Source organism: Urocitellus parryii, chromosome 6 (assembly GCF_045843805.1).
Source record: "Urocitellus parryii isolate mUroPar1 chromosome 6, mUroPar1.hap1, whole genome shotgun sequence".
Taxonomy (NCBI): Eukaryota; Metazoa; Chordata; class Mammalia; order Rodentia; family Sciuridae; genus Urocitellus; species Urocitellus parryii.
This window is the reverse complement of record NC_135536.1, coordinates 1721490-1862361: the sequence shown is the minus strand read 5'-3', so window position 1 is coordinate 1862361 and position 140872 is coordinate 1721490. Positions and strand designations below refer to the sequence as shown.

General features: G+C 54.3%; 1 protein-coding gene and 2 gene segments (V, D, J or C); all 3 read right to left on the bottom strand.

Annotated features, from left to right (window-relative positions):
• Window positions 1-19335: 19335 nt before the first annotated feature.
• Window positions 19336-20132, bottom strand: LOC144255369 (immunoglobulin gamma-1 heavy chain-like). The segment is given in 2 exon segments: window positions 19336-19702; window positions 19814-20132. Coding segments are annotated over 2 exon segments (591 nt in total).
• A 95-nt stretch (window positions 20133-20227) lies between these two features.
• LOC144255320 (Ig heavy chain Mem5-like) lies at window positions 20228-137549 on the bottom strand. Its single transcript, XM_077799700.1, has 4 exons — window positions 137540-137549; window positions 73132-73200; window positions 20578-20868; window positions 20228-20280 (listed from the first exon to the last, which is right to left on the bottom strand). The coding sequence occupies exons 1-4, from the start codon at window positions 137547-137549 to the stop codon at window positions 20228-20230; spliced, it is 423 nt and encodes a 140-aa protein (XP_077655826.1).
• LOC113177997 (Ig mu chain C region membrane-bound form-like) lies at window positions 61094-73066 on the bottom strand. The segment is given in 8 exon segments: window positions 61094-61155; window positions 61266-61381; window positions 63159-63491; window positions 63576-63896; window positions 64165-64506; window positions 64594-64908; window positions 72006-72152; window positions 72985-73066. Coding segments are annotated over 8 exon segments (1665 nt in total).
• Window positions 137550-140872: the final 3323 nt, after the last annotated feature.

Below are 140872 nucleotides of genomic sequence, written 5' to 3'. Positions count from 1 at the left end.
AACACCGAGAGTCCAGGGTAAAGGCTGAACTCTTCCTGAAGGCACCAGAGACAGCCAAGTAGAGAATACTGTGGAGCAGGAGTCACAAGGAGACAGAGAATCGTAAGCCTGGGGCTCAGTGGCACATGCTTGCCTAGCATGCATGAGGCCCTGGGGTGGTCCCCAGCACCACAAAAAATAAAAATAAAGCAGGAAATTTGTAAATTGAAGCCTGACATTTGCTTTTCTAAAAACATTTGCTGATTCTGGAGTGATCAGCTGAAGGGCTGACAGCAGATTCTACACTCTCACTGTCCAGGGAGAGAAACTGTGGAGGCCGGGACCCACCCTGCAGAGGCCCCAGGACTCGCCTGCATGTTGGGCTGGAAACCCTAAGACGTTAGCTGGAGAAGACGGTCAGTGGCCATCCCTCAACTGCAGCCCAGATGCTCGCTGCTGGGACCTGAGGACACCCCACGGTCTGCCATGGGGTTCAGGAACACTGTGACTACCACCAGGAACCTGCCAGAAGCACAGGAAATTGCCTCACGGGACTGTAGCTCGCTACACTCAGCCAGTCCTGAACACAAAGTCTGGCACCCATGCCGAGAACAGGCGTGCCAAGACACAAATCGGCACGTGGAGGAGCCGGCAGGAGCAGAGACACATGGGCTGGGGCGCCAGCCATTGGAACCACATGACAGGAAGCAGCATGCCACCGCGCTCCAGGAGCAGAGCAGGAGCAGGAGCTGAACCAGAAATCAAAGTGTGAACCTGCAGGTCTCTTAGCTGGGAGTCCTGAGCTGCAGTACACACCTGCAGGAGTTAGGAACGCGACAGAGGGCTTCAGGGCCAGGGACAGCCCTGAAGGCGGGCCTGAGACCCGAATGCTGGGTTCCGAGGCGACACCGGGAAGGAAGGGTAGAAGACCAAGGCCTGGCACTGGAGGGGCTGCAGTAACCAGGTGTGATGGGCACAGGAGCTCCGGGCACCACAGAGGGAGCCCTGAAGCAGCGGGAGAGAACAGCAAGAATTTTTAAACAGATGACCGCAGACGTCTTTCCAAAGTCAGGAGGATGCCACCCATGGTTCCAAGAGTGAAGGATAGAAAATCACGTCGCACAGCCACTGGGGACGAGGGGGCAGGGCATCCTCAACGCAGTCCAGGAGGGAGGAACTCAGTGCCTTCAAAGGAGCAGCAGTAGGACCGACAACTGCATGGAGCACAGGAGTGAGCAGAGACCCAGGCTAAGCCAGAGGCCCAGCAGACACGCCAGGCCCGGGGACCTGCTTCCTCAGTGAGGATGTGAGGACACACCCTCCTCTGTCCACCCTGGCCTCTGTTTCTCAGAGCTGTCCTAGCAAAGCTCCTAAGATCAGACATGGCTGCTGAAAGCCATAGCCAAATAGGAAAGACGCATGGCATTTTGGGTTGAAAGGTGACCCTGCTCAGGGATTAGGGTGGCTCCGGGTTTAGGGTGGATCCTGCTGGGAATAGGGTGGCTCCAGGTTTAGGGCATATCCTGCTGCCTCAGGCGCCCGCTCCTTTGGAGTTCCTGTTGAGTTCTCACGGGGTTTTGAGAGAATAATTTCGGGGAGCCGAGTGGAGGCAGTGTATTCCCAGGTAGTGTGGGTAGAGTGCAGGTGAGATTTCTGGAATAAAGAGTTGCTGTTTGAATCTATAAGGCTCTGTGGTGGCTTGGTTATTTTGTGCCCAGCCAGACTGTGCATTTGTGGCCCGTACGGGGAATGCCTGAAGCTTGGAGGTAAATGAAATTGCTCGCCCCTGAGGAAGAGTGAACGAATGGGTGACCATTTCAAAAAACAATGTGTTCTTGTTGTGATTTATTTTGTTTTTATTTCAAGTTGCCTGTCCCTAGAACTTTCTCAGGCAAACTGGGGAAAATGGTTGGCTCAAAGTCTGAAGTTGTTCGCCCCTGAGGAACAGAAATTGTTAGAGGAAGGAGGCACCCCAGTAAGACCAAGAACAATAAGGGCATATGTTGATACAGTACAAAAATGTAGCCCATGGCTTTTTAAAGAGGAGTTGTTAAAAATATCACAATGGGACCATCATGCGATCCTGTAGAAGGATTTTTGTTCAACAAGAAAGAGATGGCTAGTTCTGTTTACTACATTTGTCTAAGATCTTGGTTTTTACAGACATCTGATTAATTTACAAAGCTAAAGTGTTGAAACATCAACCACTAAATGTAAAATCAAGTACTCTTACTTATTAAGTTACTTAAGGTAATATATTTAAACATTATGTGTGTTTTCATAATTTGGTAAATGAAAAAAACCAAAAGTTTCATATTGCTTTATGTGTGTGTCTTTGCTGAAACAAGGTTACTAAGAGTTAAGATTCTATCAGGTGTAATTTATATACAAAGAGTATAAGAAATTTCAGTTGGGTTTCAATTACAGTATTATAGTACCATAAATAACATGAAAGTATTTCATCTTATTAAAGTGAAGTAATTGGTCTAAATTCAAAAATTTTATAAGGGTCATTTCAGAATGTGAATTTTTTAAAAAAGTGTTAACGGCTAGAAAAGAGATATAAAAGGATTCAAGATGTGGAAATATATTTTAATATGGAAGGTTGAAGAAAAAAGGAATGTTTTTAGATGAGATAATCTTTGTGTGATAAAGTAAAAAGTTGTAAAATGTCTAAGTAAGTTGCAAAAGGCTTTAAAAGGATAAATAAAGGTGGTTAAGATGCCTTTGTGGCAGAGGAAAGATTGTGTCATTCGAAGCCTAGTTAATCTTAAAAACATTACTTAAAAAAAACCCATGAAAATGGAAAGATAATAGGATAAAAGCAATTTGGATAAAGAAGATTAAAAATTTAAAGTGGAAAACTTTAAAGATAAAAGCACAGAGAGGTTAAACAAAAGAGTAGATGTTGGAAGATAAAAAAGATGTAGGAAGACAAGAATTTTAAACCCACAAAATAGGAAGAAAAAAAAAACTAGGAGGAAAAAAAGCAACTAAGGGTAAATATACAAACCTTAGAAGAAAACTAGAAGATAGAAACAAGATAAAAAATGGTTAAAAATGTCAAATAAATGTATTTCAGATAAAAAATACAAAAAGCTAAGACAACTATTAGATACAGACATTCAAGATAGAAAAAGGTACAAGAGAGAAGTTTACAGTCAAATATTGGATAAAATAGAAGAACAAGGAGATTATTAGTAATTTTTTCAAAAAGCCCATCAACTTTAATTTGGTGGTGCAGATATTAAAAGTCTCAGATGAAGGTGTTAAAATTTACAGACAAGAGCCAATTTAGAAAACGTTAAACTAAAAGAAAATTGGTTTAAAACCACATCAAAAAATTAAAAGGACTAAAGTAATTCTAAAAACTAAGGCAAAATGCTTTTGGAAGACTTAAATTTAAAAGGAACTTTAAATTTCCAAAGGATGCATATAGGATATTTTGGAACATCATCCCTGAAGAAAAATCAGTTAATTTTTTACTTAACAGAAATCCCATACAATCCACAGGGACAAGGCATAGATGAAAGAGCTCATTAAACTATTAAAATGTACTTATTTTCTAACAGGACAATAGAAAGTTCTTGACCCAGTGATTGTCTGGAGTTGGGGTTCTGTTTGTGTGTTTCCTCAGGGAGAACAGCAGCCGATTTGGATTCCAGAGAGACTAACCAAAGTGATTTCTACAGACCAAAATAAGATGATTTGACTCAAATCCATAACAGCTGATATCCAGAGCTCCAGCTTGGCTATTCTAACATCTGTGACAGTGATTAACCAGGATGCTTTTTTCAATATCTATTATATTATTGCCTTTTCCCACATCATAAAGTTCTATTTTTTTTGAGCTCATACAGACCTAGGTTAATGTTTTTCTGATCAGTTTTATTTTTTGACTGTGTAGTTTTTAAACATTGCAATGGAGATTTCACCTGTGTAAAGCTACAAGGCCTTTATTATTGTCTTATCTGTTGTATGTTTGTGTGCACACTTGTGTTTTGTGTTGTATGTCTGTGTGTGCGTATGTCCATATATCATATATGAGGAGCGCTCATGAAAAAATGGATCCGAATTTTTTTTATTCACGTGATTTTAATGGTTTAATTTAAATTAGGTAAACAGTTGTTGAGGATTGTTTTAATATGTGTACAAATAAGGGGGTTAACGGATCTGTTTGTTTACTTTCACCTTTCCTTTTCATTATATTTAATAATTCTGTTCAGGATAATGTAAATTGTTCAGAAAATTGTTTTCTTAATACCTGTTGAAATGTTACATAATTTTTTTTAGCATCATTGCCAGAATTCCTATCTTCATCCCAGTGCCAGTGAAGACAAAGATAAAACCAAACTATAGCTTCTATGATAGCTATCACAGTAAACTGTATAAACTGATGCATCAATGAATAATAACTCAATAAGTAATGCTCAATCAAGGAGTCGATTTATTTTGGGAGGAAATAGACATATTGATAGATTCCTCCGCTTTGAACTTGCATGGACTATGTATCATTTGAATGCATTGTAAACTATCTGTTGGTGCAGCGAATTGTGGTAGTGCTGGGGCATCTTTGCTGATGGTGTCACTGGTGATACAATTTTTCCAAAGGAGTCGTCAATTGGCTTGGTGTCCTGGCATTTCTATATCCTCCTCCCTTCTGCTAGTGATGGTCTAAAATTTGGGGGCCAACAGAGGTGAGGCAAAGAACTTCACCCCCCCACTGGCACCAACGCCAAATATGGGGGCTAACAGAGGTGAGGCAAAGAACCTCTCCCCCCACTGGTGCAAAGGCCAAATTTGGGGGCCAACAGAGGTGAGGCAAAGAACCTCACTCCCCCACTGCTGCATAGGCCTATCCACAAGTATGGCTGTATGCTGGACCGGTAGTCAGTGACGGGTATGATCCAATTGCAATGGTACCAGCCTAAGACAGGAGGCTGACGCCTTGAGGTCAGCTCATCAGATGACGGGTAAGGACCATATGTGGAATTGGACAACCTAAGACAGGCACGGTCCCTTAGCCACATTGCTTGTTGTTTAATTAAACAGAAGGGGGGAGATGCTGAAAGCCATAGCCAAATAGGAATGACAAAAGGCATTTTGGGTTGAAAGGTGACCCAGCTCAGGGATTAGGGTGGCTCCAGGTTTAGGGTTTAGGGTGGATCCTGCTGGGAATAGGGCGGCTCCAGTTTTAGGGTGGATCCTGGTGGGAATAGGGCGGCTCCAGGTTTAGGGCAGATCCTGCTGGGATTAGGGCATATCCTGCTGCCTCAGGAACACGCTCCTTTGGAGTTCCCTTTGAGTTCTCCCAGGGTTCTGAGAGAATTGGTGCACAGAGCCAAGTGGAGGCAGTGTATTTCCAGGTATTGTGGTAGAGTGCTGGTGAGAGTTCGGGAATAAAGAGTTGCTGTTTGAATCTACAAGGCTTTGTGGTGGCTCCGTTATTTTGTGCCCAGCCAGACTGCAGCACACGGCTTCTCCCACAGAGAAGTCAGGGCCCAGCGGCTGCGAGCCTTCCAGGGCTGGGAGAGCCCTGCCTGGCTTCAGGCTCCTGGGCTGCCCCCTGGCTGGCCATAGGCCCTCCTCCATCTGCACAGCCATCTCTCTGTGTCTCTGTCCAAACTTCCTCTTGTCATGAGCCCCTGGTCACCCTGGATGAGGGCCACCTCCCCCATTATGGCCTCATCTTCACCTCATTCCCTCTGCAAGGACCCGGTTTCCAAATAAGGTCGCCTTCACGGGCTCCAGGTGGGCCCAGATCTGGGGGTGACCCTCCTCCCCAACAGAACTTTCCCTCCTGGGCAATCTGGACCTGACTTCGTGTGCAGAGCAAGGTGGACGCCTGGCAGGTGGGCAGCAGGAGAGAGGCAGAGTCCAGAGCCCAACGGCCAGCTCCATGCCAAGCTCAGTGCAGGCAGCTCCGGGGCCACCAGAGCAAGATCCACGTGCAGCTCTGCCCGCCCTCTCCTCAGACTGTGTGGCCTGAGCCTGTCTCCCACCCCCTCCTTCCCGGCCCCAGACTAGCTCCTGCTCCCCACTGACCTTCCTGGCCCTCTGAGCCCTGAGCACAGGGAAGCACAAAGTTCCCCTATCTGCTCTGCTCCTGGAATGTGCCTCTGAGCCCTTGGCCTTTCTCAGGACACATCCTGCAGGGGCTGATGTCCTCAGGCCTCCGCTGGCTCTGGTCCCATGCAGCTCTCACCTGGGGCTTCATGCACTGCCCCCAGGGCCACCGTGCCAGGGTGTAGATGCACCTGTGTCCACCAGCCACGCACCTGCTCAGTGCACTGGGAGGCCTGGCTAGGGACTGCCAGAAGAGAGGGAAGGCACAAGTTCTGGCGGGAAGACAGAGCGGCCTCTGTCCTTGGGTAAGCCCACTTCTGTGTAAAGGATACAAAGAACTGGCAAAAATGTATATGAGAAAAAAAAAACCCAAATCTACAGAACTCTGATGAAAGACACCAAACACGGTCATGGGGAGGTGCCATGTTCACAACCAGGAAGGGTCAACACTGTGATGGCGTCAGTTTTTCCAACTCTAAGTATGAAAGTGGCACAATCTCAGTCAGAATCACAGAGGCTGGTATTGTAGGCCTCGGCAGCTGGGCCACAGAGTTCACCTGGGGGGAGAAGAACTAGGTGGGGGAACACCATGCAGGAAGAGAGTGTTCATGTGGCCCTCCCAAGACCAGCTCCAAAGCTGCAGGACCATGAACCTGATACCTGCTGAGGGGAGGGTGGACGGATCAACAGCAGACTTAAACACAGGCCTGCCTAGGTATGGCCATGCTCTCCAACCAGAAGCTGGGTGCCTGCAGAACATGCTCTGCTGAAGGGCTTGGAAGCGGTCACACCCACATGCACAGGGAACACAGACTCAGCTGCAGGGTGGCCCTGGGAGTCTGAGGCAGCACAGGGAACACAGACTCAGGTGCAGGGTGGCCCTGGGAGTCTGAGGCAGCACAGAGAACACAGACCCAGCTGCAGGGTGGCCCTGGGAGTCTGAGGCAGCACAGGGAACACAGACCCAGCTGCAGGGAGGCCCTGGGAGACTCACTCAGCACAGGGAACACAGACTCAGGTGCAGGGAGGCCCTGGGAGACTCACTCAGCACAGGGAACACAAACAAAGCTGCAGGGTCCCCTGGGAGACTCACAGAGTACAGGAAATGCAGACCCAGCTACAGGGAGGCCCTGGGAGACTCACGAAGCACAGGGAGCACAGACCCAGCTACCTGGAGGCCCTGGGAGACTCACTCAGCACAGGGAACACAGACCCAGCTGCAGGGAGGCCCTGGGAGACTCACTCAGCACAGGGAATGCAGACCCAGCTGCAGGGAGGCCCTGGGAGCCTCACGCAGCACAGGGAACACAGACCCAGCTGCAGGGAGGCCCTGGGAGAGTCACTCAGCACAGGGAACACAGACCCAGCTGCAGGGAGGCCCTGGGAGACTCACTCAGCACAGGGAACACAGACCCAGCTGCAGGGAGGCCCTGGGAGACTCACGCAGCACAGGGAATGCAGACCCAGCTACAGGGAGGCCCTGGGAGACTCACTCAGCACAGGGAACACAGACCCAGCTGCAGGGAGGCCCTGGGAGACTCACTCAGCACAGGGAACACACACCCAGCTGCAGGGAGGCCCTGGGAGACTCACTCAGCACAGGGAATGCAGACCCAGCTGCAGGGAGGCCCTGGGAGTCTCATGCAACACAGGGAACACAGACCCAGCTGAAGGGAGGCCCTGGGAGACTCACTCAGCACAGGGAACACAGACCCAGCTGCAGGGAGGTTCTTGGAATTGCCCAAACTTGGAGGCCATGCTCCGGTGTGTTCCCTGGGAGGAACCAGATGCACACTCCTAATGAAGGAGGCTGTGTGGGGGGTGTTTGGGAGTGGGGAGTCATCTACTGAAGGCTCCTGACTGCACAGTGGCTGGAGAGCACTGCTGCCTAGACCTCTGGAACACCAGCAGGGCCAGGGCTCCACGGGGGCCGAGGAGTGGAAGGCGAGTCCCCGGGACACTCCTGCACAGCACTGCAGTGTGGACGCATGACCCTGCTCTCCAGGCTCTCTGACCTCGCTGTCCATCAGCCTGGCGGGACGGGGTGATGGACGCTGGCACCTCGTTAGAATTTCTGTATCCATAAGTCAGAGTTTCATCCCATTGAAGAACTTGTGTGTTTTAAAGACTTTCCAGCCCCATTTTTCTGGCCTCTGCTCTTGTGGGACTCCAATACCATGCATTTTAGGAAGCTTCCTAGTGGATCACGGGATCTGGAGTCTCTTCATTTCTCCCAGTGTTTTTCTCCCTGTTCTCTGATGACAGAAAGGACTGCCTGTAGCTATGTCTTCAAATCTTCTGGCCTTCCCCATGCCTTCTCCAGCCACTCTTAAGCTCAACAGGCTTTGATTCTCTAAATTTCTCTGCACTTTCATTTGTTTCTTGAGAATTTTCTGTTACAGATATTTTTGGTGGAGTTTCCCTATCTATTCACTCATTATGGTTATATTTTCTTTTTTAAATATTTATCTTTTAGTTGTAGTTGGACACAATACCTGAAAGAATTCCCCTCGCAAAGACACCTCACCAGAATTCCAATTTTATTGCAAAAGGCTGTGTGCTTATATAGAGCTAAGGGGAGATGGCAGGGCTTTGATAAATGGCAGGCCCCCTGTTTATTGGCAAGTTCTTCCAGATATCAGCTCCGGAGCCCAGGAATTAGTTCTTATTGGGGCTAAGGTTCCCTGCCAGCGAGATTTGAAATTGGTGCCAGCGGGAGAGTTCACACAGGCGGGAACTTTTTGCGCCACTGCAGAAAAGGAGAAGGTAGGAAGAGGAGGTCCTTAGGTGCCATGTTGCGGTTTTCCTCTGGGATGCGGCTGCCGTTTATACTTTTCCCAACAATACCTTTATTCTCTATGTTTATCTTTATGTGGAGTGGGATGGAACCCAGGGCTCGCACATGCGAGGCGAGCGCTCTCCGTTGAGCCCCGCCAGCCCCATATGACCATGTTTTCCATTCAGCCTTTGACCATGGTGTTCTTTAAAGTCCTGACTGAGGACTGGTCTGGTGTGCATCACGTGGAGATGGCTGTCCCAGAGCTGCTTTTCTGGGTGCGTGAGGGTGGTGCTTCCTTTTCTTTGCACAGCTGCAGCGGTACTTGGTAGCGCCAGGCCTTTGGCCTTTCCATGGTAGCGTGTTGAGATGGTGACGGTCACTGCTCGGAGCTGTCCCTGGACTGGCCTGCACTGAGGGAGCTGCTGTCTCAGGGCTGGCAGCCTGGTGGGCTCAGTGTCCTGAGTGCCCAGGGGCAGCTGGAGGCCTGTGTAAAGCCCGTTGGTTCTCCTGCCCAGTCTTCTGAGCCACTTGGGTTTCTCATTGATCCATAGCATTCTCCATCCATCCTGGCCCCGCTTCTCCAGACACGTGCTGCCAGGAACATGGCTCAGGACAGACACCGATGGGATGGGTGGTGCCCCAGTGGGAAGAGGCCATGCCTGGCACAGCCCTGGGCTCTGTGGGGCAGGGTGCCCTTCCTGGTCCTGGAGCTGCTGTCCTTCTCTCTACGTATAGAGATTGACAGCAGTGCCCCTTCTGTCTGTACAGGTGATGACTGATGATGATTGACAGCACTGCCCCTTCTGTCTGTACAGGTGATGACTGACAGATGATTGACAGCAGTGCCCCTTCTGTCTGTACAGGTGATGACTGATGATGATTGACAGCAGTGCCCCCTCTGTCTGGACAGGTGAGGACTGATGATGATTGACAGCAGTGTCCCTTCTGTCTGGACAGGTGAGGACTGATGATGATTGACAGCAGTGCCCCTTCTGTCTGGACAGGTGATGACTGATGATGATTGACAGCAGTGCCCCTTCTGTCTGGACAGGTGATGACTGATGATGATTGACAGCAGTGCCCCTTCTGTCTGGACAGGTGATGACTGATGATGATTGGCAGCAGTGCCCCTTCTGTCTGCACAGGTGATGACTGATGATGATTGACAGCAGTGCCCCTTCTGTCTGGACAGGTGATGACTGATGATGATTGACAGCAGTGCCCCTTCTGTCTGGACAGGTGATGACTGATGATGATTGACAGCAGTGCCCCCTCTGTCTGGACAGGTGATGACTGATGATGATTGACAGCAGTGCCCCTTCTGTCTGGACAGGTGATGACTGATGCATGATTGACAGCACTGCCCCTTCTGTCTGGACAGGTGAGGACTGATGATGATTGACAGCAGTGCCCCTTCTGTCTGTACAGGTGATGACTGATGATGATTGACAGCAGTGCCCCTTCTGTCTGGACAGGTGATGACTGATGATGATTGACAGCAGTGCCCCTTCTGTCTGTACAGGTGATGACTGATGATGATTGACAGCAGTGCCCCTTCTGTCTGGACAGGTGATGACTGATGATGATTGACAGCAGTGCCCCCTCTGTCTGGACAGGTGAGAACTGATAGATGACTGACAGCAGTGCCCCTTCTGTCTGCATAGGTTATGACTGATGGATGGTTGACAGCAGTGCCCCCTCTGTCTGGACAAGTGACAACTGATGGATGATTGGCAGCAGTGCCCCTTCTGTCTGCACAGGTGATGACTGACAGATGATTGACATCAGTGCCCCTTCTGTCTGCACAGGTGATGAGTAATGGATGATTGACAGCAGTGCCCTTCTGTCTGGACAGGTGATGACTGAAGGCTGATTGACAGCAGTGCCCTTCTGTCTGCACAGGTGATGACTGACAGATGATTGACAGCAGTGCCCCTTCTGTCTGCACAGGTGATGACTGATGGATTGTTGACAGCAGTGCCCCTTCTGTCTGGAGAGGTGAGGACTGACAGATGATTGACAAGAGTGCCCCTTCTGTCTGGAGACGTGACGATAGATGGATGACTGACAGTAGCACTGCTGTCAATCATCCGTCAGTTGTCACCTTCTGTCTGTACAGACAAAGAGTGGCGGATGATTAATAGCACTGTCCTGTCTGCCTGGACAGGTGATGACTGATAGATGATTGACAGCAATGCCCCTTGTATCCGGACAGGTGATGACTAATGAATGATTGACTGCAGCAACCTCTCTGTCTGGATAGGTGATGTCTGATAGATGATTGACAACAGTTCCCTGACTGTCTGGACAGGTGACGACTGATGAATGATTGACAGCAGTGCTATTTCTGTCTGCATAGGTGCTGATTGACAGATGATTGACAGCACTGCCCTGTCTGTCTGGACAGGTGATGACTGACGGATGATTGGCAGCAGTGTTTCTCTGTCTGGACAGGTGATGACTGATGGATGGTTGACAGCAGTGCTCCTTCTGTCTGGACAGATGATGAGTGATGGATGGTTGACAGCAGCACCCCTTTTGTCTGCACAGGTGATGGTTGACAGTAGTACCCCTTCTGTCTGGACAGGTGAGGATTGATGGCAGACTGACAGCATTGCCCCTTCTGTCTCCACAGGTGACTACTGACGGATGATTGACAGCAGTACCCCTTCTGTCTGGACAGGTGATGGTTGACAGCAGTGTCCCTTCTGTCTGGACAGGTGACAACTGACAGATGATTGACAGCAGTGCTCCTTCTCTCTGGACAGGTGATGACTGATGATGATTGACAGCAGAGTCCCCTCTGTCTGGACAGGTGATGACTGATGATGATTGACAGCAGTGTCCCCTCTGTCTGGACAGGTGACGACTGATGATGATTGACAGCAGTGTCCCTCCTGTTTGGACAGGTGATGACTGAAAGATGATTGACAGCAGTGCTCCTTCTCTCTGCACAGGTGCTGATTGATGGATGATTGACAGCAGTGCCTCTTCTGTCTGGACAGGTGATGACTGATGGATGATTGACATCAGTGCCCTTTCTGTTTAGACAGGTGATGTCTAATGGCTGATTGACAGCAGTGCCCCTTCTTTGTGGACAGGTGACAACTGACAAATGATTGGCAGCAGTGCCCCTTCTGTCTGGACAGGTGATGGTTGACAGCAGTGTCCCTCCTGTCTGGACAGGTGCTGACTGACGGATGATTGACAGCAGTGCCCCTTCTGTCTGCACAGGTGACAACTGACGGATGATTGACAGCAGTACCCCTTCTGTCTGGACAGGTGACGACTGATGGATGGTTGACAGCAGTGCCCCTTCTGTCTGCACAGGTGATGACTGATGGCTCATTGACAGCAGTGCCCCTTCTGTCTGCACAGGGACGACTGATGGATGATTGACAGCAGTGCCCCTTCTGTCTGCACAGGTGACAACTGACGGATGATTGACAGCAGTACCCCTTCTGTCTGGACAGGTGACGACTGATGGATGGTTGACAGCAGTGCCCTTCTGTCTGCACAGGTGATGACTGAAGGCTGATTGTCAGCAGTGCCCCTTCTGTCTGCACAGGTGATGATTGATGGCTCATTGACAGCAGTGCCCCTTCTGTCTGCACAGGTGCCGACTGATGGATGATTGACAGCAGTGCCCCTTCTGTCTGGACAGGTGACGACTGATGGATGATTGACATCAGTGACCCTTCTGTTTGGACAGGTGATGACTGATGGCTGATTGACAGCAGTGCCCTTCTGTCTGGCCTGGCAGCAGCACAGCTGGCCCCTCCTGGTGCCCATGGAAGCACCCAGTGTTGCGTCTGCTCCTGACCCTCTTCACACTCCCTCCTCAGCATGTGAGTGGTGCTCTCAGTTCTCCTGGGAACTGGCCCCCACACCCTGTTGACTGCAGTGACCACAGAACCTGGGACACTCTGCCTCGTCACCCAGACAACATTGCTCTTGAGCTCTCTTACCACGTCGGCCTGTGTGCTGGGCCCCTGTGTCCAGAGGGCAGGAGACCAGGCGTGGAGCAGACCAGGCTGCCAGGTCCCTGCTCCCTGCTCTGAGGAGCTCCTGCAGAGCCTCCCGGCCCCAGGCTGCCCTGGTCTCCAGGGGGCGCTGGGGGCAGGATGCAGGGTGGCCATCGTGTCCCTGTGTGGGACTCACATAGCTGTGTGTTGTGCAATGTTCCCTGTGCAGCTGGGTGATGTGCGCATGTGCCATGTGACGGGCCCTGTGTAGGTGGAAGTGTGTGTCCCCTGAAGGTCCCTGTGAGGGAGGGTGTATGTGTCCCCTGATGGTCCCTGTGTAGGTGGAAGTGTGTGTCCCCTGAAGGTCCGTGTTTGGGTGGGCATGTGTGTCCCTGGAATGTCCCTATGTGAGTGGGTGTGTGTGCTCAGGAAAGTCCCTGTGTGGGTGGCATGTGTAACCCCTGAAGGTCCCTCTGTGGGTGGCATGTGTGTCCCCTGAAGGTCCCTCTGTGGGTGGCATGTGTGTCCCCTGAAGGTCCCTGTGTGGGCAGGTGTCTGTCCCCTGAATGTTCCTATGTGTGTGTGTGTGTGTGTGTGTGTATGTGGGTGTTCCCTGGAAGTCACTGTGTGGGTGTGTGTGTCCCTGAATGTCACTGTGTGTGTGTCCCCTGAATGTCCTTGTATGGGTGGGCATATCCCTGAGTGATGTGTCCCCTTAATGTCTCTGTGTGTGTGAGAGTGTGTCCTCTGGAGGTCCCTGTGTGGGCAGGTGTCTGTCCCATGAATGTCCCTATGTGTGTGTGTGTCCCCTGAGTGTCACTGTGTGGGTGGGTGTGTGTCCCCTGAAGATTCATGTGTGGGTGGCATGTGTGTGCCCTGAGTGTCACTGTTTGTGTGTGTGTGTGTGTGTGCCCCCTGAATGTCCCAGTGTGGGTGGCATGTGTGCCCATGATGGTCCTTGTGTTGTATCTGTGTCCCCTGAAGGTCCCTGGGCAGGCAGGCGTGTGTGTGCACTGATTGTCACTTTGTGGGTGGGCGTGTGTCCCATGAAAGTCCCTGTGTGGCAGGCATGTATGTCCCCTGATTGCCCTGTGTGTGTTTGTGTGTGTCCCCTGAAGGTCCCTGTGTGTCAGGCACATGTGTGCCCTGATTGTCATTGTGTGGGTGTGTGTGTGTCCCATGAAGGTCTCTGTGTGGCAGGTGTGTGTGTGTGCCCTGATTGTCATTTTGTGTGGGTGTGTGTGTGTCCCCTGCTGCCAGAGCTGACTGTGCAGCACGCATACCTCCTGCCTGGTGTGGCCAGCTGGGGAGACCCTGCTTGGCCACCTGCTTCCCAGGTCTCACCAGAGTGACCTGGACAGGCACAGGCAGCATCAGGCTGGGAGGAGGGTGCCTCCATGGAGGAAAGGCCTTGGGAGCAGGGCTGGTGGCCAGGCAGGGTGAGGCTTCAGGAGGGAGGGCTTGGCCTCCACAGGCCTGGCCTGGCCTTGTGGCCTCCCCTCGTGCATGATGGTGGGGCTGATGGACACAGCAGAGCACAGAGGCACAGGGTGTATTAAGGATGTTTAATGTCACTCTGAAAAAACGTGAAAAGATATTTTGGGGTTCCTGTAAACTAGAAGGAGAAAGCTACCAAAGCCAGAAGTGTGCAGGTCCTGGGCCACTGTCCTGAGCCCCCCTGGGAGGCCCCTCTGTTCTCTCCTATTAAATCCAGAAGTGTGCAGGTCCTGGGCCACTGTCCTGAGCCCCCCTGGGAGGCCCCTCTGTTCTCTCCTATTAAAGCCAGAAGTGTGCAGGTCCTGGGCCACTGTCCTGAGCCCCCCTGGGAGGCCCCTCTGTTCTCTCTTATTAAAGCCAGAAGTGTGCAGGTCCTGGGCCACTGTCCTGAGCCCCCCTGGGAGGCCCCTCTGTTCTCTCCTATTAAATCCAGAAGTGTGCAGGTCCTGGGCCACTGTCCTGAGCCCCCCTGGGAGGCCCCTCTGTTCTCTCCTATTAAAGCCAGAAGTGTGCAGGTCCTGGGCCACTGTCCTGAGCCCCCCTGGGAGGCCCCTCTGTTCTCTCCTATTAAAGCCAGAAGTGTGCATTCCTGGGCCACTGTCCTGAGCCCCCCTGGGAGGCCCCTCTGTTCTCTCCTATTAAAGCCAGAAGTGTGCAGGTCCTGGGCCACTGTCCTGAGCCCCCCTGGGAGGCCCCTCTGTTCTCTCCTATTAAATCCAGAAGTGTGCAGGTCCTGGGCCACTGTCCTGAGCCCCCCTGGGAGGCCCCTCTGTTCTCTCCTATTAAAGCCAGAAGTGTGCATTCCTGGGCCACTGTCCTGAGCCCCCCTGGGAGGCCCCTCTGTTCTCTCCTATTAAATCCAGAAGTGTGCATTCCTGGGCCACTGCCCTGAGCCCCCCTGGGAGGTCCTGCTGTTCTCTCCTATTAAATCCAGAAGTGTGCAGGTCCTGGGCCACTGCCCTGTGCCCCCCCTGGGAGGCCCCTCTGTTCTCTCCTATTAAATCCAGAAGTGTGCAGGTCCTGGGCCACTGTCCTGAGCCCCCCTGGGAGGCCCCTCTGTTCTCTCCTATTAAATCCAGAAGTGTGCAGGTCCTGGGCCACTGTCCTGAGCCCCCCTGGGAGGCCCCTCTGTTCTCTCCTATTAAAGCCAGAAGTGTGCAGGTCCTGGGCCACTGTCCTGAGCCCCCCTGGGAGGCCCCTCTGTTCTCTCCTATTAAATCCAGAAGTGTGCAGGTCCTGGGCCACTGTCCTGAGCCCCCCTGGGAGGCCCCTCTGTTCTCTCCTATTAAATCCAGAAGTGTGCAGGTCCTGGGCCACTGTCCTGAGCCCCCCTGGGAGGCCCCTCTGTTCTCTCCTATTAAATCCAGAAGTGTGCAGGTCCTGGGCCACTGTCCTGAGCCCCCCTGGGAGGCCCCTCTGTTCTCTCCTTTTAAAGCCAGAAGTGTGCAGGTCCTGGACAACTGTCCTAAGCCCCTGGAGAGGCCTCTTTGCTCTTTGTTGTGTTTTTTCCTCTTTGGAAACTCTGACTCGGTGTTTGCTCCTGAGTAGTGATGGCACAAACACATCCTGGGGGACTCTGTCCGTCATCACTGTCCACCAGCCGTGGCTCCCCAGGCCCTGGGCTATCTGGAGGGGCTTCTGGTCAAACCACTGTCTGTGGCCTGGCTGTGTCCTGGCCTCCTGTGCCCCAATCTCTTCCTGGTGCTCTCAGCAGCCTCAGTCCATGCCTGGCCTGCCTGGGCACTGTCCAGCCGCTCTCCTAGAGGGATACCTGGCTGATGCCCACCCTCTCAGGTGGTCTCTGCCCTGCACTCCCCAGGCCTCCAGGAATGGCCACACGTGCCCAGGTCCTTCTGAGTGGTCTCCCTGGTGTGGAGCTGGGTCCCACTGTGGGGAGTGGCATCCTGGACCCACCCCTAGTTGCCCCCATGCAGAGAGGGTCCGAGGTGCTATGCCTGTGGGTAGAACCCACCTCTGAAGTGGGTGGGCCAAGAGGAGGGGCCAGTGCACAGAGTCCCCATCACACAGGAGGCTGCTTCCCAGGAGCCAGAGAGACTCGGGGTTTGCAGAATAACCCAAGATGGGGCTTGGCACGGCACGGGCGGGAGTGAAGGCCATCTGAGTGACCGCAGGAAGCCCTTCCCGAAGCTCCCCTGCTGGGGAGTGTTGGCCCAGAGCTTCCCAGCTCAGGTGAGAGGTCCCCACTCAGTGTTCTGAGGACTTCACCTTCTCTCTCAAGAACCCTGCAGTGGGGAGGCTGGAGTGGGCAGTGCGAAGCTGTCTCTGCCTGGTGGACATCAGCAAGCTGACCTCGGCCTCCTCCCGGCCCCTGAGGGCAGCGATGTCCTGGTGAGGTGTGATTGTCCCCTGCTGGGCCCTGGACAGTGTCTCGGGCCAGGGGTGGGCTGTGTCCAGGCTGCTGAGGTCTGGGGGTAGAGCCTGCTCTCCAGAGGTCCTCAAAGGGCAGGAGCAGGGCTGCAGGGTCAGTGAGTCGCAGGGTAAGAGGGCAATGAGGTCAAAGGGCAGGCGTGGCTGGGGATCCAGGCTGTTGGCCATGATGGATGGTCCTCCAGGGTCTGGAAGGCCCTGGCCCCTTGTAGGAGGTGGCCTAGGCCCCCTGCCCGATCATGTTCCTGTAGTCAGGGGCGATGGTCGGCTTCAGCTCCACCACCGAGGAGAAGATCCTGTTCACCTGGAGAACAGCACAGGTGAGCCCAGAGGCACCTGAGGGAGAGCTGGGGACAGTGAGGGGACAGGGTGGGGACATGGGGGACAAGGTGGAGACAATGAGGGGCAAGATGGGGATAGTGGGGGATAAGGTGAGGACAGGGTGAGGATGGTGGGCGACAGGGTGGGAGAGTGTGGGGACAGGGTGGGGACTATAGGGGACAGGGTGGGGACAATGGAGGACAGGATGGGGATAGTCGAGGATAAGGTGGGGACAGGGTGAGGATGGTAGGGGACAATATGGGTTCAGGTTGGCGGCAGTGGGGTACTGGTTGGGGACAGTGCAGCTACCGAGTGGGGATGGTGGGGGACAGGGTGTGGGACAGCGTGGGGGTAGCAGGGAATGGGTTGGTGAACAGGGTGGGGCAGTGTGGGGAAAGGTTGGAACAATGAGGAAAAGGTAGAGATAGGGGAGGGGACAATGTGGGGGATGGTGTGAGGACAGGTGGGGGACAGGGTGCAGACAGTGTGAGGAATTGAGTAGGGAGAGTTTGGGTAATTGGGTGGGGTAGAGGGTAGGGACAGGTGGAGGACAGGTTGGGCACAATGTGGGGAGAGTGTGGGGGTAGGTGGGGAGCAGGGTGGAGACAGTGTGGGGATGCGTTGGGTCAAGTGTGGTGGTCAGCATGGAGCATTGTAGACACAGCATGGGACACATTGTGGACAGCGTGGGGATAGTATGGGACACACCGTGGGACAGTGTGCAGATGCCATGGGGACAGCGTGGGGACAGCATGGGACACACCATGGGACAGTGTAGAGATGGCATGGGGACAGCGTGGGGTCGGCATGGGACACACCATGGGGCAGTGTGGGGATGACATGGGGACAGCATGAGAAGAGTGTGGAGATGACATGGGACACATTGTGGGATAGTGTGGAGATGGCATGGGAATAGTATGGGGATGGCACGGGACAGTGTGCACATGGCATGAGGACAGTGAGGGACAGCATAGGATACGGGGGATGGCATGGGGACAGCAGGGGGACAGTGTGGCCGACCTTGAAGAGAGTGACAGTGGCACTGTAGCACATGCTGAGCAGGAAGAGGCTGATGAAGATGGTGAGGGTCGTCCACAGCCCGTCCAGCTCCCCGTCCTGGGCCTCTGCACAGCTCTCATCCAGGCTGAGCTCTGGACAGGGAGGGGGTGGTCAGTGTGTGGCGCCAAGGTGGGACCTGGGAGCTGCCTCCCGGGGGCCAGGAGAAGGGCCACTGGGCTGGGCCAGCAGTGCACGTACTGGGGCCAGGTTTCCCTGGTGGCCTTCTCTGGTGGGCCTCAGCCCCCCCGCTCCTCCCACTGGGGCCCAGCTCATCCAGATCCCCTGGCTGTGGACGGTGCCTGGACTTCATGGGAGCTCCTTGCTGCGAGCTCCAGGCGTCAGTGCTGGGGCTGGCCAGGCAGCACTGGGCCTGTGACCCTGCAGGGATGTCCCTGCAGCCTGTGTGGCCCCTGCTTATTCAGTGGTGACCAGGCCAGGGGCTGGAGAGATGGCAGAGCCTGTCCCTGGTGTGGCCCCAGCTACAGGGACTGTCTGTGCTGGGGAGGGAGCTGGATCTTGTGGTAAGGGGGTGTGTGCCTGTGTGGGGGTCAGTGTGGGTGTCGGGCCTGGGTGTGTCAGGTGTAGGTGCCTCCTGAGAGGAGGCTGGGATCTGAGCTGGTCAGTGTGTGAGGCCGTGGGTGAGCCGTGTGCTTGTGAGTGTGCAGTGAGCGACACTTGCTGGCTCTGGGTGTGCATGTTGCCCGTGTGATGCCCCAGTGTGCACGAGTGTGGGCAGGTGCCATGTGGGTTGGTCCAAAGGGTCTGGGCTCTGTGTCTGTGTGGTTCTGGACAGTCCCTCCCTTGGGCCATTCAGGGCTGCCGGATGTGGGTATTCCCAGGGGTGGGCAGAGCATGGAGGGCCTATCCCCACTCCCATGGCTAGTCAGCCCCTGCATGGACACAGAGAGATCCTTGGACAGGGAATCAGGACACCAGGACAGTCTCTGACAGGGGGGCTGTGTCCTTTCCTGGGGGCTCCTGAGAGGTATCTCCCTGATCAGCCAGAGTTGCTGGGGCTGGGGAAGGTCTGGGAGAGGGTTAGCCTCTGGCCAAGCCTCGTGCCCTGCGGGGGCAAACCCCAGCCAGCTGGGTAGACACCGGCTCTGGGTCTGGCCATGTGGGACCCCTCCCTCTCTCTAGCCATGACAACTTGGGCCTCGGAGGCAGGCCTGGCAGACAGCCCACAGCCCAGGCGTGCCAAGAGCTCTCTGCCTCAGAAAGAACCAGGATAGTCTCACAGGGTCCCAGGGCAGGCTGGGTGCTTTATTAACACGGGCAGTTGAGGGGAGGTGACAGTGTCCTCGTGGGGTGAGGACTCGCCAGGCTCATTTACCCGGGGACTGGGACAAGGTCTTCTGGGTGGAGTGGTTGTGCAGAGCCTCGTGCATCACTGAGCATGTGAATCGGGCTCCTCCCTGCCAACTGTTCCTGTCCACCCTGAGCTTGCTGTAGAGGAAGTAGGTCCCGTCGGAGTCCAGGATGGGCTCGGTGGTCTTGTAGTCCTGCTCCGGCTGCCTCTGTTTCTCCCACTCCACAGAGATGTCGGCAGGGAAGAAGCCTTGGATCAAGCAGGTCAGACTGACGGTGTTCTTGGTCAGCTCCTCCTGGGCCGGGGGCAAGACGTACACCTCTGGCATCCGGGGTTGCCCTGTGGAACAGAGGTCAGCACAGAGGTCACTGACAGGGCAGTGGTGGGCTGAGCCAGGCTCCATGTGACCAGGCAGCCCCATGCCCTGCCCTGCCCGCTGCCCTCTCCCACCTTTGGCTTTGGAGATGGTCCTCTCGATGGGGGCGGGCAGGGCTGTGTTGTTGACCTTGCACTTGAACTTCTTGCCATTCAGCCAGTCCTGGTGCTTGATGGGGAGGACACTGACCACGCTGAATGTGCTGTTGTACTGCCTCTCCTGTGGCTGCGTCTCAGCTGTGTTCTCCTCCACATCGTCTACATACCAGTTGAAATGGACCTCGGGTTCATCCTCGCTCACATCTACCACCACGCATGTGACCTTGGGGGTCAGGGACTCCATGAGCGTGTCCTTGGGCTTTGGGGGGAAGATGAAGACGGATGGTCCCCCCAGGATTTCCATAACTAATGTGGGAGAGATGGAGGACACGGGTCAGCACTTGGGGTCTACCCTCTGCCTGAGACTTCTCTGGGCACCCATCCGCTCCTTCATCTTGGGGCAAGGCCTGGTGACTTACCTTGACATGGGGACTTCCTGGGATCTGCAGGAGAGAAGGATGGGGTTACTGAGATCTGGAGGAGGAAGGCACCCACAGAGACAGGGTGAGCATTGCCCTGGGCGCGCTCAGGTTAGGGCCAGGCTGCTCTTGGGTATGGCTCTTGGCAGGCCTATGACATGTGCCCAGGAGCCAACACGTGGGCATCCAGACTGTGCCTGCCCTGGGCCTGGTGGAGACAGAGCACGCTCCCTGAGCATGAGAGGCATGGCAGAGTTCTCCAGGTGGCACAGACCTGCCTGACTTCCAGAGGACCCCTCCCCGTGCAGACTGTCCCCTTACCAATGGTCTTGTCCACCTTGGTGCTGCTGGCCGGGTGGGTTACATTGCAGGTGACGGTCTGGCTGGGCCAGGTGCTGGTGGGCACAGTCACCATGCTGGTGACAGAGTAGAGCCCTGACTGCAGGACAGCTGGGAAGGTGCGGACTCCACTGGACAGGGATCCTGAGTTCCATGTCACGGTCACCGGCTCAGGGAAGTAGCCCTTGACCAGGCAGCCCAGGTTCACTGAGGAGCCAGATGTGTCCCTAGAGCAGGGGGCCAGGGGGAAGACTGATGGGGACGTGGTCGAAGCTGCAAGAGAGAAGGTACTGAGTGAGCTGTGCTGGACGCAGATGGACCCAGGCTCACAGAAGGCCCGCTGTCCTTGGCTCTCCCCAAGCATCAGGCAGGGTCTGTTGTCTGGGTTTGTGGGCATCAGGTACCCACCTGGTAGGCCCTACCTCCCTAGGTGATCCCCCACCTCAAGGATGCCCAGGCCAGGCCAGACCTCTCCTGCTGGGCTTCCAGAAGGACACAGAGCCAACTGTGCAGTTAGCCCTGTGTGCCACCCCTGCCCCTGTGGGAGAGGCTGCAGCGGATCCTTTAGCATCTGATGACCACTGGATCTGTGTGGCCCTAGGGCCTCCAGCCCCTTCCTGGGCTCTGCCTGTGGGTGGGTGCATTTTGGGTCCTGTTGTGCCCACCAGCTCCCTGTCCCCATGTGCTTCCTGTGGGCATCTGGCCTGACTAGTGGCATTGTTCTCAGGTCCCCTGTGCCCTCCACTGTTACCGAGGAGTCCTGCTCTGGGTAGGTTTGGCTACCTCTGCCTGGTCTCTGCTCCTCACCTCGACCCAGAGCCCAGGCCTTGGACCTAACCCTGCAGGGTCAGGTGTCTTGGAGTTGGCTCTGAAGCAACCCCATGCCCTCGGTCCTGGGCCCTGGGCCCTAGGCCCTGCCCTGAGACAGCCCCTGGGACCCTCCTGATTGGCTCCCCCTAGCCCTGAGCTCTGAGTCATCACTGGACCCATCCCTCCCCAGGTCTTCCTGCCCTGCTTCCTGAGGTTCACCATGGGCACTCTCCTTGGCCTTCTTGCCTGCCCCTCAGAGCCCCCTGCAGCTCTGGCCTGGCCTCCACGGCACCTGTGAGCCCCGACCTCTCCTGAGCCTTCCTTCCCAGGGCCCTTGGGACTCAGCCCAGGATCCCCAGCCCTCAGCACAAGGCCCTGGGCACACAGCCAGGGCTGCCATCTGCTCCTCTGGGAGCACCAGCCCCAGAGACCTCTCCACCAGGCCCTCCTGGGCCAGCACTGGTTCTCTCTGTAGCCCCATCTTGCTCCTTGCCAGGGACCCCAAGGAGCCCTAAGCCCCTTTCTTCCCTTCCCTCCAGCTTGCTCCTGCCAATCCTCCTGTGCTGTGGGGTGAGAGGAATGTGGACAGCCCCGGAGACCAAGGATGGGTGATCTGGGGCCAGCGGGAGGGCAAGACCAGCAGGTTCCTTGATCTCCTTGGGCAGTCCAGGTCCGAGCACCCCACCTGCCCCAGCTCTCCTGGAGCAGTTCTGCCTCTGGTGCCCAACACCTGGGGGTCCTACTGCCCACTCTGCCCTCCATCCGTCCAGCTTGGCTCCTCTGCTGGCCTCCCCCACCCAGGACTGGTTTGCTTCCAGAGCCCGGAAGCACCCATGTTCTCTTTGGCCTACTCTTCCCAACAGAGCCCTCCTGGATGAGCTCCTGGACTCTGTGACCCCCCTGACCTCCCCCATTGCCACCTGTTCTGGAAGCTCCCCTGCTCCCCTTTGCTCTGCCTGGTCAGCTGTCCTGTAAGCACCAGGTTCTGGAAGCTCAGTCTCTTCCCAGCCGCCAGCCCACGGCTGCTTCCCTGAGCTCCTGTCCCCTTCTGGCTCCCTCCCACCTTGAACTCAGCACACCTCAGCCCTGCTCTCTGCTCCGGGCCGCCCTCTGCAGCCCCTGCCTCAGTCCTGCTCCCCGTGGCCCTGCCCACTCCTGGCCAGCTCAGAGCACAGCAGCCGTGGGCGTGAGCCCCTTCTAGCCTCCCGAGCTCAGTGGGGCTGCCTGCACCGCCCTGTGCTATGTGCTCTGGATGCCCAGAGACCTTGTGGCCACTCCTGGCCTGCCCTTGCTCACCTGCTGCCCCACTGGCCTGTGCAGGATGCTTTGCCCCTGGTGCTTTGCTTCTGCTCCCCTGTGCTGTCCTCTGCAAAAAAGGTCCCCGCCCTGGGCTCTGCAAAACCTCCCCAGCCCCTGTTAACCTGCATCTGCTCAGCTCTTGCAGGGACCCAGGGACCCTGTAGCTGGACTCTGCAGACTCTACCTCTGGGATTGCCCTGGTCACCCAGCTGCTCCAGGACACTGTGGCTATTGTCTGTTCCCCTGAGTTCTGGGAATGTCAGCAGACAGAGTGGTCCCCGACCTGCCCCAGCTCACCTGTAACAGTTATGTTCTGGTTCCCTGAGCTCCTGGGGCTCCTAAGCCCTGCCAGAACTACCACTGGCCAAGTTGAGAGTAGTTTCTCTGCCCCTGGCTCCTGACATCCTGGGGCTTCCCGGACACCTCCAGCACCCCCATCTGCCCTAGCTAAGCTGCAACTGCTCTGCCAAGTTACCCTGAGCTCCTGGGACTTCCCGGGCACCTCCAGCAACCGCACCTGCCCTAGCTAAGCTGCAACTTCTGCCAAGTTACCCTGAGCTCCTGGGGCTTCCCGGACTCCTCCAGCACCCCCACCTTCCCCAGCTAAGCTGCAACTGCTCTGCCAAGTTACCCTGAGCTCCTGGGGCTTCCCGGGAACCTCCAACATCTCCACCTCTCCCAGCTCACCTGTAACTGCTGTGCCCAGGTCTCCTGAGTTCCTCAGGCTTCACTGGCACTTCTAGCACCTCCAGCACCTCCCACTTCCCCCAGCTTAATGGTTACTGCTCTGTCCAGGTCCCCTGAGCTCCTCAGGTTTCCCAGGCACCTCAAGTACCCTCACATTCCCCAGCTTAATAGTAAGTGCTCTGTCTAGGTCCTCTGAGCTCTTGGCGCTCCCCAGGCACTTCCAGTAACCCTACCTGCCCCAGCTCACCTGGAACTGCTCTGCCCAGGTTCCTTAAGCTCCTCAGGCTTCCCAGGCACCTCTAGCACCCCCACCTTCCCCAGCTCAATGGTAACAGCTCTATCCAGTTCCTCTGAGCTCCTGGGGCTCCCCAGGCACTTCCAGTACCCCCACCTTTCTCAGCTCACCTATAACTGCTCTGTCCAGGTCCCCTGAGCCTCTTGGGCTTCCCAGACACCTCTAGCACCCCCTTCTGCCCCAGCTCACCCGCAGCTGCTCTGCTCAGTCTCCCGGAGCTCCTGGGCTTTCCTGGCTCCTCTAGTACCTCCACCTGCCCCGCTCACCTGTAACTACTCTGCCCAGGTCCCCTGAGTTCCTGAACCTTCCCAGGCCCCTCCAGCAATCCTACCTCCCAGATCACCTGTAAGTGCTCTGTCCAGGTCCACAGAACTCTTGGTGCTTCCTGGAAACCTCCAGCACCCCCACCTGCCCTAGCTCACCTGAATCTACTTTGCCCAGGTCCCTGAGCTCCTGGAGCTTCTCAGACACCTCCAGCACCCCCACCTGCCCTAGCTCATGTGTAACTGCTCTGCCCAGGTCCCCTGAGCTCCTGGGGCATCTCAGGCTCCCCAAGCACTCCCACCTGCCCAGGTCACCTGTAAATGCTCTGCCCAAGTCCCCTGAGCTCCTGGGACTTCCCAGGAACATACAGCACCCTCACATGCCCCAGATCACCTGTGACTGCTCTGCCCATGTTCCCTGAGCTCCTAGGACATCTCAGGCTCCCCAAGTACTCCCACCTGCCCAGGTCCCTAGAACTCCTGGGGCTTCCTGAACACCTCCAGTACTCATACTTCCCTAGCTCATCTGTAAGTGCTCTGCCCAGGTCCCTAGCTCCTGGGGCTTCCTGGGCACCTCCAGCACCCCGACCTTTCCCCAGATCTCCTGTAACTGCCCTGCGCCTGGTACCCTGCGCCCTGGAGCTTCCCAAGCCTTTCCATCACCCCACCTCCCCCAGCTGTAAATGCTCTGCCCAGGTCCCCTAGGCACCCCCACCTTCCCTGGCTAAGTTGTAACTGCTCTGCCAAGTTACCCTGAGGTCCTGGGGCTTCCTGGGCACCTCTAGCACCCCCACCTGCCCCAGCTCACCTGTAAGTGTTCTGCCCAGGTCCCCTGAGCTCCTGGGGATTCCTGGGCACCTCTAGCACCCCCACCTGCCCAGCTCAACTGTAAGTGCTCTGCCCAGGTCCCCTGAGCTCCTGGGGCTTCCTGGGAACCTCCAGCACTGCCACCTGCCCCAGCTCACCTGTAAGTGCTCTGCCCAGGTCCCCAGAGCTCCTGGGGCTTCCTGTCCACCTCCAGCACCCCCACCTGCCCCAACTCACCTGTAAATGCTCTGTCCAGGTCCCCTGAGCTCCTGGGGCTTCCTGGGCACCTCCAGTACCCCACCTACCCCAGCTCACTTGTAAGTGCTCTGCTCAGGTCCCCTAAGCTCCTGGGGCTTCCCAGGCACCTCCAGCACCCCCACCTGCCCCAGCTCACCTGTGAGTGCTCTGCCCAGGTCCCCTGAACTCCTGGGGCTTCCCAGGCACCTCCAGCACCCCCCTGCCCAGCTCAATTGTAAGTGCTCTGCCCAGGTCCCCTGAGCTCCTGGGGCTTCCTGGGCACCTCCAGCACTGCCACCTGCCCCAACTCACCTGTAAGTGCTCCGCCCAGGTCACCTGAGCTCCTGGGGCTTCCTGGCATTTCCAGCACTCCACCAACCCAGCTCACCTCCAGATGCTCTGCCCCTGGTGCCCTGCGCCCTGGGCTTCCCGAGCCTTCCAGCACTCCACTGCCCAGCTCTCCTGTAGCTGCTCTCCCTTGGTTCTCTGAGCCGTGGGACTGCCCAGGTCCCTCAGCATCCCTGCTTTCCCCAGCTCACCTGTGGCAGCTTGGACCCTGGTCCCAGGGGTGGCTCCTGGGTGGCTCACGACTCTCAGGCACCCCACCTGCCCAGCTCACGGGCACCTGCTCTGCCCAGGTCCCTGAGCCCAGAGCTGCCTCGTCCCACCCCACTCTCCTCAGTGGAGGCTGGGTCCTCCTCTGGCCTCACCCTCTTCCCAGGACTGGCCTTGCTCCCAGAGCCCCCGAGGCTCCCATCCTCTCTCCAGCCAGCTGTGTCCAGCAGAGCCCCCTGGTCCTGCCCTGCCCCTGGAGGAGGCCTGGCCCTGTGTCCCTGTGCTACAGGCTTCCTCTGCACCTGGCTCTGGAAGCTGCCCTGGCCCTGCCTCCTCGAGGTGCCCTTAGCTCTGCCTCATACCTACAGTCTCTAGGACAGGCCATGTTGTTCCTCTGACCCCCTCCTGCCCCATCCCCTCATGTCCGTGAGTAGGACCTGTGTCCAGCTCTGGTGGCCTGGCAGTGCCCTGCCCCAGGTTCCCGTCCCCTTACTGGTTGGCACTTTCTAAGGCAGACCCCTGGGTGCTGTACGGGGCCCTCTGTGTGGGGCTGTGCTCTTGCTCCCTCCCACATCCCGTGGCCCGTGGGATGCTGGGTCCTGAAGGGCCACTGTGGCCCAGGCTCCATGTCCTCTCCTCCTGTGGCCTCCTCTCCTTTCCAACCCCACTCACCTTGTGGGGCCTTGAAGGGCCCTTGCCAGCCCTTCCTCCTCTGGCCCCTTACTGCCACCCACTCTACTCTGTCCTGAGCTCCCAGGCGTCACGGTTGTTGTCCCCAGAGGTGCAAGTCCCCCCCCCCCCGCAGAGACTAAGAACAGGACTGAAACTGGTGGCATGCACACTTCCCTAAGTTCCCTTTTCTTCTGGGGGTTCTGGGTCAGAGGGTGAGGGGGCTCAGACCTGGGTGCGGCCATCTCGTGTGGGCATGTGGTGGTGGGGAGCAGTGCCTTGGGTCTCAGGGGAGAAGGGGGAGGCCCAATCCCACCTGCTGCTCTGTGCTCCTGCCTGGGGCTGGCCTGCGGCTGTGCAGTTAGGCCCTCCACCCTGACTGCCTCCCTGGAGACTGGGACCCCTCAGTACCTGGGCAGCCCCCTGACTCTCTGACCCCAGCCTGGTTCTGGTGGCTGTTGCTCCCTGGACCTCTCTGCAGACAGCTCTTCCTTGGGAGAACCCAGATCCTCCAGAGCAGGAAGAGAGTGGGGGCTCTGGGATTGGTGGGCGCAAGCTGGTGGGAAGGGAAGAAAGGGGCTCGGGGCTCCTTGGGGTCCCTGGCAAGGGGCAAGATGGGGCTACAGAGAGAACCAGTGCTGGCCCAGGAGGGCCAGGCTGGTGGAGAGGTCTCTGGGGCTGGGGCTCCCAGAGGAGCAGATGGCAGCCCTGGCTGTGTGCCCAGGGCCTGGGGATGCAGGAGACGGGAGAGCTGCAGAGGCACCGGGTGCTCAAGGTGTCCACCCACAGAGGGCAGGAAGAGGGGCCCGTCCAGGGCCTGAGCAAGGGCTGCCAGAGGGGGGCTGCAGGTGAGGGAGAGGTGGCTGTTAGCTTCCTGGGTCTGAGGGGAGGTAACAGAACAGAGGGTCACCGGCCAGGGGGACAGCTTGGCTTCCTCACTATGTGGGTGCACTCCCTCCTTGAGGGTCCAGGACTGCTGGGCCAGCACTGGAGAGGGAAACGGGGCTCCCCTAGGGCCTGGGGGAGCTGGCCACCCACAGGGAAGGGGAGCGCAGTGCCTGGGCGGGTGTGAAGGGTGAGAGGAGGAGGTGGGGGACCTGACTGGGCTCTGGAGGGCCCCGAGGATGAAGGCTCTGGAGAGAGCAGGAACAGGGGAGGCGTCCCCTGTTCAGAGGCCGGGCCATGCCAGGGCCTGGGAGGGGTGAGTGAAGGGAATGGAGAGGAGGTGGAGAGGGTCTTGGGGACGTCAAGGCCCTGAGGAGTTGTAGAGGAAGCGTATGGGATGGTGCATGGGTGAGGGACAATTGTGTGAGCCCGGGTCTCTGGGGAAGTGTTCACCATGAAATGTCCTGGGGCCAGCTGTCACGGGGTGCTCCGGGGCCTCTGGAGCACGCCATGCACCCCCAAATGGCACCCACAGGACAGGCCAGACTCATGGCATCCCCGAGTGCCCCCCTGGCCCTGGTGGGGGGCATGTGGCAAGGACTGGAGAGGCAGGGTGTCCTGGGCGCACACCACCCCTGCATCGGTGGCTGCGGGGGCCCAGCTTCACCTTAGGTGGAGCTCAGCAGGGTTCAGCCTCACAGGCTGGAGTTCCAGGGGCCCCACCAGGCTCAGCACACAGCAAGGCAGGCTGGGGAGGCCTTGTGTGGGCTGCAGGGCTGACAGTGGAGGGGGACACCTGTGGTCATCTGCTCAGGCTGCCAGGACTCAGCACCAGGGACACGGAGGCTGTTGTAGGGACAAACCAGGCAAGGCACCGAAAATAGCAGAAAACAGTTTTATTTGGCTGCAGCCAGGCTCAGAGGGCACAGCATTTGCTGTAATCAATCAATCCCCTGAACCCCGAATTCAGGGAGTTTCAGAGTTTTATACCCAGCGGGTAAGGGGAGGGGCTCAGAAGTTCACAGTCTGCAGAAGTTCACATAAAAGCAGCTTTTTCTTTCACTGTTCTGGGCAAGTTAACCCTTCAAGGACAACACCTGAGAAGGGGAGAGCTTCTTCTCCCCTTTCTTTCTTCCCCTGCCAGCTGTTGTAACTTATCTTAAAATGTAGACATCTCTGTGAAGCCCAGCTCAAGGCCAGAGGCCTTGTTTGCACATTTCTACAAACTACTATACTGGATACGTTTGTGAAAAACTAGTAAGGGGTTCCAGCACCTGGAGTGCTGGTATCTTCCCGGCCAGTGGCCAAGTAAAACAGGGCAACATGAACATAGGAAGTTTATCCACATTGGACTCTTTTGCAGAGACTCTTTTGCTGACAGCCCCAAAATGAGCCATGGTGAGGATTTCTGGATAAACCCAGGTAAAACTTTTCTGTGGAGAATGTGGGTGCCACTTCAGTTCCCCCTTTAATGGTACTCCCCATAATTTAATTGCTGCAGTCCGGCTGGGAAAATAACCGGGAGGTGACAAGCAACTTGAAGGTTGAAGCGGGAACTACTTTATTGCAAGTGAACTCAGCGGGAACTGAGCAAGAACTCAAAGTAGCCGCAGCCGCTTCTCTGCTGGACTGCAGAGGTATATATACTTAACTAATGACACACAGCTTAACTTAATTAACATCATCTAGACACAGCAGTTAGCCAATAAGGAATCCTCATCATCTTAATGGCTCGTTGGCATTGCTTCACAAACCACTCCTCCTGGCAAAGTGCCAGGCGCCATCTTGACTTGATTTGCATCCCCAACATCTAATCCTTTAAATGTAAGAGCATCATTACCATTATCTTGGTGTAAAGCCTTATGTAATGCCAAAATCTTAGTTGTTGTCATCCTTTCAACAGCAGCTTCTATAGTGGATCCAGTAGTTTTAATGCACAGTGGAGCCAAACATGGGAGCAATGAACAGGTTAGCTGCAGAATACCCACTACACAAGTTAAGCTTTTAAATCTACCAAGAGTTGAAAACCATCTCCCAAAAGCATGTTTGGGACCCAAACTTTAATGCCCTTCTAGGTATGAACAAGCACATGTGCTGGTTCTCTTGTGTTGTTGGCTATATCATTAACTGTTTGTCTATTGTCATCGATTTGGATGCAACAATCTGAGCTTTTGAACTCTCCACATATTTCTTTTTCCCAGTCAGTAGGTAATCTAATGCCAAGCGGTTTTGATAGTTAGCCACTCGCATCTGGTCTGTTGTGTGGCTAGGAGGTCAAAGGCTGTGGCAGTCTGATTAACAATAATTTCTAGTACAGCTTGTAAGTGAATAATTCTGTTTAACATGTAAATAGGAGTTCTATAGCTCCAACCGCCATTTTGTGCCCAGGTAGCGAGCAGGACCATTTGTGGCAATAATCCTCTGGGGTGGCCTCAAGCTTGGTGACCTCCGAAATCAAGTTTCTTTCCAATGGACCTCTTTTTTCTTTCCAAATAGCTATCCATCTAGAACATTCCTCTGGTGGGACAGGTCCTAATTTTACCACCTCTTGGTTATAGTGGATTGGCTTCACACATGGTTCACATGATCTCCACTGTTGGAATAGGAGTAGGGTAGAGCCTCTTAAGGTTATCAAAGGAAACCAAACTAAATAATAGACGAACATTTTGGTTAGCATAGGTTAAACAGCATAAATTAACAAAGCCATACTAATAACACCAAACAAATCCTAGAAAACTTATATAAGCAAGAAAAAATGTGTAAGTGAAATTTTGTTACCCAGAGTCCAGTCAGTAGGAGTTACTGTTATCAAACCAGTAGCCAAAACCAAACAGAGAACTGTGTATATATCTAGAATCAAGGGGTGGGAATTACAGTATAAGAACTATCTTAGAGGCTGAGAGAGTCTATTAGTCCTGGTGGGAAGTTTATCTTCTACCGTGTATTGACCACTAGTCCCTCCTGTGTGGCTGAAACTGGGCCATAGACCTCTCAATCTTTGGTTGTGTGTAGACCAGTCAGCTTCCAGAGTGACTGGAGCAGGGCTGTTGTCCTTCTGATCCTCAAGATTCTCTGGTGTTTTTTTTTTTTTTTTCCTGGATGGTCAGCGTCAAGGGCGTAGCAGCATCTGGAGAGCACTCCCAGTCCTCAGCTGCAGGTGTGAGTCTGGTGTAGTGAATCCAGGGACCCGTCTCTGCAACCTTTACTGCAGTTGGGGTGGATAAAATAACAGGGAAAGGGCCCTTCCAAAGAAGTTCCGGGGTTGAATATTCCATTCTTTGACTCAGACTCAAACTCCGTCTTGAAGGAGTGTGCACCTGGGTCAGACTTACTGGCAACCTTTCTCTAACCCATTGGTTGGGAACCTGTAAAGTTTTTCCCTAAGGCCTAAAGCTGTCATCTCAGGGGGAATTCTCCTGTCTCTCTTAAGTCTCCCTGTAGATCCCTAATAAGAGGAGGCTCCTGTACATTATCTTATAAGGAAAGAATCCAGTCCTCCTAGTGGGATTGGATCTAATCCTCAACAGTGTAATAGAGAGAAATTCATCTCAATGTTAGTGCGTCTCCTGTCACAGGTCACCCAATTGAGCCTTAAAGTCCTGCTCATCCTTTCAACTTTACCAGAACTCTGCAGCCTATAGGCAGGATGTAACTTCCATCCAATGTTTAAACACTTGGTCAGTAATCATATCACGTCTGCCCCAAAGCTGGCCCATTATCTGAGCCAATAGTTATTGGGATAAGAAAGCTGTAATCATTTCCCAGAGAAGCATCCTAGTATCTCCCTCGCCTTTTCAGGGCAGGTGGGAAATGCTTCCACCCAGTCAGAGGAGGAACACACAAAAACCAAAAGTTACTTAAAGCCCCGTGAGCGTGGTAGTTCAGTGAAGTCTATTTCCGAGTCTTCAAAAGGTGCTCCTCCTATAGTTTGGATTCCTGGTGGGAACTCTGGCACCTGACAAGGATTGTTGTGAGCACAAACCTCACATTGTTTTCAGAATGTCCACGTGAAGTTTTTGAGCCAGGGGACATAGAAATGTTGACTCAGAACTGTCTCAAGTGCTGTATTTCCAATGTGTTCTCCTGTAGAACTGTCTGATAAAGGCTGGGGCTAGAATCTCCGGCATGGCTATTCCGCCCATCAGAAAATCTCCACCATGCACCTGGGAGAAAATTTTCTTGTTCATCCTTATATCACTTTCTTTCACATTGGGAGTATGTTGGCTCCCATTCTGTTAGACAGTCAGCCAGGCAGAAGGGCAGCATTTAAACCTGGGACTGGATTTTCTTCCCGTTTCTTGCAGACAGCTAACCTGGCCTCTCTGTTAGCTCTTTGGTTGCCCTGAGCAACCACAGTGTTTCCCTTTCGATGACCTTGGAAATATATAATCACATCCTTCCTGGGAGCCCACAGTGCATCCAAAATTTTAAGAATTTCTTGCCCATACATCATGTCTCCCTTTTCCCCCAGCCCTATGAACATGAAGGGTAGCTAACGCATATTTTGAGTCTTTGTAAATATCCACACAGATTCCTGCTGTCAACTGAGGTGCTCAAGTCAAAGCATTAAGTTTTGCTTTTTGTACTGAAGTTTCCTGAGGCAGAGGTTCTGCCTCAACAGTGGAGTCCAGAGTGACCACTGCATATCCAGCTAAACATACCCCATCTTTTATAAAACTGCTACCACCTGTGAAGTGCTTCTGGACTGCTGGAGAACACTTCATCAATGACTTCAACACAGTGGTGGTCAGGTTGTGCAGGTCTGACGGACAGCTAGGTTGCTGGGACTAGAGTCTGGATGACTTCCACATGGATACATGGGTTTTCACATAACATGCCCTGGTATCGACCATTAGTCAACCAATATTGTTCTTTGTACTCTTAACAATGTCAAAATTGAATGAGGAACCTGACAACCAGTTCTTGTCCCATAGCCAGTTTATCAGCTTCCAACAAAGGGCCCATAAACAAGGTGGCCAGCCCTGGGCTACAGAGTCCAGCTGTTTGGATAGATAGGCCACTGGGCAGCGCTATGTCCCCAGCACCTGAGTCAAGACTCCTACAGCCACTCCTGACTGATCATGGATGTACATAAAGAAAGGCTTTGTGAGGTCAGGGAGCCCTAGTCCAGGTGCCCGGGGAGTGCTTGTTCAATGTCCTCAAAGGCCTTTTGCTTAGTTGGCCCCCATATTAGAGGACCCCATTCTCCCCCTTTGTGGCTTCACAGAGGGGTTGCCATAACTGAAAGTTGGGGATCCATATATGGCTGAATCTGAATTCTCTAGTCTGATGGCAGGTTGAAGGGACAGGAATTGAGCAGATCTCCTGATTCTTTGGAGGCCCAGCTGCTGTTATCTGTTCTGTTGCTGAGTCAGATGTCAGCAAGTTATGTGACTTTTTTTTGATACATATGGGCTTTTAAGTCAGAGTCCAGTGTTGTCCCAAGGATGGTGTTCTCAAGCCCCTGGGAGGAACTGTCATTTAGGGAAGGGAAGTGTACACGGAGCCTCTGGTGCCTTAAGATGCAGGACGTTTTTGTTATCTCCCAGTGCAGGATCTTGGCTGCTGGGATTCTCCACCTCTTAAATCTGATGAAAATCCCAGCAGAGACTGATGACCTGGGACATCATTTGTGTAAAAGGCACCTATGCAAATCTCGCCATGGGCCATCTGTCAGGTTGGAGGGCAGTGGTGATGTTCCCTGTGTGTCCCAGTGTGGCCGCCACGTTGTGCCCATCTAGGTGTTGCTCTATGTCTGTGTGGCTCCCTCCTCCTGCCAGGTGGGAGCCTGCTCTAATTGTATAGAGTGGCTGCCCCGCTTGTGTTTTTGTTCAGTATGCCTGGGTGCAGGGGGCTCTGTGGCCCTTCCTGCTGGTGGCTCACAGCGTGTGGCTTGGCCCCAGGGTGGCATGTCCTTTTGGAGGGGGCTGGTGACAAAGGCTGGGGGAAAGCATCCTATGGCCCACTACTGGCTGTTAACATGAACATATTCCTGGTTCATTTGGGGGCTTGTAGCAGCTGAGCCCTCCTGAGGCCCTGGGTCCCGTGCATCAGATGCAATTGTGTGTGTCTATGGGACCCCTGCCATATTCGTCAATCATGGACTTCCGAGCAAGTGGGAAGAAACTGAAAGGATGGGACTGGGGCCCAAGGCTGGGGAAAACATTCACTCCTTCTCTGTTCAAGGCTTAGCATTTGAGCATGGCAGTGGGGGCTTGCCCATTGGGGCCATTGGAGGCTTCCCCTTTTGTCTGGCCACATTTTTTTCTCTATAAACCTTTGAACCATTGGCTTTGTTCTAGTGAGATCCCTCTTTGAGTGACCTCTGGGTTTGTGGTGAGGGCAGCTGTAAGGAGATCCATCCTCTTCTTTATCTTTTTGGTCTGCCTGTTCTTTGAGCCTCTGGGTCTCCATTGAGGAAAACAGTGGGGGCCACCTTAATCAGCTCACTGGCTCCTTCTCAGTAAAGTCCTCTAGGATTGTAATTTTTGGCAAATGTCACTGTGAGTCTGCCCCACAAAGGCTGCATTGATCACCTGTTGCTTGAGCCTCTGCATCTCCTTTCTGACAAACTTGCCCCTCCTCCCCTGGGTGCCTCTGGGCAGGGAGAGGGGTGGCAGCTGCAGTGGCCTGGACACTCAGCTCTGAGTCAGTTGGGCACATCTCTTTTGATTATTGCTGCCAGTTTCATAGGGCAGAGGGGCCTTAGGCAGATGTGGGGCCCAGAGAAATGTTCAGGGCTATCAAGGGTGCGAGAGGGAGATGCTGGAGCAGCGGGAGGCTTTGCTCAGCTCTGTCTGTCTGCAGATGCTCGGCTTAGGCTAGGGCTCAGGGCTGGCTCGTTTTCCTTCTAACTCTTGGGCACAGACAGTGTGTTTTGTTCTTTTTTTTCCCTTCTCTGAGGTTTCCTATGAAGGCTTCTTGATATCTCTTTAGACCTTCTTCTTTGTTGGGCCCATCCTAGGTCTGGATAATGGGCTGCATCAGATCAGTCAAGGCTCAGGGTTTTTCTGTGCAGGAGGGAGTATGATTTTTCCAGCTTATGAGCGCAATAGTGGAGAAAGGCTGGCACACAAACTGCCTTGTCCCCCTCAGGTGTTTCCCTCTGGTCAACATGGGAAGGTCCTTTAGTCCCTTGCAGGGGCATCTGGAGAGTTCTCATCTGAGTTGTGGCTCTGGTCTTGGGACAAATCTCCCACCTTCATCTTGGGAGGTGAAAGAGTCTCTGGTCCTAGGAAGCCTTTGGCTCTGAGGACATCACAGAGGATGGAATCGCCAGTATTGGGGGTGCCATCATTTGTTGCCTCTGAGGAAAAGGGGGATAGGGGACAGTCTATTGTCCCCGTGGTCTTGGCAAAGTTGAGTAGAGAGACACATAAGGTGGTGGGTCCTCTTCTGGCTCACGGGGAAAACTGTTTCCCTTCCTGTCTTTCCTAGTCAGATTTTCTGGTTAGCTGCTTTCCACTGGGTCTTAGAGACCACTATGCTCCTGGCTAACATCAGCTTGGACTGTCCATCTAGACAGGCTCTCAACCAAGGGGGATGTTTCTGTACTACCTCTTGATAGCAAGCCATATCAGAGAAATGGTTCAGAGAAAGTTCCAACAATAATCAAAAGGACCTCAGTAATGACTCTCATCTAAAGATCCTTCTGGTGGGCAGCCCACATCTTGGGTGGGCCACTCTAATTCACAGAGTATGCAACCTGTGTGGAGTGGGTTTCACCCACAGTTACCAGGAAAACCTTCCTAAAGGTTTCTAACACACATTTCAGAAGGCTCAGTTTTCTTAGTGTGCCTCCCATGTTCCACTCTGCATCGGTGATGCACATCTAGGGCAAGACTTGCTTCGTCCATCTCCGGCCGCTCCCCTCACGGGGACTTAGGGCCCTCTTAGACTTGCGGGTTGGTATCAACCCCCAACCTGGAGCTTTCACCTAGATGTTGGTTGGTGAAATTCTGCCATAGACTGGATGAGGTGCCACGGAACCGTGGGTCAGGACTCTGCACTCGCTTCAGCCCTCGGGTTGGGTCGGAACCCTTCCCTTTGTCATCTCATTCACACACTTTCACACAGACTTGGCCAGGACAGAATTTCTATACCGCCCAAATTCCAACAATTCCAAACCAACCAGAAAAGGGAGTCACGGTTTCCCCTCTGCTCGCTGACCCCGAACAGAGACTACTCGGGCGACTCCCCAGGTCCCTTTCAGCTCCAACCACTTTGGAGGGTACTCGGGACCCCACAGAGGGTGATCAAGCCTCTCTTCCACCCACTTAGGCCTCGAAGGGGAAGTCAGGTGGGCTACAGAACCAAATGGACGCGGGTCCTACATGTTCAGATGGGCGGTGCTCCAAAACCCTAATTCTGGTTCCTGCTGCCTGTGGGTTCCATTGTGCTCCAGAGTGGGAGCCCCAGGGCCCTGGGTGAGTCGATCATCCTTCAAGCCAAGAGTGGCCTGGGCTCCAAGGGGAATTGCTGTCCCCCACTGCCCCAGGGAAGCCTGTCCCAGGCGACAAGAGAGGCAGAATAGCTTTCCCTACCTCCTCTGTCCCATCTGGGTTGCAAAAAATGTTGTAGAAACAGTCGAGGCGAGGCACCAAAGAGAGCAGGAAACAGTTTTATTTGGCTGCAGCCAGGTTCAGAGGGCACAGATTCTGCTGTAATCAATCAATCCCCTGAACCCTGAGTTCAGGGAGTTTCAGAGTTTTATACCCAGTGTGTAAGGGGAGGGGTCAGAAGTTCACAGTCTGCAGAAGTTCACATAAAAGCAGCTTTTTCTGTCACTGCTCTGGGCAAGTTAACTCTTCAAGGACCGCACCTGAGAAGAGGAGAGCTTCCTCTCCCCTTTCTTTCCTCCCCTGCCAGCTGTTACCATGGAGCCCAGTTGTAACTTATCTTAAAAATGTGGACATCTCTGTGAAGCCCAGCTCAAGGCCAGAGGCCTTGTTTGCACATTTCTACAAAGTACTGTACTGGATACAATTGTGAAAACTACTAAGGGGGTGTCCAGCACCTGGAGTGCTGGTATCTTCCCTGCCAGTGGCCAAGTAAAACAGGGCAACATGAAAATAAAAATTTTATCTACATTGGACTCTTTTGCAGAGACTCTTTTACTGATAGCCCCCAAATCAGCCATGGTGAGGATTACTGGAGAGGCCCAGTTAAGACTTTTCTGTGGAGAAAGGAGGTGCCACTTCAAGGCCTTAGCAGCACAGCGTGTCCTCTTGTGGTCCTAGAGGCCAGGCCTGGGCACTCTGGGGTCACGGGGCTTGTCCTCTTTGTCAGCAGGGAGAGTGTGCTGCAAGCATCCCCCGGGGGCCACCTCTCTGAGTGCAGTCTGAGCTGGGCGCCCTTTCATGGAGACAGGCGTCCTGTGGGATCAGATGCCCTCCCCAGTTCTGCTGGCCTCATCTCAACGTGAGGACGTCTGCAGACTCCATTTCCAAACTCTCATTGTCCTGAGGCCCCGGGACTTGGGACCTGTATGGGCCCAAAGCATCCCCTAATGGCGGTCCTCTGGTCCCCACTCCATTCCTGTCTTTCCCACATGCAAACTACATTTCTCCAAAATTCCCTTCTCAGCATCTCCAAGAGCCTCAGCCGCTCTACAGTAGTTCTCAGTCCCATGGGAACATGGCCTCCTCAGGCCAGGGTGGAGTCGGCTCTGGGGCCACATTCTCCCACGTGTGGCCCGTGACTCAGAGCCGTGATCTGTTGTAAAGCACAGTTGGTGGTGGGCGGCCTGGGGGAGAGGGAAGGCTCTCCTTCCCACAGGAGAAACCGGAGGGGTCATGCTCCCGAGCAGGTCTCAGGCCCAGCAGGGTGACTTCTGGGCATCATGTTACTTCCTGACTTCTGTTGGCTTGGGCTTTGGCTTGTTCCTTTCAAGGCCTTGAGGTGCATCCTTGGTTTGCTTTTTTGGGATCTTTCTGGATTTCTGATGTGGACACTAATGGCTATGAACTTTCCTCTTCTATGTGCCTTCACAGGGTCCCACAGGGTCTGGGACCAAATCAACTTCTCCCTTGATTTCTTCTGTCACTCATTCGTCATTCCAAAGAGTCTTGTTCAGCTGGGTTTGGTGGCACACACTTGTCATCCCAGTGGCTTGGGAGGCTGAGGCAGGAGGATCACAAGTTCCTATGCAGCCTCAATAACTTCTCGAGGCTCTAAGCATCTTCACAAGACTCTGTCCAACACAAAACATTAAAGGGCTGGGGATGTGGCTCAGTGGTTGAGGTTCCCTGGGTTCAATCTCTGGTGTTACCAAAAGGGGCATTTTTAATCTCTGTGTGTTTATGTAGTCGGGTTTGTTGTGTGGATTTCTAAGTCATTCCATTAGGATCTGGTAAGATCAGTTTTTTTTTCTACTTGCTAAGGGGTGCTCTGTGGCCTAAAATATGATCTCTTTTGGAGAAGTCCATAACCCACTGAGAAGAAAGTGTGTTCAGCTGTTGTTGGATGAAATATGCTACAGCTTCTGTCAGTTTCATTTGATTTATAATATTTTCCAGGTCCAAACAGTCTTTCCTGAGTTTATGTTGGGTGACCTATCTAATGGGGAGAGAGGTGTGTTGAAATCCCCTGGTATTATCATGCTGGGACCTATCCAGGGCTTCCATTTGAGAAGTATAACTTTTATGTAAAAGTTGCACCCATATTTGGGGCACAATATTTATTATTGTTATATCTTCTTGGATCGTTCCCTTTACCAATATGAAGCGACCTTCTTAGTCTCTTCTGGTTAACCCTGGGGTGAAATCTGCTCTGTCAGCTATGAGAGTAGCTACTCCTGCTTGGTTTGGGGCTCCGTTCCTCAAACGGAGCTATAGCTGAGGATCCAGCCCCGTGTCTCACACCTGCTGGGCAAGCTCTCCACTGAGCCCGGCCATAGCCCTTGGGGACATTTTCTGGTGAATCACGACCTGGGAGGTGTTGGCCTAGTTGGCTGTCTCCTATTTCTGGTATTCGTTGTTGGGTTTCATGTATTTGCTAGAAGGGATTTCTCTTCCACTCTCATGTGTGGACCTTTGCAGAGCACACTTGCCAATGTGACCCAGTTTGGTGGACTGAGAGCCCCTCATAGGTTTGATTGAGTTTCATTAATTGTGGATACAATGGCTGGATGGAGACAGGGCCGACTAAACCCACAGGGCAGGCGCCAACCCCGAAGCTCAGAGCCTGGCATCTCTGTGTCTCTGAGTGTGGAGGCCCCAGGCCTCAGGCAGCCCCCCTGGGTCTTAGCTGGCTGCAGCCCATGTGGCTACTCTCCAGAGCTGCGTGGCAGTGCCCTGTGTCCTCCCAGGAGGCTTTGCACACTTCTGGAGGCTGTGTCCTGGGGTCCTGGCTGTGCCCCTCCCATGTCCCCACCTGGATTTTCAGGGGGGAGTCTGTGGGCGTCCACATGGGGGCAGACGTGCTGGCCTCCCAGGCCTGCCTCTTACATTCCTGTGGAGGCCAGGGTGTCTTGCATCTGCTCACCCAGGGTTAGCACCATGGACGCCGGCAGGCATTCTGTTCATCTACAACTACAAAAAAAAATTTAAAAAGTAGAATGGAAAAAAAAGAACACTTATATTCCTGTCTTGTTTCCTCACCAACGCTGCAGGAGGTTTCCCTCTAATCATGGCAGGTGATGGCTTAGAGGTGAGTGTTATTAAGTCCCACCAACCCTGGCTTCATTCAAACTGAAAAACGAGATGTGGTCATTTGACTAGATTGTTCTTTATAGTCCTGGACGTCCATTGGTGAAAATAGGCACGTTAATTGTCCATCTCCACATCCACACTGATTCCAGTACATGTCTTCATCTGCATTCCACCAACCTCCACTTATCAATATCTTTATTTACACCCACATATATACTAAAAAGTCCGTATCAACTTCCTTCTATTGATGTATTTTATCTATCTGCATACATACCCATATCATCTACCTACCTAAGTAGCTACCTATGTATCTATCATGTATCATAGCTAGTCTATCTCTGTCAAGATCTATATCATCTATTAACTATCAGTATATCATCTATCTATAATAATCTAGTCTATCTATATTTGTATCCACATTATACCATCTCTCATTGATCCATTTACAATCTTTCTACCTAGTTCATATACATTTGTGTCTATATATCTATCATCTACCTGTATAATCTATCCACTCATCCATGATCTATACATTGATATCTGTATCCATATTATTTATAATCTACCCATACATTATCTATCCAACTGTGTTCATATTGTCCAACATCTATCCACTCATCCATGGTCTATCTGCCTGTATCTGTATAAATATCATCTACCATCTATCTTCTCTTCCATGATTTATTCATCTTTATCTGTATTCATGTATTCTATCATCTGTCCACTCATCCATAATCTATCCATCTGTATCTGTATCCATGTCATCTATCACTTACCAATCCATCCATGATCTGTCAATCTGTATCCACATCCATGTCATCTGTCCACCAATCCAGGACTTACCCTTCTGTATTTAGGACCATGCCAACTTTCATCTCTCCACCCATGTGACCTATCCATCTGTATCTGTATCCAAGGCATCTGTCATCTAGACACCCATGATCTATCCATCTGATTCTGGCTCAAAATCATCATTTATGTATCCACCCATTCATGGTCTATCCATCTGTGTCTGTATACATGTCATCTATCATCCATCCACCAATTCATGATCAATCTTTCTGTATCTGTTTCCTTATCCTCTATCATGTATCCAACCATGCATGATCTACCCATCGGCATATGTATTCATCATCTATCATTTGTCAACTCATTAATGATCTATCCATCTGCACCTGTGTCCATGTCATCTGTCATCTATCTACCCTGTGTATGTATAGCCATATCATCTGTAATTTAACCATCCATGATCTATCCATCTGTTTCTGTATCCTTATCATCTATCTACCCATCTATGATCTCTCCATTGGTATCCATATCCAGTCCTCTATCATCTATCCACCCATTCATGAACAACCATAAGTATCTGTATTGATGTCATCTATCATTTATACACCCATCGATGACCTCTCCATCAGGATCTGTATCCATGTTATCTATAATCTATCTACCTGTTTATGATCTATCCATCCATTTCATCTATCCATCTGTATCTATATCTGTATGATCTATCCATCTGTATCTATATCTGTATGATTTTTCATGTTAGTATCCATCTGTGATCCATCAATCTGTATCTGTTTCCATATTGTCTATCATCTACCCATCCATGATGTATCTCTATCCATATCATCCGTCACCTATCTACCCACCCATGATCTTGTTTATCATTTATCCTGCCATGTGTGATCCATCCCTCTGTATCTGTATCCATGTCACTTATCATCTATCCCTACAACCATGTTTGAGCCACCCGGATTTGTTTCCATGTCATCTTTTATCTATCAAACATCCACCATATGTCCATCTGTATCTGTATCCATGACAGCTGTCATCTCTCCTATCCGGTCATCTATCCATCCCTATCTGTACTTCTGTCATCTGTGCACTCATCCATGATTTATCCATCTGTATCCAGGTCCGTATATACTTTCATCTATCCACCTATCAGAGATCTAATCATCTGTCACTGTATCCATATTATGCATTACCTATGTACCCATCTGTGATCGATCCATCTGTGTCTGTATCTATATCACCTGTCATCTATATATCCATAGCTTTCCATCTGATTTTGAATCCAAATAATTGTTCATCTATCAACACATTCATGATCTGTTTCTGTATTAATATCATCTATCACCTATCCACCCTTCCAAAGTCTATCTATCTGCATCTATATCTATGTCATCTATCATTGCTATACCCGTTCAAAATTGATCCTTCTGTATCTGTGTCAGATTGCTGTCATCTACCCATCCATGATCTAACCATCTGATTCTGTATACATATCATCTATCCACCCATCCATGATCTATCCATTTCTATTTGTATTCATATAATCTATCATCCATCCTTCCATCACCTGTCCATCTTGATCTGTATTGATATCATCTGTCATCTGTCCATCCATCTATGATATATCCATCTATATCTGTATCCATATCATCTCTGCTATCCAGGCTTTCTTGCTCTATCTCTCAGTGTCTGTATCCATAGCCCACACCTACATCTACTCCACCCATATCCACACTGTGTTGGCCTCTCCTTAGGAGAACCTGGCCGTAGACTTTTTGGTGTGTCTCCCTAGTGCTGTTGCTATGGTGGCTTGACCCTTCAGGACGACCTGCTCTCTCAGTTTCACTGTCTTCAGTTCCTGGTCTTTGCACTGTCCTAGGCAGCCCTTGTTCACGGGCAGGGAAGATGTCCTTTCCCATAATTCCTTCTGGTCTCATTGCTGGTTTGTACCGCTGCTGGCCCTGAATTTGTCTTTGGAAGGAGACAAAAAAAAATCCTTTTTGTTTCTGCTTTTATTCCCACAATTCTCTTTTGAGGTCTGGTATATCTTCTAGAACAAACTTGGCCAGTGCAGACCCAGCCATGGCCCCAGTGTGGACATGGGCCCTTGCTGGAGACCTGTGGGCCTCTGGGAGGCCCTTCTTCTGGACACCAAAGCCTGGCTTCTGGCCTGGAGGCCTCGGTCTGCAAGCCAGGGGGCTGGGGTGGGCCCAGACCTCCCCACAAACTCCAGGAGAGGGTGTGTGGGGCCCCAGGCGGTTGGTGGTGACCCAGCAGGCTCCAAGCAGCCTGGATGAGGCGTGGGAGGGCACGCACATCCTGTTTGTCACCAGAGTGGAAACAGATGTGCTGCCTGAGGGGCTGCCCAGGGCAGGGCTCCTCAACCGGCCAGGCTGTGGACGTGGGGGACACGAAGCATGTCAACAGCCTCACCCCCAGGCAGGCTGAGTTACGGCCTGTGGCTTTGGTGCCGGGAAGGGCACACAGCCCCAGTCCCGCGGAGGCCCCAGGGCCATCTGGCTGCCACATGTCTGCAGCAGAGGGCTTTCTCTGGTGGGTGGGAGCCAGCTGACTGCTGTGCAGGAGGAAAGCTGCTGGGAACAGCCCCCAGCCCTGTGGGTGAGGTGGCTGAAGGCAGCGAGTCAGATCAGCGGGTGGAGGACCCATGTGCTGGCTGCACCATGTGCCTGACACCGGAAGGAGGTGCTGAAAGAAGGCCATGGGCACTGCATCACACAGTTTTGGGCATTTCTATAAATACATTTCCTGGACAGAAAAAAGCCCCCATACAGCCCCTCTGAACTAGTCTAGTGGCCACTGTTCTAGGCAAGCCATGGGCCAGAGTCCTGGTGCCTGATGCCCCTCTAGCCATCCAGGGGTCTGTGGAGGGGGCTCTGGGCAAGTACAAGGCGGGAGGAACCACCCCACCACCACACCAGGAGGCCCCTCCTGCAAGGCCAGACTGGAGACCACCGGGGCAGGTACCAAGCTGGCCTTCAGGCTGCAGGAGTGCCTACTGACCAGCAGGCCCTTCCTCCCTCTTCCTTCATCCAGCTCTCCTGGTTGGTAGGGTGTGTCTGCTTGCTGCCCTGCTGGACCTGGACCCCCAGTGGGAAGCAGATGGATGATGACCATGAGTGAGAGGGTCCAGGGTCCAGGGTCTCTTCAGAGGGAATCGCTTTGAGAAAGAAATCCAACCTGTCTGCATCACGTGGAGGTGGAGGGGTTGGGGAGTCAGACCTGGGACCCTACAAGTCAGGATGGTGCTAGAGCCCCGAGTCCATGTGTCCGTTCAGGGCTGTGTGCCAGTAGCTGGGGCTGAAAGGAAGACAGGAGCAACCCTATTCCCCTGGAGCCCGCAGAACACGAGGGTGAACTGGGAGTGCACAAGGCCAGAAGATGTCCCAGCAGGGGAGGGCGAGAGCTGGGCTTGTGGCACTTAATTAGAGCAGTCAGGGAGGCTCCAAGCCAAGGGGTGGGGCATGCGGTCCTGGTGGGTCTGGAGGAGATGGAGACTGGGCACAGTCCTCACCAGGGGTCCTGTGAGCTTGGGAAGTACAGGGCTGCGCGTGTGCATTTGTGTGTGCATGGGTGTGTCCCTGTGTGCATGTGTGCTTGTGTGTGTGTGTATTGCCTGTGTGCATGTGTGTGCATAGATGTGTGCCTGTGTGCACGGGTGCTTGTGTGTAAATGTGTATACATTGCCTGTGTGCATGGTTGTGTGCCTGTGTGCACATGTGCTTATGTGTGCTGTGCGTGAGTTGCCTGGTACATGTGTGCATGTGTGCTTGTGAATGCATGTGCATGCATTGCTTTGTGCATGTGTGTGTGCATGTGTGTGTGCCTGTGTGCACATGTGCTTGGGTGTGCATGTGCGTGTGTTGCCTGTGTGCACATGTGCTTGGGTGTGCATGTGTGTGTGTTGCCTGTGTGCACGTGTGTGTGCATGGTGTGTGTATGTGCATGTGCGTACCTTGCCTGTGTGCATGGGTGTGTGTGTGTGTGCATGTGTTATCTGTGTGCCTATGTGCATGTGTGTATGCTTGGACAGGAAGCAGAGTCAGGTGCTGCTAGCTGTCAGGCTCCTAGGTCTCAGGACCTGCCTTCTGGTGACATGGGAAGGCGTCTTGGGCTTGGCAAGCTCTGAGTCTCCATCCCAGGTGCTGCAGCCCTGGGACCCTTGCTGCCTAGGGGGAAGAGGCATGGTGGGCAAGGTGGCCAGGAAGACCCCCAGGGTGCCGCTGCACTGTCTGGCACACTACAAAGGCTCTGACTGAGGGCCAGCTGAGCCGGGAAGGTAGCTCTTGGGTGGATTCTGGGCCCAACTGCAGAGCCTGTTGGGATGGAGGGTGTGGAGAGAAAGGTGTGGGTCGAGGGTCTGGGGCTTGCTGTAAGCTGCTGGGGAGCTGCACCATCAGCAGGTGGAGCATTTGCTCTGGGGAGAGTCTGGGCATCGGCCATCACGGCTACAGGGAAAGAGAGCTACTGACTTACTCTGGATGTCCGATCTCTGTGCTGGACCCCAGCGTGAGTCCATCGGGGCTGGGCTGGGGTGGGCAAGCTCACAGGACAGAGGCCACTCCTGGGCTCTGGGGGCTGTCTAGATCTTTCCATCTTCTAGCTCCAGCTGTGCTCCCTGGTGAGTGGCTCTCCACCTCCCACGGCTCTCAGTGACTTTGGCTTGCATGTCCTGTCACCTGAGTCAAGTCCCCCAGTCTGTTGTAAGGACATTTGTGACCACACGTTGGGCTACCTGGAGGCCCATCTCAGGCCCCTTCACTCAATCCCATCTACAGAGTCCCTTCTAGACCCACAGGTTCCAGGTCAGTGTGAGGACAGCTGAGGGGGCCATGGTATCCTGCAGGGGGAGTCCTGACCAGGAGGTGTGCTGTTGACCCCAAGGCCACGTCAGGACCATGAGCCCACCTGAGGGGCAGAGACACGAACTGAAACTGAGCAGAAGCCACCAGGAGCCGAGACCAGGCGAGTCCACCCAGGGGACACTCGGAGGGATAGCCAGTGAGGAGACCAGGTGTGGCCTCTGGGAGCCAGGGCTGTGGACTTGTCAGGGGAGGGGCTGCCACTGACGCTCCCTTGTGCCCACCTCCAGCCATGAGCAGGAGGGGCAGAGACACGGAGCCCTGACTGCTGACATGGACCCCCCCAAGGACCCCTAATCCTCAGTGCAGAATGAGAGGCCGCCCAGCGTCCATGCAGGCTCTCTGAGTGCTGCTGGGAGTTGCCGGCTGACAGTGAGTCTCCTTGGGACTGTGCCATAGAAGACCTCAGTCTGGGTGCTCCTGAACAGCAGAAATGTGTTTCTCACTGCTCCAGGGCTGGGAGGCTGGGGCCAGGCTCTGCCAGGTTCCCCTGGATGAGGACCGCTGCCTTATGAATGGACAGCACCTTCTTGCTGTGTCCTCTCATACCATGGAAGGGCAAGGGGTCTCTCTGGGCCTCACACAGGGACCTCCATCATGAGGCCTGTGATGGTCAGGATACGAAGGTCCCCCTGAGCTCCCGGGTTTCTGTGGGAATATTCAGACGAAAAGCAGTTGGATGGCGAGAGCCGTGACCTGACATCCACCTGGTTTGAATGGACAGACTGGGTGGTCGGGGAGGCTGTGGGCCGGGGGGACATGCCCTGGGAGGGTGCATCTGCCCTGTGGTCCCTTCTCCTCCTGACCCTACTATGAGCTGAGCAGCTGTCCTCTCAGGGCCTCCCCCAGAATGTACTTCCTCGCCTTGGGCCCAGAGCAAGACGGCCAGCCATGATGGAGGCCCCAGATACACTTTCCCTCCTCTAAGTCGGTCCTCTTGGGTACTTTGGTCACAGTGATTCAAAGACTGACTAAAACAGGGCCCAGTCACCACCTGGAGGCCTCCAGTGCCATGAATAAGCAGGTGAAGATTTCACCGTAGATTTGGGGGCATGAATATTGAGTCCACCACAAATGATACCAGGGGAGGTGACATTCTTCAAGACCTGCCCCATACCAGGATCCTCTCTGAGTTCCTTTTAGGCCTGACCTCAGCAACCGCCTGCTGTCTACATGGGAGGGACATTTGATTCTCCTTCTGATGGAGGAAGAAGAAGGATGAGGGCCGGGGTCTGGCCCAAGGTCACAGGCAGTCAGAGGTAGATGGAGACACATGCAGAAGGGACGCTGAGTGTGGAATGTTCCCATGCTACCGCTGTGCCTGAGGGTGTGTGTGTGTCACATGAGTGTGTCTGTGCAATCTATGCATATGTGTGTCCCGTGAATCTGCCTGGGTGCCAATGCTTGAGCGTGAACTGGTACCATGTGCACACGTACGTGTGTTTGGAGTGGGAGGATGCGTCCACCCACTAACCTCGGAGCAGAGGGCCTCTGTTCCCATCCACCTGTGTGAGCTCCCGTCCACGACGCTTGCCCTCGGCCTGCGTGTCCTTAGACCAGGGACCAAGAATCATGCTGCAGGCAGTGTGAAGCAAGGTGTGTTCACGAGGAGTGAGGCCAGGGGCCGAAGCAGGGTGGCCAGCTGGCCAGGACTGGGCCACCTGCTGCTGAGTGTTGAGGGCCACAGCCAAGTCGGGATGACGCATGGCATTTTTGCCAGAAGTAGTGGTTGAGGGGTGATGCCAGCGAGCCATTAAGATGATGACTTTTGATGGGGCTGGGGATGTGGCTCAAGCGGTAGAGCGCTCGCCTGGCTTGCGTGCGGCCCGGGTTCGATCCTCAGCACCACATACCAACAAAGATGTTGTGTCCGCCAAAAACTAAAAAAATAAAAATATTAAAAAAAAAAGATGATGACTTTTGAGTTCTCTCGGAGTTCCCGTTCAGTTCCAGTTGAGCTCTCACGGGGATTCCTGAAGAGTTCGCATTGGTTGGTGAAGTTCCGGTGGTGGGAGTTCCGGTTGCTGTGTGTGGTGTGTTCCTGGAGGAGCCGAGTGGGTGGCGTTCAGGAGAGTTCCCGGGGAGTGTGCTGGTGGAGTTTGGAAATAAAATTTGTTCCTGCTTGAGTGGCTCGTGATTTGTGCCCAGCCAGACTGCGGCATTTGGTGGCCCGTATGGGGAACGCCTGAAGCTCGGAGGTAAGTGAAATTGCTCGCCCCTGAGGGAAGGCGAGAGAATGGGTGACCATTTCAAAAAACAATGTGTTCTTGTTTTGATTTGTTTTGTTTTTGTTTCAAGCTGTCTATCCCTAGAACTTTCTCAGGAAAACTGGGAAAAATGGTTGGCTCAAGGTTTGAAGTGGTTTAGCTCTGAGGAAGAGATAGAGATAGATCACAAAAATACATTTCAAGAAAATAGGAAAATTGATACAATGATTTTTTGTTCTGTTTTTGTTTCATTCTGTTTCAGTTTTGTTTTGTGTTATTTGTTGGGTTGCGTTATCTTTATAGTAGATTAGAAATGAGTAAAAAACAAACTGAAAGAGTGTTAAGTAAATTGTTAGAGGTTCAGACCATGGAGAAAGACATTTTAGATCAAGTAAAAGAGAAGGTCTCTCTAGCCAGTCAGACAGAGGAAGAAAATTTAAAGGAGGAAGAACTATCAAGGGAAAAGTTACAACAGGAGGCTGCTACTAACACCGTTCTATCACCAGAGGGTGTAAGTGTCCAACCAACAGCTCCATCTATGGGGCCCCCAACCCCCATAGTTGATAGATGGGATCCTGAGACAGGACCTCAAAGATTAGCATGCCCTGTACTTGAGCAGGCAGGAGGGCAGCGAATTCACCATGCTTTAGATTTCAAAACAGTGAAGCAGTTAAAGGAGGCTGTAACAACCTATGGTCCCCAAGCACCCTTCACTGTAAGCTTGGTCGAATCCATTACCAACTTGGACGTGACACCAGCAGATTGGGCTAATATGTGTAAAGCTGTGCTAAATGGAGGACAATACCTGTTATGGAAGGTTGCCAATGAGGAATTTTGCATGGAGACAGCTAGGTGATATGCAGCAGCTGGTTATCCTCAGAGAAATCTAGATATGTTGTTAGGAAAAGGACCTTATGAGGGTCAGCAGCAACAGATTAGATATGATCCTGCTATATATGCACAAATTGCTGCATATGCAGTTAGGGCATGGAAGACTTTACAAGGACATGGAGATTTACAAGGTCAATTATCTAAGGTAATACAAGGAGATAATGAACCTTACGCTGAATTTGTAGATAGGCTTATTCAAACAGCTACCAGAGTTTTTGGGAATACAGAGCAAGCAATGCCATTAATTAAATAGCTAGCCTTTGAACAAGCAAACAGATGGTGCAAGGAGGCCATTAGACCATGGAAACATGGAGATTTAAACACATATATTAAATTATGGAGAGACATTAATGAACAAGGGCAAGTCTTGGCAGCTGCAGTACAACAGGCTTTAGATGCCAGGCCAAAAACATGCTACAATTGTGAACAAACAGGACATTTTAAAAAGAATTGCCCCATAGGAGGAGGGTTTAACAAAGCTAGGTATCAAAGGAGTAGAATACTGGGTATTTTCCCACAATGCCATAGAGGGAGACATTGGGCTAATGAATGCCGTTCTTAAACCACCATAGAGGGTACTCCAGTATCAAAAAACCAACAAGGACCAGGTGTTTACCCATGATATCGTGGAGAAAAGCATCAGGCTCCATTGCCAAAAAACAGACAGGGGGGCCCCAATGCTCCAGGGCCCACGACCACAAATATATGGGGCACTGGAGGAACCCAGCGACACCATCAGGGTTGTGCCCAGGACACATTGTCCATTAGATCCCTCATCAGACAAACCAGAGGGAGCGCAGGGTTGGACATCTGCGCCTCTGCCAGAGCAGTACTAACTCCAGAGATGGGAGTTCAAATCATTCCCACAGGAGTAAAAGGACCTCTTCCCAAAGGAACAGTAGGCTTACTATTGGGACACAGCTCTTCTACTCTAAAAGGACTTATGATAAGTCCTGGGGTAATTGTTCCTGATTATGTAGGTGAAATAAAAATTATAGCCAGTTCTCCAAGAGGTATATCAGTAATTTCACCAGGAGACAGAATTGCAGTTATTAATAATACCCAGCCTACATGATAAATTTTCCTGTCGTACTGTAGAAAGAGGTTCCAGGAGATTAGGCTCCACAGGTGTAGATTGGGCTATGCTGTCTTTAAATTTAGATTCTTGCCCCATGCTAAAACTAAATATTCAAGGGTATGAATTTAATGGGCTACTGGACACAGGTGCTGACCTTAGCATCACCTCTTGTCAAGAATGGCTGAAACATTGGCCATTACAACAAGCCACTCAAATGCTTCGAGGCCTAGGAGTGGTGACTAATCCCCATAGAAGTGCAATGGTATTAGATTGGAAGGATCCTGAAGGATGTGAAGGAACTATACAGCCCTATGTATTGGACCATCTTCCTATAAATTTATGGGGATGAGATGTCTTAGATGAATTAGGTTTGACATTAACAAATAACATCAATCCAAATGTACCCACTACTAGGGCTAGACAAGGTTTTAGGAAAGAAAAAAGATTAGGAGAACAAGAACAAGGTATAGCAGCACCAATACAAATATATCAAGGAATAAATAGACATGGATTGGGTTTTCAGAAAGGGCCACTGAGACAATCAAAATTACTTGGAAATCATAAAGACCAGTGTGGGTTCCTCAGTGGCCCCTGACTAAAGAAAAGATACAAGCAGCCCATGACCTGGTCAAACAACAATTAGCAGAGGGACATATACAACCTTCCGTATCTCCCCATAATACTCCCATTTTTGTCATTAAAAAGAAATCTGGTAAATGGAGATTATTACAAGATTTAAGAGCCATTAATAATGAGATGGTTATTATGGGACCTGCTCAATCAGGGATTCCCCAACTGTCTGCTTTGCCAAAAACTTGGTATGTTTTAGCTATAGATATTAAAGATTGTTTTTTTCAATTCCAATTCATCCTGAGGATAGTCCACGTTTTGCATCTACTATCCCTGCACTGAATCATGAAGGTCCTGATCAGAGATATGAATGGAAAGTACTTCCTCAAGGTATGGCTAACAGCCCAACTATGTGTCAAATTTATGTTAACAAAGCAATCCAGCCACTTAGAAATCAAAATCCTGAACTACAAATATTTCACTATATGGATGATGTATTGTTAGCACACAAAGATAAAAACACATTGCTAGAATGTTATGCCACACTTCAAACTTATTAAAAATTATAATCGAGATAGCAATAGATAAAGTACAATTAAATTTTCCAATTAATTATTTAGGAGTTCTATTATCCTCAACCATGGTCCGTCCACCAAAAATTTAAATATGAGTAGATCAACTCAAATCACTTAATGACTTTCAAAAGTTATTAGGAGACATAAATTGGATAAGGCCTTATCTAGGCATACCAACCGGAGAGTTGGGACCTTTATTTGATATTCTAAAAGGTCCATCAGATCCAAATTCACCCCACATGTTGATGCCTGAAGCAAGAAAGACATTAAAAATCACTGAAACATATATGGAAAATATGCATTTGGATAGAATTGATATAAGTTTGCCTTTATTATTTATTGTACTACTAACAAAAAATATTCCTACAGTAGTATTTTGGCAAGAAAGTCCATTATTGTGGATACATTTATCTTATTCTCCTAACACTATTCTTACTAGGTATTCTGAGGCTGTAGGACAATTAATACTCAAAGGAATAAAAGCAACGAAGGGAGTGTTTGGAATTTCTCCCAATAAAATTATTACTCCATATACTATGAATCAAATTGATGAGTTAGCTAATGAGTTAAATACTTGGGCAATAATCATGTGCAAATCTGATGCTTCATTTGATAATCACTTACCATCCAATCCTTTATTGTCTTTTTGGTCTTTGCATCCTGTAGTTTTTCCAAACATGACAAGAAAAACACCTATCATGAATGCTCCAAATATATTCACTGATGGGTCAAATAATGGTACAGCAGCAGTAGTTACCCCTGATCAGACTTTTACATTTTTAGTACCCAAACAATCAGCTCAAAAGGTAGAGCTTAATGCAGTATTACAAGCTTTTGTGATGTTTAAATGTTCTGTATTTAATTTATTTTCTGATAGTATATAGTTAATGCTATAGTATCCCTTGAAGATGCTGGTAGGATTTCCCCTTCCTCTACTGTTTTCTCTTTGATTTCCACTATACAAAGTCTAATCTGGGACAGAAAAGATCCATTCTTTATACAACATATCAGGGCACATACCGGATTGCCTGGCGCCCTTAGTTTGGGCAATGATTTAGAATTGACATGACATACATATTTTCTCTACAATAGAAGAAGCTACAAATTTTCATAAAAGTTTCTATGTCAATGCTAATACTTTACAAAAGTGTTTTAAAATAACTAAGTAACAAGCTAGACAAATAATAAAACAATGTCAAAATTGTGTGACCTTTTTACCACAGTTAGTCTTGGAGTCAATCCCAGTCAATCCATATTTGGCAGATGGAAGTCACATACTTGCCAGAATTAGGAAAATTAAAATATTTGCATGTTACAGTTGATACTTCTTCCGGATTTTTGATGGGCTCCCTTCATGCAGGAGAAAAAACTAAAGATATTATAGCTCATTGCTTACAAAATTTTGCCACAGTGGGCGTTCCAAAACAGTTAAAAACAGATAATGGCCCTTGCTATACTTCTACCTATTTTAAACAATTTTGCTCATCATTTGGTATTACTCACATAATAGGAATCCCATACAATCCACAGGGACAAGGCATAGTTGGAAGAGCTCATCAAACTATTGAAATGTACTTATTAAAGCAAAAAGAGGGAATTGGAAAGGGGTATATATCCCCCAAAGATAAACTTAAAATAACCCTTTTTACTCTAAACATTTTAAATTTGGATTCATCAGGGCTTAGTGCTGCGAAAAGGCATATGTTTCCAGAAAATGTACATAAGCCCAAGGTACTTTGGAAGGATATTCTAACAGGACAATGGAAAGGCCCTGACCCAGTGATTGTCTGGAGTCGGGGTTCTTTTCATATGTTTCCACAGGAAGAACAGCAGCCGATTTGGATTCCAGACAGACTAACTAAAGTGATTTCTACAGACCAAAAAGAAGATGACTTGGCTCCAATCCATAACAGCTGATATCCAGAGCTCCAGCTTGGCTATTCTAACATCTGCAACAGTGGTTCTCCCACACCTGGAGGCTAATGAATAATGAACACCATTAAGACCTATTTCAAATGTAAAAAACCTTGGGGCTTGCTTATGGGAATACCTTCAGACCCATATGCAAGTTACAGGAAGAAGGGTGGGGATATCCAATGATGAGTCAAACCCAGGTGGTAACCAGGATGCCTTTTTTCAATATCTATTTTATTATTGCCCTTTCCACATCATAAAGTTTTATTTTGTTTTTTGAGCTCATACAGACCTAGGTTAATGTTTTTCTGATCAGTTCTATTTTTTGACTGTGGAGTTTTTAAACATTGCAATGGAGATTTCACCTGTGTAAAGCTACAAGGCCTTTATTATGTTATGTGTTGTATGTATTGTATGTTATGTGTGCACACTTGTGTTTTGTGTTGTATGTCAGTATGTGCGTATGTCCATATATCATATATGAGGAGTGCTCATGAAAAAATGGACCCAATATATTTTTTTATTCACGTGATTTAAATGGTTTAATTTAAATTAGATAAACAGCTGTTGAGGATTGGTTTTAAAGGTGGTTAACAGATCTGTTTGTTTACTTTCTCCTTTTCTTTTCATTATATTTAATAATTCTGTTCAGGATAATGTAAATTGTTCAAAAAATTGTTTTCTTAGTGCCTGCTGGAATGTTACATAATTTTTTTTAGCCATCATTGCCAGAATTCCTATCTTCATCCCAGTGCCGGTGAAGACAAAGATAAAACCAAACTACAGCTTCTTCAATAGCTATCACAGTAAACTGTATAAACTGATGCATCAATGAATAATAACTCAACAAGTGATGCTCAATCAAAGAGTCGATTTACTTTGGGAGGAAATGGACATATTGATGGTTTCCTCTGCTTTGAACTGCTTGCAGAACTTGCCTGGACTATGTATCACTTGTATGCATTGTGTACTATCTGTTGGTGCAGCAAATTGTGTTAGTGCTGGGGTATCTTTGCTGATGGTGTCATTGGTGGTACAATTTTTCCAAAAACAGCGGCCATTTCGCTTGGTGTCGTGGCATTTTGCATCCTCTTCCCTTCTGCTTGTGATAGTCTAAAATTTGGGGGCCAACAGAGGTGAGGCAAAGAACCTCATCCCCCCACTGGCACCAAGGCCAAATTTGGGAGCCAACAGAGGTGAGGCAAAGAACCTCACCCCCCCACTGGCACTAAGGCCAAATTTGGGAGCCAACAGAGGTGAGGCAAAGAACCTCATCCCCCCACTGGCACTAAGGCCAAATTTTGGGGCAAACAGGGGTGAGGCAAAGAACCTCACCCCCCCACTGGTGCAAAGGCCAAATTCGGGGGCCAACAGAGGTGAGGCAAAGAACCTCCCCCCCCAACACTGGTGCATAGGCCTATCCACAAGTATGGCTGTATGCTGGGCTGGTAGTCAGTGACGGGTATGATCCAATTGCAGTGGTACCAACCTAAGACAGGAGGCTGACGCCTTGAAGTCAGCTCATCAGATGACGGATAAGGACCATATGTAGTACTGGACAACCTAAGACAGGCACGGTCCCTAAGCCACAGTGCTTATTGTTTAATTAAACAGAAGGGGGGAGATGTTGAGGGCCACAGCCGAGTCCAGATGATGCATGGCATTTTTGCCAGAAGTAGTGGTTGAGAGGTGACGCCAGCGAGCCATTAAGATGATGACTTTTGAGTTCTCGCGAGTTCCCGTTGAGTTCCGGTTGAGCTCTCGTGGGGATTCCTGAAGAGTTTGCGTTGGTTGGTGAAGTTCCGGTGGTGGGAGTTCTGGTTGGTGTGTTCCTGGAGGAGCTGTGTGGGTGGCGTTCGGGAGAGTTCCCGGGGAGTGTGCTGGTGGAGTTTGGAAATAAAGTTTGTTCCTGCTTGAGTGGCTCATGATTTGTGCCCAGCCAGACTGCGGCATCTGAGAATGTCTTCACGGGGTTGGGAGGCTGGGAGGAGAGACGGGAGCCAGGAGGTGGGGCTGGGTGTCCCTGTGTGGGGTGACATCTCGGCTGGGTCCCCTCTCCAAGGCTGAGCACTCTCTCTGTGTTTGCTGGTGTCTGTTGGCCTGGGGCCACTTCATCTGCCCCAGAGCCCTGGGGACAGACGGCTGCAGCCCGAGGGGTGTAGAGGAAGGGTTAGGGCCGAGGGCCGAGCAGTGGCCATGGCCCACAGACACCCTCACGTCCCTCTAGGTTCTCCTCATGGCCCTGCCATCCCTGAATTGCTTTCCAGTGTGTGCCCCAGGAAGGGCATCTTGCCCCCACCCTGAAGGGGGCTGAGCCTAGAGCCCCCCCCTGGAGAAGGTGGAGAGCCTGCTAAGGGACAGAGTGATGAAAAATGTTACCGCTGTTGACCGGTGACGAGTTCTTGCTCCCCGATGTTGAAGAATAACACCAAAGAAGCACGCCGAGGCAAGGTCAGAGTAGAAATTAGAAATTTATTAAAGGACAGAAGAAAAGACTTCTCCCGGAGGAAGAAGGGGACCCAGAAGGTGGAATCCATGGAAGTGCTGTTGTCTCCCCTTTTTATAGTTCTTTCAGTGACGGAATGTAGGTGGGAAGGCCCGAGGGGTGGGACACAGGTGGGCCAAACAAGTGGTCTGAGCAGGAAGGACTTCATTATCACTCCTTTGTGATGGGCTATCTTCAAATCTGCTGGGGGCTATTCATTAATACGTCTTCCAGGTGGACTTTGGCCTAGGGCCTCTTCAGGACTTCATTAACATTCCATGAGTTGTCCTGTTTTCCCTGAGTCATTCCCAGCATGGCCTCCATTTTAGATTTTACTCGGTATTAGACCCGATTTACCTAACTACACTAACTACCTAACTTTAAATCTGGCTTCAAAAAGAGGACCGAGAAGGGGCAGAGCGTGGGCTGCAGCCTGCCCTCCTCTGCAGGTCCCTGTGGGGGTCACTGCTCTTGCTCTCGCCCTTGCCCTCAGAGGCCAGGCAGCTGGGGCTGACCAGGCCTGGGGAGGAATCAGTGCCTGGTGAGAGGCCCTTTGTCCTGTGGGCAGTGAGGTGGAGCTGGACTTGACAGCACCTCTCCCCTTCAGCACCCATCCTCTTGCTCCTCTGTCCCCCAGCAGGCACCCACTGACCGCCTTCTCCTGCTGCCTGTGCAGGACACAGGCCCTGTGTGCGGCAGATGACCCTAACCAAAGACTGCCTGTGAACCGGCCGATGGGGCTGCCAGGGTGAGGGCTGCGTGGTGGGTGCTCAAGTGGACCTGTCCAGAGCCGGCCCAGGACCGCTGGCCGGTGCAGGCCTCCCCAGGAAGTGACTTCTGAGATGAAGCACACAAAGTGGGATGGGGTGACTTGGTGGAGAGGGGGAAGGCCTTGAGCAGGAGACAGTGTCAGAGGCAGTGTCCCTGGCTCGGGGTGGAGGGTGCCACAGGCCTGTGCTGGGCAGAGGAGAGACCTGAAATGTCCAGGCCGAGGAGACTGATCAGTAGGAGCGTGGAAAGATTTTAAGGGAGGTAGTGTGTATACATAGTCCAGCTGGAGCCTGGCCTGTGGCCTGAGACAAGCTGGGCAGAGCTGCTGGTGTCCAGGAGAGGGGACCACAGCCACCAAAGCGGGCAAGTCCAGCGTAGGTGGGGAGGACAGAGGAGCCCGCAGGCCCCTTCCAGGGTCGCGCCCCGTGCTCACCCAGAGCCTCTGTGGGTAGGGTCTCTGGGACTGCTGGCCGGCCGTCTCACAGGCAGGAGTGGTCAGCTCAGAAGCTGTATGAGCACTGGAGCTCAGGGCAGCCGTTGAACCTCGTCAAAAGAGCCAGTGTGTGGCTGACCCCTCACCTGCGGCTTTCACGTTTCAACCACCCACAGTCAACCGTGGTCTGCAAATATTAAATAGAAAATTCCAGAAATTAGCCACATAGAGGTTTTAAATTGTGCTCTGTTCTGAGTAGGTGATGAGACCTTGCATTGTCCTGCCCAGGATGGCAGCCAGCGTCCCTTTGTCCAGCCTTCACGCTGTCCATGCCACACGTCCGCCAGCCTCTCAGGACCTGCCTCTGTTCCTGGTGGGCTGGATTGGCATCATGGTGCCTGTGCAGGGGGCTTGGCACTCCTGGGCTTCCCCGCATCCACGGGGGTCCTGGAACACATCCCCTCTGGACAAAGGGGACACTGCATCTTCGTTTCTGTTCGTTTCATTTTTCTAGTGATTATTATTATTTTTTTAAACAAAGGTCCTGCTCCATGATGAATTGGAAACATAGAAAGAGACCACTGTCCTCTGCTCTGGGTAACTGGAAACACCTGGAATACAGGGGTGACTGGTCCCTGGTCCAGTCACACAGCTGGACATGATGACTGTCCATTCAGAACAAGGGCAGAGGAAGGGACCCCCAGGTGGGGGTCAGAGTCTCCCAGGAACACAGGAAACCTCGGGCGCGTGAGCCACGGCAGAAGGTGGCTGGCCTTCCAGCAGGAGACTCAGCCCTCGAAGACCTGCTCCCTTTGGACCTGCCTGGAGCCGCAGTCCCCCTCACACAGGGACCAGGAAGAGTTTTAGCTGGGGTCGGGTTTTTTTTTTTTTAATCTTGGTGATGGACGATGCCCTTCTGCTTCATTGTGTCCTGTCCTTGTTGACTGTATGTTGTGCACACGTGGGCCTGGGGAGAGCCTGGAGGAGAAGTAGGTGTCCATTTTCCACAGAGTGGGCCCTCTCCCCTCTCAGCAGGGAGGGCCTGTTCATTCTACGCTGGAGCCGAGCTGTGCTGGGGCTGGGGGCAGCTTGGCTGGCTTCTGGCTCTAAATGCTTTGGGGTGGGGTCAGACCCTCCACCCAGAGGGGCTTAGGGCCTCTGCAAGGCTGGAGACCTGTGGCCGTGCTCCCTGGCCGGAGCTGGCGCGGCAGAGACCCTGTGTGGGGTCGGTGGGCAGGGCTGAGTGGCGCTGGACCTGTCCTGCCAGGCTGATGTTGGGACTCTGGCTGAGTCTTTATGTCCTCTTCCCTTACAGGTGTCCTCCTCTGTCTCCCTGTGCCCCGAGGGGTGACGAGTAGCCGCCGTCTCTCCTCATCTGGGGATTTAGGCCAGCTGGACTTCTCTGAGTCCTTGTCCTTAGTGGCTTTACATAAAGTTGTGTTTTAAGAGTTTGTTTGGTGGGGACTGGGGCTGTGGCCAAGTGGCACAGCACTTGCCTCGCATATGCAAGGCACTGGGTTCACTTCTCAGCACCACATACTAATATGAAAATAAAACAAAGGTCCACCAACAACTAATGAAAATACTTTTAAAAAGTTTATTTGGTGTTTTATTGTGGCTCAAGTAGCATCTCACTGTCTTCCACATTTTAACGGCCAGCACAGTCCAGATGTATGTCCTAAGAGGTCACCTCGGCGGCTGAATGAAGGATGGGTCAGAGGAGAAAAACTGGCCACAGAGAGACCAGAGGGGCTGTTGTGACCATCTGGGTAAAGGATCCTTGGGGTTAGTGGAGAAGCAGGCTGCGTGGTGCTCGTGAGCAGGAGGGGCAGGGCTGAGGCCCGGGTTCGGCATGGGCTCAGGTGGACGTGGCTATCCCATGAGATAGGAGAAGACTGTGAGGTCAGACCTGGGGCCAAGGAGCCAGGCCCCTGGAGGCCCTGGGGAGGCGGAGAGGCAGGTGTGGACAGTCCTGGTGGACGTGGCTTTCTAATGAGGGTGGTGCCCAAGAGTGCCAGGCTGGCTGTTGCAGGCTGCCCAGGCCCAGGCCTCCTGATCATATAGTGTGAGTCCCCTGTCTGGGAGAGGGGACCCATGTTGGGCTGACTCTAGAGCCAAGGAGTGGCCCCCGGAGGCCATGGGAGAAGGCCCACAGAAAGGCCGGTGAGGAAGAACACGGGACCTCTGGGAGGTCCACAGGGGAAGTGGGAGGGCTGGCCGGGGGCTACAGGACAGGTTCATTCCCAGGCAGCCCAAGCGCTCAGTGGCCACCCACCCAGCTGGGGGAGTGGTGTGAGGGACGGCAGAGAGCCCCAGCTGCCTCCCTGAGCCAGCACGGCCTGGCTGGTGGGTGGGCAGGGTGTGTCCCAGCAGGAGGACCATCTCCCTGCTGGGCACAGGATCTAGAGCCTTGGGCAGGACTGGAGGTTGTGGGCACGGCTGGGCCTGGCCTGGCCTTCTGTGGCCTCTGTAGCTCCTCCCCGTGCCCAGCATGTATGGCCCTGGGAAGTGAGATACTGTGGCTGGATGTGGCTGGCTTAGGGCAAGGCTCTAGAGGCCACCCTGGGGACAGGACTCATTTTCTAAAATCTGTTGGCTGGGCAGCTTCATGACCAGATGTGGCAGTGCCAGGCCTTGAGGAGGGTGGCCTGCCACCATGGCTCACACCCCCCCGCCATGGCAGCCGACCTGTGGACACCACACCCTGCCCCACCTACCCAGGCTCACCTCCAGGGGTGGAGGGCTGGTGGCCCCTTCAAGCCCCAGCTCATTTCAGGCTCCTTTGGCCCAGGACACAGTGGCAGACAGGAGAGGAAGGGAGGCCAAGGAGCTGGCCTGCTCACGGAGGACTCGGGTGGAGGCACACTGGCCTGGCCCGGTCACTGTCCTCGCCGGCCGCACAGGTGCGTGCGTGTGTCCCCGGGGGTGTTCCCCTCATAGCACTGGGGGTAGTGACCTTCAGGTCCCCTGGCTCTGGCCCCCTGACCTGGCTCTAAATGCTTTGGGGTGGGGTCAGACCCTCCACCCAGAGGGGCTTCAGGAGTATGGGCAGCTGTGCGAGGGGGATGGGAGAACAGGAATTGGGTCACCCTGGAACTAGCCCTTGAGAAGCCCTTGGGGAAGGGTCCTTCCTGTCCACTGAGCAGAGAAACTTCAGCCAGGAGCCACGTCAATGGCAGGGAATGGACAGGCTCAAGTGGGGAAAGAAGCCACAGCCCGTGGCCCAATGCAGGCTGTGCCCAAGGAGGAGGGGTCGGGGTGGGGGCCGGGGTGGTGGCAGGGTCTGGGACTGGAGCATAAGAGGGAGACCCCCAGAGGGGAGCCGGGGTGGGGGGAGACCAGGCAGGGCGGGGCTGGGCCTGCCAGGATGCCTACCGCTGTCCAGCCATCTACACAAGTCAGTGGGGCCAGGTTCCAGGTTCAGTCTCTGAGGCCTCCCGAAGCCACCTCACAGTGGGGGTCACCCATGCTGCCCTTCGTGTGGTCCCTGAGGAGGCTCAGACTTCCTCTGCCTGCCGCCTGGCCCCAGGCCTTGCAGCTGTGAGCTGGTCTGGGCCCGGGAACTTTCTCTCAGACACCAGGTGGGAGCAGGTCCTAGTGGCTTCTGTGGGGCTGGGGACTGGGGCTGGGGTGGCTGGGAGGATCCCTGTCGGGTCCCTGATGGTCCTTCTCCTCACCACTGCCTCCTCTGCCCACAGCTGGCCTGGCCTCCTCTGTCCCAGCCTGATGGCCTCTCCCCGGCCCCAGTCCCCCACGACCTGCCACCCCTCCTCCTCAGGGCTCAGGTAGTAGCCCTCGTGCTACTGGGTTGTGCCCAGTGCCACCTCTTCTCCGCTCCCAGGCCACCAGGCATGGCCTGGCACCCGCCCTCTCCCTGTCTCAACGAAGCAGAACCTGCCCCTGCTCTTCCAAACACGCAGACCCTGACCTTCCCCTGCGTCTTTCTCCTGGGACTCCTGGGCAGGACCCTGGCAGCCTCAGGGCCCAGTCCTGATGGCCTTCCCCAAGCCCACTCTTGGGCCTCTCTGGATATTCTTTCTTGCCCCTGAGGTTCTGTGTGCAGCAGTGCTGGGCCCCATGACCACACCACTGGAGGAGATGCCGGACACGAGACGCCAGGGGATTCACTGGGCCCTGCTGGTCCCAAGTCCCGGGGCCTCAGGACAATGAGAGTTTGGAAATGGAGTCTGCAGACGTCCTCACGTTGAGATGAGGCCATGGACTGTGGGGGCATCTGATCCCACAGGACGCCTGTCTCCATAAAAGGGTGCCCAGCTCAGACTGCACTCAGAGAGGTGGCCCCCGGGAGAGGCCTGCAGCACACTCTCCCTGCTGACGAGAAGAACAAGCCCTGCGACCCCAGGGCGCCCAGGTCTGGCCTCCAGCACCGCTAGAGGACACGCTGTGCTGGGTATCCTGTGACGTCTGGCTAAGATGAGACCCCGTGCTCTTTCACACTCGAGGTCACCCCTCTGGGGACCTGGCTGCAGGAGACTGGCCCTCAGTGAGGCACCATCCCAACCCTTCCTCTGCAACCCTTTCCCCACCACTGCCTCTGCTGGCCCTTGCCCCACAGCTGGCCTGGCCTCCCCTGGACCTGTAGACTGCCCAAGCAGTCCATGCCCCAGCCATGACCAAGGGCAGCTCCTGATGCTGCCCGCAGCTTGTCTCTGCAGGGTCCTGTCTCCGAGCTAACTCTAGCCCAGGACCCAGGTGCTGGCTTCTCCTGTCCTTTGCCCTCCTGTCCTGTGATCTCCTAAGAGCTGCCGTGGACTGAAGCTTTCTGTCCTCTCCCAAATTTTCTCTGCTGAACCTTGACCACCAAGGTGACAGCATTGGGAGGTCTGGCCTTCAGGAAGTGACTAGGGCCAGAGGGCATTAGTGGCCTTGGATAAGAGCCCCAGAAAGACCCCCATCCCTCCCACCACATGAGGAGGAACTGCCTACCAACCAGGGAGCAGCTCTCACTGGACAGGAAACTGCTGGTGCCTTGGTCAGAACACCTGCCCAGGCTTTGGTCACAGCAGCCTAAAGGCACCAAGTGCAGGCCACCCAGCTTTGCTCTGCTTTCCACCCTCCGGTCCACGCCCACTGCTGCAGGTCCCTGGCACCCCCTCCCCAAAAAGTGTGATGCCTGGCCCCCTGCAGGGGGTGTGCACATGCTCCCGAGGCCCAGTCTGGCCCTTCTGAATCCTTGGGGCACGTGGCCCTCAGGCTGGCTGGATACAGCACTGAGAGAGAAGGTGGGCAGAGGCCCCTGCCAGACCCACGGAGGCCCAAGCCACCTCCCTGTTTGGACTGTGTAGGAGGCCAGGCCTGGAATTCTTTACTGCTGGCCACTGTCCTTCCATCAGGCTCCACAGCCATGAGCAGCCACCTGTGGCCTCCCGCCTCTGGGCCTCTCCTTTGGGGTGTCACCTTGCAAGCCTTGCCAGGTCGCTCCCTGCCCCTTGGCCCCCTTTGGATCTGGCCTCCTCACTCAGGATGCCCACACAACATGGAAAGTCTGAAAAGGAAACAAGACCCTTCGGCACAGAGCGGTTCCAGGAGAGGACAACTGTATTGGTGTCAGGCTACACACACACGCTCGGCGAAGCAGGGCGGACAGCAGTCCCAGGGCTGGGGCCAGTGTCAAAAGCAGCCTGCGTCCTAGAGTGCAAAGCTGGAGGGCCACCCAAGGAGGATTCAGGTCCAAGTCTATGGGCCACAAGGCTGGCTTGCCCTGGCCCAAGAGGCAGTGCCCCTGCGGGTCGGTCAGTCTCTTGACCTCCGATGTCCATCCCCGGATAAGTCACTTCACCTGTGGGCCACAGAGACAGTGTGAATTGCTGCCCGGTTAGCTAAGAGGTGGGGCAGGACTGCCACCCAGCCAGGGCCCCTGTCCCCTCTGCAGCCCCAGGGCCAGTCTACCTTGAACAGGGTGACGGTGGTGCTGTAGAAGAGGCTCAGGAGGAAGAGGACGATGAAGGTGGAGGCAGTGGTCCACAGATTCTCGAAGCCCTCCTCCTCGGCGTTCACTTCCCCCTCTGCAAGGGGACACATGGGGAGGAGGGTCAGCTTGGGCCTGGGCCCACAGCAGAAGCCAGGCTTTGTGCCAGCAGTGCATCTGGCCACCCGCCTCTTGGGCCCATCTGGAAGAGATCCAGCCAGAATGGGCTGGGTGTCCAGCCGTGTGGGCTGGACAGAGACAGAGCACAGGCCAAGCTGAGCTGGCGACTCCAGGACCTGGTCCTCGGAGCCCTGGGGTGGCACAGAGAGCAAGATGATGTGGCACACAGACAGGTGCAGGAGGGCAGAGGTGGGGACTGCGGCAGAGTGGACTTTCCTTGAGGAGTTAGCCCAGTACCTGGGCTGCGCAGTGTAGGGGCTCCCTGTGTCCTGGGGTTGGGATGGGCAGAGGGAGCTGGGGGCTGAGGCCCTCCCCTCCTGACTCTGCCAGCACTCGGCCACTTCATCCCCTGCTCGGAGCAGAGTCCATGTGGGGATGTCCTGGCTAGCTGGTCCTGCCCTATCAGCATGACAGCTCTTGGGACTGGACAGACAGACATTGGAGGGACACGGGTGCTCAGTGGGGTCTGTGGCCTCTGCACAGATGGGCCCTCGGGGACAACTGAACCCCAGGCCTCCAAGGGCTGAGCACATGGGGGATTTCTAGGAGGTGGCCGCAGGCTGGGCTGTGTGCCTGGTGACCTTGTTGGGTCCCTGTCTTCCCCACAGAGGCCTCGAGCCCCCTGGGCCTTCTCCTGCCTGCTGTTCTCCAGGTTGGGGAGCAAGGTGGGTGCTGGCGGGGCAGACCGCTCAGACAGAGCTCCCAAGGTGTCCTTATCCGAGGGGCACCCAGGGCCACCTACTGCCCTCAGGGCATATCTGGTCACTGCCTCCTCTGTCAGGATGTGGCCTGGACCCTGCTTCTCTCACAGGTGGCGGCTGGGGTCACCCACAGCCTCCACCGAGAGCCTGGACAGGAGGCACCAGTCCCTGGGGCAGCTGCCACAGGACACAGGCTGGGACTCCTCAAAAAGCTGCAGTGGCAGAGCCAGGGTGGTGCTCTGAGCCCCGGGCCTGAGGACAGCAGCCCTGGCAAAAGTCCAGGCGGGCCGAGCCAGGAAGCATCTCCACACACACACAGAAGGACAAGCAGAGGCCAGCGGGAAGCCTGAGGCAGCAGTGCAGGAGGGCTCCAGTGTGTGGTGGACTGCCGCCCGGGTGGGGGTCCTGCCCAGGCCGGGCCTGCAGAGTGCGTCCCCGTGCTCATGAGCACAGGTGAGTGTGCTTGGGTGTGCTGTGTGTCCCTGCCCGGCGCGTCTGTGCCTGGGGAGTCCGTGTGCCTGCCTGTCAGTGTGTGTGTGTGTCTGTGTGTGCCAGGACGTGGGTGTGCATGTCTGTGTGTGCGGGGACCTGGGAGCCCGTGTGTGCGAGTGTCTGTGTGTGCGGGTGTGCTGCATGTGTGGTGTGGCAGAGCTTTTGGCTGTTTCTGGAAGCAGCTGGAGGAAGAGCGTGGCGACTGCCCGCCCTGAGCGCCCTGGGAGGCTGCGGGTGGCAGGTGGCGAGGCAGGAGGGGTCGCGTGGAGGGCGAGAGGGACACAGCAGGTGAGAGCATCGCACACTCAAGACCAGCATCTTTTGAACGGATCTTTTTATTCTGATTTTTATAAAACGTGGCATCTCACTCCACTGATGCAGTTAGTGTGCACACAGAGCGAAGGGACCCCAGGACCTGGACTGGCGGGTGGCCAGCGGGTCAGTAACAGGTGCTGGCCGTGTCAGACATGATCAGGGACACGTTGTACAGGGTGGGTTTACCAGTGGACTTGTCCACAGTCTTCTCGGTCACCATGTGTGACAGGGCCTCGTGGCCTACGACGCAGGAGAAGGTATCGCCTGAGTTCCAGTCTTCCTCGGTCACTGTCAGGATGCTGTGGGCATAGTAGAGGCCCGGGGCCTGGGGCTCAGGTGTCGGGGCGCTTGTCACGTACTTGTCTGAGGACACGGGCTGCCCCCGGTGCAGCCACTGCACGAAGACATCCGGGGGGGAGAAGCCCTTCACCAGGCAGGTGACCGTGGCCGACTCCCGCAGGGCCAGCTGCTCCCGGGCTGGCGGCAGCAGGTACACGGCCGGGGAGTGCCTGGCCACCTCTGTGAGAAGAGAGACGGTGGTGAGTGAAGGTGGGACGGGGGATCCTGGGAGCAGGGGGGCGGGGTGCTGGGGGCCGAGCCTACCCCTGGGCTTGGAGATGATCTCCTTCAGCGGTGAGGGCAGGTCATTGTGGGTCACTGTGCATGTGAACTGCTCCCCGGACTCCCAGTCTTCCACACAGACACTGGCCTCGCCCACAGCACTGAAGGTGCCATTGGGGTGGCTGCTGGAGATGTTGGTGTGGGTTTTCAGAGCCTCTCCATTCTGGCGGGCCCAGGTGATGGTCAGGCTGTCGTAGGTGGCCAGGTCTGTGACCAGGCAGGACAGCTTGGCTGATTTGGTGAGGAAGATGCCGGCAAAGGTCGGGGGGACGGTGAAGACCCGGATGCCTGTGGGTGGACTTGCTGTGGAGAGAATGCTGGTTGAGTGGTGGGTGGCCGTGAGACTGGGGGCAGCTCCCCAGGAGTGGCAGCAGATCCGCCCAGCCCTGGTGTCCTGCTGCAGCAGGGGCGACTCCCCCCACCCCACCCAACTGCTGCTTCTGCTGCCTCTGCCCCTGCCCAGGCCCGGGCAGCAGATGGCAGGTCTGGGGGGCAGGCACCACCTGAGGGAACCTGTGTGGGTGCCCTGGCAGGGTGTGGGGAATGCTGGGCCCGGGACTGGGGCACTCACTGGTGCCACACACGGAGGACACGTTCTTCTGGAAGGTGAGTCCCCTGTGATCCACGCGGCAGGTGAACACGTGCTGGCTCAGCCAGTCGCTCTCAGTGATGGTCAGTGTGCTGGTGACCCTGAAGGTTGAGCGTTGGGACCCACTGGCTTCTGCGGTCACAGGGCCCGTAGTGAAGCCAGATGTCAAGACCTTTCCCTCCCGGAGCCAGGACACTGTGATCTGCTTGGGGCTGAAGTCCGTGGCCTGACAGATGAGGCTGGACTCGCGTTTGCCGGGACCAGAGAAGGAGTCTCGAGATGGGATGAACACACTCACGTTGGGGGACTGGTCCACTCCAATACCTGAGATAAGGGACAAGGTGTCAGCTCAGCCTGCGAAGCAGCCCCCCATAGCTCCCTCCAGCCAGGCCAGAGGGTCCCCAACCTCACCTGGGAGGGGCACCTCCTTGTGTTTGTTGTTACCGCCATGCTGGACTCTGCACACCAGGAACTCGTCGGGGTCCTGAAAGGCGTCCTTGGAGGACAGCAGGACCTGAGAGGTGGCGGCATACTTGCCCTGCACCATCGTCGAAGGGAAGGTCCTGACACCCTGACGGATCACTGTGTTGTTCTTGAAGTTCCAGGAGAAGGTAGCTGTGTTGGGCAGGAAGTCCTTGGCCAGGCAGCCCACGGTCACCAGGCTCTCGTCGGACCAGGGGCTCTCACAGGAAACGAGGGGGAAGAGGCTTGGGGACGACTGGCTCGCTGAGGACCCCGAGGCACAAAAAGAAAGGGAAGGGTGAGAAGTCGTCTCCTGCGCCCTGCTGGTCAGGGGTTTCTCCCAGCCCCCACCCCACTGCAGCTCGCTCCAGTGCTGAGCCTCCTGTAGGCCCCCGGCCTGCACATTTGAGGCTAGCTGTGGCAGGAGGTCAGGTGACAGCTGAACTGATGTGAGGCTTCTGGGGCAGCGGGAGGGCCTCTGGCTGTGGGACTCCAGTTTTTAAAGCCAGGAGGGTGGGAGGGGGCTCCCAACAGCACATGTCGAGCTGGCCACAGGCAGCACTGACACCTGCACTCAGGGACAGGCCTGCATCCCAGCTCCCCATGCAGGAGGCTCGGCTGGAGCTCAAGCCTGCGCCAGCTCTGCCTCTTCCTGGGCACTGGCCCTCAGCACTGGCAGGCTCAGCTCCCACAGCACCCAGCTCGGGCACAGAAGCTCACCCTGAAATCTCCCCAGGCAGGCAGCTCCAGGCAGTGTGTGGGAAGCACAGTGGATCACAAATATCTGCCCAGACAGTGTTGGCCAGGACCAACCGGCACAGCCAGCTCAGCTCAGCAGAGTCCATGTGGCCCAGCAGAGGTCAATCCAGCCCGAAACAGTCTCTTCAGACTTGCTAAAGGAGCTGAATTTCCATAAGCCCTGCTGACTCTAGCTCAGCACCTTTCAGCTATGCCCAGTTTAGGGCAGCTCTGCCCATGCATTTCAGGTCACCTCACCCAGCTCAGCACAAGTCACAGAGACAAGCCCAGCTCAGCTAGTTCACCCTTGTTACAGCAGCTAACCCAGCTAAGCCCAAAATAACCCCAAACAGCCCAGCTCATCCAAGCTCAGATCGGTCCAGCTCAGTTTAGACAATTTAGTTCAATATAACTCAGTGAAGCTCAGCCCAGTCCACTCCATGTGACCTCAGCTCAGCTAAGTGTGGTTCAGCTTGGCTTAGCCCAGCTCCGTTGAACCCATGGGAGCTCACCCATCTCATCCCTGCCCAGTTCAGCCCAGCTAAGCCCCGTCAGCCCAGCTCAGTTCATCCATCTCAGCCAGCTCAGTCTAGCCCAGCTCAGCCCAGCCCAGCCCAGCTCAGCCCAGCTCAGCTCAGCCCAGCTCAGCCAGTCCAGCCAGGTCAGCCCAGCTCAGCCCAGCTCAGCTCAGCCCAGCTCAGCCAGTCCAGCCAGGTCAGCCCAGCTCTGCTTAGCCCAGCTCAGCTCAGCTCAGCCCAGCCCAGCCCAGCCCAGCCCAGCTCTGCTTAGCCCAGCTCAGCTCAGCGGAGCCAGCTTAGCTTAGCCCAGGTCAGCCCAGCCCAACCCAGCCAGCTCAGCCCAGCTCTGCTTAGCCCAACCAAGCCCAGCCCAGCCCAGCTCTGCTTAGCCCAGCTCAGCCCAGCTCAGCCCAGCTCAGCTCTGCTTAGCCCAGCTCAGCCCAGCCCAGCTCTGCTTAGCTCAGCTCAACCCAGCCTAGCCCAGCTCAGCCCAGCCTTGACCAGCCCAGCTCAGCTCTGCTTAGCCCAGCTCAGCCCAGCTCAGCTCTGCTTAGCCCAGCCAAGCCCACCCCAGCCCAGCTCTGCTTAGCCCAGCTCAGCCCAGCTCAGCTCTGCTTAGCCCAGCCAAGCCCAGCCCAGCCCAGCTCTGCTTAGCCCAGCTCAGCCCAGCTCAGCTCTGCTTAGCCCAGCTCAGCCCAGCTCAGCCCAGCCCAGCTCTGCTTAGCTCAGCTCAACCCAGCCTAGCCCAGCTCAGCCCAGCCTTGACCAGCCCAGCTCAGCTCAGCTCTGCTTAGCCCACCTCAACCCAGCTCAGCCCAGCCTAGCTCTGCTTAGCCCAGCTCAGCCCAGCTCAGCCAGGTCAGCCCAGGTCAGCCCAGCTCAGCTCAGGCCAGCCCAGCTCAGCCAGGTCAGCCCAGCTCAGCCCAGCTCTGCTTAGCCCAGCTCAGCCCATCTCAGCCAGCCCAGCCAGGTCAGCCCAGCTCTGCTTAGCCCAGCTCAGCTCAGCCAAGCCCAGCCCAGCCCAGCTCTGCTTAGCCCAGCTCAGCTCAGCGGAGCCAGCTTAGCTTAGCCCAGGTCAGCCCAGCCCAACCCAGCCAGCTCAGCCCAGCTCTGCTTAGCCCTGCTTAGCCCAGCTCAGCCCAGTCCTGCTTAGCCCAGCTCAGTCCAGCTCTGCTTAGCCCAGCCAAGCCCAGCCCAGCTCTGCTTAGCCCAGCTCAGCCCAGCCCAGCCCAGCCCAGCTCTGCTTAGCCCAGCTCAGCCCAGCTCAGCCCAGCCCAGCTCAACCCAGCTCAGCCCAGCTCAGCCCAGCCCAGCTCTGCTTAGCTCAGCTCAACCCAGCCTAGCCCAGCTCAGCCCAGCCCAGCTCTGCTTAGCCCAGCTCAGCCCAGCTCAGCCCAGCTCAGCTCAGCTCTGCTTAGCCCACCTCAGCCCAGCTCAGCCCAGCCTAGCTCAGCTCAGGCCAGCCCAGCTCAGGCCAGCCCAGCTCAGCCAGCCCAGCCAGGTCAGCCCAGCTCAGATCAGCTCTGCTTAGCCCTGGCTCAGCTCAGCCCAGATAGCTTAGCCTAGCCCAGCTCTGCTTAGCTCAGCTCAGCCCAGCCCAACCCAGCCAGCTCAGCTCAGCTCTGCTTAGCCCAGCTCAGCCCAGCTCAGCCCAGTCCTGCTTAGCCCAGCTCAGCGGAGCGAGCTTAGCTTAGCCCAGGTCAGCCCATCAAGCCCAGCCACCTCAGCCCAGCTCTGCTTAGCCCAGCCCAGCTCAGCCCAGACAGCTTAGCCTAGCCCAGCTCTGCTTAGCTCAGCCCAGCCCAGCTCTGTTTAGCCCAGCCCAGCCCAGCCCAACCCAGCCAGCTCAGCTCTGCTTAGCCCAGCTCAGCCCACCTCAACCCAGCTCTGCTTAGCCCAGCCCAGCTCAGCCCAGCCAGCTCAGCCCAGCTCAGGCCAGCCCAGCCCCAGCTCTGCTTAGCCCAGCCTAGCATAGCCCAGCCAGCTCAGCCCAGCCTAGCTCAGCCCAGCCCAGCCCAGCTCTGCTTAGCCCAGCCCAGCATAGCCCAGCCAGCTCAGCCCAGCCTAGCCCAGCTCTGCTTAGCCTAGCCTAGCATAGCCCAGCCAGCTCAGCTTAGCCCAGCTCAGCTCAGCTCAGCTCAGCCCAGCTCAGCCCAGCTCAGCCCAGCCCAGCTCAGCCCAACCAGCTCAGCACAGCCCAGCCCACCTTAGCCCAGCTCAGTTCAGCCCAGCTCAGCCCAGCTCAGCTCAGCCCAGCTCAACCCAGCCCAGCAAGCTTTGCTTAGCCCCCAGCTCAGCTTTGCTTAGCCCATCTCAGTTCAGCCCAGCATAGCCCAGCACAGCCCAGCTCAGCCAAGCTCAGCTCAGCCCAGCTCAGCTCAGCCCAGCACAGCCCAGCAGACCTCAGCTAAAGCCACCCCATTCCTGGGTCCTGCACAACCCTGCTGGCTTCCGTCTCCTACCCTATTCTGACTGGCTCTCGGCTGCAGAGCAATCTTATCAATCACTACCATCCTTGAACAGCAGGGAAGACTATATCCTGACAACTTCAAATTCACTGAAACATCTTGAGATTTAGATCAAGAATGTAGGGTCTTTCCTAACAACAATGAAAAATCCCTTTCCTGCCAGAATCCCCGGCATTGCTCTGTCAGGGGAAGCACTCTGGGTCGTCTCCCTCAGAGCCCGACTTCCAGGAGACAGCACCCTTTAGCCTGGACTCCTTCTTCCAAGACTAAAATTAACCCCCAATGCTAAGCTCCCTCTAGATTAAAACCATTACTGACAACGACCAGAAAAGTCATTTTATCTAAATTTGCCACTTAAAATTCTTCTGTTTGCCATGAAGCTCTTTAGAAGCACCATAACCATCTAAAAGCCAGAGCTGCAGCTTTGTGGATTGAAAAGCATCACGAGCAGAACCATCAAGGTCATAAGCACTAGAGCCCCTCCTGCCCATTTCCCCTCAACGGGGACTTCAGGAGAAGTTCAAAATGGATCCTAGACAACGGCCCCTCAAGGGCCTCACAAAAGCCTTCTCTTCCCAAAAGATCCGTTCCCCTTCAAATCGGAGGAAACATCAGTACAGACTTTCCAGAAAAGCGGCCTTGGCAGTGGGCACTGCCTCTCTTACCACGTTGGGTGCCGGGTCACAGGGAGGTCCCGAGGGTCTTTGATTCTTCCAAGTGCATTTTATCCAGCTGATTCACGATTAGCCACTTGGCCTGGTGGCAGCAGCCAGCCCACACATTCCCAGGACCAGGCGGTCCTGGGGGACCCAGGCCCAGGCCAGGCCAGGAGCAACCTGCTCTCAGACCCCTGCCAGCGCTCCCTGGACAAGAAGCCCAGCCAGCGTGGTCAGGAAGAGAGCCTCATCTTCGGGCCAGTGCCTGCATTCTTTTTTTGCACTCTCTTGCTGGATTTTCTCTTAATTCACGAACTACCACCTTTAACTGAAGTAATTCAAGACAACTCTTCACCCTTCATCTAAAATTTATTCTAAAATGAATATTGGAAAAGTGGTCTCAAAAATAACTTCAAAAGGCATCTTTCCAGAATGTCTAAGTGTCTCTTAATCACAGAGTAAACGGACTGGCTTAAAAATCGTAAAGAGTCACTGTAAAAATAATATTGCAGGCTTTAGTTAAAGGGTTGAGATTAATTGTCACATGGAGGACAACAAAGTAATTTACAAAAAGTTTTCTAAGTACATTAATAAACTGCCCCAAGACTGTTCACTTTCATATACATCTTGCTTTGAAAATGAAAACAGCTTTGAAGTTGGTCAGTCAAGTCTGAACAAACTAGAATCCATAAGCCAAGACTGAAACCGCACAGCTGAAAGAGGCCCAGGCACTTCCCGCCAGCACCCTCACCTTATTTTAGAAATGCAAATCGTGCAGGTGTTGTTTTGCTGAGGAACTTTCGGATCTATGCTGCTGGCAGAGCCTTTCAGTGCCACTTCCTCTTACCACAGCTATAAATTTACCTATGGTGTTTTTTTGCTTCCTGAAATAGACTCTCCATGTGGCCTGCTTCCTGCCACCTGCGGAGGGTGGAGGGGCTGTGTCCCCCCCCCCCACTGCTGAAGCCATCTTGGACCCACTCATCACCCAGCTCACCACTGTTCAATTAATTAAAAAAATAAATTAGCTTCCTTGCTGTCAAAGCCAGTCCCGAATCAGACATTGCAGACAGGACTTACAGTTGTTCACTGGAAACAGTTTTCAATAAAAACCGAACTTACTAAAAACCTCTCGTATTTTTAAGTCACAATTTTCTTGCCATTTTTGTCGGCAACCACTATGCAGACACTAAGAAGTGAGCCTTTCCAAGCTCCTGCCAGGGACTGTCCTCTCGGAGCCTGGCTCCCCTGGTCCCTATGTCCCTGCCAGGACTGCAGCTGCCCACTCACCAGGACCGAGGCTACTCACTCACTCAGAGTTAACTTTATAGAAGTTAAACTACCGCCTGGCACACAGCACACCTCAGGATTCTAAGAAAAGCCCTCTATTCCACGCTCTCCCAGGCGCCATAGCCCTTCTACAGGGGCTGTCACTGAGGCACACTCCTCAGCCCACACCGGCTCAAAAACTGAACATCATCCAGACCCCCGAGGGGTTCTGCTCCTTTTCAGCAACTCACCCAAAACACGGCCTCCCACCCTGAGCCCCCTTCCAGAGGCTCACTTTCTCCATGGGATGCACCAGACCTTATTCCAGTTTTCCAAAGGCATCTGGAAGCCAAGGGAGGCTCCCCAGTCCCTGACCCCTCCTGGCCAGCCCACATGGGTCCCCTCGGGGACATGTCCCAAGAACCAGTCTTGGGTGCTCAGAAAACCGAAGAGTGGAGGAGAATGAAAGCCAGGAGCAGTTGTTCTTACCTGAAGAGACGGTGACTGAGGTCCCTCGGCCCCATATGTCCATGCCATAGTAATCACAATGGTGCAGTCTCCACCTGCACCCCACAAGAACCCTGGAGCCTGCCCTGACATGGTCCCCTGGCCGCGACACTGACCTCTGGCACCACACTGGAGCCGGCCAGTCACTCCTCTCCTCACCTGGGCCAGCGGCTCCTGAGCCCTTCATGGCCCCAATCCACACATTCCAGTCTGGACCCTCAGAAGCTGGACTGCCGGTGGCCCGGGAAATGTGACCCTTGACTGACCGCTCCTAATTCACAGGAGCCCAACAGACACCAACGGGCCCTGCCCCAAACGCAGGGCCTCAGAGTAGACAGAAGCCCAGTCATGCCGCAGTCACAAGATGCCTGATGTGGCTTGGCACAGACCGGAGCCCTCACCCAGACCAGCCAGTCATGCCCCTGCCCAGACTCCCGTGGCCCAGCTGGGGACGAGGGGGCCTGGATCTCCATCTCCCATTGCCGCGGCCCTTCCCCGGCTCCCTCTCCTGAGTTCCAGAATGCCGCTCTGATAAGGAGACCCTGAAATGCCGAGTCTCCCCAAGTCAGATAGATGGGGTGGGCGGAGGACTCACCTGAGCTGACGGTCACCAGGGTTCCCTGGCCCCAGACATCAAAAACATCGTCACATTGTGACAGATGTGGCTGGGACCCAGACAAGAACCATGCCAGTCATGCCCCTGTCCCAGACTCCCGTGGCTCAAAGTGGGCATCAGCTCCCATTGCCGCGGCCCTCCCCCGGCTCCCTCTCCTGAGTTCCAGAATGCCGCTCTGACACGGAGACCCTGAATTGCCAAGTCTCCCCAAGTCAGATAGGGTGGGCAGAGGACTCACCTGAGCTGACCGTCACCAGGGTTCCCTGGCCCCAGACATCAAATGCATCGTCACATTGTGACAATTGCGGCTGGGTCCCAGACAAGAACCGCACCAGTCAGGGCCCTGACACTACCTAAGATTGAGCCCTTGAAGGTGAGGGCAGTGGGACCCCAAAGGCAAGTGTGGCCTGGACCCCCAGAGAGACCCCTGGTGCAGAGTCCAGGGCAGAGGGAGTTGTCTGCATGAGCTGCGACCTCCTGCCGGCCCCAGTCCAGCCCCAGCCCCTTTTGGCCCAAGACCCACTTTCATTTGCCCCAAAATGCAGCAGAAGATTTCTGAGAGGAGAGGAGAGAGGTTGGAAGGACTTACCTGAGGAGACGGTGACCAGGGTGCCAGGGCCCCAGTAATCAAAGTAATCACATTGCCACAGCCCCAGTTTGGGGTGATACAAAAACCTTGCCCACCTGCCGCCCTTGCCCAGCTGGCCACAGCCCAGAGGCCTGCTCCTAAGTTCATCTCACCCAACACAAAGCACAAAGCAGGCGGCTCCCAGCCTGCTCTGGGCGCCTGGACCCCAGGGCCAGGAGGGAGACAGGCTGAAGAGCCCAGGGAGAGGCAGCCCAGGCGCCCTGGCCCGGGGCTCCGGGTTCCTGTGGCCACGGTGCCCCCAGCTCTGCTCCCCAGACAGCCTGTGGCCAGGCTCTGCCTTGCAGGGCCACCACGGCAGTCCAATCGACCGGGCTGGCAGAGACAGCAACTGGTCCACTCTCCAGTGCTGGACGCAGGTGGGCTACAGGACCCAGATGGACACAGAGCCCAGAGATCAGGCAGGGAAGACAGAGGGATTTGCAAGGGACTCACCTGAGGAGACGGTGACCAGGGTGCCCTGGCCCCAGTATTGATCACATTGCCACAGCCCCAATTTGGGGTAGTACAAAAACCTTGCCCACCTGCCGCCCGTGCCCAGCTGGCCACAGCACAGAGGCCTGCTCCTAAGTTCATCTCACCCAACACAAAACACAAAGCATCCTGCTCTGTGCCTGGGCCGGGAGGGAGACGGGCAAGGGCTGAAGAGCCCAGGGAGACGCAGCCCAGGCTCCCTGGCCCGGGGCTCCGGGTTCCTGTGGCCAGGGTGCCCCCAGCTCTGCCAGCAAGCTCTCCCTCCCAGACAGCCTGTGGCCAGGCTTCCCTCTGCCTAGCGGGACCACCACCGCCGTCCGATCCCCCAGGCTGGGGCTGTAGCGACCTGGCAGAGACAGCAACTATACACCCCCCAGCACTGGACCCAGATGGGGTACAGAGCCCAGGGACCAGGCAGGGAAAACAGAGAGACCTGGAAGGGACTCACCTGAGGAGACGGTGACCAGGGTGCCCTGGCCCCAGTAATCAAAGTACCAGTAGCACAGCCTCTGCCCTCTGGCTGCTCTCATACAAAAATGTCTTCTTGGCCTGGCTCTGCCCATCCACCCCAGCTGTCCCCAAGAACAGGACTCACCTGAGGAGACGGTGACCAGGGTGCCCTGGCCCCAGAAGTCGAAGTCACCATAGGCACAGTGAGCTTGCCCTGTGGCCAGGGACACAGAAACCTCCAGCACAGGGTCCCGGGGAGCCCAGGGGAGCCCCAGACCCTGGAGATTCTGCCCTCTGGTGGGAGAGACCTCCACCCCAGTCCCCAGCCAACCCCCTGCCTCCGCCCCGCTGGGGTGCAGGTGGGGCTTTTCATTGGTCCCAGGGGACACAGTTTCCCTGCTGAGCTCTGCTGATGCCTGTGTCTGTGCTGCTTAGCCCCTGCCCACACCACCTGTCCCTCTGCATCCTCCTGCCCGTGGGCCAGCCCCCCTCACCCTCCACCAGGGCCCAGTGCGTCTTCTCCCTGGGCTCACAGAGCTCGAGGGTGGTGCTGGTTTTTGTAGAACCCTCAGTCACTGTGGATCCAGTTACCACTGTGGTTCCTGGCTCAGCCAAAACCCCCCACCCCCCAACCCCCGCAGGCGGGAGGCCCTAGAGAGCAGCAGGGGGCCACCGACTGGGCCAGCAGCTGGGAGCCCTGTGCACAGCCCCTGGTGGGCTGGACTGGGCCCTTATCTTCCCCTCTGCCATCGACTGACTCACACGGAGACCCAACCCCCAGCGGTACAGTCACTCCTGCGCTGGGAGCAGATGGCCTGCCCCTGTAGCGGTCACTAGAGTGTCAGGCTTTTTCTTGTCTTAGAGCTCCCAGCTGGGGGGACGCAGGTCTGCCGCCCTCTCTCGTCATGCTGGCTGCAGGGACAGGCCGGCTGTGGCAGTGGGGGGCGGCACCCTGGTCTGGAGGACTGGGGACTCCCAGGTTGGCATTTGCAAGGTCCTGGAGGACAGTGTCCCTGGTGCTGGGTCCTGTGGCTGCACGTGGCTGTGTGCCCTCCCTGACCCCCTGGAGCTCCTAGCCCTAAACAAGGGGTTGTGACATCCCCTGGATGGGTGCAGGAAAGATGGCTAAGGCAGACAACCCTGTCCTAGCCCTGCACGGCTGCCCTCCACCTGGACCCAGGTGCGGCCTGCGTCCACCACCTGTCAGGCCCTGGGCTGGGGTGGGCCACACAGGAGCCGAGGCGTGGCCCTGAGTGAGTGCGGAGTCACCTAGGCCTGAATGCAGCTGTGAGCACATGTGGGGGGACTGCGGGGGTGGGGCACAGAGCAGCCAAGATGGGGAGGCACCCTGACGTCACGGGGAGGCCTGGGAGGGGACGGGAGCTGACAGCAGGACTGGCTCTGCACATGTGGCTGAGATGAAGGTGGCCTGAGAGAAGAGCCCAGGGCCCGGGGGTACGGGCTGCTCTGGTACAGTGTGGCCCAGGAAGGGCATCTGTGAAGGGACTCTGGGAAGGACAGGGTGAGGGGCCACAGAGAGTGGAAGGTGGGGTGAGCTGCGGGGCTCCTGCAGGGGTCCGCAGCACAGGGAGGTCCTGGGAACAAAGGGCAGGGAGACCCAACAGGAAGGGAAGAGTGCCAGGTGGCACCAGGGCAGGGATGAGCAGCGGATATGAGAAGCTGAGAAGCCTCCATGTAAGGGCAGGGACCATGACCAGGGAGGGGTGGGCAAAGGAGGCCACGAGGGAGAGCCAAGGAGGGGAGGAGAGGGCAGACCTGGGATCAGGGCAAAGGACCCTGAGGAGGGAAATGACTAAGGCCTGGGACTGGGGCACAGGACAGTGAGGACAGGAGGTGACTGAGGCTTAGGACCAGGGACACAGGAGGTGAGGACAGGAGGTGACTGAGGCTTAGGTCCAGGGCCACAGGAGGTGAGGACAGGAGGTGACTGAGGCTTAGGTCCAAAGACACAGGAGGTGAGGACACAGGTGACTGAGCCTTAGGTCTAGGGTCACAGGAGGTGAGGGCACAGGTGACTGAGGCTTAGGTCCAGGGGCACAGGAGGTGAGGACACAGGTGACTGAGGTCTAGGTCCAGGGGCACAGGAGGTGAGGACACAGGTGACTGAGGCCTAGGTCCAGGGGCACAGGAGGTGAGGACACAGGTGACTGAGGCCTAGGTCCATGGGCACAGGAGGTGAGGACAGAAGGTGACTGAGGCTTAGGTCCAGGGGCATAGGAGATGAGGACAGAAGGTGACTGAGGCTTAGGTCCAGGGGCACAGGAGATGAGGACACAGGTGACTGAGGCCTAGGTCCAGGGACACAGGAGGTGAGGACACAGGTGACTGAGGCCTAGGTCCAGGGGCACAGGAGGTGAGGACACAGGTGACTGAGGCCTAGGTCCAGGGGCACAGGAGGTGAGCACAGGAGGAATGTGGCTTCATGGCTCTTCTTTCCTGTGTTTGGCCTCCTCAGTGGCATCGTGACAGAAGTAGGTCTTCCTCCTCACTCTGGCTGTCCTGCTCATGCGACCTCTGAACCTGCCCTCTGAGACTCACCTCCTCTGGGGTCCTTCTGTCTCTAGCCCGCTGAGGCTCTCCTCTCCTCTCTGCTGAGGAATTTGCTGGAGGAGAGGAGCAGCTGCGGGACCTGAGGAAGCACCTGGTCTTGCTCTCTAGGGCCAGGGCTGCTGTCAGCTGGGGTGGCCTCCAGCACTGCCTGTCCCCCAGGCCCCTGCCCCTCTGCTCTGCACCCTGCAGAGGGGCAGCCTGACTGCAGGCACCATGTGCCCAGGCCGTCTGTAGGTCCTGCAGCTCCTCTTGGCCACAGTGTGACGGGGACTGGCCTGTGCAGAGTGTGGAGCCTTTCAGAGGAAGCCCTGGGGCCCTCCCTGCCTCTTCCCTGGGTGCAGTGGGAGGTGCTGCGGGAGCTGGGGTGCCTGTACCCCCCACCGTTGGCCTCTGGAGGCACACCTGTGTCACGGATGCAGTGACCTGGGTGATCCGCAGTTCTTGGCCTCCAGGCAAGCTCCTTTGCCCTGGCCTTTGCCCTAAGCCATGGGGACAGTGGGCCACACTGGACGCTCAGCCCACAGCACCCGGAGGGGCAGAGTGGCAGCCCCAGGTTGGCCGGGTGCTGGGCCAGGCGGAGCGTCACTCAGCGTCTGTGCAGGGACAGCTGGCTGCCAACTTGGCCACAACAGGCACTGTGGCCGACTCCTGCTCTCCTCCTGGGCTGGCTGCCTCTGACTCCCTTGTGCCTGGCACCTGCAAAAGGGACCCATCACACCTTCCTGGGGATGGCACAGGGGAGAGGGGAGCAGCGAGTGCTCTGGCTCTGGGGAGGCCCCTGAGATCCCTGGTGTGGCTGTCACCTGCCCTGTGTTGGAGGCAGCAGGAGTTCTGCAGAGGAGGCCTTAGGATGGGGCCGAGCTGAGACTCCTCTGCTCCACTGAGTGCCTGGGCGCCCTGCTGGCCTCAGGAGGCCCCGGCACAGTGTGCTTCGGCAGGCCTGGAGTGGGCAGGCCTGGATTGCCCCTCCTGGGAGAGGTGCTGTGCCTGGCAGCGGTGTCTGGGAACCAAGCTGAGCCTGAGTGCATTTCTACCCAAGTTCCCAAGGACAGGCTTCCTCTCCCTCCTGCTAGAATCCAGCACAAGTGCCTGCCCTGAGCCAGCCTGGGAGACTAGGTTGGCGAGGGCAGGGCACTGGAGCATGCAGCTTGGCGACTGGCTGGCGGCTGCTCCTTCTGCCTTCCTTGGACCCCTCCCTACAGGACAGGGAAGGGGAGAAGGTGCAAGAATGACCTGACCCTGCAGTGGAGTTTGAGATGGCGTCACAGAGGATGCTCAGATCCCCTGGAGGTTTCCTGGACTCCTCCCACTGCCCCATCTGCCCTAGGACTCCTGGGCTGCACCGAGTTGGGGTGTCTCCGCCAGTGAGGACCCCTCGCTGTCTGATCTGTGAGCAGGGGCTGGATTCTCTTTACTGCAGGGGGGTCCTGAGCTCTTCCTCCTGGGAGAAACTGATGGGCAGGACTAGCTGGAGCCAGGCAGTGGCTGCCTGGGCTGGAGCCGACCCTTGACCCCCTTCTCTCCAAAGGCTTGACTGGATTTCACACACTCTGTGCTCTGTATTTGAACATCCCCAAGGAGTCTGCAATCCATTGTCAGGGGTTCTTTTCTTGTTGTCTGCTTTGGTCACCTGTAAACTATAGCTTTTAGAACGTCCTCTGGGCTGTGCTCTGCACACTGCTCCAGTCCTCGGGGTGCATGAGCTGGGACAGCTGGCTGCTCCTCCACCATCTGTGGCTTCATCAGCAACCAGCCTCCTTGGAGAGGGTGCTCACTGTCCATGAGCTCGGGCAGCCATACTGATGTCCTCTGGCTTGTGGTGCCATGGGCTGAGGCCACCAGCTACTTATGTGGAATATGCATGCTGTGGGGAGACGGTGTCCTTCCAGCTGAGGCCACTTGAGCTGCATTCCTGTCTGCCCCAGTCCCACCTGAATCTTGGCTCCTGGCCTGGCTTCTCCAAGGCCGTTCTTCCTCCTCCACTCGTGCCCTCCTGCACTCCTCCCCTCCTCCTCCTCCTCCACCTTCTCCTCCTCCCTTCCTCCTTCTCCTCTACCTTCTCCTCCTCCCTTCCATTTCTCCTCTAACTTCTCCTCCTCCCTTCCTCCTCCGCCTCCTCCTCCTGTCCTCGTCCTCCACCACCCCTTCTTCTTTCTCCTCCTCCTCTTCTTTCTCCACCTCTTCCTTATTCTGTTTCTTCTTATCCTTCTACTCTACTTCTCCTCCTCCTTCTCTTCCTCCTCCTCCTGCACATCTTTTTCTTCCTTCTCTTCTTCTTCTTCCTCCTCCTCCTCCTCTTTCTTCTCCTTTTCCTTGTCCTCCTCCACATCTTCTTCTTCCTCCTCTTCTTTCTCCTCCTCCTCCTCCTCTTGTTCTTCTTCTTTTTACTCCTCCTCCTCCTTCTCCTCCTCCTCCTCCTCCTCCTCCTCTTGTTCTTCTTCTTTTTCCTCCTCCTCCTCCTCCTCCTCCTCCTCCTCATCCTCTTCCTCCTCCTCCTCCTTCTTGGTATTGGGGATTGGACACAGGGGTGCTCTACCCCTGAGCTCTACTCCAGACCTTTTTATTTTACTTTGACACAGGGTCTCTCTAAGTCACCGACAGGCCTTGAACATGGACCTGGGTGGCTCGGGTCATGGGCATGGCCCCTGCCTCTTACTCTTGGAGGAGGCTTGGTGGCCTAGACACACGCTCTTGTCCCCCCTCAGCATCCTGCAGAGGCCACCTGTTGTTCTGGTGTCCAGTGTGGATGGAGAGAGGCCCAGGTCAGCCCATTTCCTTTGTGGAGGTGATCTGGTGTCCTTGAATGTGCTCAGATGAATAATTTCCAAAATTAACTGCCGAAAGTCGCTGCAGAGGAATAATAGTTAAAATGTAACTGAAAACTCTACCTTGAAATGGAGTTGGACATTCTGTGTGTTGGGGGGAAATGGCCAGGGCTGGGGGACGACTTGCCTGGTGTCCGTACCGCACTCCTGTCCGGGGATGGGCCTGAGCGATGGCGGCTCTCCACCTGACTCTGCCTGCCACCTCTCTTCAGTCTGTGGTCTCTAATGGGCTCTGCGTGTCCCCTCAGTCACCCCCCCAAGTCTCTTTCTCTCAGGCTCATTCCACTGTCGACCTGAAATCTCCTTTTTAAATTTTGCTTCTTTCCATGGCCTTGGCCAGGTCCCATGTGCCTCTCTGTCCTGTCCTTCTTGGGCACAGCACTTGGGTTCTGGTTTTCCTCATGGCTCCGGTCACTGCGTCACTCACCCTGGGCCTGAAGTCACTTGTGGAGCTCTGGGGCGGTGCTTTCCTGGGAACAGGCTGTTGGTGGCTGCTTTCCTGCTGTCTGTGAGGCTGACACAGTTCACGCGCATTCCTGTTGCCTGAAGCTCACTCCTCTGGCTGGCTCTTTGTGGGACCTTCCTTGGTTGGGCAGGAGAGCAGTTTGGGGGTTCCATTCTTGCTCTGGGGTCACAGTGGACTAAGGGCTGTGTCCTGGACATGTGTCCCTGAGCCCATCTCTGCAGGCCCAGCGGCTCTGCAACTCAGAGCCCAAGGGCTACACCTCTGTGCCTTGCTGGCTCATCCTGAGGCCTCTGTCACACTGGCAGGTCCCACCTGTGCTGGGTGCCCTGTGTTCTGTTTTCCTACAGTAACGGTGTCCAGTGTGGCTGGTGAGAGGAGTTCATCCAGGGAAACCAGAGCATGTGCTGAAGGGGCATCGCCGCCGTGTCCATGGCCCCAACCCGGACTGAAGAAAGGAGGGGAAAACATGCCCGAGTGTCGGTGGAGGCTGCTCGGCCTCCCAGAGGAAGATTCTGTCGTTGCAGCCCGTGATGAACCCCAAGAGCATCAGGCCAAAGGAATGAGGCCAGGCACAGCACGCAGTCCCACCTTCTAGTGGAGCCTGAAGAAGGGAAGGGTGGTGGCCCAGGCTGGGAGTGGGCGGAGGGTGAGGGAGGGTCCCAGAGACACACTCCATTAGGGGCCAGGGCTCAAGGTGGTCTTACAACATAGTGGCTACAGGGGATGACAATGTAACTTTATGTATTTATTTTCTTGGACCAGGGATGGAACTCAGAGGCGCTCAACCAGTAAACCACATCCCTAGCACTTTTAATTTTTTATTCTGAGACAGAGTCTCCCTAAGTTGCTTAGAGCCTCACTAAATTGCTGAGCCTGGCCTTGAACTTGTGATTCTCTGGCCTTACCCCCCTAAACTGCTGGGATTACAGGCATGTGCCAGAGCACCCGGCATGTAACATGTTCTTGAAACTCTCTAACAGAGTAGAACTTAAGTGTTCTTATCACAAAGAATAAGTATGCATCAATTAATTGGTTCAATGTGGCCATTGCACAAAAATGAATACATATATATTATCAAAAAATAAATTAGTTTAAAAAAGAAAAACAACATAACTCTACATTTTGCCTCTGCAGAGTGTTGTAGTTAGCCTTTTTGCTTCTGTGATGTGTCCAAAGGGCTTGGGTAACTCAGCCCCATGGCTTTGCTGATTGCATCCCAAGGGGTCTCTCTCCTGCCTTGTCTCTGTTCAACTCCTGCAGCTTTCCCCAGCCCTGGAATTTCTTAATCTTGGAGGTCTCCACTGCAGCTTTAGCTTTCTCCTCACATCTCCACACATCACCCTCTAAGAGGCTGCCCACAGGGACTCTGACCCTGGGCACTATGCCTGGCCTCCTAGGCCTTCCTTTGACACCTCAGTGAAATCTGTAATGACCCCCCTCCAGCATCCTGCCATCCTGCAGAACCAGAACCACATGGTTGATGCCAAGTTCTGCTACTATCTTGAGCAGTAGCTAAGTCTCCAGGGACCATGGCAGCAGATTTCCCTGAGTACTAGGTGGCTGAGCATGGGAAATAACTTCCTAGGTCCCTCCTGCTACCTGTGCAAGCCAGGAGCCTCACTGGCCTCTTCTCAAAGGAACCTTTACTTTTTTTTTTTTTTTTAAAGAGAGAACGTGAGACAGGGAGAGAGAGAGAGAGAGAGAGAATTTTAATATTTATTTTTTGGTTATCAGCGGACACAACATCTTTGTATGTGATGCTGAGGATTGAACCCAGGCCGCACGCATGCCAGGCAAGCGCGCTACCGCTTGAGCCACATCCCAGCCCAGGAACCTTTACTTTTAACTCCAGGAACCTTTACTTTTAACTCCCTTGAGCCTCAGCTGGTGTGATCTTGAGATGCCCTCAAGCCATCTTTTCTATTGTCTATGGGTAAAGTATTAGCATCTTTCATGGCTACAATCTCTTTAACTACCACAACTTCCTTAGCCCCCTTTGTACTTGCCAAACTACAAGTTTTTTAAAAACTTTTTCTCTTCTTATTATCACAGTAAACTTGACTAAAAGCTGCCAGAAATATTCTTGCCATTGCTTGAATTTTTTACCTTGAAATTTTCTCCACTAGATCATCACCTTTAAGTCTCAGGGCATGGGAAAAAATAAGTCAACTTCTTTTCCTGATTATAACATGGTTGTCTCTACTTCAACTGTTAAGAGAATCTTCCTTTTCCTCTGAAACCTCTTGAGCCTTGTCTTTACTGTCTGCAGTCCTATTGGTATTGGTCTTCTGGGCTTCCACCAGAATTGCCCATTAAACTCTGCTTACAACATTCTGAAGTTTTTCCAGCTTGTATCACTAACATTTCCAAAATTTCTCCCTTCACAAACCAGCTCCAAAAACTTCTGAACCACACGGTCAGGTTAGTCACAGCAGTGACCCACTCCTGGTACCAACTCGTGTTTTAGTCATTGTTTTCATCAGTGTGGTTAAGAGACCTGACAAGGACAATTAGAGAAGGGAAAAAGTTCATTTTGGCTCATGGTTTCAAAAGGTCTCAGTCTCTAGATGGCTGACTCCATTCCTCTGGGCAAAGGTAGGTAAAACCTTATGGTAAAGAGTATGGTGGGGGGAAGCAGTTCAGGATGTGGCAATCTGGAAACAGGGAAAGACTAAACTTAGCCCACCAGGGACAAAAAATAAACCCCAAAGTCATGCTCAATGACCCACCTTCTCTAGCTACACCTTCCTGCTTATAGGTATCATCTAGTTAATATATTCAAGTGGATTAACTCACTGACTCAGTTAAGGCTCTCATAACCCCATCATTTCCTTCTAAACTTTCTTTTTTCACACGTGAGCTTTCAGGGGACAAATTATATCTGACGTGTAAAGCCTGGAAGGAGGAGAATGTGATGTAAGTGGATACCATATATGACTCTACATAGGTGTTTCTATGGCTTAATCTTTGTCTCCTTTCCCTGCTGAGTCCTGGGTGATGATCTCTGTGGGCTGCTCATCCTTGGGGCTCGGGGTTCAGTGGCTTCGTCTGGATATGGAGACCCCTAAGGCAGGTGCTGGACCTCATTCTGGACAGGTCTGTAGGGCCCTTGGCCACCCTATCCCCCACCCTCATTCCCTTGCAAGTGTGGCTGCAGGGACACTGCAGGGAGCTGTTGGACAGCCACTCTGACCTCCTGCAGCACAACCCTGCACGGGGCACCAGATCCCGTTAGGCTGGCATGATGGTGCTGCCATATGGCAGCCTCTGTGTCTAAGGGTTCTGCCTGAGCCACTAGGTTGTGCTTTGTAAGCACAGCACCACTGGGGTTGGGGAAGCAAGGCTACTGCACTTCAGCTCTGCCCCTTGCTACTTTTGGTGGTCACTCTAGAGGTTCTAACACAGCTCTTCAGCTGGATGCAGCCTGCCTGGCATGCACCTGGGTCCTGGCTGCCACATGGTGCAGCCTGTTGGCCCCAGCTCTCTGTGCCGTATGTATGCTCTCAAGTACACTCACAGCTCCACCACCTCACCCTGATGCCTGTGTGCCCACTTTCTAAAGGCACAGGGAAGGAAGCAAGCATGGGTCTCCTGTACTTGCACAGTGTGCTTCTGACCCCAGGAGTGTGTGGGGCTCCCTGCACACCAAGCAAAGCCAACAGCTCTGCAGCAGCAGCAACAGCAGCAGCCGGTATCCCCGATCCTATGAGACCTGGCACTGTCCACCTGGAGACTCCAGATCGAGGGCTGGGCCCTAGTAGGTCACCCGTGGACCTGTGGCTCTGATGAGTGGCTGTCAATCAGGCCTCCCATGCCCCTCTTGGGATGAGGCCCTGGTGTGTGCAGGGCGGCCGCAGGTTGGCACAAAGCTGCATTTGCCCATGTGCTGTCCTGTGCAGAACAGGAGGGAAGGAGGGCCTGGCAAGAAGGGGTGGCCAGAAGGGGGCTCTCACAGAGCTGGCCCGGAACTTATCTGCTTCCTGTGAGCTGAGGTGCCCAGGGGGAGGGTGGCATCTCTTGTGGCCTAGTCTGGCTGAGCTCCAGAGTCCAGGCGGGGCAGGGCATTGGGTCTCTGAACCTGGAGGGTGGGTCAGGCTGCTCTGGGGCCCACTGCCCCCACCTGCAAGCAGCACTGGCTCCTTCTGTCAGGAAGGGAGGCAGGTGAGTGGCCCCTGAGTCCTGCAGGGGGAGGCCCCAGACCCTTTAGTGTGGGTGTGGGTTGTGCTCCCCAGCTGCCGTGGGCAGTTCTGTGCAGAGCTCTTCTCACAGGGGTAGTCCCAGCTCTATCCACTGTGATTCAGGGCTGCTCAGAATCTGTTGAGGATGTCAGGCCTTTCTTGGTGAGCAGTAAGGAAGGGTCTCACTTGAGTAGGGCTGAGGTATCAGCTAGGCTCTGGGTGGATTCCGGGCAGGTTTTATGTGTGACATGTGGCACTGTGCGTACCAGGTACTATAATATGCACAGTGTCTCAGGCCTGCACAAATTCCCTTCCACCTGTCAGGAGGGCCCAGCCCAGGGAGGGCTCCCCCTGGCTGCAACGTGAGTAGGGGGATGTCTCCTGGCCTGAGTTCCCAGTTCCGGCATGGGCTGTCCTTGTTCTCCTTGAGTACAGAGTGGACAAGGAGTCCTTGGGGAGGTGTCGGCTGACCTGCACTCTGACCCAAATGCCTCCTCTTGCCCGTGGAGCTGGCCTTGGTGCTTCTTGCTTGCTGGGACCCTGTGGGGCCAGCTACTTCACCTCACAGGGACATAAACACCAGCAGAAATCCCAGGCCTGTGGGGTCCCCTGTAGGTGGGCTCAGTGTCCCTCTTGGTCCTGTCCAGCTGTGAGGAGGTGTCCCTGGACCACTGGGTTCTTCTCTCCTGAGCTCTAGAAGTTTCTGGTCTCAGCGCAGCTGGCTCCCCTGGGGCATTCAGCCCCGTCCTGTTAGTGCAGGTCAGCTGTCTGCTAGCTTGTCCTCCTCCCAGGTCTCAGCTTGGGCTTGCCAGGTGATAGCCAAACCTCCAGTCCAGGCCTTGGGGCTCCAGTGTCCAGCCAAATCACCCTCTAGAGCTCTGGCCCAGGTGCTGTGGGGTGTCGGGTCCATCCAGTCTGAGGGGTCTGCTGCTCCACTGGTCACTTTTAGGTGAGGGCTGGGCTTGTCAGGGGTTTTTTGGGCCTGGCCTTAGCCATTGGAGGTGTCCTACTGTGAGAGAATCCCTTGCACAACCTCCCTCCAGCCCCTGGCACTGGGCATGGGGTGAGCTTGTGGGGCTCAGTGCAATGATGGGAGCCGGGGTGGGCCAACTCAGTTGAGCACCTGGACTCAACTGAGTGTAGTTGGAGGCCCCAGACCCTTTAGGGTGGGTGTGGGTTGTGCTCCCCAGCTGCCGTGGGCAGTTCTGGGCAGAGCTCTTCTCACAGGGGTAGACCCAGCTCTATCCACTGTGATTCAGGGCTGCTCAGAATCTGTTCAGGATGTCAGTGCCTTTCTTGGTGAGCAGTAAGTAGGGGTCTCACATGAGTTGGGCTGGGTAGACTGGCTCATTGGGAGCGGGATTGTGGTCAACAGGCGTGGGCCACCTGTGGCCAGGCAGACCCAGGGTGGCGTGGAGGTGGCAGGTTCCTTAGCCTGGGGTCCTCTCAGTGAGGACAGCAGATTGGCAGGTGTTTGCTCTGCAGCCTGCACCTGGGATCCTACGTGGCCAAACACAGGCACCACTTCACAGTGCACCGTGACACAGCCTCATAGCAGATCACCTAGGTGCCCCGTGCCCACATGCCACCCTCCTGGATGGTGTCCCCACCATTCTGTGGAAGGGGACATGAGGAGAGAAGAGAGGGAGGGAGAGACACCGTCCCTGGAGAGAGTGCTGGGCTCCTGAGGACCCCCCAGGTGACTGTCCTCCCTGTTCACACTCTGAGGGTTCCCCAGGAGCTCTGTGAGGAGTGGCTCCCGTCCCTGTGGCTTCCAGCAGGGTGGGGTGGAGCCCCTCTGACCCCAGAAAGGGTCTCTGGGGAGCTGACATGTGGCTGGGACATCTGGACATTCATACCCTTTTCTGCCTTGGACACTGGGTGCCAGCCAGGGGCTGGGTGTGGTCAGCCACCGTGTTCTGGAGCCTGCTCTGGCTCTCCAGGTCAGGACAGCAGCTGCTGAGGAGTCAGTAGCCTCCTAAGTCTATTGGGAGAACGGATTGAGGTGAGCATCCCAGCACTTGGGAGTGGCAATGGCTTTGGGACATGGGTCACATCACTGTGGTATCTGCTATCCACTGACACAGTGACAGAGGCCCCAACAATATGGTCTGTCCCCAGGGCCTGGGGTTGTCTGCCCATCTCCCCTGGGCCCTCAGGAGGATGTGCTCTGGATGGTGAGCTGTAGGTGGGGCTTGGAGGACATCCCCCAGAAGTGACCCTGAGTCCCCCTGAGGCCCAGAAGGTAGCACGAAGGGGTTCACCTGCAGGCTGGTCCCCATAGCATGATGTAGCCAGGGTGTCTGGCCACCTGGTCACCTGAGTCCTGGCCGCTGCCCTGACCCTAGTTTCCCTGCAGTGGGGGGGGGGTGAGGGTGGAGCCTGGGGAGGGCCAGTGCCTGTGGGGCCCGTGAGCCCTGGAGCAGCCTGCGAGCCTCTGAGCTCCTGCTTCTCTCCTGGGCCCTGGGCCTGGGCCCACTCTCCACTCAGGCCTGGCCCTGCTGTGGCCTGTTCCAGATCACCCGGGGGCTGCAGGCACCACCTGGCCATGCTGGCGGCAGGCGCACTGCCAGTCCCCTGCAGGACCCCGTCCTGGCTCTGCCCTGGGCCCTCTCCCCATGCAGGGGCTCTGGGTTTCTCCCTTCCTCGCCCCTGCTCTGCCCCTCCAGCCACGCATGGACATGTGGACAGTTGCCTCTGCTCTAGAATCTGGACCTCCTGCTAGAGGGGCCTATCCTTCATGGCCAAGGTCAGGTCAGTGGCCTTGAGGGGGCCCAAGACCCAGAGGGGCAGCTGCCAGGCTTGGGGCTGTGGAGGGGCATCCAGCTGCCCCAGTTTCTGCTCTGGGCAGCATCACTGTGGTAGCTATAGCCAGCTACACCGTCTGATGTCCCCTGACAATAACTGAGCGTGGCCCCGGAGGGAGGGCTGGAGGGGGCTTCTAGGGAGTGTGGGGGAGGAGTCCAAGCAGTGGGCTGCTCCAGGGGACACCAGGGCTGAGGAGGCCAGCCTGCGAGGCTCAGCAGGACTGGAGTCCAGAGATTGGGGTGGGGTGTGAGGTGCTCAGGACCCTGGAGTGGCTTTCGGGGAACACCATCCTGTGCTCCTTGTCTCTGCACACTCAGAGCTGGTCTAGGGCCACGGGGGCTGGCTGGACATCAGCGTCGAGGGTCTTAGATGCTGGGAGTCTTGAGACAACCTGGGGACCACTCTGTAGCCTGCTGAGCTTAGGACTCCTGCCCTGAGAGCAGGGACACTGGAGTCGGTGACGTGGCTTGCCTCAGCCTTGGAGCCCCAGGAGGAGCTGGGGCCAGGGCTGCCCAGGGACCCAGACCTGGGCACAGTCCTCCCCTGGAAGGAGGCCCTGCAGCCCTGAGTGGTCTGAGACAGGCCAGAGGTACCACCTTCGTCTGGTCAGTGCAGGTGGGGTGCCCCGGCCCTCCCTGAACCCTCTGGGTGCCTACCAGGAAGCCTCCATGCAGCAGGGAGTAGGCCGGCTCCAGGGCTGTCCTGTGGCTTCCCGAGGCTCCCAGGAAAGGCCAGCACAGGACCCACCAGGCCCCAGGTGGTCCGTGACCCCCTCTGAGGCTGCCAGTGGAGCTGGGGCTCCCAGGAGACACCCTACTTTGTGAAAGGTGGGAACATCCCCCAGATAGCCCTGGGGAGAAGGGAAGGGCCTGGGGCGGAGGAGGGAGGGAAGATAAGACAATTCCCTTCCCCATGGTGCATTCTCCTGGAGGAGGGAAATAAGTAAATGTGAAACTCTGGGAAACAAGGAATCCCAGAGGGAGAAGAAGAGCAGTAGGTGGGATCTGAGCCCCTACCTCCTCCAGGTAACAAGGAGTTTCAACTTTTTACAATTGCTTCCTGAGTTAATTTTTAACCTGCACAACTAGTTTCAGGACTGTCCAATCCCAGGTCCTCAGTCTCCAATGACTAAGCTGCCCTCCATGTACCCTATAAACAGGGGCCTTTCCTGCCCAGAGAGGGAGCCCTCAGGGCCTGAGGGATCGACTCTGGGAGTGAGAGCTGACCTGTGGGCTCTGTTTCCGTCCTGGTTATCTGTGCTTCCACAGGGTGCTGGACCTTGTGGCTGTTTTTGCTTACACTTTGGGTGTCCCTTCTGTGCTTCTCGCACGTGTTCCTGGGTGACTGAGTGGGGCCTGGAGAGTTACCCTGCTCTCTCAGAGGCAAAGGTCTCTGGGGTCCTTTCTGTTGGGAGGTTTGTGGGTGCAGCCCACTGGTTCTGGCCAGGATGAGGCTGGAGGCCTCTGGCTCCTGGGGAGGAGAGCTGGCTTGGCTTCTGCTGGGCCTGCTGGGCTCTGTGGAGAAGCTGCTGGAGGCCAAGGGCAAGCTCTACGTGGCTGTGCAGTCCCCTCAAATCCCAAAGCCTCCAGCTGGTGGGCTCCTGAGATGCTGGGACCTGGGTGTGGACTCTCCAGTGCCGGCTCCTGCTGCCCACAGGGCTGTGAGCTCAGGATGCCCTTGGTTCTCTGGGTTTTTGCTGCTGGGTCTACCACTGTGGTAGTTACCGTAGTTACACAGTAGGAGAGCCCTTCACAAAAAGCCCTGCTGACAGTGCCCCTCCCATCTCCTGCGCCATGCTTCCAGAAAGTTCACAGATAGCAGTGCCTAGTCACTGCCCAGTACGAGGGGGTCAGGCCACTTCCTGGAAAGGCCTGCGGTGACATCCTGCTGGGGGTGGGTGCCTCAGTCTGGCTGGGCACAATTCACGAGCCACTTGTCAAGCAGAAACGAACTTTATTTTTAGAACACAGAGGCCTCACCACATGAGCTAATCAGGAATTCCCTTGGAGCCCAACTGCCACCACAGGCTTCTGGCAAGCCTCTCACTGCCCACTCTTCCTGCTCTTGAGGCTGATTGGCTGGGTCACGTGGGTGGAGCTAAAAGAGTCCCCCAGTGAACAGCTCCGTGGTCTGAAACGGCGGGGAAACAGCTCAATGAGCATCATCACAGAGGAGCCATCAAATGGCAGCTGGAAGTTTGCTTGGGTCATTGTGAGACAATCAGCTTGAAGTTTGCTGGGGACCCTCCAGCTGTGGCACTCAACAGGGGGCAAGAGGCAGGCCCCCCTGTAACTGCAGCCATGGGGGCAGGTGTGAAGGTGTAGGGCTGCCCCACAGGGCTGTCTTGATGCAGATTTTTTCCCAAGGGGATCCCCAAGGACTGCACTGGGGGGTCCTGAGGGAGGAAGATAGAATCTCTGGAAGCATCCCTGTCTTTCATTTTGGAGCTGGCAGCTCGGTTGGGTTCCCCAGGTGAGTCCAGTGTGGTGGATGGTGTGTGGGTGTGGGGTGGGGGTGCAGAGTGTGGGTGTAGGGTGAGGGTGGCGTATCTGCCGTTGCAGGCAGGCAGGCCATGACCAGGGTCTGGGCAGAGCAAGTGCATGGGGCACCCCCATCCTGGAGGGTGCTGCAGACAGGGCCTTTAAAAAGTCTTTCTGCTCCTTATTATCACAGTAAACTTGGTTAAAAACTGCTAGAAATATTCTTGCCATTGCTTGAATTTTTTACCTTGAAAATTCTCCACTAGATCATCATCTTTAAGTCTCAAGGCATGGGAAAAAATAAGTCAACTTCTTTTCCAGAATATAACATGGTTGTCTCTAGTTCAACTTTTAAGAGAATTTTCCTTTTCCTCTGAAATCCCTTGAGCCTTGTCTTTACTGTCTGCAGTCCTATTGTTACTGCTGTTGACTGGAGACGACTCCTTGCTTCCTCAATGTAGAAGAATTACACCTAAGAAGCCCACCGAGGCAAGGTCAGAGTAGAAATTAGAAGTTTATTAAAGGACAGCAGAAAAGACTTCTCCTGGAGGAAGAAGGCCACCCAAGATGTGGAGTCTGTGGAAGTGTGGTTGTCTCCCCTTTTTATAGTTTTGGTGATGGAATGTGAGGGGGAAGGGTTGGGACACAGGTGGGCCAAAGAAGTAATCTGGGCAGGAAGGACTTCATTAACACTTCTTTGGAGTGGGCTATCTCCCAATCTGTTGGGGGCTGTTTCCTGAGTTCCATTAACATTCCTTTGGGAGTGCCTGCAAGCTAGGCGAACCTGCGACCCATGGGCAGGTCAGGCCCAGAACCTGCCGAGTGACAGAGCAGCTACACGCGCCTGCAGGGAACGTGGGCCTGTGACCCAGCAGTAGGACAGGTCCAGCGGCCTGCTGAGGTGCAGGCCCGTCCCCTCCCCCAGTTTCTGCAAGGTAGGCGGGACTGTGACCACCAGCAGATCAGACCCAGCGGCCTGCTGAGGGGCGGAGCCGCCCCCTACCCCCACACCTGCAAGGTAGGCGGACCTGCCACCCATTGGGAGGTTAGGCCCAGCAACCTGCTGAGTGACAGAGGTGCCCCTGGCGCCTGCTGGGTAGGTGGACCTTTGAACGACCAGCAGAGCAGACCTAGGGCCCGCAAGCGTGGTAGACGGATCACACCAATTGGAGGAGGATCACAGCCACTACCTGCCCTGCAAGGGTGATTTTTCAACTATATAAGAGCAATATAAATAAATAGAGTGAAAATTTCAAAAACACAACAGTTTCACCAAGCAGAAAGAAACGCCAGCAGTATGAAAAGACAAGGAAAGAAAGGACCACAGGCAATGCAGGTCAACTCAACTTTAGAAGAGGTAATAGCTGCAACAGATGGAATGTCAGATAGAGAGGTCAGGATATACATGCTTCAGATGATCTGGAGTCTCAAGGAAGACATTAGACAGCAAAATCAGACAATGAAAGATCACACTGACAAGGAACTACATAAACAAATCCAGGAAGTAAAAGATCAATTTCACAGGGAGATAGAGGTAATAAAAAACAAACAAAATGAAATCCTAGAAATGCAGGAAACAATAAACCAACTTAAAAAACTCAATTGAGAATACTACCAGCAGAGTGGATCACGTAGAAGATAGAACATCAGACAATGAAGACAGAGTATTTCAACTTGAAAAGAACATAGACAGCTCAGCAAGTCTGCTAAGAAACCATGAGCAGAACATCCAAGAACTATGGGATAATATCAAAAGACCAAACTTAAGAGTCATTGGGATACAGGAAGGCACAGAACTCCAAACCAAAGGAATAAACAATCTATTCAGTGAAATAATATGAGAAAACTTCCCAGACTTGAAGAATGAGACAGAATCCCAAATCCTAGAAGCCTACAGGATGCCGAATGTGCAAAATCATAAGAGATCCACACCTAGACACATTATAATGAAGATGTCCAACATACAGAATAAGGAGAGAATTTTAAAAGCTACAAGAGAAAGGAAGCAGATTACATTTAGCGGTAAACCAATCAGGATAACAGCTGATCTCTCAACACAGACTCTAAAAGCTAGAAGATCCTGAAATAACATATTTCAAACTCTAAAAGAAAATGGGTTCCAACCAAGAATCGTGTATCCGGCGAAATTAAGCTTCAAGATGGAAGATGAAATTAAAACATTCCACGATAAACAAAAGTTAAAAGAATTTGCAGCTAGAAAACCATCTCTTCAAAAAATCCTTGGCAAAACACTACAGGAAGAGGAAATGGAAAACAACAATGAAAACCAACAGTGGGAGGTAGGACAGTAAAGGGGGAAAATAATCAAAGAAGAAAACAAATCAGGTTTATTAGCATTAATAAACAAATATGGCTGGAAGAACAAACCATATCTCAATAATAACCCTAAATGTTAATGGCTTAAACTCACCAATTAAGAGACACAGGCTAGTTGAATGGATCACAAAACAAGACCCAACAATATGCTGCCTACAGGAGACGCATTTGATAGGAAAAGATATACATAGACTGAAGGTGAAAGGTTGGGAAAAATCATATCACTCATATGGACTGCAGAAACAAGCAGGAGTGTCCATACTCATATTAAATAAAATAGATTTCAAGCCAAAGTTAATCAAAAGGGATAAAGAGGGACACTACATACTGCTCAAGGGAACCGTACACCAACAAGACATAACAATCATAAATATATATGCCCCAAACAATGGTGCTGCTATGTTCGTCAAGCAAACTCTTCTCAAGTTCCAGAGTCTAATAGACCACCATACAATAATCATGGGAGACTTCAACACACCTCTCTCACCACTGGACAGATCTTCCAAACAACAGTTGAATAAGGAAACTATAGAACTCAATAACACAATTAACAACCTAGACTTAATTGACATATATAGACTATACCACCCAACATCAAGTAGCTACACTTTTTTCTCAGCAGCACATGGAACCTTCTCAAAAATAGACCATATACTATGTCACAGGGCAACTCTTAGACAATACAAAGGGGTAGAGATAATACCATGCATCTTATCTGATCATAATGGAATGAAACTGAAAATCAATGATAAAAGAAGAAAGGAAAAATCAAGCATCACCTGGAGAATGAACAATAGGTTGCTGAGTGATCAATGGGTTTTAGAAGACATCAAGGAGGAAATTAAAAAATTCCTAGAGTTAAATGAAAACACAGACACAACATATCGGAATCTATGGGACACATTGAAAGCAGTTCTAAGAGGAAAATTCATTGCTTGGAGTTCATTCCTCAAAAAAAGAAAAAACCAACAAAGAAATGATCTCATACTTCATCTCAAAATCCTAGAAAAAGAAGAGCAAAACAACAGCAAAAGAAGTAGAAGGCAAGAAATAATTAAAATCAGAGCTGAAATTAATGAAATTGAAACAAAAGAAACAATTGAAAAAATTGACAAAACTAAAAGCTGGTTCTTTGAAAAAATAAATAAAATTGACAGACCCTTAGCCATGCTAACAAAGAGAAGAAGAGAGAGAACCCAAATTACTAGCATACGGGATGAAAAAGGCAATATCACAACAGAAACTTCAGAAATACAGAAGATAATCAGAAATTACTTTGAATCCTTATACTCCAATAAAATAGAAGATAGTGAAGGCATAGATAAATTCCTTGAGTCCTATGATCTGCCCAGATTGAGCCAGGAGGATATAGACAACCTAAACAGACCAATAACAATAGAGGAAATAGAAGAAACCATCAAAAGACTACCAACTAAGAAAAGCCCAGGACCGGATGGGTATACAGCAGAGTTTTACAAAACCTTTAAAGAGGAACTAACACCAATACTCTTCAAGCTATTTCAGGAAATAGAAAAAGAGGGAGAACTTCCAAATTCATTCTACGAGGCCAACATCACCCTGATTCCGAAAACAGACAAAGACACTTCAAAGAAAGAAAACTACAGACCAATATCTCTAATGAACCTTGACGCAAAAATCCTCAATAAAATTCTGGCGAATCGGATTCAAATACATATCAAAAAAATTATACATCATGATCAAGTAGGATTCATCCCTGGGATGCAAGGCTGGTTTAATATACGGAAATCAATAAATGTTATTCACCACATCAATAGACTTAAAAATAAGAACCATATGATCATCTCAATAGATGCAGAAAAAGCATTCGACAAAGTACAGCATCCCTTTATGTTCAAAACGCTAGAAAAATTAGGGATAACAGGATCATACCTCAACATTGTAAAAGCAATCTATGATAAGCCACAGGCCAGCATCATTCTGAATGGAGAAAAATTGAAGGCATTCCCTCTAAGATCTGGTACAAGACAGGGATGCCCTCTCTCACCACTTCTGTTCAACATAGTCCTCGAAACACTGGCCAGAGCAATTAGACAGACAAAAGAAATTAAAGGCATAAAAATAGGAAAAGAAGAACTTAAATTATCACTATTTGCAGATGATATGATTCTATACCTAGCAGACCCAAAAGGGTCTACAAAGAAGCTATTAGAGCTAATAAATGAATTCAGCAAAGTGGCAGGATATAAGATCAACACGCATAAATCAAAGGCATTCCTGTATATCAGCGACAAATCCTCTGAAACGGAAATGAGGACAACTACTCCATTCACAATATCCCCCAAAAAAATAAAATACTTGGGAATCAACCTAACAAAAGAGGTGAAAGCTGCTGCTGGCTGTTTTGATGTTGCAAGCTGTTGGAGAGTGGTGGTGTATCCTTCAGCTTTCCCGGATGGTGGCCGCTGACTGCCTGGATGGAGTGTCCGCTGTTTTGATGTTGCACTCTGAAGGAGAGTGGCGGTGTATCCTTCTGCTTTACCGGGTGGTGGCCGCTGACTGCCTCGGTGGAGTGTCCGCTGTGGGGGATGGGACTGTACCGCTTCCTTCCCCTTCTGAGATCCCGTGCTCGGCCCAAGGGTCCGTGTGGGCTTGGCTGGCGGGATCCCACCTAATGGCAGTCCCTAACCTCCCTGCTTGCTACTTAATGGCTTCACTGAGGCGCCACGCCTTCTGTAGCCGCAGGGCAGGCCGCGCGAATCAGTTGGCCTGGATCTCCCGGGCCCTGCTGCAGGCTGTTGGGATCCCTGGCACTCTATCACTTTGATTTTTCCTGCTTGCCCCTCCCCCAGCGCTGGCTAGCCGTGATTGGGGCTTTCCATCAGTGCCATTCATCTACCGATCACCCTAGATACCCCTTAGGGCTGTCAGGAGGGGGCTAAAGAGAAAAGAACCTTAGAAATACGTCTGAGTGTAGCTCAGACCGTAATTCTGCAGTTGTTCCAAACTCCTTCCTCCACCTCCACGCATCCGAGGCAGCTAAGGATTCGGGATAGTGTGTACTCATGCCAATTGCTCTCTGGACCCAGACAGAAAAGTTGGAAGCGGCTTTGGCAGAACCCAACATGCCTGCTCTGTTTTGAACAGGTGATTGAGAGCTGCCTAGGCCGGGAAACCTCCCTCCCGAGTCTTGAAGAGTGGCGGTTGCACTAATTGCGTTTAAGTAGCCGTCGGGTGCCCATCTTACCGTCCAGAAAGAAAGAGAGAAAGATGCACCTCAAACAGACATGGGGTGTGTGGAGAGGCGCTTACCTAGGTGTAGGTGTAGAATCTCAGTATGGGACCTCCAATATGTTACTGCTGTTGACCAGTGAGGAGTCCTTGCTTCCCCGATGTTGAAGAATAACACCAAAGAAGCACGCCGAGGCAAGGTCAGAGTAGAAATTAGAAGTTTATTAAAGGACAGAAGAAAAGACTTCTCCTGGAGGAAGAAGGGGACCCAAGAGGTGGAATCCGTGGAAGTGCGGTTGTCTCTCCTTTTTATAGTTTTGGTGATGGAATGTAGGGGGAAGGGTTGGGACACAGGTGAGGCAAACAAGTAATTTGGGCAGGAAGGACTTCATTATCACTTCTTTGGGATGGGCTATCTCCCAATCTCTTGGGGGTTGTTCCTGGGTTCCATTAACATTCCTTTGGGGTGGTCTTTGGCCTAGGGCCTTTCCATTCCATGAGTTGTCCTGCATTTCCCAGAGTCATTATTAGCATGGCCTCCATTTTAGATTTCACTGATATTAGACCCGATTTACCTAACTACATTGACTACCTAATTTTAAATCTGGCTTCACTGTTGGTATTCTGACATTCTGGGATCCCACCAGAATTGCCCATTAAACTCTGCTTACAACATTCTGAAGTTTTTCCAGCTTGTATCACTAATGTTTCCAAAATTTCTCCCTCCACAAACCAGCTCCAAAAACTTCTGTACCACATGGTCAGGTTAGTCACAGCAATGACCCCACTCCTGGTACCAACTCCTGTTTTAGTCATTATTTTCCTCAGTGTGGCTAAGAGACCTGACAAGGACAATTAGAGAAGGAAACAAGTTTATTTTGGCTCATGGTTTGAAAATGTCTCAGTCCCTAGATGGCTGCCTCCATTCCTATGGGCCAAGGTAGGCAGAACCTTATGGTGAAGAGTATGGTGGGGAGAAGCAGCTCAGGATGTGGCAATCTAGAAACAGATAAAGAGTAAACTTAGCCCATCAGGGACAAACTATAAACCCCAAAGTCATGCTCAATGACCCACCTTCTCTAGCTACACCCTTCCTGCTTATAGGTATCATCTAGTTAATATATTCAAGTGGATTAACTCACTGACTTAGTTAAGGCTCTCATAACCCTATCATTTCCATTCTAAACTTTCTTGCATTTTTTCACACAAGAGTTTTCAGGGGACAAATTATATTTAACTTATAAAGCCTGGAATGAGGAGAATGTGATGTAAGTCGATACCAGAAGTGACTCTACACAGGTGTTTCTTTGGCTTAATCTTTGTATCCTTTCCCTGCTGACTCCTGGGTGATGTTCTCTGTGGACTGCTCATCCTTGGGGCTCGGGGCTCAGTGGCTTCGTCTGGATACGGAGACCCCTAAGGCAGGTGCTGGACCTCATTCTGGACAGGTCTGTAGGGCCCTTGGCCACCCTATCCCCCACCCTCATTCCCTTGCAAGTGTGGCTGCAGGGACACTGCAGGGAGCTGTTGGACAGCCACTCTGACCTCCTGCAGCACAACCCTGGAGGGGGCACCAGGTCCCCTTAGGCTGGCATGATGGTGCTGCCATATGGCAGCCTCTGTGGCTATGGGTTCTGCCTGAGCCACTAGGTTGTGCTTTGTAAGCACAGCAGCACTGGGGCTGGGGAAGCAAGGCTACTGCACTTCAGCTCTGCCCCTTGTTACTTTTGGTTGTCACTCTAGAAGTTCTAACACAGCTCTTCTGCCTGGTGTGCAGCCTGCCTGGCATGCACCTGGGTCCTGCCTGCCACATGCTGCAGCCTGTTGGCCCCAGCTCTCTGTGCCGTATGTATGCTGTCAAGTACACTCACAGCTCCACCACCTCACCCTGATGCCTGTGTGCCCACCTTCTAAAGGCACAGGGAAGGAAGCAAGCATGGGTCTCCTGTACTTGCACAGTGTGCTTCTGACCCCAGGCGTGTGGGGACTCCCTGCACACCAAGAAAAGCCAAGTGCTCTGCAGCAGCAGCAGCAGCAGCAGCCTAGGTCCCCTGATCCTATGAAACCTGGCACTGTCCACCTGGAGACTCGCAGATCGAGGACTGGGCCCTAGTGGGTGGCCTGTGACCTGTGGCTGTGACATGTGGCTATCAGTCAGGTTTCCCATGACCCTCTTGGGATGAGGCCTGGTGTGTCTCCCAGAGCTGGGGACTCTCGCTATTGGGCGGGTTACTGTGAAGTCATCACCGGCTTTCAGAAGAGTCTGCAGGAGGGTACCCGAAGGGTGCAGGTCCCCTGCCTCGGGCACGCCACCCTCCTGACACCTCCTGATTCAGTGACAGGGTTCCCCCTTGGGTCTCTCTGGAGGCTCTAGCGTGCAGGCAGGATCCAGTGCACTGGCCATGGATGGCCCCTCAGCCTTCAGCCCCTCTCCCCTCCCTGGGGCTGGGGGCAGGTGGGTGGAGTCCTGACCCTGAGATCTGACCCCGCCAAGGCCCCAGGCACACCTCACTGTCACATGGGGACTCTCAGCACTGGCCATCCCAAGTTCAGGAGCCAGCCCCAGGACCAGAGGGGAAGGTGAACCGTGCTGCAGAGCTCCTGCTCCTGGGCTCCAGGAGGCGCTGTCGCGCCCCGCGGTTATCATGTTCTGTCGTGGGTGAGTGAAGTTGTTCAAATAAATAATGCCATTGTCAATATTCTATATATGTCGGATAAACAAAAATAAACAAGTCAATCCTACACGTACATTATTCACGTGTAAATCTGTGTATTTACGTAGAGATTTCCCCAGTTTGTGCATGTGGAAAATGGATTTTAAATGCAGTTTTGCTGAGCATAAAGTTCTTGGATCGTGTTTTGTTTTCAGTAGAGTTTTATAGACATGGATCACCTTATTTAATTATTTATTTTTGGGATAAATCTGAGGCTAAGTGGGTTTCCCCGTAGAAGGGATTGGATGTTCCTGCTTTGAGGGAGATGCAGAGTCCTGGGCAGTCAGGGGAGGTTTGTGAAGAGGCAGGTGAGGGAGGAGGTCAGGGCAGGGCCAGACAAAGATGCACGGGGAGGTCAACTTCCTGCTGGACAAAGTGCTCATGGGCACACCTGGGACCCAGATAGACAGACCCCTCCCTCCTCATGCCCCTAAGTGGGGACCCTCAAAAGAACTAAAACATGTGGACAGAGGGGACACCCATCAATAATGGCGTGGAGCATGTGGACAGGGAGGAGATAAGGAAAGGAGGAGACTCCAGAGACCATAAGAAGAACAGGCCCCACCTCCCCCCGGACCCCTGCTGGGCCCTTCTCTCTGCAGAAGTCTGACTCTGCATCTTTCACTTGTGGCCTCTGTGTCCTGGGCCTCACTTCTCTGCTGGACAGAGACACTGACCCTAGCCCCTAGAACATAGCAGCTTAAAGGGTTATTTTCTCATGTTTAAGTAGTGAAACATATTTTTAATGGACTGTTCTGGGTTCTTTTCTTCTGGGTGTTGAGAGAAGTTTCTGGAACATTTGTCTCTGGACTCCTGGCTGCCTTTCCAGTGTTACTTGGCGGCTGGTGTGATGGAAGTGGAGATGTGGCCCTCCAGCTCTCCCCAGCCCCTGGCTACTGAGGGACACACAGGGGGCTCTGCTGCCTCCCTGGAGCGGGAGGGAGAGTGAGGAAAACCGGAGACAGGGCAGAGGACAGAGAGTCAGTGTAGCCACGAGTGAGTGGGTCCCACGGGCGGCAGGTTCAGGAGACGCTAACCCTCCAGGGCACCTGCCCGTCTTCCAGCCTGTGGCCAGGCTCCCCTGCCTCCAGGACCCGCTCCTCCCAGCAGAGAGGTGTTAATGCACAACCCTCGGGCTCCTTTCCTGCATGTGGTCATTCCCACCTTTAGGCAGTGGGGTGAGAGGAGGGGGCAGGAGAGGAAGGGAAACCTGAAATCCAGAAAAGGGCAAGACACCCCCCTCCTTGGGGACAGCTCTGGGAGCCCCTCTAGGCAGGGGTCCCTCTCCTTTTCTCTTTTCTGTTTCTTCAGTGAAATTTGTTTTTCTCTCTTGCCTTGGAGTTTCCTGGGTGTTTGATCTCAACATGGGGACAAGGGCTGGTCCTGACTTTAGGACCAGTATCAGAGCCGCACAGAAGGACTCTCAGGAGAGCGTGTGCAGGGCGGCCCCAGGTTGGCACAAAGCTGCATCTGCCCATGTGCTGTCCTGTGCAGAACAGGAGGGAAGGAGGGCCTGGCAGGAAGGGGTGGCCTGAAGGGGGCTCTCACAGAGCTGGCCCGGAACTTATCTGCTTCCTGTGAGCTGAGGTGCCCAGGGGGAGGGTGGCATCTCTTGTGGCCTAGTCTGGCTGAGCTCCAGACTCCAGGAGGGCAGGGCATTGGGTATCTGAACCGGGAGGTGGGGTCAGGCTGCTCTGGGCCCACTGCCCCCATCTGCAAGCAGCACTGGCTCCTTCTCTCAGGAAGGGAGGCAGGTGAGTGGCCCTGAGTCCTGCAGGTGGAGGCCCCTGACCCTTTAGGGTGGGTGTGGGTTGTGCTGCCCAGCTGCCGTGGGCAGTTCTGGGCAGAGCTCTTCTCACTGGGGTAGTCCCAGCTCTATCCACTGTGATTCAGGGCTGCTCAGAATCTGTTCAGGACGTCAGGCCTTTCTTGGTGAGCAGTAAGTAAGGGTCTCACATGAGTAGGGTGGGGTGTCAGCTGGGCTCTGGGTGGCTTCCGGGCAGGTTTTATGTGTGACATGTGGCACTGTGTGTACCCACCACTATAATATGCACAGTGTCTCAGGCCTGCACAAATTCCCTTCCGCCTGTCAGGAGGGCCCAGCCCAGGGAGGGCTCCCTCCTATCTGCAACATGAGTAGGGGGATGTCTCCTGGCCTGAGTTCCGAGTTCCGGCATGGGCTGTCCTTGTTCTCCTTGAGTTTAGAGTGGGCATGGAGTCCTTGGGGAGGTGTCCGCTGGCCTGCACTCTGACCCAAATGCCTCCTCTTGCCCGTGGAGCTGGCCTTGGTGCTTCTGGCTTGCTGGGACCCTGTGGGGCCAGCTACTTCACCTCACAGGGACATAAACACCAGCAGGAACCCCAGGCTGGTGGGGTCCCTGTAGGTGGGCTCAGTGTCCCTCTTGGTCCTGTCCAGCTGTGAGGAGGTGTCCCTGGACCACTGGGTTCTTCTCTCCTGAGCTCTAGAAGTTTCTGGTCTCAGCGCAGCTGTCTCCCCTGGGGCATTCAGCCCTGTCCTGTTTGTACAAGTCAGCTGCCTGCCAGCCTGTCCTCCTCCCAGGTCAGCTTGGGCTGGCCAGGTCAGAGCCAAGGCTCTAGCCCATACCCTGGGGCTTCAGTGTCCAGGCAAATCACTCTGTAGAGCTCAGGTGCAAGTGCTGTGGGGTGTTGGGTCCATCCAATCAGAGGTGTCTGCTGCCCAACTGGTCACTTTTAGGTGAGGGCTGGGCTTCTCATGGGGCTTTTTGACCTTGCCGGTACAACTGGGAGGTGTCCCACTGTGAGAGAATCCCTTACAGAACCTCCCTCCAGCCCCCGGCAATGGCCATGGGGTGAGCGTGTTGGTTCCAGAACAAGGGTGGGAGCTGGGGTGGGTGACCTCAGTTGAGCACCTGGACTCAACTGAGAATAGTTGGAGTCCCCAGACCCTTTTGGCGGATGTGGGTTGTGATGGATGTGGGTTGTGCTGGAGCCTGATCTGGCTTTCCAGCTCCAACAGCAGCTGCTGAGGAGTCAGTAGCCTCCTAAGTCTATTGGGAGAACGGGTGGAGGTGAGCAGCCCAGCACTTGGGAGTGGCAATGGCTTTGGGACATGGGTCACATCACTGTGGTAGCTGCTATCCACTGACACAGGCCCCAACAATATGGTCTGTCCCCAGGGCCTGGGGTTGTCTGCCCATCTCCCCTGGGCCCCTCAGAAGGATGTGCTCTGGATGGTGAGCTGTAGGTGGGGCTGGGAGGACATTCCCCAGAAGTGACCCTGAGTCCCCCTGAGGCCCAGATCGTAGCAGGAAGGGGTTCACCTGCAGGTTGGTCCCCAAAGCGTGATGTAGCCGGGGTGTCTGGCCACCTGGTCACCTGGGTCCTGGCCTCTGCTGTTGAGAGCCACAGCCAAAGGGGCCCCAGAAAACTTCCAGCTGCCAGCAAACTCCCAGCTGCCGGCTGATGATTGGCTCACAGTGGCCCCAGCAACATCTAGCTGATTGGCTCCTCTGTGGTGATGTTCATTGGGCTGTTTCCCTGCCCTTCAGACTGCCAGCTGATGATTGGCTCACAGCGGCCCCAGCAACATCTAGCTGATTGGCTCCTCTGCGGTGATATTCATTGGGCTGTTTCCCTGCCCTTCAGACTACGGAACTGCTCATTGGGGGACTTCTTTGGCTCCGCCCACGCGACCCAGCCAATCGGCCTCAAGAGCAGGAGGATTGTGGGAGGTGGTGTGGTTTGTGTAGAGAGAGGCTTCTGGAAGCCGGTGGTGGCAGTTGGGCTCTGAGGGTTTTTCCTGAGGAGCTGTTTTGTTTGGCGTTTGTAGTTTTAAAAATAAAGTTTGTTTCTTTTGACAAGTGGCTCCTGAATTGTGCCCAGTCAGACTGCGGCACTCTGCCCTGACCCTAGTTTCCCTGCTGTGGGGGGCGAGGCTGGAACCTGGGGAGGGCCAGTGCCTGTGGGGCCCGTGAGCCCTGGAGCAGCCTGTGGGCCTCTGAGCTCCTGCTGCTCTCCAGGGCCCTGGGACTGGGCCCACTCTCCACTCAGGCCTGGCCCTGCTGTGGCCTGTCCCAGACCCCCCGGGGGCTGCAGGCACCACCTGGCCATGCTGGCAGCAGGCGCACTGCCAGTCCCCTGCAGGACCCCGTCCTGAATCTGCCCTGGGCCCTCTCCCCATGCAGGGGCTCTGGGTTTCTCCCTTCCTCGCCCCTGCTCTGCCCTCCAGCCACGCATGGACATGTGGACAGTTGCCTCTGCTCTAGAATCTGGACCTCCCACTAGAGGGGTCTATCCTTCATGGCCGAGGTCAGGTCAGTGGCCTTGAGGGGCCCAAGACCCAGAGGGGCAGCTGCCAGGCTTGGGGCTGTGGAGGGGCATCCAGCTGCCCCAGTTTCTGCTCTGGGCAGCATCACTGTGGTAGCTATAGCCAGCTACACCGTCTGATGTCCTCTGACAATAACTGAGCGTGGCCCCAGAGGGAGGGCTGGAGGGGGCTCCAGGGAGTGTGGGGGAGGAGTCTAAGCAGTGGGCTGCTCCAGGGGACACCAGGGCTGAGGAGGCCAGCCTGCAAGGCTCAGTAGGACTGGAGTCCAGAGATTGGGGTGGGTGTGAGCAGACTGTGAGGTGCTCAGGACACTTGAGTGGCTCTCGGGGGACACCAACCTGTGCTCCTTGTCTCTGCACACTCAGAGCTGGGCCAGGGCCACTGGGGCAGGGTGGACATCAGCGTCGAGGGTCTCAGGTGCTGGGGGTCCTGAGACAACCTGGGGAGCAGTCTGTAGCCTGCTGAGCTTAGGACTCCTGCCCTGAGAGCAGGGACAGTGGAGTCCGTGACGTGGCTTGCCTCAGCCTTGGAGCCCCAGGAGGAGCTGGGTGTCCTTGCTGGGTGACATTGGCAGGGCAGGTGTCTTTCCTGGTGGCCCAGCTGTGACACACAGTCCTTCACCTAGAGGAGTTAACTGCGAGGGTGAGTCGGATCAGCAGCCTTGAGTGCCCACACCTGAGGAGGGCCCCAGGCCAGGGACGGGGACTGTCTAGTGGCTCTGGTTCCTGCTATGGGTGGCACCACTGTGGTGAGGACATTGTACTTGGATATAAGACATTGTATCCAACCACAGCCTGAGACCCCCTGACAGTAACTAGGTCTGGGCCTCGGTGGGGCTTGGGGGAGCTTCTGGGCATCAGGGGCTACTGGCGTGGACGAAACCGACACCACAGAGGCCAGGGCTGCCCAGGGACCCAGACCTGGGCACAGTCCTCCCCTGGAAGGAGGCCCTGCAGCCCTGAGTGGTCTGAGACAAGCCAGAAGCCCCACCTTCCTCTGGTCAGTGCGGGTGGGGTGCCCCGGCCCTCCCTGAGCCCTCTGGGTGCCTACCAGGAAGCCCCCATGCAGCAGGGAGTAGGCCGGCTCCAGGGCTGTCCTGTGGCTTCCCGAGGCTCCCAGGAAAGGGCAGCACAGGCCCCGCCAGGCCCCAGGTGGTCAGTGACCCCCTCTGAGGCTGCCAGTGGAGCGGGGGCTCCCAGGAGACACCCTACTTTGTGAAAGGTGGGAACATCCCCCAGACAGCCCTGGGAGAAGGGAAGGGCCTGGGGCTGAGGAGGGAGGGAAAATAAGACATTACCCTTCCCCATGGTGCATTCATCCTGGAAGGAGGGAAATAAGTAAATGTGAAAGTCTGGGAAACTAGGAATCCCAGAGGGAGAAGAAGAGCAGTCGGTGGGATCTGAGCCCCTACCTCCTCCAGGTAACAAGGAGTTTCCAACTTTTTAAAATTGCTTCCTGAGTTGAATTTTAACCTGCACAACTAGTTTCAGGACTGTCCAATCCCAGGTCCTCAGTCTCCAATGACTAAGTCCCCTCCATGTACCCTGTGAAATTTGAGCCCCTTCTGTAACCAGGGGCCATTTCCTGCCCAGAGAGGGAGCCCTCAGGGCCTGAGGGATGGACTCTGGGAGTGAGAGCTCACCTGTTGGCTCTGTTTTTGTCCTGGTTATCTGTGCTTCCACAGGGTCCTGGATCTTGTGGCTGTTTTTGCTTACACTTTGGGTTGTAAGTGACCGGCGAATGATGGAGGAAGAGACCACCAAGAGAGTGACTCATGCAACAGTAAAAGGGGGTTTATTGCAGATCCAGCGCGCTGGGGCGCGGGGAAAATTGAACGACAACTCTCAAACATGATTAGCACATTCATTGGCGGGAACAGATCGGGCTAGAGTGATAGGTCAGTCCTAAGGAGGGGGATACATTCAAACTGATTGGTTTGAGCCCGGAGGTGCCTATGTGCCAGGCTGCAGAGTGTCCAGATTGTTAAACAACTAAGTGGTCAGGGGAGATTATCTAATGGGCAGTTCCGGGGATTGTCTTAACTGCTACAGGAATTTCAGGTTTGAGTGTAGCTTAGAAACTTAAGAATACCTGGTCCTTTACATTTTAACTCAGGCTTTGCAGCTTAGAAATTTTACCCTTTGAGGATGTCCCTCCTGTGCTTCTCGCACCTGTTCCTGGGTGACTGAGTGGGGCCTGGAGAGTTACCCTGCTCTCTCAGAGGCAAAGGTCTCTGGGGGTCCTTCCCGTTGGGAGATTGGGGGGTGCAGCCTACTGGTTCAGGCCAGGTTGAGGCTGGAGACCTCTGGCTCCTGGGGAGAGAGCTGGCTTGGCTTCTGCTGGGGCTGCCGGGCTCTGTGGAGAAGCTGCTGGAGGCCAAGGGCAAGGTGCTCTACGTGGCTGTGCAGTCACCTCAAACCCCAAAGCCTCCAGCTGGTGGGCTCCTGCTGAGCACAGGCTCCAGCTGGTGGGCAGAGATGCTGGGACCTGGGTGTGGACTCTCCAGTGCCGGCCCCTGCTGCCCACGGGACTGTGAGCTCAGGACGCCCTTGGTTCTCGGGGTTTTTGCTGCTGGGTCTACCACTGTGGTAGTACCCGTAGCTACACAGTAGGAGAGCCCTTCACAAAAAGCCCTGCTGACAGAGGCCCTCCCAACTCCTGGGCCAGGCTTCCAGCAAGTCCACAGACAGCAGTGCCCAGTCACTGCCCAGTATGTGGGGGTCTGTGGAAAGGAAAGGCCTGTGGTGACATCCAGCTGGGGGTGGGCAGGAGGCAGGCCCCCCTGTAGCTGCAGACATGGGGCAGGTGTGAAGGTGTGGGGCTGCCCCACAGGGCTGTCTTGATGCAGTGTGTCCCTCCAGGTCCCCAAGGACTTCACTGGGGGGTCCTGAGGGAGGAAGACAGGATCTCTGGAAGCATCTGTGTCTTGGAGTGTGGAGCTGGCAGCTTGTTTGGGTTCCCCTGGTGAGTCGAGTGTGGTGGATGGTGTGTGGGTGTGGGGTGGGGTGCACAGTGTGGGTGTAGGGTGAGGGTGGGGTATTTGCTCTTGCAGGCAGGCAGGCCGTGACCAGGGGCTGGGCAGAGCCAGTGCACGGGGCCACCCGCTTCCTGGAGGCTGCTGCAGACAGGGTTTCCTGGGCTTCCAGAGGGCATCTTGGAGTGCCCAGTTGTGGGCCCTGTGTTCACCAATCCCAAGCTGGGAGCCTGCTGGGCAGCTGGCTGGGCACCAGCACTCTGTGGTCCACTTCACCTTTTGAATACAGCCCTTGTTGCTTTGAGGATTAAAAGGGCAGTTTTTTTTCTCTCTTCTCCCCTCTCCCCTCCCTAAGGAGATGGGGGACTGTGTTGTCTTTTGTCCCCCTAGGTGATTGTCCTTGGACACCCCCACCTCAGGAAGGAGGTGTCTGCTGAGGGTCTAAGAAGTGAATTGCAACTCACCTCAGGGCACAGCTGGGACCCTGCAGGGCACAGCTGGCCTGTAGCCTTGAAGGGCTCCTTAAAGCCTTGGCTTCCCTGAGGGGCAGAACCTCAGCCTCTGGGACTGAGTCCTCTGCGCTTCTCCTTTGCTCCTCCCTTTCCTTTTCCTGAATACCGTGTCCTCGTTATTAAATCGTCATGAATTGGCATCCGGGAGAAGGACTGAGGTCTCCGTGACAGTCTGGGTGGGTGCAGTGGAGCTCCCGCACCACCTTGGTGGGCTTGGGGCAGGAGCCTGGTGGTGAGGCCTGCTGGGTCTGGGGGAGCTGGCGGAGGGGCTTGCTTTGGCGACAGCTGCCGCTCAGGGATCGCAGGCTGCACTAAGGCATGACCACTGCCCCCACGGTGTGTGGCCCGTGCAGACCCCTGGCATGGTGCCAGCTGGAGCGCTGGGCTCTGGCCTCCCAGGGGGGTTTTGGTGGACACTGAGATCAGGTAATGTCACAGTGTGCAGCCCCAGCTTCAGTCCCACTGCCAGCCAGCAGCAGAAGGGGACCTGGGACCTCAGAGTGGCCTGGGCAGCCAGTGCCCCATGGTGTCCTTCTGGGAGCACTGGGAAGACCTGTCCTTGCAGGTGGTCAAAGACCTGCTTAGTGGTGTCCTGGGCTCCACTGCAGGCCAGGGTCTCCCCCCAAGGAACCACCCTTTGTGCTGCTTCCTGGTGGGTAAATCGCCCCCCACATCTGGGTGGGTCACTCTGGGCCTTTTTCACTCCTTCAGGGAGCAGGTGGCTCTACCCAGGAAAGCCTGAGGTGGGCGAGGTCGGGGGCCACCTCTGTGGTGGCCGACCCAGGACTCTGGATCTGAGACATGCTCCTGGGTCTGGAGGTGTATGTGAAGGCACCACAGGCTTGGTGTCCCAGGACACAGCTCTGGGGTGCTGCCTGGGCTGAGTGGCACTCACTGGCTGAGTTCATGCCCCCGGACTTGGGCCCTTCTCTAAAGTCCATCTGGAATTGGCCACCATTGTGACCAGAGGTCTCGCTGGTTCTTACTCCCAGAGGACCTTCCCCATCCTGGATGCACTGTGCCTTGGTACAAATCCAGTCCCAGTGGAATCTGGACCAGGCACAGGTGAGGTGTAGGTGTAGGGAAAGTTCAGGTGCAGGGAGGGCCAGGTGCAGAGGAGGGCCATGAAAGGAAAGTGACCACAACACTTGGAGAGACCAAGAGATCTTACTGCAGCAGTGAGAAAGAGGAGAAGAGAGAGAGAGGAGAGAGAGAGAGAGAGTGAGAGAGACAGAGCGCAAGAGACAGGGAGAGAGGGAGAGTGAGAGAAAAGTGAGAGAGAGCAAGAGAGAGCAAAAAGCAAGAAAGGGGGGCTCAGCAGGAGGGAATTTTTATAGCCCAAATCTAACGGTGTCTCTGGGTCTGCAAGCTGCCTTGTTGTCGTACAGTGATCGGATCATACGGCAGTTTCTAAGGGTGTCATCTCCTACCTTCAGGACAATGGGGCAGGGGTCAGATGTGGGTTTCCTAGATGCATAGGGGTTGAGTGCTCAGCCTTGAGTGGTGTTGAGTGTTCAGACTTGACGCAAACAGGTGATTAAGAACCAGACAGAGGGGGGTTTGAGTGCCTGGGTTATCCTGCAGCTAACATTCCTTCAGGGTGCCCTGCAGACAACTTAGTGCAGCCTGTCCTCACCTAACAGCCCAAGTCCAGGAGTGGCCCAGGTACAGAGGAGGCCCATGTGCAGGGGAGGGGCAGGTGCAGAGGAGGCCCAGGTTCAGGGCAGGCCCAGGTGCAGAGGAGGCCCATGTGCAGAAGGGGTACAGGAGGACGGGAGGGGCAGAGCAGGGGAGTGGCAGGAGCAGAGAGGGGCAGGAGCAGGGCAGGGGCAGAGCAGGGGGGGCAGGAGCAGGACAGTGGATTGGCTCTTTCTTTCATTAGCTGAAATTCATTGCATTCTAATGATATTAGTCCTTTACTGTTGGATTATTTTTTCTGTATTTACTATTTGCTTTAACCTTCAATGGTGTTTTAAATGTTAAGAATCTTACAGAAAAAGCGTTGCCCAGTTTCACAATTCAGAGTATGAAGTGAGACCTGTCCCACTTTGAGTGTCCTTTGATCCATTCTGGATCCTGGCAGAGCCTCCATTTCCCTCCAGGGACTGGGGAGATGTCAGTGCTCCTGGCTGAGAAGCAGGTCCCTTGCAGGACCAACCCTACAAGACTCCAGTGGTTTAGGACCCCAACCAATGAGTGTGTCTTTATTTCTATGATGGTGGCAGGATGAGGAACATGTTCACCTGTTCAAGCCCAAAGAGTGGACAAGGAGACACGAGGGACAGCAGAAAGCAACGCTTAATTCAATGATGGTCTTGCAAGATTGGATGCCTGATGGTCAGGGACCCCCAGACTCGGTCCAACCAGAGTTTCTTTCCCTGGAGCACAGGTCCCTGGCAGGGGACATTGAAGTTAAGTTATAGACATTGATGCTATCTGAATTGCTAAAAGGGGAGGACTCATTATTATGGGCAATTGCCACCTCAACAAGCTAGTATGTCTAGGATGCAGGGCAGGACCAAAGGGCACAAGAACAAAGGAAAGTGAGCCCCAAAGGTGTAAAGGGGGGTTGTGAGAACTAGGAAGTCCAGTGGTCCAAATTCGGAATACAGCTTCCAGCCTGACTGTGATGTCACATCCAGTCATTTTAACTACAGCCCCTCCCTTTCCCGCCCCAATTAGAACTAGCCAGTTGTGTAGGTGTAGCCCCAGCTCCCCCATGAGAGCCAGGGGCAGAGCGGTCAGGGGAAAGAGCGGGAGCACTCTGCCCAGGTGTGAGCCAGGCTGGGACACACCTTCTGCAGAAGCAGAGCCTGTCTGCCCAGCCACTCCCCAGCCCAGGTGGGACTCCTTGGGGCTCCAGGTGTTTCTAGTAGGAGAACACCCCGAGTCCTGCATCCTGGTGCCACAGGGGAACAGGGAAACCCCACTCCTCGGTTCTTGTGTTCCAATGAAAGACAATTCAAAGTCAGACACCAACATCCCGCCAGAGGCCTGTGTCACAAGTGAAGGGAGGGAAGGCCAAGGGAGCCCGCAGAGCCCCTCAGGGAGAGGGCGGCTCACCTCTGAGCAGGGAAGACAGAGGGGTCAAACTCATGGTTTGCACTGAGGACTGGGGCCCTTCCGCAATCTTCCCTAATCCGGAGTCCACCTCCTCCTCCTCCCCGGGCAGTGGAGCTTTTGACCCTAGTTGGTCCTCTCTGGAACTTTGGTGGTGGTGGCCATCCTATTCCGGGGGCTTCACTACAAGTGAACCCGTGGTAATGTCACGGGGTCAGTCGCTGGCCAGAAGTCACCCCAGTGGACCAGGGCTACTAGAGGAACCTCCCTTCCCCACGAGTGGGGACTCCTATGGCCAGGATCCCCCGCTGCACAGCAAACCCAGTTGACCCGCGAGAGTCAGGCCGCGGCACCCCTCCTCCTGGTGTGCTGTCCAGTTGGCTCCTTCGCTTCTGCTGGGCCGACATTGGCTGTTGTCCACTCTTAAAGAAGGTCATTTGAAGAAGAATCTGAAGTGATTTAAGTGGCACCTGGGACCTAGTCACCTGTCTCAGTGCTCACTCCAGCTCCTTCCTCACTCCGTGACCAGCTGCCTGGCCTGGAATGGCACCAGTGTCCAGTGCTGCCCCTGGTAGGAAGTGGCCCTGCAGGCTTCCTGTTGGCCCACTGTGGGGTCTTTGGAAGGCAGACTTCTCAGCTCCTCTTTTCAGGTCACCTCTCGACCTCCAAGAGGCCAGCAGAGCCTCTCGTGAGGAACGCTGCTTCTGCTGGTCTTGCGGGCAGCTTCTCTTCTGGGCAGCTTCTACTACTTGCTGTGTCTCCCAGGTTTCTGTGCTGAGCACTGAGGTGGGGCTTTTCTTCTGGATTGTGACCCAGTGACGTGGCACCTGTCCCCACAGTTTCCCAGACTGCCCCAGGGCATGCCCATCCTGGTGGCCCTATGGTGGTGCCAGGGTCAGCCTTGGGACTGGGCCCCTGGGTCCAGGGACAGTGATGGCTGCTCTACTGCGTGCTGTGTTGGGAGGGGCCAGCAGAGCCCTTCCTGGAGGAACCCTGCTGGACCCAGCCTCTGGCTAAGGGCCCCTTGTCCTCAGTACTCCACGCCTTCCCAGCTTCTCACCTCCTGGAGCCATAGGGGAGTTGGATGTTTCTGGAACCCTCTGTGCTCCCTTGGAGGACCTTAAAGGTAGGAAAATAGAGGGTTGGGAAAAGCCATGAGCCATTGGTGATGACAACCTCACAGAAGTGACAAGGGTGGCCCTGGGAAGGCTCTGTCACCTGCCTGCATTCACTGGGTCTCAGCCAGTAGCGGGGCATATGGCCTTGGACTTCAGGCTGAATTCTGTACCTGCTGAGCTCCAGTATCCCCAGCAGAGCCTCCTTGGCCCCCAAGGGCTGCTCTTGCTGCCCATCCAGGTTCCCAGGTGTCCAGGTGCTCAGGGCCCAGGGTGTAGAGAATCAGATGTGACTGCTAGCTTGGAAACCTAATGCTTACTGTCCTTGATGGAGTCTGCCTGCACACGGGATGTTCTGTCAAGGTCTAGACAAGGTGACAGCAAGCAGACTTGCACAGGAGATGTTGGTTGTCTTTGATGGGGCTTGCTCATATACGAGAGGTTCCTCCAATGTTTAGGTAGGTAACAGGGGACAGCTTGAAAACGAGGTGTCTGCTGTCCTTGGGAGGAGTGCTCACAAATGGGATGTTCTACAAAGTGGGCTAGGAGGGGGCTGAGAAAATTTCTATCTGTTATTAACAAAGAGCAGAGCTCAGCATGCTCCGGGCCAAGAGTAGATTAGCCATGAGAAGGGGGTCCCCTTTGATTAGAGAGTAGGACTTGTGTATGCCATGTTTAACCAGCTGAAAGACCTGATCTATTGCTGTTGGAAGGCCGCCTTCTTTGTTCACAATACTATAAAAGATGCTGTATTCAATAAAGGACGTTTTTCCTTCTGCTGCTTGGCTTCCTCTGCTCCTTCTTTCTTTCTCATGCTGACCTGCAAGTGAGTTACTTAAAACACAAGGTGAAGTGCAGCCGGTTAAACATGCCAGCAGATGTGCCCAAGATGTCCTCATGCAAATGCAGCTGCTAGGGACCAGCCCAGGGCTGTGGGGAAGAGGGGCCACTCTAGGTGAGGCTCATGGCCCCTTCTTGTGGGCGCCCCTCAGCAGGGTCTGCACAAATCAGACCCTTCCAGTGGGCCCCTGCCCTGGGGGGTCATCCTGCTCCACTCCTCAGTGGGCTTCCTTTCTGGGTGCCCCCAAATTTTTAGAATCCCCTTTTTTGGTCAATCTGTGAGGTACTCATACCTGTGTCCTCAGCCGCTTGGGCTTTGGGGGCAGTGTATGGTCATGGGCACCCTCCTTGCTCAGCCCACCTGCCGTTGTCCAGTCCCATGGGATCGTGTGTCTGGGATCTGCTGCCCCCACATTAGTCCCAGCTCCACCCTCCCCAGGATGCTCTGTGGTGCCCTGCAGGTGCAGGAGCCATCCAGGGCCACCCCTCCTGTGTGGGATCCTAGGCCCAAGTCCCTTCACCAGGATGGGGGGAGCCTCTGCCAGCACTCGGGGTGCCCGGCAGTGTTAGGGACCCCTACTCAGAGCCGGGGGCTCCTGTCTCTACCTAGTTAGCACAGAACAGGGCACCCGGTCTGCCTTGAGCCACAGCTGGCCTCTGCATTACCCCCAGCGTGGGGAGGGTCATCCCCTCTGCCTCCACTGCAGTCAGCTCTGGATCCTGTACCCATTGAACGTGCTTCCTAGAGTAGGTCTCAGCTCCAGCCGGTTCTGGGTTTTTGGAGCTGAAAGGAGAGGACAATAGGAAGTGACTGAGGTCTAGGACCAGGGGCACAGGACAATGAAGACAGGAGGTGACTGATGTCTAAGAACAGGGACACAGGAGGATGAAGACAGGAGGTGACTGAGGACTAGAAATCAGGACACAGGAGGATGAAAACAGGAGGTGAATGAGGACTAGAAACAGGGACACAAGAGGATGAAGACAGGAGGTGACTGAGGACTAGGAACAGGGACACAGGAGGATGAACACAGGAGCTGACTGAGGTCTAGGAACAGGGACACAGGAGGATGAAGACAGGAGGTGACTGAGACCTAGGAACAGGGACACAGGAGGATGAAGACAGGAGGTGATTGAGGACTAGGACCAGGGACACAGGAGGATGAAGACAGGAGGTGACTGAGGTCTAGGAACACGGACACAGGAGGATGAGGACAGGAGGTGACTGAGGAATAGGAACAAGGACACAGGAGGATGAGGACAGGAGGTGACTGAGGACGAGGAACAGAGGACACAGGAGGATAAAGACAGGAGGTGACTGAGGACTAGGACCAGGGACACAGGAGGATGAAGACTGGAGGTGATTGAGGACTAGGACCAGGGACACAGGAGGATGAAGACAGGAGGTGACTGAGGTCTAGGAACACGGACACAGGAGGATGAGGACAGGAGGTGACTGAGGAATAGGAACAAGGACATAGGAGGATGAGGACAGGAGGTGACTGAGGACGAGGAACAGAGGACACAGGAGGATGAAGACAGGAGGTGACTGAGGATTAGGACCAGGGACACAGGACGATGAAGACAGGAGGTGACTGAGACCTAGGGACAGGGACACAGGAGGATGAAGACAGGAGGTGATTGAGGACTAGGACCAGGGACACAGGAGAATGAAGACAGGAGGTGACTGAGGACTAGGAACAGGGACACAGGACGATGAAGACAGGAGGTGACTGAGGACTAGGAACAGGGACACAGGAGGATGAAGACAGGAGGTGAATGAGGACTAGGACCAGGGACACAGGAGGATAAAGACAGGAGGTGATTGAGGACTAGGACCAGGGACACAGGAGGATGAAAACAGAAGGTGACTGAGGACTAGACACAGGGACACAGGAGGATGAAGACAGGAGGTGACTGAGACCTAGGAACAGGGACACAGGAGGATGAAGACTGGAGGTGATTGAGGACTAGGACCAGGGACACAGGAGGATGAAGACAGGAGGTGACTGAGGTCTAGGAACACGGACACAGGAGGATGAGGACAGGAGGTGACTGAGGAATAGGAACAAGGACACAGGAGGATGAGGACAGGAGGTGACTGAGGACGAGGAACAGAGGACACAGGAGGATGAAGACAGGAGGTGACTGAGGACTAGGACCAGGGACACAGGAGGATGAAGACTGGAGGTGATTGAAGACTAGGACCAGGGACACAGGAGGATGAAGACAGGAGGTGACTGAGGTCTAGGAACACGGACACAGGAGGATGAGGACAGGAGGTGACTGAGGAATAGGAACAAGGACACAGGAGGATGAGGACCGGAGGTGACTGAGGACGAGGAACAGAGGACACAGGAGGATGAAGACAGGAGGTGACTGAGGACTAGGACCAGGGACACAGGAGAATGAAGACAGGAGGTGACTGAGGACTAGGAACAGGGACACAGGACGATGAAGACAGGAGGTGACTGAGGACTAGGAACAGGGACACAGGAGGATGAAGACAGGAGGTGAATGAGGACTAGGACCAGGGACACAGGAGGATAAAGACAGGAGGTGATTGAGGAATAGGACCAGGGACACAGGAGGATGAAAACAGAAGGTGACTGAGGACTAGACACAGGGACACAGGAGGATGAAGACAGGAGGTAACTGAGGACTAGACACAGGGACACAGGAGGATGAAGACAGGAGGTGACTGAGGACTAGGAACAGGGACACAGGAGGATGAAGACAGGAGGTGATTGAGGACTAGGACCAGGGACACAGAAGGATGAAGGGACACAGGATGAAGGGACACAGGGACACAGGAGGTGACTGAGGACTAGGAACAGGGACACAGGAGGGTGAAGACAGGAGGTGATTGAGGACTAGGAACAGGGACACAGGAGGATGAAGACAGGAGGTGATTGAGGACTAGGACCAGGGACACAGAAGGATGAAAACAGGAGGTGACTGAGGACTAGGAACAGGGACACAGGAGGATGAAGACAGGAGGTGATTGAGGACTAGGAACAGGGACACAGGAGGATGAAGACAGGAGTTGACTGTGGACTAGGAACAGGGACACAGGAGGATGAAGACAGGAGGTGATTGAGGACTAGGACCAGGGACACAGAAGAATGAAAACAGGAGGTGACTGGGGACAAGGAACAGGGACACAGGACGATGAAGACAGGAGGTGATTGAGGACTAGGAACAGGGACACAGGAGGATGAAGACAGGAGGTGACTGAGGACTAGGACCAGGGACACAGGAGGATGAAAACAGGAGGTGACTGAGGACTAGGACCAGGGACACAGGAGGATGAAGACAGGAGGTGACTGAGGACTAGGACCAGGGACACAGGAGGATGAAGACAGGAGGTGACTGAGGACTAGGAACAGGGACACAGGAGGATGAAGACAGGAGGTGACTGAGGACTAGGAACAGGGACACAGGAGGATGAAAACAGGAGGTGACTGAGGACTAGGAACAGGGACACAGGAGGATGAAGACAGGAGGTGACTGAGGACTAGGAACAGAGGACACAGGAGGATGAAGAGAGGAGGTGACTAAAGCCTAAGTTCAGGAGCACAGATCTTGAGGACAGGAGCTGATTGAGGCCTGGTGACATGGGACATAGGAGGGTTAGGACAGGTGGTAACTGAGGCCTTATTCCAGGGGCACAGGTGAGTGTGGACAGGAGATATCTGAGGCTGTGGACCAAGGCACAGGGGTTAATCACAGGAGGTAATGAGGCCTGGTTCCAGGGGCACAGTAGGTAAAGCCAGGAGGTGACTGAGGCCTAGTACCAGGAGATGACTGAGGCTTAGGCCTAGGGGCACAGGGGGGTGAGGAAGGAGGTGACTGATGCTTAAAACCAGAGACACAGGAGGGTGATCATAGGAGGTAATGAGGCTTGGTTCTAAAGGCACAGTGGGTGAGGACAGGAGATGACTGAGCCTTAGGGCCAGGTACACAGGGGAGTGAAGATAGGAGGTGACTGAGGCCTGGTTCCAGGCGTACAGAGAATGAGGACAGGAGATGATTGAGATTAGAAACAGGGACGCAGGGGGGTGAGAACAGGAGGTGACTGAGGCATAGGACCAGGGGCATAGGAGGGTGAGGACAGGAAGTGACTGATGTTTAGATCCAGGGGCACAGGGGATGAGGACAGGAGGTGACTGAAGCCTGGGAACAGGGGCACAAGGGCTATGGTCAGGAGGAGACTGAGTTAGGGGACCAGGGAAACAGGATGTTGAGGAGAGGAAGTGAGTGAGACCTGGGGTCCATGGACACAGGAGGTGAGGACACAGGTGACTGAGGTCTAGGTCCAGGGGCACAGGAGGTGAGGACAGAAGGTGACTGAGGCTTAGGTCCAGGGACACAGGAGGTGAGGACACTGGTGACTGAGGCTTAGGTCCAGGGGCACAGGAGGTGAGGACACAGGTGACTGAGGCTCATGTCCAGGGGCAAAGGAGGTGAGGACAGAAGGTGACTGAGGCTTAGGTCCAGGGACACAGGAGGTGAGGACACTGGTGACTGAGGCTTATGTCCAGGGACAAAGGAGGTGAGGACACAGGTGACTGAGGCTTAGGTCCAGGGCCACAGGAGGTGAGGACACAGGTGACTGAGGCCTAGGTCCAGGGGCACAGGAGGTGAGGACATGGGTGACTGAGGCTCTGGTCCAGGGGCACAGGAGGTGAGGACACAGGTGTCTGAGTCTTAGTTCCAGGGACACAGGAGTTGAGGACACAGGTGACTGAGGCCTAGGTCCAGGGGCACAGGAGGTGAGGACACAGGTGACTGAGGCCTAGGTCCAGGGACACAGGAGGTGAGGACACAGGTGACTGAGGCCTAGGTCCAGGGACACAGGAGGTGAGGACACAGGTGTCTGAGTCTTAGTTCCAGGGGCACAGGAGGTGAGGACACAGGTGACTGAGGTCTAGGTCCAGGGGCACAGGAGGTGAGGACACAGGTGACTGAGGCCTAGGTCCAGGGGCACAGGAGGTGAGGACACAGGACACTGAGGCTTAGGTCCAGGGGCACAGGAGGTGAGGACACAGGTGACTGAGGCTCAGGTCCAGGGACACAGGAGGTGAAGACACAGGTGACTAAGGCTTATGTCCAGGGGCACAGGAGGTGAGGACACAGGTTATTGAGGCTTAGGTCCAGGGGCACAGGAGGTGAGGACTCAGGTGACTGAGGCTCAGGTCCAGGGACACAGGAGGTGAGGACACAGGTGTCTGAGGCTTAGTTCCAGGGGCCCAGGAGGTGAGGACACAGGTGACTGAGGCTCAGGTCCAGGGACACAGGAGGTGAGGACACAGGTGACTGAGGCCTAGGTCCAGGGACACAGGAGGTGAGGACACAGGTGACTGAGGCTTAGGTCCAGGGGCACAGGAGGTGAGGACACAGGTGACTGAGGCCTAGGTCCAGGGGCACAAAAGGTGAGGATACAGGTGACTGAGGCTCTGGTCCAGGGGCACAGGAGGTGAGGACACAGGTGACTGAGGCTTAGGTCCAGGGACACAGGAGGTGAGGACACAGGTGACTGAGGCTTAGGTCCAGGGGCACAGGAGGTGAGGACACAGGTGACTGAGGCTCAGGTCCAGGGACACAGGAGGTGAGGACACAGTTGACTGAGGCCTAGGTCCAGGGACACAGGAGGTGAGGACACAGGTGACTGAGGCTTAGGTCCAGGGCCACAGGAGGTGAGGACACAGGTGACTGAGGCCTAGGTCCAGGGGCACAGGAGGTGAGGACATGGGTGACTGAGGCTCTGGTCCAGGGGCACAGGAGGTGAGGACACAGGTGACTGAGGCCTAGGTCCAGGGACACAGGAGGTGAGGACACAGGTGACTGAGGCCTAGGTCCAGGGACACAGGAGGTGAGGACACAGTTGACTGAGGCCTAGGTCCAGGGACACAGGAGGTGAGGACACAGGTTTCTGAGTCTTAGTTCCAGGGGCACAGGAGGTGAGGACACAGGTGACTGAGGTCTAGGTCCAGGGGCACAGGAGGTGAGGACACAGGTGACTGAGGCCTAGGTCCAGGGGCACAGGAGGTGAGGACACAGGTGACTGAGGCTTAGGTCCAGGGCCACAGGAGGTGAGGACACAGGTGACTGAGGCCTAGGTCCAGGGGCACAGGAGGTGAGGACATGGGTGACTGAGGCTCTGGTCCAGGGGCACAGGAGGTGAGGACACAGGTGACTGAGGCCTAGGTCCAGGGGCACAAAAGGTGAGGATACAGGTGACTGAGGCTCTGGTCCAGGGACACAGGAGGTGAGGACACAGGTGACTGAGGCCTAGGTCCAGGGGCACAGGAGGTGAGGACACAGGTGACTGAGGCTCAGGTCCAGGGACACAGGAGGTGAGGACACAGTTGACTGAGGCCTAGGTCCAGGGACATAGGAGGTGAGGACACAGGTGACTGAGGCCTAGGTCCAGGGATACAGGAGGTGAGGACACAGGTTTCTGAGTCTTAGTTCCAGGGGCACAGGAGGTGAGGACACAGGTGACTGAGGTCTAGGTCCAGGGGCACAGGAGGTGAGGACACAGGTGACTGAGGCCTAGGTCCAGGGGCACAGGAGGTGAGGACACAGGTGACTGAGGCTTAGGTCCAGGGGCACAGGAGGTGAGGACTCAGGTGAGTGAAGCTCAGGTCCAGGGACACAGGAGGTGAGGACACAGGTGTCTGAGTCTTAGTTCCAGGGGCCCAGGAGGTGAGGGCACAGGTGACTGAGGCTCAGGTCGAGGGACACAGGAGGTGAGGACACAGTTGACTGAGGCCTAGGTCCAGGGACACAGGAGGTGAGGACACAGGTGACTGAGGCTTAGGTCCAGGGGCACAGGAGGTGAGGACACAGGTGACTGATGCCTAGGTCCAGGGGCACAGGAGGTGAGGATACAGGTGACTGAGGCTCTGGTCCAGGGGCACAGGAGGTGAGTACACAGGTGACTGATGCCTAGGTCCAGGGGCACAGGAGGTGAGGATACAGGTGACTGAGGCTCTGGTCCAGGGGCACAGGAGGTGAGGACACAGGTGACTGAGGCTTAGGTCCAGGGACACAGGAGGTGAGGGCACAGGTGACTGAGGCCTAGGTCCAGGGGCACAGGAGGTGAGGACACAGGTGACTGAGGCTCAGGTCCAGGGACACAGGAGGTGAGGACACAGTTGACTGAGGCCTAGGTCCAGGGACACAGGAGGTGAGGACACAGGTGACTGAGGCTTAGGTCCAGGGGCACAGGAGGTGAGGACACAGGTGACTGAGGCCTAGGTCCAGGGCCACAGGAGGTGAGGACATGGGTGACTGAGGCTCTGGTCCAGGGGCACAGGAGGTGAGGACACAGGTGACTGAGGCTTAGGTCCAGGGACACAGGAGGTGAGGACACAGGTGACTGACGCCTAGGTCCAGGGGCACAGGAGGTGAGGACACAGTTGACTGAGGCCTAGGTCCAGGGACACAGGAGGTGAGGACACAGGTGACTGAGGCTTAGGTCCAGGGGCACAGCAGGTGAGGACACAGGTGACTGATGCTTAGGTTCAGGGATACAGGATGTGAGGACACAGGTGACTAAGGCTTAAGTCCAGGGGCACAGGAGGTGAGGACACAGGTGACTGAGGCCTAAGTCCAGGGGCACAGGAGTTGAGGACATGGGTGACTGAGTCTCTGGTCCAGGGGCACAGGAGATGAGGACACAGGTGACTGAGGTTTAGGTCCAGGGACACAGGAGGTGAGGACACAGGTGACCTAGGCCTAGTTCCAGGGGCACAGGAGGTGAGGACACAGGTGACTGAGGCCTAGGTCCATGGGCACAGGAGGTGAGGACACAGGTGACTGAGGCCTAGGTCCAGGGACACAGGAGGTGAGTACACAGGTGACTGAAGCTTAGGTCCAGGGACACAGGAGGTGAGGACACTGGTGACTGAGGCTCAGTTCCAGGGGCACAGGAGGTGAGGACAGTGAAAGGAAAGTGACCACAACACTCAGAGCGACCAAGAGATATTTTTGCAGCAGTGCAATAGAGGAGAAAAGAGAGAAAGTGAGAGAGAGAGAGAGAGAGAGAGAGAGAGTGAGAGAGAGAGAGAGAGAGAGAGAGAGAGAGAGAGAGAGAGAGGGAGGAGAGCATGCACGCAAGAGAGACAGAGAGATCAAGAGAGAGAGACAGAGCAAGAGAACAAGAGAGCAAGAGAGCAAGTGAGCAAGAGAGCAAGAGAGAGAGGGGCCCAGCAGGAGGGAGTTTTTATAGCCCAAATCTAATGGGGCATCTGGGTCTGCAAGCTACCTTGTTGGCACAAAGTGGGGTGAGTGTTCAGCCTTTAGTGGGGGTTGAATGTTCAGCTTTGAGGCAAACAGGTGATAAAGGACCAGACAGAGGGGGATTTGAGTGCGTGGGCCATCCTGCAGCTAACATTTGTTCAGCCTGCCCTGCAGATAACATAGTTCATCGTGTTCTGCACCTAACATTCCTCCCTTTTTGTTTTTGTAAGTGACATGGGGGACATCGTAAAGTCCTCTGGCTACTTCCTGCTTAATGGTGGGCGGTGTGGAACCTAGAACGGAAAGTGGAGGAATGTTTAGGGGACAGGTCTGTGAACACCAGGGCAGCCAGAAATAACTTCCAGTGGCTATAGACAGTTATTTCAGAAGGGGCAAACTCCATAAAGGTTCCTTGAAGCCATAGGTTTTCAATGGCATCAAACCATTTCTGAGCAGAGAAGATCTTTGGTATGAGCCATTGTTCCTGTTGCAGGGACTCTAGGAAGTATCGGAGGTGTCTTGGTTGAATCCAGTAATGTTAAGGGTGACAGCCCGATTGCAGCCAGTGGAAGAGCAATTGCCTTGACCCATAAACTGAGAGTGGGTGGTGTCATCCTGGTGCCATGTTGCTTGGATGTAGAAGCAGCATCTGTGGTTTGAGATAAAAACTTGAGAGAGAATAATGATTAGTAGATGAAGAAGAGGGTTGGTGAGAAATTTTGAGTTTGGTGGTCGTGGTGATAGTCCAGGACTGGAAATTTGGAACAGGTGCCTTTTTTTAAGGCAGGAGACATAGTACCAGGGAGAGTGTCTAAAAGCTTGGCCACCATTGGGGTAGTAACTATGACTGTATGGGGTCCTGTCCTTTGAGTTTCCAACGATTGAGAATGCAGTTCCTGAAGTAAGACTGAGTCACCCAGTTGAAGAGGGTCCAGTTCAGTTGGTGGTTGTGCGGGGATTGAGGCAATGAATGGCACAGGAAGGCACCATTCTGCATGTTCCCTTAGGAGTTTGCATAGAAGTGTGAGATTAGGCAGGTAGGACACAAGGGGAGGAGGAGTGTTTGGAAAGCTTTGGTTCATTAAGAAAGGGCGTCCATAGAGTAGCTCAAAGGGGCTGAGGCCTGAGGGGATCCTTGGGGCTGCCTGATTCAGGTGAGGGCCAAAGGCAGGAAATTGGGCCAGAAGAGCCTGAGTTTAGTGAGATGATCCTTGAGAATGCCCTTAGGCCTCTCAACCTTACCCAAGGATTGGGATTGGTGGGGGTTGTGCAGCCTCCAAGTGATGTTTGGAGACTAGTTGAACAACCTGAGAAGTGAAGGCCAGACTGTTGTCTGACTGGACGGAGGCGGGAAGTTCGAACCTGGGAATGATCCCCTCAATGAGGATGGAGGCAATGGTTTTAGCAATTTCCTTGGATGTAGGGAAGGCTTCTATCCAACCTGAAAAAGTATCAACCAAAGTAAGTAGGTAGTGAAGCTTTTTGTGCCTAGGCACATGAGTGAAGTTGATCTACCAGTCTTTGCCTGGCTGGTGGCTCCTCATCTGAGGTGTGGGAGTTTAGGTTTGATGCTTCCTTGTGGGGTATTGTAGAGCAGACAGAACAAGCAGAGTGGACCTGCTGGAGAGTAGTTCTCATTCCTAGGAAGTGAGAGAGGGGTTGTGAAAACTGGAAAAAGGGGTTAGAGAGGGTTTTAGATGGGCAGAGTCTCTGGAGCCAGAGGAGTTGGTCATGAGTCATAGGTCTCTCTTAAAGAAGTAGTTGATTGACTGACTGCTTGGTGAATTTGTGTATCTGATCTTGCAGGAACTTCTGTAGGCAATTTAACAGACATGGTCCTGTTAGGAGAAACATAGAGAGGACTAATAGGGGTCCTGTGCTGGGTGCAGAGCAGGCTGAACTGTGTTGTCTGCAGGGCAGGCTGAACAGATGTTGGCTGCAAGATAGCCCATGTACTCAAACCCCCCTCTATCTGGTCCTTTATCACCTGTTTGTGTCAAGTCCCGCTCAAGTCCCACTCAACCCCCCTTGGGCCAACAAGGCAGCTTGCAGACCCAGAGGCCCCATTAGATTTGGGCTATAAAAACTCCCTCCTGCCAGGCCCCCCTCTCTCTTGCTCTCTTTCTCTTGCTCTTTCTCTCTTGCTCTCTCTCTCTCTTGCTCTTTATCTTTCTTGCGTGCACTCTCTGTCTCTCTCTTGCTCTTGCTCTCTCCCTGTTCATCTCTTCTCTTCTCTCTCTCTCTCTCTCTCTCTCTCTCTCTCTCTCTCTCTTTCTCTCTCTCTCTTTCCTTCCTTCTTTTCTTTGTTGCACTGCTGCAATAAAGATCTTTTGGTCACTCCGAGTGTTGTGGTCACTTTCCTTTCATCCTGTGAGGGGGAGGAGCCAAGGCCATACTTGACTGAACATTCCCCTTGGAGCCTGTTGGCCTAGTTGCTGTCTCCTCTTTTCTAGCTGTTCTTGTCCTTTATTACTCCCAGGAATGACTGTGTTTTGGCTTAACTGTTTTTGGTAGGTGTTTAAGATCAAGCTGGTCAAAATTGACTTTGTTTCTATCTATTGTTAAGAGTCAGCCGAGTTCCCATAGGGGTCACTTGTGGGGGAACTTGAGAGCAGCTCAAGTGCCATTTGCACTGCTAGTGCCATTTGTGCTGGGATGGGTCCAGGTCTTGCTTGACCATGTGGCTTCCCTCGGAAGCATCAGGGATGTCTCCTGTCTCCGATGACCCTCCTATTCACAGCAAGTGCACTGATAGGCTTTTCATTCTCCAGTGGTCTCATTAATCTCCCTGATCAGGAGGTTATGTGGCCCAGAGTTGCAAAGCTCTTTAGAGAAGTTCTCTGTTCCCTGGATTTCAGACTGACTCAGAGGGTAAGAGCGAAATATTAGTTTTTTTGGCCATTTTAATTTAACTTTAAGTTTTGATCATAAACATCCAGCAAAGTCAGTTTCACCTTAAATTAAGAGTACTGGGCTTTAGCTGAAGTCTGGCCTACTTTGGAGTCATTCTGACATGTAGTAAGATGGGGCACAGCCTTATCTCAGGTAAGGCTAAGAATAATAAATCTTTAGGTAAAGTGTTCTATTATTGAACTGATCTTTGTTTTTAAATATTATTTTATAAAGTTTACATATATTGTTGCTTGATGTCACATGAATACTAACTAATACAATATGATATTACATTTAAATTGTACCCAGTGTATAGAACTTCATATTAATCTTATTGATAACAGGTCCAGTTTATAGAACATTAAATGATATAAATAAATCTCCAACATGTTATTTTTATAAGTCTAAAATTACCATGTAACCTTTTGGAGAACACCAACTTGATATAATTTTTTTAAAGCTTCTATCTTAATGACTTATATACCTGGAAAATATGAACACATTTAATATATGGAGAAGAGTAATAGTACCACAATTACATTGATGTTTTATATTAATCAAGTTTAGCTCTTAAAGAAATAACATATTACAATATTGCAAAATAACAGTTGTTGTATAACCATAGTTGTATACACAGACCTTCTTTAGCACCTGCTTAAACCCTCTTATTTACTTAATAGACTCTCTTATCCAGAAACACATTTTCCTTCTATTAAATCCATACCTAGAACCTTCTAATTTCTCTTTCCTATCTGTTAACTCCTTCTTTATTCACATTTTGAAACAATCCTTGTAAATTTCTGAACTTAGGAAATTATTCCATTTTAATAAAGAGATATTTTGTTATTTGCAGCACACAATTAATCACATCTGTTGACCATTTTATGAAAATATGAACAATGTTTAAGTATATAGAATTATATTGTTGTAGGGACGGACAAGGCAAGGCACCTAAGATATCAGCGAATACAGGGAAACAGTTTTATTTGGTTGCAGCCAGATTCAGAGCGCACTGCTTCTGTTGTAATCAATTATTCCCCTGAACCCCAAGTTTAGGTAGTTTCAGAATTTTGTACCAACATGTAAGGGGAGGGGCTCAGAAGTTCAGAGTCTGCAGAAGTTCACAAAAAGCAGTTTTTTTTTTGTTGTTGTTGTTCTGGGCAAGTTAATTTTTCAAGGACACTTGGGAGGGGGAGAACTTTTTCTTCCTTTTCTTTTCCTCCCCCTGCCAGCTGTTACCATGGAGCCCAGTTGGTAACTTCCTTATCTTAGAAATGTAGCCATCTCTGTGAAGCCCCAGCTCAAGGCCAGAGGCCCTGTTCACATATTTTGTGAAAAACTAGTAAGGGGGTGTCTAATTTTTGGAGTGCTGATTTTTTCAGCCAGTGGCCAAGTAAAACAGGGCAATATGAAAAGAGGAAGTTTATCTACATTAAACTCTTTTGTAGAGATTTTTTTTTTTTTTTGCTGAAAGTCCTAAAATCAGCCATGGTGAAGATTTCTGGAGAAGGTCAGTTAAGACTTTTCTGTGGGCCTGGGTAGGGAGGGGGAAGACGGGAAGGTGGGTCTGAGAGCAGCTCCGTGGTGGATCTGAGAATGAGGAAGGAGATGTAAAAGAACATGATTTTCCCTAGCAAGGAAAACTTGAGCAGTAGACAGGATGGGAGTGAATATCCCAAAAAGCCTGTAAGGGACTTTAAATTCTTAGTAACCTGTTTTCAGTGATGACAAAGCAACTTTAAAGGCCATTTTAACCAGATCTTGGATAGGGGTCTGAGGGCTCTCCCCAGCTCATTTTTGAGCTTTGGGTTAGCTGGTAAGAGGATCTGGTGGGACCCAATGTGGGTGCTGACAGTAGAAGAGAGGAGTGAGTGGGTGGAGGGATTCCTTCAGTAACTGCTACCTCAGCAAGGGGCCAATGGTCTGGGAACCGGCCGAGGTTTGGGTTTTTGATCTAGTAATTGGAGGGGGAGAAATCAGGTTGCTGAGATGGGGGTGACCGCGGAGGGGCTGGGGCAGAAGGCTGACGGTGAGGACCTTTTTGAGCCAGGTGATAGAGTGGAGGTTCCTCAGCAAGGTCAAAAGAAGTGGATGAGTCCAGAGGAGGAGAAGATTGGGGATCAGTGGTTGTGGGTGTTGGTTTGTAGGCTAGAAGAATTTGCAGAGGTTTGCAAGAGGTGCAGAGGGCAGGATTGGATTGGAGCAAGAAGAAAGCCGGGACATAGCAGCTCTCTACCCGTTTTTGAACACTCACAGTAATTGTAGAGACCCTTAGAATGGAGGGGATCCAGGGACCCAGAAGGGGGCCATCTGTTTTGCTTGTCTAAGGGGTAAGTGGGCCAGACCCGGGTGCTATATTTGATCAATTTTGGGGGTTTGCTGTCTGGTGTCAAGGAGAGGATTTTGAGGTTATCCAAGAGGCATTGTAGGGGAGAGTCGACCAGCAGAGAGGACACTTACCCATGTCACAAATGTAGTATAAGGAGGAGGGAAGAGGACACAAACATAGTATAGGGGAGAAGGAAGGAGACGCAAACGTGGTATAAAGGAGAGGGAAGGAGACGCAAAGATAGTATAAGAGAGAAGGAGAAAACTGTTTTATTGGCAAAAGGGGTGTCCCCGCTAGAGCCAAAAATCAGGAGTGCCTTAGTGGCAGGTTCGAGCTGCAGGGTTTGGTCGTCACTGAATCCTGACAGTCGAAGCTCTTGTCCTGGACGGACCCGGAGCCATGGGAGACCTTGGTCAAGGCTTTTCGGGACCCCTCCTGGAGAGGCTGCATACTCCCAGGGCCGAAAATAGGGGAAAGAGAGAGACAGGGGAAGAGAGAGGAAGGGGAGGGTAAGCGTCTCTCTAGCTGCCGAGTCTTGAAGGTGAGAGGGCTAGGACTTTATGAGAGCCACCTAAACCATGAAGGTCTGGGTGGGGTGATGTTCAGTTCTCTGTTGTGTGTCTCTGGAGGTTACAGAGTCCTTCCAGGAAGACCTACAAAGCCTCTGCTGGTGAACTACCAGCTGGGAAGGGAAGGGAATAATTTTGAACCCAGGAGTCTATTCTGCCCTAGGAAGGAGTCCTTGAGGGCCACTGTGGCCTTGAAGGCTGTGGAGGGGTGTTTTCCTCCCGCAGGTGGGCAGAGAGGTTTGCAGAACAATCAAAGGTCAAATCCTCCTGACACCACCACTGGGTTTAGGACTCCAGGAAGGGGAAACTCACCAATTGAAGGTCAGTGGTGGAAGTAGTTCTGGCAATCTAGAAAATGGGTTCAGGTCATCCAGTGAGTGGCACTTCAGAAGGAAGAGGGACCCAAAAGTGGGTTTTAACCCTCTCCCGGGTTTCGGCACCAATGAAAGGAAAGTGACCACAACACTCGGAGTGACCAAGAGATCTTTTGCAGCAGTGCAACAGAGGAGAAAAGAGAGAGAGAGAGAGAGAGAGAGAGAGAGAGAGAGAGAGAGAGAGAGAGAGAGAGAGAGAAGAGCATGCGCGCAAGAGAGACAGAGAGATCAAGAGAGAGAGACAGAGCAAGAGAACAAGAGAGCAAGAGAGCAAGAGAGCAAGAGAGCAATTGAGCAAGAGAGAGAGGGGCCCAGCAGGAGGGAGTTTTTATAGCCCAAATCTAACGGGGCCTCTGGGTCTGCAAGCTGCCTTGTTGGCACAAAGTAGGGTTGAGTGTTCAGCCTTGAGTGGGGGTTGAATGTTCAGCTTTGAGGCAAACAGGTGATAAAGGACCAGACAGAGGGGGATTTGAGTGCGTGGGCCATCCTGCAGCTAACATTTGTTCAGCCTGCCCTGCAGATAACATAGTTCAGCCTGTTCTGCACCTAACAGACAGAAGGAATGTGGCTTCATGGCTCTTCTTTCCTTGTGTTTGGCCTCCTCAGTGGCATTGTGACAGACGTAGGTCTTCCTCCTCACTCTGGCTGTCCTGCTCAGGTGACCTCTGAACCTGCCCTCTGAGACTCACCTCCTCTGGGGTCCTCCTGTCTCTAGCCCTCTGAGGCTCTCCTCTCCTCTCTGCTGAGGAATTTGCTGGAGGAGAGGAGCAGCTGCGGGACCTGAGGAAGCACCTGGTCTTGCTTTCTAGGGCCAGGGCTGCTGTCAGCTGTTGTGGCCTCCAGCCCTGCCCGTCCCCCAGGCCCCTGCCCCTCTGCTCTGCACCCTGCAGAGGGGCAGCCTGACTGCAGGCACCATGTGCCCAGGCCGTCTGTAGGTCCTGCAGCTCCTCTTGGCCACAGTGTGACGGGGACTGGCCTGTGCAAGTGTGGAGCCTTTCAGAGGAAGCCCTGGGGCCCTCCCTGCCTCTTCCCTGGGTGCAGTGGGAGCTGCTGTGGGAGCTGGGGTGCCTGTCCCCCCACCGTTGGCCTCTGGAGGCACACCTGTGTCACGGATGCAGTGACCTGGGTGATCCGCAGTTCTTGGCCTCCAGGCAAGTCCTTTGCCCTGGCCTTTGCCCTAAGCCATGGGGACAGTGGGCCACACTGGGCGCTCAGCCCACAGCACCCGGAGGGAGAGCGGCAGCTCCAGGAGGGCCGGGTGCTGGGCCAGGTGGAGCGTCACTCAGCGTCTGTGCAGGGACAGCTGGCTGCCAAGCCTGGCCCCCACAGCCACCGTGGCCGACTCCTGCTCTCCTCCTGGGATGGCTGCCTCTGACTCCCTTGTTCCTGGCTCCTGCAGAAGGGACCCATCACACCTTCCTGGGGATGGCACAGGGGACAGGAGAGCAGGGAGTGCTCTGGCTCTGGGGAGGCCCCTGAGATCCCTGGTGTGGCTGTCACCTGCCCTGTGTTGGAGGTAGCAGGAGTTCTGCAGAGGAGGCCTTGGAATCTGGACGAGCTGAGACTCCCTCTGCTCCACTGAGTGCCTGGGCGCCCTGCTGGCCTCAGGAGGCCCCGGCACAGTATGGTTCGGCAGGCCTGGAGTGGGCAGGCCTGCAGTGCCCCTCCTGGGAGAGGCGCTGTGCGTGACAGTGGTGTCTGGGAACCATACTGAGCCTGAGTGCATTTGTCCCCAAGTTCCCAAGGACAGGCCTCAGCTCCCACCTGCCAGAGTCCAGCAGAAGTGCCTTCCCTGAGCCAGCCTGGGAGACTAGGCTGGCGAGGGCGGGGCATTGGAGCAGGCAGCCCAGTGATGGGCTGGTGGCTGCTCCTTCAGCCTTCCCACCCAAGGGTTGCTCATCATGAGGTCTCTGCCACACCCGCAGGTCACACCTGTGATGGGTTCCCTGTGTTCTGTTTTCCTACATTAATGGTGTCCAGTGTGGCTGGTGAGAGGAGTTCATCCCGAGAAACCAAAGCACGTGCTGAAGGGGCGTTGCTGCCATGTCCATGGCCCCAACCTGGACTGAAAAAAGGAGGGGAAAACATGCCCCAGTGTTGGTGGAGGCTGCTTGGCCTCCCAGAGGAAGATTCTGTAGTTGCAGCTTGCTGAGAGCCATTACCAAGTAGGAATGACGCATCGTAATCCTTGCCAGCTACTGCATGTTAAATGGACTTGCCTTGGAAATTTGCTGCGACCTTGATTGTGTGTTTGACAAAGGTGACCCTGCTCAATCACCAGGGTGGATCCAGGATTAGGGTGTATTCCTGCAGGAAGTATCCCCGTCCCTGGGTTTAGGGTGTGACAATAGGAGTTTTAGGGAAGTTGGAGGTTGAAGATTATTCCTTCTGGGAGTAGGGCGTGCCTGCTGCCTGAGTTCCCGCTGAGTTCTCCTGGATGTGTGTGGAGGCTGGTGTGAGATCCAGAATAAAGAATTGCTGTTCGAACCTACAAAGCTGTGTGGTGGCTCGTGATTCTGTGCCAAGCCGAGACATTGGCATTTGGCAGCAGCCCGTGATGAACCCCAAGAGCATCAGGCCAAAGGAATGAGGCCAGGCACAGCACACAGTCCCACCTTCTAGTGGAGCCTGAAGAAGGGAAGGGTGGTGGCCCAGGCTGGGAGTGGGCGGAGGGTGAGGGAGGGCCCCAGAGACACACTCCAGTTAGGGGCCAGGGCTCAAGGCTGTCTTACAACATAGTGGCTACAGGTGATGACAATGTAACTTCACGTATTTATTTTTTGGACCAGGGATTGAACTCAGAGGCGCTCAACCAGTAAACCACATCCCCAGCACTTTTAATTTTTTATTCTGAGACAGAGTCTCGCTAAGTTGCTTAGAGCCTCACTAAATTGCTGAGCCTGGCCTTGAACTTATGATTCTCTGGCCTTACAACCCTAAACTTCTGGGATTACAGGCATGTGCCACAGCACCCAGCAAGTAACATGTTCTTGAAACTCTCTAATAGAGTAGAAATTAAGTGTTCTTATCACAAAGAATAAGTATGCATTGATTAATTGGTTCAATGTGGTCATTGCACAAAAATGTATACATATATATCATCAAAAAATAAATTAGTTCAAAAAAACAAAAAACAACCCAACTGTACATTTTGCCTCTGCAGAGTGTTGTAGTCAGCCTTTTTGCTTCTGTGATTAAAAAACAAAACAAAACAAAGCAACCTGGCAGGGACAATTTTAAAGCAGGAAAGTATTTGCTCATGGTTTCAGAGGTCTTAGTCCATAGACCACCAACACTGCAGCTCTGGGCTTGAGGAGACGCAGAACCTCATGGCAGAAGGGAGTGGCCACCAGGAAAAAGAAAGAGCTCCTGCTCAACAAGGACAAAGTGTGACCCAAAGGCACACCCAGTGACCTATTTCTCCAGCCACACTGTAAAGGGGGTCCGGCGAAACGTCGGAGGGAGAGACCACTCAAGAGACTGACTCCATGCAATTGGCAAAAGGGGATTTATTGAGGATCCATTCCAGCGCGCTGGGACTCTGTGCTCACTCAAGAAGGGAGAACAGCCCAGAGCCCAGAGCAGAGTTCAAACGGAGCTTAAATACACTTTTTGGAGAGGGTGGGGGGCTTTGCATACATCAGAACAAATCATCATGAGGCGCGGGAAAATTGAACAACAATTCTGAAACGTGATTAGTACATACATTGGCGGGAACAGATTGGACAGGGGTGATTGGTGCTCCTAAGTGGGGTACACATTCAAACTGATTGGTTTAGGTCCTGCAATGCCTACGTGCCAAGCAACTCAGAACCCTTAGCTATTAAACAACCAGAAAGTCAGTGGAAATATTTACTGGGCAGTTCCAGCATTGTCCTAACAGCTACAGGGATTACAGGTTTCGGGGATAGCAGAAGAATTTTAACAATACCTAGTCTTTTACTTTTTAGCCCAGGCCTTGCCATTTAGAAGCTTTACAATGCCCGGTCTTTTACACTTTAACTCAGACTTTTGCAGCTTAGAATCAGCTTAGAAATTTTACCTTTACAACACCATACTGCTTGCAGTCACCACCCAGTTAATCCATGTCAGTGGATCAGTGCACCAACTAGGTTAACACTCTCCTAACCTAATCATTTCACTTCATTGTTCTTGCAACGTCTCATAGGTGAGGTTTGGGGGACACCACATATCCAGACCTGGCCCCCAGAGTCCATTTCCTAAAGGACTCCATTTCCAAGAACCCCATATTCTTAACAGTTAAACATTGTCCCACAGTTCAAGTCCAGTCTCTCCTCTGAGACTCAAGGCAAACTCTCAGTGAAAGCTCCTGAAGATATCAAAAGCCAGTTATGTGGAACAAATATTTGTAAAGGCACAGAGTCGACATTTCCATTTCATAAGGAGAAATAGGGGCACAGAAAGAAGGTCTGTGACCAAGGCAAGACTGAAATCCATCGGGGCCAACAAGTCCTGGAGCTCCACGTCCAGCATCTGGCACAAGGCATGTTGATGATGTGTCCAAAGGGCTTGGGTAGCTCGGCCCCATGGCTTTGCTGGTTGCAGCCCAAGGGGCCTCTCTCCTGCCTTGTCTCTGTTCAACTCCTGCAGCTTTTCCCAGCCCTGGAATTTCTTAATCTTGGAGGTCTCCACTGAGGCTTTAGCTTCCTGCTCACATCTCCACACATCACCCTCTAGAAGGCTGCCCACAGGGACTCTGACCCTGGGCACTATGCCTGGCCTCCTAGGCCTTCCTTTGACACCTCAGTGAAAGCCTTAATGACCCCCTCCAGCATCCTGCCATCCTGAGGAACCAGAACCACCTGGTTGATGCCAAGGTCTGCTACTATCTTGAGCAGGAGCTAAGTCTCCAGGGACCATGGTGGCAGATTTCCCTGAGTACTAGGTGGCTGAGCATGGGAAATAACTTCCTAGGCTTTTTCCCACTACTTGTGCAAACAGGGAGGCTAACTAGTCTCTTCTCAAAGGAACCTTTACTTTTAACTCCCTTGAACCTGAGATGGTGGGATCTTGAGATGCCCTCAAGCCATCTTTTCTATTGTCTATGGGTAAAGTATTAGCATCTCTTTCATGGCTACAATCTCTTCAACTACCACAACTTCCTTTAGCCCCCATTGTACTAGCCAAACTACACGTTAAAAAAAAATATTTCTGTTCCTTATTATCAAAGTAAACTTGGCCAAAAGCTGCCATAAATATTCTTGCCATTGCTTGAATTTTTTATCTTGAAATTTTCTCCACTAGATCATCACCTTTAAGTCTCAGGGCATGGGAAAATATAAGTCAACTTCTTTTCCAGATTATAACATGGTTGTGTCTACTTCAACTTTTAAGAGAATCTTCCTTTTCCTCTGAAACCTCTTGAGCCTTGTCTTTACTGTCTGCAGTCCTATTGGCATTCTGGTCTTCTGGGCTCCCACCAGAATTGCCCATTAAACTCTACTTACCACATTCTGAAGTTTTTCCAGCTTGTATCACTAATGTTTTCAAAATTTCTCCCTCCACAAACCAGCTCCAAAGACTTCTGAACCACATGGTTGGGTTAGTCACTGCAATGACCCCACTCCTGATACCAACTCGTGTTTTAGTCATTGTTTCCATCAGTGTGGCTAAGAGAGCTGACAAGACAATTAGAGAAGGAAAAAAGTTTATTTTGGCTCATGGTTTCATGGCTCTGACCAGTGGCTATCAGTCAGGCTTCCCATGACCCTCTTGGGATGAGGCCCTGGTGTGTCTCCCAGAGCTGGGAACTCTCACTGTTGGGCGGGTTACTGTGAAGTCATCACCGGCTTTCAGAAGAGGCTGCAGGAAGGCATAGGAAGGGTGCAGGTCCCCTGCCTCCGGCACGCCACCCTCCTGGCACCTCCTGATTCAGTGACAGGGTTCCCCCTTGGGTCTCTCCGGTGGCTCTAGCGTTCAGGCAGGATCCAGTGCACTGGCCATGGATGGCCCCTCAGCCTTCAGCCCCTCTCCCCTCCCTGGGGCTTGGGGCAGATGGGTGGAGTCTGACCCTGAGATTGGCCCCGCCAAGGCCCCAGCCACACCTCACTGGCCCACGGGGACTCTCAGCACTGGCCATCCCAATTTCAGGAGGCAGCCCCAGGACCAGATGGGAAGATGAACCACGCTGCAGAGCTCCTGCTCCTGGGCTCCAGGAGGCACTTTTGCACCCCACGGGTACCATGTTCTGTCGTGGGTGAGTGAAGATATTCAAATAAATAATTCCATTGTCAATATTCTATCATGTCGGATAAACAAAAATAAACAAGTCAATCCTACATGTACATTATTCACTTGTAAATTTGTATATTTTCGTAGAGTTTGTTCTGGGGAAGAGTTTCCCCAAGTGTGTGCATGTGGAAAATCGATTTTCAATGCAGTTTTTCTGAGCATAAAGTTCTTGGATCATGTTATGCTTTCAGTAGGATTTTATAGACATGGATCACCTTATTTATTTATTTATTTTTGGGATAAATCTGAGGCTAAGTCGGTTTTCCCCGTAGAAGGGATTGGATCTTCCTGCTTTGAGGGAGATGCAGAGTCCTGGGCAGTCAGGGAAGGATTGTGAGGAGGCAGGTGAGGGAGGAGGTCGGGGCAGGGCAGACAAAGATGCACGGGGAGGTCAACTTCCTGCTGGACAAAGTGCTCATGGGCACACCTGGGACCCAGATAGACAGACCCCTCCCCACTCATGCCCCTAAGTGGGGGACCTCAAAAGAACTAAAACATGTGGACAGAGGGGACACCCATCAATAATGGCGAGGAGCACGTGGACAGGGAGGAGATAAGGAAAGGAGGAGACTCCAGAGACCATAAAGAACAGACTCTAACTCCCCCCCGGACTCCCCACTGGGCCTTCTCTCCACAGAAGCCTGACTCTGCATCTATCGCTTGTGGCCTCTGTGTCCTGGGCCTCACTTCTCTGCTGGACAGAGACACTGCCCCCTGCCCCCTAGACGGTAACAGAATCGGGGGCTCGTCTGGGATTGGAACCATTGACTCGGGTCAGTAGCAGTCACGTCAAACAGCTGATGGGCCTGGGGAGTGACCATAGTCCGCTGGCCCTTCTGTGGCTCTCTGAGGCTGGGCAGCCCCAGCCATGGTAGCACTGATCCCAGACTGACTGGGCTCCTCCTTCTCTTGTCTCGGCCACACCGTCCACGACAGGAACAGCGAGGTTCCCTCCCTCCTGTGGGACACAGGTTTCAGTTAAGATCACAGTGCTCTTCACTCATCTTTACCTTATGCAGAAACCTGTCCTTTTTCAGCATCGTGATCCCTGATCAAAGGCCCCATGACAGAGGAACTCCTTGTCTTTTGGAGACATTGTGGAAACCCCTGTCTCCCTTCCTTGTGGGTTTAAGGACGCTCCAGAAGGAAGAAAAACAAACAAGACTCTCAGTGGCTGATTCAGAGCAGCTGCTGGGAACCTCCTTGCACAGGAAACAGACCCCTGAATGTGGGCTGGCTGCTCTTATCTCAGACTCCAGCAGGAACCCTTTACAGGCAGAGGCCCACCCCCCCCCCCAGATTCCTGTGCTCCTGGGAATTCTGAATCACTTTTTGACAGGAATAAGGTGGGAATACAAGCTTTCTAGGAGTGAAAGCACAGCGAGATCCGAGATGCAAAAAGAAATATCGGGGACATGGAGGACAGGCCAGAGGTAGGCTTGGGTGGTCCCTACCTGGACACGGTCCCCTGTGGAGAGATGCTGGGCAAGCCAGTCCACCCTCTGGATTTGTCAGAGTGAGGTGGGGGTGGGCGGCCCCGTCAGCACCTCTTTCTTTTTGTTTCCAGAGGGGATCCCTTTCTTCCAAAATCCTGCGAATTAACCCTCTCCCTTCTGCTCTAGAACTGGGAGTTTGGACCCCAGTTAACGAGAAAACCTTGATCTGCTGCACTGAGGCCTGCCTGGCCCCAGTACCCGTTAGGAGAGGGAGGACAGTGGCCCCTGGGGACCCTAATCACAGTACTATGCAGCAAGGAGACCTCTTCTGTAGCAGGAGGGTAAATGGATGAAGCTCCTTAGCCCACTTGTTCCTTTACCTGAGACGTCGTCCTGAGCTAGAGGACTGCACGCCTGACCCTCAGACCCTCGTCGGCTGCCCTGAGCCCAGAACAGGAAAACCTGGACAGAGGACAGGGACCTTACCAGCTGCTCAGGAGGTCCCCTGGGCCCATCGGAAGGAGAGGTCTTGGGTCCTAAGATGGCTTCCCCTTTGCGACCCAACTTAAAAGGACGGGAGCCCAGGCCCCCTCTTCCAGGGACCCTCCCCCTGTGATCCCAGAGGTGCTGGGACGTCCACTGCTCAGGGCTGTGTCCTCTCAGGGCGATGCTGGGGCAGGGGTGTGGACCTGAGGTGGTACATGTCCCCTTCCACTAGCTGAATCAGAGGACATAAAGAAAGTCCTAGGGCACTGAGCCACAGCCACCTTCCACCTTCCAGAGATTGTCAGTCTCTAGGACTGTGCAGGACGGGTCCCCTTGACCTCAGTACACTGGACCTTCCTTGAAAAGCACAAGGTCATAGAGAGGGCTGTGCTGCAGCAGGAGGAGACCAACCCTGGCTGGCAGAGTGGGGCCTCCCCGGGGAGCCTGGAGTCCCCACCCTGGACCACACTGGGACGCTGACAGAGAGAGCAATGGGCCACACATCACTGTATACATTGGGTCTCAAGAGGATCTAGGACTGGGAAGGCTGAGGACCAGGACAGACATCACTGTGTACACTGGGTGTCAGGAGGATCAAGGACCAGGACGTATGTCAATGTATAAACTGGTGTCAGGAGGACCAAGGACCAGGATGAACATCACTGTGTACACTGGGTGTCAGGAGAGAGGACCAGATGAATGTTACTGTGTACACTGGGAGTTAGGAGGAGATAAGGAAAGGAGGAGACTCCAAGGACCATAAGAAGAACAGGCCCCAACTCCCCCGGACTCCCCCCCTGGGCCTTCTCTCTGGAGAAGTCTGAACCTGCATCTGTCCCTTGTGGCCTCTGTGTCCTGGGCCTCACTTCTCTGCTGGACAGAGACACTGACCCCAGGCCCTAGATCGTAGCAGCTTAAAGGGTTATTTTCCCTCGGGCGCCTTTCCTGCATGTGGTCATTCCCACCTTTAGGCAGTGGGGTGAGAGGAGGGGGCAGGAGAGGAAAGGAAACCTGAAATCCAGAAAAGGGCCAGACACCCCCCTCCTCTGGGACAGCTCTGGGTGCCCCCTCTCTGCAGGGTCCCTCTCCCTTTCTCTTTTCTGTTTCTTCACTGAAATTTGCTTTTCTCTCTTGCCTTGGAGTTTCCTGGGTGTTTAATGTCAACGTGGGGACAAGGGCTGGTCCTGACTTTAGGACCAGTTTCAGAGCCGCACAGAAGGACTCTCAGGAGACCCTGTGCAGGGCGGCCCCAGGTTGGCACAAAGCTGCATCTGCCCATGTGCTGTCCTGTGCAGAACAGGAGGGAAGGAGGGCCTGGCAGGAAGGGGTGGCCGGAAGGGGGCTCTCACAGAGCTGGCCCGGAACTTATCTGCTTCCTGTGAGCTGAGGTGCCCAGGGGGAGGGTGGCATCTCTTGTGGCCTAGTCTGGCTGAGCTCCAGACTCCAGGAGGGCAGGGCATTGGGTCTCTGAACCTGGAGGGTGGGGTCAGGCTGCTCTGGGCCCACTGCCCCCACCTGTAAGCAGCAGTGGCTCCTTCTGTCAGGAAGGGAGGCAGGTGAGTGGCCCCTGAGTCCTTCAGGTGGAGGCCCCAGACCCTTTAGGGCGGGTGTGGGTTGTGCTGCCCAGCTGCCGTGGGCAGTTCTGGGCAGAGCTCTTCTCACTGGGGTAGTCCCAGCTCTATCCACTGTGATTCAGGGCTGCTCAGAATCTGTTGAGGACGTCAGGCCTTTCTTGGTGAGCAGTAAGTAGGGGTCTCACATGAGTAGGGCTGGGGTGTCAGCTGGGCTCTGGGTGGATTCCGGGCAGGTTTTATGTGTGACATGTGGCACTGTGCGTACCAGCCATTGTAATATGCACAGTGTCTCAGGCCTGCACAAATTCCCTTCCGCCTGTCAGGAGGGCCCTGCCCAGGGAGGGGTCTCTCCTGGCTGCAACGTGAGTAGGGGGATGTCTCCTGGCTTGAGTTCCGAGTTCCGGCATGGGCTGTCCTTGTTCTCCTTGAGTGCAGAGTGGGCGTGGAGTCCTTGGGGAGGTGTCCGCTGGCCTGCACTCTGACCCAAATGCCTCCTCTTGCCCGTGGTGCTGTCCTGGGTGCTTCTGACTTGCTGGGACCCTGTGGGGCCAGCTACTCCACCTCACAGGGACATAAACACCAGCAAAAACCCCAGGCCTGTTGGGTTCCTGTAGGTGGGCTCAGTGTCCCTCTTGGTCCTGTCCAGCTGTGAGGAGGTGTCCGTGTACCACTGGTTTCTTCTCTCCTGAGCTCTAGAAGTTTCTGGTATCAGCGCAGCTGGCTCCCCTGGGGACGTTCAGCCCTTTCCTGTTAGTGCTGCTCAGCTGCCTGCCAGCCTGTCCTCCTCCCAGGTCTCAGCTTGGGGCTGGCCAGGTCCGAGTCAAGGTTCCAGCCCAGGCCCTGGGGCTCCAGTGTCCAGCCGGGTCGCCCTCTATAGCCCTGGCCCAGGTGCCGTGGGGTGTCGGGTCCATGTAGTCTGAGGGCACTACTGCTCGCCTGGTCACTTTTAGGTGAGGGCTGGGCTTCTCAAGGGGCTTTTGGGCCTGTCCTGGGCAACTGGGAGGTGTCCCACTGTGAGAGAATCCCTTGTACAACCTCCCTCCAGCTCCGGCACTGGGCATGGGGTGGGTGAGCCTCTTGGTCCCAGAGCAGGGGTGGGAGCCGGGGTGGGTGACCTCAGTTGAGCACCTGGACTCAACTGAGAATAGTTGGAGGACCTAGACCCTTTAGGGTGGGTGTGGGTTGTGCTGCCCAGCTGCCGTGGGCAGTTCTGGGCAGAGCTCTTCTCACTGGGGTAGTCCCAGCTCTATCCACTGTGATTCAGGGCTGCTCAGAATCTGTTCAGGACGTCAGGCCTTTCTTGGTGAGCAGTAAGTAAGGGTCTCACGTGAGTAGGGCTGGGTAGACTGGCTCATTGGGAGGGGGGATGTGGGTGACAGGCATGGGCCACCTGGGGCCAGGCAGACCCAGGGTGGCTGGGAGGTGGCCGGTTCCTTGTCCTGGGGGTCGTCTCAGCGAGGACAGCAGATGGGCAGGTGTTTGCTCTGCAGGCTGTATCTGGGAGCCCACGTGACCAAACACAGGCAGCACTTCACAGTGCACCGTGACACAGCCTCGTAGCAGATCACCTAGGCGTCCCGTGCCCACATGCCACCCTCCTGGATGGTGTCCCCACCGTTCTGTGGAAGGGGACATGATGACAGAAGAGAGGGAAGGGAGAGACGCCATCCCTGGAGAGAGTGCTGGGCTCCTGAGGACCCCCCAGGTGACTGTCCTCCCTGTTCACACTCTGAGGGTTCCCCAGGAGCTCTGTGAGGAGTGGCTCCTGTCCCTGTGGCTTCCAGCAGGGTGGGGTGGAGCCCCTCTGCCCCCAGACAGGGCCTCTGGGTTGCGGGCATGTGGCTGGGAATCTGGACATTCATAACCTTTTCTGCCTTGGACACTGGGTGCCACCAGGGCCTGGGTGTGGCTAGCCCGCCGTGTTCTGGAGCCTGCTATGGCTCTCCAGCTCCAACAGCAGCTGCTGAGGAGTCAGTAGCCTCCTAAGTCTATTGGGAGAACCGGTGGAGGTGACCAGCCCAGCCCTTGTGAATGGCAATGGCTTTGGGACATGGGTCACATCACTGTGGTAGTTGCTACTCCATAGACACAGTGACAGAGGCCCCAACAATAAGGCATGTCCCCAGGGCCTGGGGTTGTCTGCCCCATCTCCCCTGGGCCCCTCAGAAGGATGTGCTCTGGATGGTGAGCTGTAGGTGGGGCTGGGAGGACATACCCTAGAACTGACCTGAGTCCCCCTAACGCACAGATCATAGCAGGAAGGGGTTCACCTGCAGGTTGTTCCCCAAAGCATGATGTAGCCGGGGTGCCTGGCCACCTGGTCACCTGGGTCCCGGCCTCTGCCCTGACCCTAGTTTCCCGGCTGTGGGGGGCTGAGGGTGGAACCTGGGGAGGGCCAGTGCCTGTGGGGCCTGTGAGCCCTGGAGCAGCCTGTGGGCCTCTGAGCTCCTGCTGCTCTCCAGGGCCCTGGGCCTGGGCCCACTCTCCGCTCAGGCCTGGCCCTGCTGTGGCCTGTCCCAGACCCCCCGGGGGCTGCAGGCACCATCTGGCCATGCTGGCGGTAGGCGCACTGCCAGTCCCCTGCAGGAACCCGTCCTGGCTGTGCCCTGGGCCCTCTCCCCATGCAGGGGCTCTGGGTTTCTCTCTTCCTCGCCCCTGCTCTGCCCTCCAGCCACGCATGGACATGTGGACAGTTGTGTCTGCTCTAGAAACTGGACCTCTGCTCGAAGGGCCTATCCTTCCCTGGCCAAGGTCAGGTCAGTGGCCTTGAAGGGGGCCCAAGACCCAGAGGGGCAACTGCCAGGCTTGGGGCTGTGGAGGGACATCCAGCTGCCCCAGTTTCTGCTCTGGGCAGCATCACTGGGGTAGCTATAGTCAGCTACACCGTCTGATGTCCCCTGACAATAACTGAGTGTGGTCCCGGAGGGAGGGCTGGAGGGGGCTCCAGGGAGTGTGGGAGAGGGGTCCAAGCAGTGGGATGCTCCAGGGGACACCAGGGCTGAGGAGGCCAGCCTGCGAGGCTCAGCAGGACTGGAGTCCAGAGATTGGGGTGGGTGTGAGCTGACTGTGAGGCCACTGGGGCTGGCTGGACATCAGCGTCGAGGGTCTCAGGTGCTGGGGGTCCTGAGACAACCTGGGGAGCAGTCTGTAGCCTGCTGAGCTTAGGACTCCTGCCTTGAGAGCAGGGTCTTTGGAGTCGGTGACGTGGCTTGCCTCAGCCTTGGAGCCCCAGGAGGAGCTGGGTGGCCTTGCCGGGCCGCATTGGCAGGGCAGGTGTGTTTCCTGGTGGCCCAGCTGTGACACACAGTCCTTCACCTAGAGGAGTGAACTGCGAGGGTGAGGTCGGATCAGCAGCCTTGGGCGCCCACTCCTGAGGAGGGCCCCAGGCCAGGGACGGGGACTGTCTAGTGGCTCTGGTTCCTGCTATGGGTGGCACCACTGTGGTGAGGACATTGTACTTGGATATAAGACATTGTATCCAACCACAGCCTGAGACCCCCTGACAGTAACTAGGTCTGGGCCTGGGTGGGGCTTGGGGCAGCTTCTGGGCAGCAGGGGACACTGGGGTGGATGAAACCGGCACCACAGAGGCCAGGGCTGCCCAGGGACCCAGACCTGGGCACAGTCCTCCCCTGGAAGGACGCCCTGCAGCCCTGAGTGGTCTGAGACAGGCCAGAAGCCCCACCTTCCTCTGGTCAGTGCAGGTGGGGTGCCTCGGCCCTCCCTGAGCCCTCTGGGTGCCTACCAGGAAGCCCCCATGCAGCAGGTAGTAGGCCGGCTCCAGGGCTGTCCTGTGGCTTCCTGAGACTCCCAGGAATGGCCAGCACAGGCCCCCCAGGCCCCAGGTGGTCAGTGACCCCCTCTGAGGCTGCCACTGGAGCTGGGGCTCCCAGGAGACACCCTACTTTGTGAAAGGTGGGAACATCCCCCAGATAGCCCTGGGGAGAAGGGAAGGGCCTGGGGCGGAGGAGGGAGGGAAAGTAAGACATTACCCTTCCCCATGGTGCATTCTCCTGGAAGGAGGGAAATAAGTAAATGTGAAAGTCTGGGAAACTAGGAATCCCAGAGGGAGAAGAAGAGCAGTCGGTGGGATCTGAGCCACTACCTCCTCCAGGTAACAAGGAGTTTAAACTTTTTACAAATGCTTCCTGAGTTGAATTTTAACCTGCACAACTAGTTTCAGGACTCTCCAATCTCAGGTCCTCAGTCTCCAATGATGAAGTGCCCTCCTTGTACCCTGTGAAATTTGAGCCCCTTCTGTAACCAGGGGCCTTTCCTGCCCAGAGAGGGAGCCCTCAGGGCCTGAGGGATGGACTCTGGGAGTGAGAGCTGACCTTTTGGCTCTGTTTCCGTCCTGGTTATCTGTGCTTCCACAGGGTGCTGGACCTTGTGGCTGTTTTTGCATACACATTGGGTGTCCCTCCTGTGCTTCTCACACCTGTTCCTGGGTGACTGCGTGGGGCCTGGAGAGTTACCCTGCTCTCTCAGAGGCAAAGGTCTCTGGGGGTCCTTCCCATTGGGAGATTTGGGGGTGCAGCCCACTGGTTCAGGCCAGGATGAGGCTGGAGGCCTCTGGCTCCTGGGGAGGAGAGCTGGCTCAGCTTCTGCTGGGGCTGCCGGGCTCTGTGGAGAAGCTGCTGGAGGCCAAGGGCAAGGTGCTCTACGTGGCTGTGCAGTCACCTCAAAGCCCCAAAACCTCCAGCTGGTGGGCTCCTGCCGTGCACGGGCTCCAGGTGGTGGGCAGAGATGCTGGGACCTGGGTGTGGACTCTCCAGTGCCGGCCCCTGCTGCCCACAGGGCTGTGAGCTCAGGACGCCCTTGGTTCTTGGGGTTTTTGCTGCTGGGTCTACCACTGTGGTAGCTATAGAAAATCCCAGTACTTTCATCATAGTAGCTGTACACAGTAGGAGAGCCCTTCACAAAAAGCCCTGCCAACAGAGGCCCCTCCCAACTCCTGCGCCAGGCTTCCAGCAAGTCCACAGACACCAGTGCCCAGTCACTGCCCAGTATGTGGGGGTCTGTGGAAAGGAAAGGCCTGTGGTGACATCCTGCTGGGGGTGGGCAGGAGGCAGGCCCTCCTGTAGCTTCAGACATGGGGCAGGTGTGAAGGTGTGGGGCTGCCCCACAGGGCTGTCTTGATGCAGTGTGTCCCTCCAGGTCCCCAAGGACTGCACAGGGGGGTCCTGAGGGAGGAGACAGGATCTCTGGAAGCATCTGTGTCTTGGAGTGTGGAGCTGGCAGCTTGTTTGGGTTCCCCTGGTGAGTTGAGTGTGGTGGATGGTGTGTGGGTGTGGGGTGGGGTGCACAGTGTGGGCGTAGGGTGAGGGTGGGGTATCTGCTATTGCCGACAGGCAGGCCATGACCAGGGGGTGGGCATAGCCAGTGCACGGGGCCACCCCTTCCTGGAGGCTGCTGCAGAGAGGGGTTCCTGGGCTTCTAGATGGCATCTTGGAGAGCCCAGCTGTGGCCCCCTGTGTTCACCAATCCCAAGCGAGGAGCCTGCTGGGCAGCCGGCTGGGCACCAGCACTCTGTGGTCCACTTCACCTTTTGAATACAGCCCTTGTTGCTTTGAGGATTAAAAAGGGCAGTTTTTTTCTCTCTTCTCCCCTCTCCCCTCCCTAAGGAGATGGGGGACTGTGTTGTCTTTTGTCCCCCCAGGTGATTGTCCTTGGGCACCCCCACCTCAGGAAGGAGGTGTCTGCTGAGGATCTAAGAAGTGAATTGCAACTCACCTCAGGGCACAGCTGGGACCCTGCAGGGCACAGCTGGCCTGTAGCCTTGAAGGGCTCCTTAAAGCCTTGGCTTCCCTGAGGGGGAGAACCTCAGCCTCTGGGACTGAGTCCTCTGCACTTCTCCTTTGCTCCTCCCTTTCCTTTTCCTGAATACCGTGTCCTCGTTATTAAATCGTCATGAATTGGCATCCGGGACAAGGACTGAGCTCTCCGTGACAGTCTGGGTGGGTGCAGTGGAGCTCCCGCACCACCTTGGTGGGCTTGGTGGCAGGAGCCTGGTGGTGAGGCCTGCTGGGTCTGGGGGAGCTGGCGGAGGGGCTTGCTTTGGCGACAGCTGCCGCTCAGGGATCGCAGGCTGCACCACTGCATGACCACTGCCCCCTCGGGGTGTGGCCCGTGCAGAACCCTGGCATGGTGCCAGCTGGAGCGCTGGGCTTGGCCTCCCATGGGGTTTTCTGGTGGATACTGAAATCAGGTAATGTCACAGTGTGCAGCCCCAGCTTCAGTCCCACTGCCAGCTATCAGCAGTAGGCGACCTGGGACCTCAGAGTGGCCTGGGCAGCCAGTGCCCCATGGTGTCCTTCTGGGAGCACTGGGAAGACCTGTCTTTGCAGGTGGCCAAAGCCCTGCTTAGTGCTGTCCTGGGCTCCACTGCAGGCCAGGGTCTCCCCCCAAGGAACCACCCTTTGTGCTGCTTCCTGGTGGGTAAATCGCCCCCCACATCTGGGTGGGTCACTCTGGGCCTTTTTCACTCCTTCAGGGAGCAGGTGGCTCTACCCAGGAAAGCCTGAGGTCGGCGAGGTTGGGGGCCACCTCTGTGGTGGCCGACCCAGGACTCTGGATCTGAGACATTCTCCTGGGTCTGGAGGTGTGTGTGAAGGCACCACAGGCTTGGTGTCCCAGGACACAGCTCTGGGGTGCTGCCTGGGCTGAGTGGCACTCACTGGCTGTGTTCATGTCCCCGGACTTGGGCCTTCTCTAAAGTCCATCTGGAATTGGCCACCATTGTGACCAGAGGTCTCGCTGGTTCTTACTCCCAGAGGACCTTCCCCATCCTGGATGCAGTGTGCTCTTGGTACAAATCCAGTCCCAGTGGAATCTGGACCAGGCACAGGTGAGGTGTAGGCACAGGGAAGGGTCAGGTGCAGGGAGGGCCAGGTGCAGAGGAGGGCCATGAAAGGAAAGTGACCACAACACTTGGAGCGACCAAGAGATCTTTACTGCAGCAGTGAGAAAGAGGAGAGGGAGGGAGGGAGAGAGGAAAGAGAGAAGGTGAGAGGGAGAGGGAGAGAGAGTAAAAGTGAGAGAGAGCAAGAAATGGGGGCGTGGCAGGAGGGAATTTTTATAGCCCAAATCTAATGGGGTCTCTGGGTCTGCCAGCTGCCTTGTTGGCGTACAGTGATCGGATCATATGGTAGTTTCTAAGGTTGTCATCTTCTACCTTCAGGAAGATGGGGCAGGGGTCAGATGTGGGTTTCCCAGACGAGTGGGGGTTGCATGCTCAGCCTTGAGTGGTGTTGAGTGCTCAGACGTGATGCAAAGAGGTGATTAAGGACCAGACAGAGGGGGGGGTATGATTGCTGGGTTATCCT

Coding starts and splice junctions, on each gene's coding strand:
- LOC144255320 (XM_077799700.1), bottom strand. Junction 20,869..73,131: donor CCTGGTCACCGTCTCCTCAG/GTGAGTCCTGTT, acceptor TCTCTCTTGCAG/CTTCGACCACGTCCCCATCA. Junction 20,281..20,577: donor CAAGGTGGACAAGACCATTG/GTAAGGGGACAG, acceptor TCTCTCCTGCAG/ATCCCAGGAAGTCCCCATGT.